The 144,179-nt window shown below is 44.1% G+C and overlaps 2 protein-coding genes, 1 long non-coding RNA gene and 1 pseudogene across 3 annotated transcripts; 1 reads left to right on the top strand and 3 right to left on the bottom strand.

Annotated features, from left to right (window-relative positions):
• Positions 1-8,662: 8,662 nt before the first annotated feature.
• Positions 8,663-9,529, bottom strand: LOC120990663 (annotated as a pseudogene).
• An 11,362-nt stretch (positions 9,530-20,891) lies between these two features.
• LOC120991221 (zinc finger protein 850-like) lies at positions 20,892-84,922 on the bottom strand. Its single transcript, XM_040420081.1, has 3 exons — positions 83,775-84,922; positions 68,480-69,331; positions 20,892-21,895 (listed from the first exon to the last, which is right to left on the bottom strand). Exons 1-3 carry the CDS (start codon positions 84,817-84,819, stop codon positions 21,363-21,365), a joined length of 2,430 nt encoding a protein of 809 aa, XP_040276015.1. The 5' UTR covers positions 84,820-84,922; the 3' UTR covers positions 20,892-21,362.
• On the bottom strand, positions 35,936-36,859 carry LOC120991264. The gene is made up of 3 exons (XR_005776603.1): positions 36,800-36,859; positions 36,299-36,423; positions 35,936-35,983 (listed from the first exon to the last, which is right to left on the bottom strand). It is a non-coding gene; the product is annotated as an uncharacterized LOC120991264 (long non-coding RNA).
• Positions 50,797-52,208, top strand: LOC120991896 (gastrula zinc finger protein XlCGF26.1-like). The gene is made up of 2 exons (XM_040420636.1): positions 50,797-51,367; positions 51,436-52,208. Exons 1-2 carry the CDS (start codon positions 50,797-50,799, stop codon positions 52,206-52,208), a joined length of 1,344 nt encoding a protein of 447 aa, XP_040276570.1.
• Positions 84,923-144,179: the final 59,257 nt, after the last annotated feature.

Raw genomic sequence — 144,179 nt, forward strand, 5'->3', positions numbered from 1 at the left:
ATGATGACTTTTTTTGTCCAGAGACAATTGACTTTTGTCCCAAGTTCTGAAAATGAAGGATTGAAGAGCTCTGACATGGGCCTGGGCCCACTTCACCGCTGGAATGGTTGCTGTAATAAGACCCAGAATTGCCGTAATTTGCCTTATTGAGATTTCCTTGCCTGTAAAAACTACTCACTTCAAGCAGTAGAGATGGTTTATTTCCCTGAGGTAGGAAGGAAGTCATTTAGATTGGAATCTAGTTGGATTCCTAAAAAGATGTTTTGCTTACTTGGATAGAGCTCGGACTGTTGCATATTTATCAACCATCCCAAAGATTCCAAGGATTCTTTTACTCTGACTATTTGTTCCTGAAGTACCAGTTTCTGATTTGGCTGCTAATAGGAAATCATCTAGGTAAGGTATAAAATAAATTTCCTGTTGATGAAGATGGCTGGCTTGAAACTTACACTATGATCGTTGAAAATATTCTTGGCGCCGAGGAAGGCCAAAGGGAGAGACCGAAATGGAAATGATAAAGGTGACCTTGTAAGGCTACTTTCACACTAGCGTTTCAACGGATCCGTTTGAAGGGCATTTCAAACGGATCCGTCAATAAACCTGACTAAACGGAGCCCAAACGGAAGCCATTCAGACGGATCCGTTTGTACGGATCCGTCTGTTTTACGGATCCGTGTGTCACGTTGGTTTCCGTTTTGTCATCCGTTTAGCGGATCCGTTTGGAAGGAAAAGCATCTCTAGGTTCCATCTTCATGTATTCAGATCTATAGGGTTGTAATGCTCCTATATTTCTCCAGGGCTATCTTGTTGAAGTTCCAAAGCTGGTCCGGCTTTGATAATGGACCACACCTTTCGGACTCTTGTACATGACTACATGCACTATAAAGATGTTATAGTGTTCGTTAGAGGGCCATATGTCCCCTGATCGTCATTGATCGTGCGTACAGGAGTACAGAGCATCATGATGCTGACCATGTTGTGCCGCAAACTGGGCTATTGTCCCGCACTCCATATGATCTATTAGTGCAAGACTATATCCACCGCGGGCAGCTCAACTTGCACAGGATGATTGTACACTATGATGCTGTGTGCTCTCGTGCGCTTCTCGATCAATGCCACTACGGGACATATGGCCCGCTCACGGACCGCATGTCTCTTGGGGCATACAGTCGTGTTGCAAGAGGCCTTAAAGGGGTTTTCTCATCTCATACAATGGGGGCATACAACTTTAAGATATACCTACATTGTCTTATAGGTGCGGGTCCCACGGCTGGTACCCTCACATATATTGAGAACAAAGCCAAGAAAGTAGATGAGGTCGCACTGTGCTGCCGCCCTCCATTCACTTCTATGTGAGAGGTGGGGATTAGCGCTTGGTGGTGGACATGCCATGGGAAATGTGTCCTACAGCAACAGTGCTCCCCGCTCTGTCCTACCAATGTTTACCCACACCTATCAGACAATGGGGACATATTTAAGTGAAATCCCCCCATTGTCTATGTGAATACCCCTTTAAAAACTGTATGTCCCTTGTGGTAATCACACTAGTTATATTAGCGTCATCGGGAAATCATTAAACGTTAAAATCACAATTTATTAATGAATTCCTGATGATGCTGATGGACCGTGACTCCCACAAGGGCTCATATGAAAGGGCACAAGATTGAACAATGAACAAGCATTTGCTTGTTCATGTGCCAATCATAGGGTCTACAATCTGTAAAGAGCCAAAAGATTAGCTCATTATTGATGGTCAGGTTTTAATGATCTTACGACATTGGCACTAATGCTGTTTTGATATAAAAACTACCAAGGTGTTGTAATAAACGCACAGGTAGTGAGACTAGGGTAGTTTTTATTTCAACACAAGCTATAGTGCCAAGGTTCCCTGTATATGACCCGTTCTCTAGCATGATCTTAAACTCATGCAACCTGCTCGGGGCGTCATTGAGTCCATCAAACTGATCATGCTTAGCCCATATATGGTAGTTTTGGGCTGCGTTGAAACGCAGACTCCGCCCCCTCCCAGCGGCGAATCAAGGTCAGCACCAAACTCCATCTGATGTTGGGCAAAAACCTTCTAGAGCGTCAGTAACGACCTCTACAATGGTTCGCATAATCAGCTCGATTTGGCTACCCGGATCTCTGCCTGCTCACCAGGGCTCTCAAATTTTGACGAAAACCTAAGAGCCTCTGTTGAGCGGAGGGACCCAGTAGGGGACTCGGATTATCCTGAGCCGATGCATGAGGGATAGGAGGGCTGGCACTGGCGATCTGTTCTGGTTCCGCCTCAGGAGGTTGGTCAGGCTCCCGAGTGCTGCTGGCACTTCTGTAGAAAAAAAAAAAAGGAAAGTTAGGAATTGTTCTTTAAATAAAACATCCATGTTCTATGCTATGTCTACCGTAGGGGGGCAGGCCAAAACAGGGGAGCCAAACGCTCCACTGTCTCAGACAGCCCCTTACATTCAGACGAGAGAAAAGTTGTCCATCTGACTGTGGGGGGCTGGCCAAACAGGGGAGCCAACGCCTCTACTGTCTCAGACAGCCCCTTACATTCAGACCGGAGAGAAAAGTTTGTCCATCGGACAGTGGGGGTCTGGCCAAAACAGGGGAGCCAAACGCTCCACTGTCTCAGACAGCCCCTTACAGTCAGACGGAGAGAAAAGTTGTCCATCTGATCTGTGGGGGGGGCTAGCCATACAGGGGAGCCAAACGCTCCACTGTCTCAGACAAGCCCCTTAAAACTCAGACGGAGAGAAAAGTTGTCCATCTGACTGTGGGGGGCTGGCCAAAACAGGGGAGCCAAACGCTCCACTGTCTCAGACAGCCCTTACAGTCAGACGGAGAGAAAAGTTGTCCATCTGACTGTAGGGGGGGCTGGCCCAAAACAGAGAAGCCAAACGCTACCCTGTCTCAGACAGACGGAGAGAACAGTTGTCCATCTGACTGTGGGGGGCTGGCCAAAACTGGGAGCCTTACAGTCAGACGGAGAGAACAGTTGTCCATCTGACTGTGGGGGGCTGGCCAAAACAGGGGAGCTGGCCAAACAGGGGAAGCCAAACGCTACCCTGTCTCAGACAGCCCCTTTATTTTTTGAACAGTTGTTATAAATATTTACCTTTTTGGTGCCATTTGCCTTTCGTAGGAAACCCCAGGGCCACCGTATGGATGTAGGTGGCCCCTGAGGTTCCTGCGGAGCCACTCGGGGCCTGAACCTCCTTGTTGTAATCCCTCCTGAAGCGGTCCCGGATAGATCGCCAACGCGTTGTAACCAGTTTGACTATCGAAAAAAACAATAAAAACTAAAATCAGCATGATGAAAGGAAAAGAACAATATTTTAAAGTATTAAAATACATATTGTTTTACTTACCATATTTCTCCTGAGCCGCCGCATCTAGATCCCCCCAGGTCTCAAAAACTTCAGCACAGATGTCCCTCCAGAGCCGCTGGGTACGACGATGATCGGCGTGGTGGCGGTCAGAGTGGTCCCATAATGCTGGACGCGCCTCCACCAGTTGGATGAGGAGCAGGTTATCTATGCTCGGAACCCCAAACTCCTCATCTTCCCTGGTGGAGCCTACGGAACCCTGAAAAAAAGGAAATACAAAATTTAATGTAAATCCTAATACAAAATGGTAATTAAAACTACTTAATTCAATACTTACACGTCTACGACTGCCACGCTCATTCCCGCGGACTCTGGAGGCGACTGGGGGATCCTCGCTGGCGGCTCTAAGTGCAGATTGCTAAAAACAAATTTATTTTTTTTAGAAGACTGTACTTTAAAAAAAAAATTACGATATCTATATATCTATATATATATATATATATATATATATATGATATATACTTACTTCTTGACAGCCCCGGTCCAAGCTTGGTCCACCTCCCCTGGACGCTGGCGATTCGGCAGGTGAGCTGGCCATAGCTGGAGAGCCCCCGCCAGTTCCAGAAGCACCGCGCAGTTCCAGCCACAAACACCCCCGCAGTGCCAGAAGCACCGCGCAGTTCCAGCCACAAAAAAACCTGCAGTTCCAGAAGCACCGCGCAGTTCCAGCCACAAACACCCCCGCAGTGCCAGAAGCACCGCACAGTTTTAGCCACAAACACCCCCGCAGTGCCAGCAGCAACCACAGCTTCAGCCACAAACATCATACCATTGCCAGCAGACCCCCCCCCCCCCCCCCAGTTCCAGCCACACACGCCCCCCCCAGTGCCAGAAGCCCCCCATAAAGGCAGCCCACACCACCAGTGCCAGCGGCTCCCACTGTTCCAGACACACACCCCTTCCCAAGTGCCAGCAGCCCCCCCACCCTACAAATAGAGAGATAGATAGATGGATAGATAGATAGTAAAAAAAGAAAGATAGACAAACAGACAAAACTTCATACTTACCAGTCTCACCAAGTCAATAATCCAAAATGGCCGACGATGAGGAAGAGGGACAGGAAGTTACTGGGCATGCGCAGAGACGTGAACGGTTTCTAACGGATCCGTGTCAAAGCAGAGCCAGGACAGACGGATCTGTCCCCATTGACTTCCATTGTAAGTCTGAACGGATCCGCGCGCCTCCGCACGGCCAGGCGGACATCAAAACGCTGCAAGCTGCGTTCGGGTGTCCGCCTGCTGAGCGGAACGGAGGCTGAACGCTGCCAGACTGATGCATTCTGAGCGGATCCTTATCCACTCAGAATGCATTGGGGCAGTACGGATCCGTTCGGGGCCGCTTGTGAGAGCCTTTGAACGGAAGTCACAAGCAGAGCCCCGAACGCTAGTGTGAAAGTAGCCTAAGTGAACAGACATTCTTAGATATTTCTGATGATCCTCGTGAATGGGGACATGGTAATACGCATCCACCAGATCCAACGTCACCATTGGGACATCTTTCGTTAGTAGATTTATTGTTGACTTGATCGTTTCCATCTTGAATTTTTGTACCGTACAAATTAGTTCAAGTGATTTAAATTTATTATAGCCCTGTGGGCACCGCTTGGTATTATTTACCAAGAATGCTGTTTTACCAAAATTTGGACTGCATTTGTCATGAATCTTTCAGGTGGAAGAGAGTCGAATTCTATCCTGTAACCCGACACCTAGCCTAATGGATTTGGTTGTCTGGAAGATTTATCCGGCTTTAAAAGGAAGCCTTTTAGGCCCCTTTCACACGAGCGAGTATTCCGCGCGGATGCGATGCGGGAGGTGAACGCATTGCACCCGCACTGAATACTGACCCATTCATTTCTATGGGGCTGTGCATCACTTGTGCGTTGCGTGAAAATCGCAGCATGCTCCTCTTTGTGCGTTTTTCACGCAACGCAGGCCCCATAGAAGTGAATGGGGTTGCGTGAAAATCGCAAGCATCCGCAAGCAAGTGCGGATGCGGTGCGATTTTCACGCACGGTTGCTAGGAGACGATCGGGATGGAGACCCGATCATTATTATTTTCCCTTATAACATGGTTATAAGGGAAAATAATAGCATTCTGAATACAGAATGCATAGTAAAACTGCGCTAGAGGGGTTAAAAAAAAATAAAAAATTATTTAACTCAACTTAATCCACTTGATAGCGCAGCCGGCATCTGCTTCTGTATTCTTTTCTTTAGGACCTGGGTAAAGGACCTTTGATGACGTCACTCCGGTCATCACATGGTATGTCACATGATATTTTACCATGGTGATTCACCATGGTAAAAGATCATGTGACGTACCATGTGATGACCGGAGTGACGTCATCAAAGGTCCTTTACCCAGGTCCTAAAGAAAAGAATACAGAAGCAGATGCCGGCTGCGCTATCAAGTGGATTAAGGGGAGTTAAATTATTATTATTTTTTTTTTAACCCCTCCAGCGCAGTTTTACTATGCATTCTGTATTCAGAATGCTATTATTTCCCCTTATAACCATGTTATAAGGGAAAATAATACAATCTACAGAACACCGATCCCAAGCCCGAACTTCTGTGAAGAAGTTCGGGTTTGGGTACCAAACATGCACGATTTTTCTCACGCAAGTGCAAAACGCATTACAATGTTTTGCACACGCGTGGAAAAATCGCAGGTGTTCCCGCAACGCACCCGCACATTTTCCCGCAACGCCCGTGTGAAAGAGGCCTTACTCTCCCTTTTGTATGTTGCTAATGAGATGTATTTGCTTTTGGTCAGGTTTATTACGTCTCTCCTCGTGGCCCCGCCTGACGTCACCTATGTCAAGCTTACGAGATACAGTTTAGTCACTGGTTTCCAAGACGTGACGATACAAACTCCCTGGGAGCACGTAAGGTCAGCTTGATACAGTTTACACAGATGCATCATATCCAGGCATAGGGAGGCAGGGAGGTGGAGAGACGATGGTCCACTTTTAAAACAGATAGCGATACCTAATAAAATATTTATTACTTAACATTCCCCATGTGTCTACTTTATGTTGGCATCATTTTGTTCATGTCATTTTATCTTTTAGGGCGTAGAATTTTAGAAGCAATTCTTAAAATTAAGAAAATTTACAAAAAACCCACTTCTTAAGGACCACTTCAGTTATCAAGTCACTTTGTGTGGCTTATATAGTATAAATTTACTTCTTCTTTACCATATAGTGTAGAAGAGTCACAGTGTTGTGTTGACCTGCCAAAGCTTTCCTTGACAATGAAGTTATTGTGACAGGGACTGAGAACTCCTGCATCCTCATGGCTTCTTTTTCTGCGTACTGTAGCTGGACGCGGGCAGCTTCTGCCTTGGCATGAGCTCTAACTGCTGAGGAACTTGCTGAGGACATCTTGCTAGCCCATGAAGTTCTGGACACATGCGACTTTGCATCGTCTTGCTGGGCACTGGGAATGTTCTCCCTGCCTTGCTGTGTCGGCGGTAGCGTGGCATCAGCCTGGTACTTTGTTCCTGATCTTAGACTCATGCTGCAGTAATGGCGTCTCAGTTTATTCCAGACTGCCACGTGGGCTGTGTTTTTACTGTTCTGCTTCGAGTTATTGAACTGTTGTATAACACTAGTCAGACAGCTTAACAATAATTCAGAAATCAAGAAACGTGAGACATCAGATCTGTATGTATTCTCTTTTCTGAATAACTCTGTAAAACTACAATATAAACATAAACAAAACATATGTGTGAGTACATTAAACATTATACAGCAGCCTCACTCCATCAGTGAGAGTACTCACAGACAATTCCATCATAAGTCCAGGAATAGATCAAGAGATCCTCTGCATGCAGCCTGCTAGATCCAGGAGCAGTCATGAAATGGAGGAAATACAGTTCCAGGTTAAAGGTTACTGCCTTTGACTCTGAGAAAAATACACTTCCTGTAAAGTTCTGGCAAAGTAAAACTAACTTTGACCACTAGATGGCAGCAACGTCAAACATAACATTTCAGTATAATCTTTACAGCACATTACATACATTTATTATGCACAATATGGGCAGAACAGGGTGGCACAGTATTCTAGTAACGTATGTGGGTTAGGAAAAAAAATATATAAATACAAACTTTGCCATTTTTTGTCATCTTACATCACAAAAAGTGCAATACCAAGCGATCAAGAAGTTGTATGTACCCCAAAATAGTTCCAATCAATCTGTCACCTTATCCCACAAAAAATGAGCCACTATATACAGTAAGACAATCAGACAAAATTTTTAAGTGTAATATTAAATGATAAAAAAATCATATGTACCCAAAAATGGTACCAATAAAAACATAAACTCTTCTTGCAAAAAAAAATGCGCTCTGCACACGATGACCGGAAAAAACAATATGGTTTTCAAAAAATGGAGACACAAAAACATTTTTTTTCCAAAAATGCTTTATTATGTAAAACGGAGACAAACAAAAACAGTAGACATATTTGATATTTTCACATCCATACCAACTTGCTCTATAAAATAGCACATGATCTAAACTGTCAGATGAACATTGTAAAAAACAATTAAAACTGTGCCAGAACAGCCATTTTTTGGTTACCGTGCCTCACAAAAAGCGTAATATCGAGCGATCAAAAATCATATGTACCCTAAAATAGTATCAATAAAATGCTCACCTTATCCTGTAGTTTCCAAAATGGAGTCACTTTTTGGTAGTTTCTACAGTAGGGGTGCATCGGCCTAAAAACCAATCTAGCAAAATCTACCTTCCAAAAATCATACAGCGCTCCTTTCCTTCAGAGCCGTGCCGTGTGCCCATACAGCAGTTTACCACCACATGTTTCTGTAAACTGTAGAATCAGGGTAATATATATTGAGTTTTGTTTGGCTGTTAACCCTTGCTATGTGACAGGAAATAATGGATTGAAATTAAATTTTCATCTCCATTTTCCTTTAATTCTTGTGAAATACCTAAAGGGTTAACAAAATTTGTAAAATCAGTTTTGAATTACATGAAAGGTGCAGTTTCTAAAATAGGGTCATTTATGGGTGGTTTTCACTATGTAAGCCCCACAAAGTAACATTAGAACTGAACCTTAAAGTGGGTTTTGGAAATTTTCTTTAAAATGTTAAGAGTTACTTCTAAAATTCTACGCTTTCTTACATCCTAAAATATAAAATGGCATCTTCAAAATAATAGCAACATAAAAGTAGACATATGAGGAATGTTAAGCAATAAATATTTTATGAGGTATCACTATCTATTTTAAAAGCAGAGAAATAGAAAACATTACACCTCTCCTGTGTGAGTTTGCATATGTTGATCAAGAGTTGATTTATGTGTAAAACATTTACCACATTCTGAACATGAATATGGCTTCTCTCCTGTGTGAATTCTCACATGTGTAATGAGATTTGATTTAGCTGTAAAACATTTTCCACATTCTGAACATGAATATGGTTTCTCTCCTGTGTGAATTTTCTCATGTTTAACAATTCTTGATTTATTTGTAAAACATTTCCCACATTCTGAACACGAATATGGCTTCGCTCCTATGTGACTTCTCTTATGTGTATCAAGATTGGATCTTGTCTAAAACATTTCCCACATTCTGAACATGAATATGGCTTCTCTCCTGTGTGAATTCTCTCATGCATAACGAGATGTGCTTTAATTATAAAACATTTCCCACATTCTGAACATGAATATGGTTTCTCTCCTGTGTGAATTCTCTCATGTGTAGCAAGACTTGATTTCTGTGTAAAACATTTCCCACATTCTGAACATGAATATGGTTTCTCCCCTGTGTGAATTCGTACATGTGCAGCAAGACCTGATTTATTTGCAAAACATTTCCCACATTCTGAACATGAATATGGCTTCTCACCTGTGTAAATTCTTCTTTGTGTAGGAAGACATGATCTTTTTCTAAACTTTTTCCCACCATTAAAGGTTTTACCCACTTTTTGAACTGTACTTGTGGTAACAATTTGTGATTGGTCAAGAGAAGGTTCTGCGCATTTAGAGGACTTATATGAGAGATTTGTACTGTGAAGTCCTGAATGTAAGTTTTCTTCTAAACAGAGCTGCATATTTTCATCTTCTGTGTTAGAATTTTGTGATAACATGAAGTTTCCCTTAAAATGTTTATTGGGATTATCTGTAAAGAAAAAAATTGGAATTTGTGATATTTTTTTTTCAAACAGTAGAGTAACTTATAACATTCCTATAAGGCTGTAAATGGATCCAGTAGAAACTAGAAGTATACAGTAAGTCATTCACTTTAAATGCACTTTTGACTTAAAAATAAACTTCCCCAAAGACTGCATCTATAATCCTAGCCTTACAAAGCTTTTTATAACCCTGCCTGACAGGGGTCTAGATCCTAGTACACTGCTCAAAAAAAATAAAGGGAACACTTAAACAACACAATGCAACACCAAGTCAATCACACTTCTGTGAAATCAAACTGTCCACTTAGGAAGCAACACTGAGTGACAATCAATTTCACATGCTGTTGTGCAAATGGGATAGACAACAGGTGGAAATTATGGGCAATTAGCAAGACACCCCCAATAAAGGAGTGGTTCTGCAGGTGGTGACCACAGACCACTTCTCAGTTCCTATGCTTCCTGGCTGATGTTTTGGTCACTTTTGAATGCTGGCGGTGCTTTCACTCTAGTGGTAGCATGAGACGGAGTCTCCAACCCACACAAGTGGCTCAGGTAGTGCAGCTTATCCAGGATGGCACATCAATGCGAGCTGTGGCAAGAAGGTTTGCTGCGTCTGTCAGCGTAGTGTCCAGAGCATGGAGGCGTTACCAGGAGACAGGCCAGTACATCCGGAGACGTGGAGGAGGCCGTAGGAGGGCAAAAACCCAGCAGCAGGACCGCTACCTCTGCCTTTGTGCAAGGAGGGACAGGAGGAGCACTGCCAGAGTCCAGCAAAATGACCTCCAGCAGGCCACAAATGTGCATGTGTCTGCTCAAACGGTCAGAAACAGACTCCATGAGGGTGATATGAGGGCCCGACGTCCACAGGTGGGGGTTGGGCTTACAGCCCAACACCGTGCAGGACGTTTGGCATTTGCCAGAGAACACCAAGATTGGCAAATTCGCCACTGGCGCCCTGTGCTCTTCACAGATGAAAGCAGGTTCACACTGAGCACATGTGACAGACGTGACAGAGTCTGGAGATGCCGTGGAGAACGTTTTGCTGCCTGCAACATCCTCCAGCATGACCGGTTTGGCATTGGGTCAGTAATGGTGTGGGGTGGCATTTCTTTGGAGGGCCAGAGGTAGCCTGACTGCCATTAGGTACCGAGATGAGATCCTCAGACCCCTTGTGAGACCATATGCTTTCTGGTGCAGTTGGCCCTGGGTTCCTCCTAATGCAAGACAATGCTAGACCTCATGTGGCTGGAGTGTGTCAGCAGTTCCTGCAAGACGAAGGCATTGATGCTATGGATTGGCCCGCCCGTTCCCCAGACCTGAATCCAATTGAGCACATCTGGGACATCATGTCTCGCTCTATCCACCAACGTCACGTTGCACCAGACTGTCCAGGAGTTGGCAGATGCTTTAGTCCAGGTCTGGGAGGAGATCCCTCAGAAGACCGTCCGCCACCTCACCAGGAGCATGCACAGGCGTTGTAGGGAGGTCATACAGGCACGTGGAGGCCACACACACTACTGAGCCTCATTTTGACTTGTTTTAAGGACATTACATCAAAGTTGGATCAGCCTGTAGTGTGTTTTTCCACTTTAATTTTGAGTGTGACTCCAAATCCAGACCTCCATGGGTTGAAAAATTTGATTTCCATTTTTTTATTTTTGTGTGATTTTGTTGTCAGCACATTCAACTATGTAAAGAACAAAGTATTTCAGAAGAATATTTAATTAATTCAGATCTAGGATGTGTTATTTTTGTGTTCCCTTTATTTTTTTTGAGCAGTGTATATACCTGGTATCTTTTTTTCCCTCAACACAAACTGCATTCATTATTAAATAGACCACGTACAGCCTAAATGACAAGCTCTTTTTAACCCTTTCATCACTGGGTTCAAAAAAGGCTTGAATGGCCAGGCAACTTTTTGTGATTTTGTGCACGTGGCGGTTTAGGGACCCTAGCTTTTTTATTTGTTTGACTACCAAAATATCTTTTGCAATTGTTTTTACATGACACTGGATTTTTTATAATTTTTTTTTTTTAGAGATTTTGTTTTCTTTTTTTTAGGTTTAAAGGGGTTGTCCGGGTTTAGATCTGAACCCGGACATGCCCATATTTTCACCCAGGCAGCCCCTCTAATGTTAGCATCTGAGCATGTCATGCTCCAATGTGCTTCCTTGCCCTGGATCGCGCAGGGCAAGGGCTTTCTTATTTACAATAGTACACTGCTTGGCAGAAGCTTCCACCCAGCAGTGTATTCGGTGAAGTCACCGGCACTGATGGGCCAGCTTTAGCGCTTCCCTAGCCATTTTACAGGCAAGGGCAGAGCTAAAGCCCGCCCATCAGTGCCGGTGACATCACCGGGCTCACTGCTGGGCGCAAGCCTCCGCCTGGCAGCCCTAGGGAGAGCCCAGTTCATCACCATAACTCCTGAAAATGCCTTTGCCCTGCGCGATTTAGCGCAGGGCAAAGGAGAGTATTGGAACATGAACTGCTTAGATGCTCTTGTCAGGGGGGCTGCCTGGGTATGTCCGGGTTCAGTTCTGAACCCGGACAACCCCTTTAATTTGGAGGAAAACCGCTAATTATTATTAAAAGTACATATGTTTTAACTATAGCTTATTATTTCTTAAATATTAAAACTGAAACAAAAATGTATTATTGCAATGGGTTCCCTATTTTGTGACAATCGTTTTTAGATATAACATTCATAGGTTTGAGCGAAAGGGGGCGACTATGGTGACGGTTTCTGTTAGCAACTGCATTTTTATTTTTTTATTTTTACTTTACTTATATATAATTTTTTTTTGGGCACATATGTCCCCTAGTAGGTCATTAAAAGACCTCTGGAGGACACTGACTTTTTTTTTTTTCACTGTTTCCACTGTAACTAGGACATCCACAGGAGCAAGGGGCTCCTGTGGATGTCCTAGTTACAGTGGAAACAGTGAAAACAGTGGGGGCATGACACACAGGCAGAGCTGATCAGGGTCTCCTTAGACCCTCCAGCTCTGCTCCTGCCCTAGACACCACGGTGGTCACGTGACCACTGGGACTAACAGAGGAAGCGGCTCGCTTGTGCTGCGCTGTCCTACCAGCACAGGAGAAAGCAGTAATAAACCGCTCCTGTCTTCTCCTCAGAGTCCCCGCTGTGTATCACAGCCGGGACCCGAACTGCTCCTGAACATTTATATACGTGGTATGTGCAGATAGGAGGTATATATCCAGTGGGCACTAGGGAAGGGGTTAATGTACCTCCTCCACTGCTGCTGTTGAAATCTCACACTTGCTCAGTACAAGCTGCAGTCTCTGCACTGAGAGATCCCCCTCCTCCTATCAGTAGTTTAAATGTGTTTCAGCTTCTAATTTCATCTGCTGCTTTATTTTACTGCAGCCTGTAGGGAGCAAGTGTGAGACAGCAGCAGAGGAGGAGGTGCACTGGAAGGAACTTGTCACCTGAGCTATAGGTGGATGGAGACACAGTTTAGCTTGTGAACACAGGATTCTTTAACACTCTCTCTAGCTCAAGTCATAATATGCTAACTTTAATATCAGATAGTATCATGTTCAAAAAGGATTATATAGTCATTCTGATATGCAGTTCTGACTGGTTACACAGAGGGTGGGGGCTCCTGTTGTCCTCCGATCGATGGGCTCTGATCGGCTTCTACGACAGCCTGGGGCCTGCAGCATAGCTTTACAGGAAGCCTGTTACAATCCCATAGACTGCAATCGTATTCTAGCAATTAAGGAGTTCGAACATTCAAATAACCCTTAGGCCTCATGCACACGACCGTTTTTTTTTGCGGTCCGCAAAACGGATTTCCGTTGTTCCGTGACCGTTTTTTCTTCCGTGGGTCTTCCTTGATTTTTGGAGGATCCGCGGAGATGAAAAAAATGTTGTTTTGGTGTCCGCCTGGCCGTGCGGAGCCAAACGGATCCGTCCTGACTTACAATGCAAGTCAATGGGGACAGATCCGTTTGACGTTGACACAATATGGTGCAATTGCAAACGGATCCGTCCCCCATTGACTTTCAATGTAAAGTCAGGAGTCCTTATTATACCATCGGATCGGAGTTTTCTCCAATCCGATGGTATATTTTAACTTGAAGCGTCCCTATCACCATGGGAACGCCTCTATGTTAGAATATACCATCGGAGCCGGAATTGCGCTGTAACAGGTAGTGCACGGTGCATGCGCGAGACGAGCGTGGTCCCGGCATCACGGCAAGATGTCCATCACAATGTAGAGGGGAGGGGTAAGGGGCGGGCTTAACATGCCTTGAAGCAAGGAGGAGGCCACTGCCCCCTTGACTTCAAGCCTGACTTGGAGAAGGCGCCAACAGACATTTAAAACTGCGATTTTAACAAATATGAGACAGAATGAGGAAAGAAAATCATGATTAGAAATACACTGGGGGATATTTTAAGGTACTGTGGTTGGTTTAACCACCTCAGCCCCCAGTGCTTAAACACCCTTAATGACCAGGCCACTTTTTACACTTCTGACCTACACTACTTTCACCGTTTATTGCTCGGTCATGCAACTTACCACCCAAATGAATTTTACCTCCTTTTCTTCTCACTAATAGAGCTTTCATTTGGTGGTATTTCATTGCTGCTGACATTTTTACTTTTTTTGTTATTAATCGAAATTTAACGATTTTTTTTGCAAAAAAATGACATTTTTCACTTTCAGTTGTAAAATTTTGCAAAAAAAACGACATCCATATATAAATTTTGCTCTAAATTTATTGTTCTACATGTCTTTGATTAAAAAAAAATGTTTGGGTAAAAAAAAAATGGTTTGGGTAAAAGTTATAGCGTTTACAAACTATGGTACAAAAATGTGAATTTCCGCTTTTTGAAGCAGCTCTGACTTTCTGAGCACCTGTCATGTTTCCTGAGGTTCTACAATGGCCAGACAGTACAAACACCCCACAAATGACCCCATTTCGGAAAATACACACCCTAAGGTATTCGCTGATGGGCATAGTGAGTTCATAGAACTTTTTATTTTTTGTCACAAGTTAGCGGAAAATGATGATTTTTTTCTTTTTTTTTTTTTTTCTTACAAAGTCTCATATTCCACTAACTTGTGACAAAAAATAAAAACTTCCATGAACTCACTATGCCCATCACGAAATACCTTGGGGTCTCTTCTTTCCAAAATGGGGTCACTTGTGGGGTAGTTATACTGCCCTGGCATTCTAGGGGCCCAAATGTGTGGTAAGGAGTTTGAAATCAAATTCTGTAAAAAATGACGAGTGAAATCCGAAAGGTGCTCTTTGGAATGTGGGCCCCTTTGCCCACCTAGGCTGCAAAAAAGTGTCACACATCTGGTATCTCCGTATTCAGTAGAAGTTGGGGAATGTGTTTTGGGGTGTCTTTTTACATATACCCATGCTGGGTGAGATAAATATCTTGGTCAAATGCCAACTTTGTATAAAAAAATGGGAAAAGTTGTCTTTTGCCAAGATATTTCTCTCACCCAGCATGGGTATATGTAAAATGACACCCCAAAACACATTCCCCACCTTCTCCTGAGTACGGAGATACCAGATGTGTGACACTTTTTTGCAGCCTAGGGGGGCAAAGGGGCCCATATTCCAAAGAGCACCTTTCGGATTTCACTCGTCATTTTTTACAGAATTTGATTTCAAACTCCTTACCACACATTTGGGCCCCTAGAATGCCAGGGCAGTATAACTACCCCACAAGTGACCCCATTTTGGAAAGAAGAGACCCCAAGGTATTCGCTGATAGGCATAGTGAGTTCATGGAAGTTTTTATTTTTTGTCACAAGTTAGTGGAATATGAGACTTTGTATGAAAAAAAAAAAAAAAAAAAAAAAATCATCATTTTCCACTAACTTGTGACAAAAAATAAAAAATTCTAGGAACTCGCCATGCCCCTCACGGAATACCTTGGGGTGTCTTCTTTCCAAAATGGGGTCACTTGTGGGGTAGTTATACTGCCCTGGCATTTTCCAGGGGCCCTAATGTGTGGTAAGTAGGTAAATGACCAGTGAAATCCGAAAGGTGCTCTTTGGAATGTGGGCCCCTTTGCCCACCTAGGCTGCAAAAAAGTGTCACACATCTGGTATCGCCGTACTAAGGAGAAGTTGGGCAATGTGTTTTGGGGTGTCATTTTACATATACCCATGCTGGGTGAGAGAAATATCTTGGCAAAAGACAACTTTTTCCATTTTTTTTATACAAAGTTGGCATTTGACCAAGATATTTATCTCACCCAGCATGGGTATATGTAAAATGACACCCCAAAACACATTGCCCAACTTCTCCTGAGTACGGCGATACCAGATGTGTGACACTTTTTTGCAGCCTAGATGCGCAAAGGGGCCCAAATTCCTTTTAGGAGGGCATTTTTAGACATTTGGATACCAGACTTCTTCTCACGCTTTGGGGCCCCTAGAATGCCAGGGCAGTATAAATACCCCACATGTGACCCCATTTTGGAAAGAAGACACCCCAAGGTATTCAATGAGGGGCATGGCGAGTTCATAGAATTTTTTTTTTTTTGGCACAAGTTAGCGGAAATTGATATTTTTTATTTTTTTCTCACAAAGTCTCCCGTTCCGCTAACTTGGGACAAAAATTTCAATCTTTCATGGACTCAATATGCCCCTCACGGAATACCTGGGGGTGTCTTCTTTCCGAAATGGGGTCACATGTGGGGTATTTATACTGCCCTGGCATTCTATGGGCCCTAAAGCGTGAGAAGAAGTCTGGAATATAAATGTCTAAAAATTTTACGCATTTGGATTCCGTGAGGGGTATGGTGAGTTCATGTGAGATTTTATTTTTTGTCACAAGTTAGTGGAATATGAGACTTTGTAAGAAAAAAAAAAATATTCCGCTAACTTGGGCCAAAAAAATGACTGAATGGAGCCTTACAGGGGGGGGGGGGGATCAATGACAGGGGGGTGATCAATGACAGGGGGGTGATCAGGGAGTCTATATGGGGTGATCACCCAACTGTCATTGATCACCCCCCTGTAAGGCTGCATTCAGACGTCCGTATGATTTTTACGGATCCGATCAGTCTATCAGTGGATCCGTAAAAATCATGCGGACATCTGAATGGAGCTTTACAGGGGGGTGATCAATGACAGAGGGTTAATCAATGACAGGGGGGTGATCAGGGAGTCTATATGGGGTGATCACCACAGTCATTGATCACTCCCCTGTAAGGCTGCATTCAGACGTCCGTATGATTTTTACGGATCCGATCAGTCTATCAGTGGATCCGTAAAAATCATGCGGACATCTGAATGGAGCTTTACAGGGGGGTGATCAATGACAGAGGGTTAATCAATGACAGGGGGGTGATCAGGGAGTCTATATGGGGTGATCACCTCCGTCATTGATCACTCCCCTGTAAGGCTGCATTCAGACGTCCGTATGATTTTTACGGATCCGATCAGTCTATCAGTGGATCCGTAAAAATCATGCGGACATCTGAATGGAGCTTTACAGGGGGGTGATCAATGACAGAGGGTTAATCAATGACAGGGGGGTGATCAGGGAGTCTATATGGGGTGATCACCACAGTCATTGATCACTCCCCTGTAAGGCTGCATTCAGACGTCCGTATGATTTTTACGGATCCGATCAGTCTATCAGTGGATCCGTAAAAATCATGCGGACATCTGAATGGAGCTTTACAGGGGGGTGATCAATGACAGGGGGGTGATCAGGGAGTCTATATGGGGTGATCACCACAGTCATTGATCACTCCCCTGTAAGGCTGCATTCAGACGTCCGTATGATTTTTACGGATCCGATCAGTCTATCAGTGGATCCGTAAAAATCATGCGGACATCTGAATGGAGCTTTACAGGGGGGTGATCAATGACAGAGGGGTAATCAATGACAGGGGGGTGATCAGGGAGTCTATATGGGGTGATCACCACAGTCATTGATCACTCCCCTGTAAGGCTGCATTCAGACGTCCGTATGATTTTTACGGATCCACTGATAGACTGATCGGATCCGTAAAAATCATGCGGACATCTGAATGGAGCTTTACAGGGGGGTGATCAATGACAGGGGGGTGATCAGGGAGTCTATATGGGGTGATCACCACAGTCATTGATCACTCCCCTGTAAGGCTGCATTCAGACGTCCGTATGATTTTTACGGATCCACTGATAGACTGATCGGATCCGTAAAAATCATGCGGACATCTGAATGGAGCTTTACAGGGGGGTGATCAATGACAGGGGGGTAATCAATGACAGGGGGGTGATCAGGGAGTCTATATGGGGTGATCAGGGGTGATCAAGGGTGAATAAGGGGTTAATAAGTGACAGGGGGGGGGGGTGTAGTGTAGTGGAGCTTGGTGCAACATATTACTGAGCTACCTGTGTCCTCTGGTGGTCGATCCAAACAAAGGGGACCACCAGAGGACCAGGTAGCAGGTATATTAGACGCTGTTATCAAAACAGCGTCTAATATACCTGTTAGGGGTTAAAAAAATCACATCTCCAGCCTGCCAGCGAACGATCGCCGCTGGCAGGCTGGAGATCCACTCGCTTACCTTCCGATCCTGTGAACGCGCGCGCCTGTGTGCGCGCGTTCACAGGAAATCTCGCGTCTCGCGAGAGGACGCACCGGCGCGTCCACCCAGAACAACAGGACCGCCGCAAAGACGCAATCCTGCGTACGGCGGTCCTGAGGAGGTTAACTCAACTTAATCCACTTGATAGCGCAGCCGGCATCTGCTTCTGTATTCTTTTCTTTAGGACCTGGGTAAAGGACCTTTGATGACGTCACTCCGGTCATCACATGGTATGTCACATGATATTTTACCATGGTGATTCACCATGGTAAAAGATCATGTGACGTACCATGTGATGACCGGAGTGACGTCATCAAAGGTCCTTTACCCAGGTCCTAAAGAAAAGAATACAGAAGCAGATGCCGGCTGCGCTATCAAGTGGATTAAGTTGAGTTAAATTATAAAAAAAAATTTAACCCCTCCAGCGCAGTTTTACTATGCATTTTGTATTCAGAATGCTATTATTTCCCCTTATAACCATGTTATAAGGGAAAATAATACAATCTACAGAACACCGATCCCAAGCCCGAACTTCTGTGAAGAAGTTCGGGTTTGGGTACCAAACATGCACGATTTTTCTCACGCAAGTGCAAAACGCATTACAATGTTTTGCACACGCGCGGAAAAATCGCAGGTGTTCCCGCAACGCACCCGCACATTTTCCCGCAACGCCCGTGTGAAAGAGGCCTTACTCTCCCTTTTGTATGTTGCTAATGAGATGTATTTGCTTTTGGTCAGGTTTATTACGTCTCTCCTCGTTGCCCCGCCTGACGTCACCTATGTCAAGCTTACGAGATACAGTTAAGTCACTGGTTTCCAAGACATGACGATACAAACTCCCTGGGAGCACGTAAGGTCAGCTTGATACAGTTTACACAGATGCATCATATCCAGGCATAGGGAGGCAGGGAGGTGGAGAGACGGTGGTCCACTTTTAAAACAGATAGCGATACCTAATAAAATATTTATTACTTAACATTCCCCATGTGTCTACTTTATGTTGGCATCATTTTGTTCATGTCATTTTATCTTTTAGGGCGTAGAATTTTAGAAGCAATTCTTAAAATTAAGAAAATTTACAAAAAACCCACTTTTTAAGGACCACTTCAGTTATCAAGTCACTTTGTGTGGCTTATATAGTATAAATTTACTTCTTCTTTACCATATAGTGTAGAAGAGTCACAGTGTTGTGTTGACCTGCCAAAGCTTTCCTTGACAATGAAGTTATTGTGACAGGGACTGAGAACTCCTGCATCCTCATGGCTTCTTTTTCTGCGTACTGTAGCTGGACGCGGGCAGCTTCTGCCTTGGCATGAGCTCTAACTGCTGAGGAACTTGCTGAGGACATCTTGCTAGCCCATGAAGTTCTGGACACATGCGACTTTGCATCGTCTTGCTGGGCACTGGGAATGTTCTCCCTGCCTTGCTGTGTCGGCGGTAGCGTGGCATCAGCCTGGTACTTTGTTCCTGATCTTAGACTCATGCTGCAGTAATGGCATCTCAGTTTATTCCAGACTGCCACGTGGGCTGTGTTTTTACTGTTCTGCTACGAGTTATTGAACTGTTGTATAACACTAGTCAGACAGCTTAACAATAATTCAGAAATCAAGAAACGTGAGACATCAGATCTGTATGTATTCTCTTTTCTGAATAACTCTGTAAAACTACAATATAAACATAAACAAAACATATGTGTCAGTACATTAAACATTATACAGCAGCCTCACTCCATCAGTGAGAGTACTCACAGACAATTCCATCATAAGTCCAGGAATAGATCAAGAGATCCTCTGCATGCAGCCTGCTAGATCCAGGAGCAGTCATGAAATGGAGGAAATACAGTTCCAGGTTAAAGGTTACTGCCTTTGACTCTGAGAAAAATACACTTCCTGTAAAGTTCTGGCAAAGTAAAACTAACTTTGACCACTAGATGGCAGCAACGTCAAACATAACATTTCAGTATAATCTTTACAGCACATTACATACATTTATTATGCACAATATGGGCAGAACAGGGTGGCACAGTATTCTAGTAACGTATGTGGGTTAGGCAAAAAAAAATAATAAATACAAACTTTGCCATTTTTTGTCATCTTACATCACAAAAAGTGCAATACCAAGCGATCAAGAAGTTGTATGTACCCCAAAATAGTTCCAATCAATCTGTCACCTCATCCCACAAAAAATGAGCCACTATATACAGTAAGACAATCAGACAAAATTTTTAAGTGTAATATTAAATGATAAAAAAAATCATATGTACCCAAAAATGGTACCAATAAAAACAAACTCTTCTTGCAAAAAAAAAATGCGCTCTGCACACGATGACCGGAAAAAACAATATGGTTTTCAAAAAATGGAGACACAAAATATTTTTTTTCCAAAAATGCTTTATTATGTAAAACGGAGACAAACAAAAACAGTAGACATATTTGATATTTTCACATCCATACCAACTTGCTCTATAAAATAGCACATGATCTAAACTGTCAGATGAACATTGTAAAAAACAATTAAAACTGTGCCAGAACAGCCATTTTTTGGTTACCGTGCCTCACAAAAAGCGTAATATCGAGCGATCAAAAATCATATGTACCCTAAAATAGTATCAATAAAATGCTCACCTTATCCTGTAGTTTCCAAAATGGAGTCACTTTTTGGTAGTTTCTACAGTAGGGGTGCATCGGCCTAAAAACCAATCTAGCAAAATCTACCTTCCAAAAACCATACAGCGCTCCTTTCCTCCAGAGCCATGCCGTGTGCCCATACAGCAGTTTACCACCACATGTTTCTGTAAACTGTAGAATCAGGGTAATATATATTGAGTTTTGTTTGGCTGTTAACCCTTGCTATGTGACAGGAAATAATGGATTGAAATTAAATTTTCATCTCCATTTTCCTTTAATTCTTGTGGAATACCTAAAGGGTTAACAAAATTTGTAAAATCAGTTTTGAATTACATGAAAGGTGCAGTTTCTAAAATAGGGTCATTTATGGGTGGTTTTCACTATGTAAGCCCCACAAAGTAACATTAGAACTGAACCTTAAAGTGGGTTTTGGAAATTTTCTTTAAAATGTTAAGAGTTACTTCTAAAATTCTACGCTTTCTTACATCCTAAAATATAAAATGGCATCTTCAAAATAATAGCAACATAAAAGTAGACATATGAGGAATGTTAAGCAATAAATATTTTATGAGGTATCACTATCTGTTTTAAAAGCAGAGAAATAGAAAACATTACACCTCTCCTGTGTGAGTTTGCATATGTTGATCAAGACTTGATTTATGTGTAAAACATTTACCACATTCTGAACATGAATATGGCTTCTCTCCTGTGTGAATTCTCACATGTGTAATGAGATTTGATTTAGCTGTAAAACATTTTCCACATTCTGAACATGAATATGGTTTCTCTCCTGTGTGAATTTTCTCATGTTTAACAATTCTTGATTTATTTGTAAAACATTTCCCACATTCTGAACACGAATATGGCTTCGCTCCTATGTGACTTCTCTTATGTGTATCAAGATTGGATCTTTGTCTAAAACATTTCCCACATTCTGAACATGAATATGGCTTCTCTCCTGTGTGAATTCTCTCATGCATAACGAGATGTGCTTTAATTATAAAACATTTCCCACATTCTGAACATGAATATGGTTTCTCTCCTGTGTGAATTCTCTCATGTGTAGCAAGACTTGATTTCTGTGTAAAACATTTCCCACATTCTGAACATGAATATGGTTTCTCCCCTGTGTGAATTCGTACATGTGCAGCAAGACCTGATTTATTTGCAAAACATTTCCCACATTCTGAACATGAATATGGCTTCTCACCTGTGTAAATTCTTCTTTGTGTATGAAGACATGATCTTTTTCTAAACTTTTTCCCACCATTAAAGGTTTTACCCACTTTTTGAACTGTACTTGTGGTAACAATTTGTGATTGGTCAAGAGAAGGTTCTGCGCATTTAGAGGACTTATATGAGAGATTTGTACTGTGAAGTCCTGAATGTAAGTTTTCTTCTAAACAGAGCTGCATATTTTCATCTTCTGTGTTAGAATTTTGTGATAACATGAAGTTTCCCTTAAAATGTTTATTGGCATCCTCTGTAAAGAAAAAAATTGGAATTTGTGATATTTTTTTTTCAAACAGTAGAGTAACTTATAACATTCCTATAAGGCTGTAAATGGATCCAGTAGAAACTAGAAGTATACAGTAAGTCATTCACTTTAAATGCACTTTTGACTTAAAAATAAACTTCCCCAAAGACTGCATCTATAATCCTAGCCTTACAAAGCTTTTTATAACCCTGCCTGACAGGGGTCTAGATCCTAGTACACTGCTCAAAAAAAATAAAGGGAACACTTAAACAACACAATGCAACACCAAGTCAATCACACTTCTGTGAAATCAAACTGTCCACTTAGGAAGCAACACTGAGTGACAATCAATTTCACATGCTGTTGTGCAAATGGGATAGACAACAGGTGGAAATTATGGGCAATTAGCAAGACACCCCCAATAAAGGAGTGGTTCTGCAGGTGGTGATAACAGACCACTTCTCAGTTCCTATGCTTCCTGGCTGATGTTTTGGTCACTTTTGAATGCTGGCGGTGCTTTCACTCTAGTGGTAGCATGAGACGGAGTCTCCAACCCACACAAGTGGCTCAGGTAGTGCAGCTTATCCAGGATGGCACATCAATGCGAGCTGTGGCAAGAAGGTTTGCTGCGTCTGTCAGCGTAGTGTCCAGAGCATGGAGGCGTTACCAGGAGACAGGCCAGTACATCCGGAGACGTGGAGGAGGCCGTAGAAGGGCAACAACCCACCAGCAGGACCGCTACCTCTGCCTTTGTGCAAGGAGGAACAGGAGGAGCACTGCCAGAGTCCAGCAAAATGACCTCCAGCAGGCCACAAATGTGCATGTGTCTGCTCAAACGGTCAGAAACAGACTCCATGAGGGTGATATGAGGGCCCGACGTCCACAGGTGGGGGTTGTGCTTACAGCCCAACACCGTGCAGGACGTTTGGCATTTGCCAGAGAACACCAAGATTGGCAAATTCGCCACTGGCGCCCTGTGCTCTTCACAGATGAAAGCAGGTTCACACTGAGCACATGTGACAGACGTGACAGAGTCTGGAGATGCCGTGGAGAACGTTCTGCTGCCTGCAACATCCTCCAGCATGACCGGTTTGGCATTGGGTCAGTAATGGTGTGGGGTGGCATTTCTTTGGAGGGCCAGAGGTAGCCTGACTGCCATTAGGTACCGAGATGAGATCCTCAGACCCCTTGTGAGACCATATGCTTTCTGGTGCAGTTGGCCCTGGGTTCCTCCTAATGCAAGACAATGCTAGACCTCATGTGGCTGGAGTGTGTCAGCAGTTCCTGCAAGACGAAGGCATTGATGCTATGGATTGGCCCGCCATTTCCCCAGACCTGAATCCAATTGAGCACATCTGGGACATCATGTCTCGCTCTATCCACCAACGTCACGTTGCACCAGACTGTCCAGGAGTTGGCAGATGCTTTAGTCCAGGTCTGGGAGGAGATCCCTCAGGAGACCGTCCGCCACCTCACCAGGAGCATGCACAGGCGTTGTAGGGAGGTCATACAGGCACGTGGAGGCCACACACACTACTGAGCCTCATTTTGACTTGTTTTAAGGACATTACATCAAAGTTGGATCAGCCTGTAGTGTGTTTTTCCACTTTAATTTTGAGTGTGACTCCAAATCCAGACCTCCATGGGTTGAAAAATTTGATTTCCAATTTTTTATTTTTGTGTGATTTTGTTGTCAGCACATTCAACTATGTAAAGAACAAAGTATTTCAGAAGAATATTTAATTAATTCAGATCTAGGATGTGTTATTTTTGTGTTCCCTTTATTTTTTTTGAGCAGTGTATATACCTGGTATCTTTTTTTCCCTCAACACAAACTGCATTCATTATTAAATAGACCACGTACAGCCTAAATGACAAGCTCTTTTTAACCCTTTCATCACTGGGTTCAAAAAAGGCTTGAATGGCCAGGCAACTTTTTGTGATTTTGTGCACGTGGCGGTTTAGGGACCCTAGCTTTTTTATTTGTTTGACTACCAAAATATCTTTTGCAATTGTTTTTACATGACATGGATTTTTTATAATTTTTTTTTTTAGAGATTTTGTTTTCTTTTTTTAGGTTTAAAGGGGTTGTCCGGGTTTAGATCTGAACCCGGACATGCCCATATTTTCACCCAGGCAGCCCCTCTAATGTTAGCATCTGAGCATGTCATGCTCCAATGTGCTTCCTTGCCCTGGATCGCGCAGGGCAAGGGCTTTCTTATTTACAATAGTACACTGCTGGGCAGAAGCTTCCACCCAGCAGTGTATTCGGTGAAGTCACCGGCACTGATGGGCCAGCTTTAGCGCTTCCCTAGCCATTTTACAAGCAAGGGCAGAGCTAAAGCCCGCCCATCAGTGCCGGTGACATCACCGGGCTCACTGCTGGGCGCAAGCCTCCGCCTGGCAGCCCTAGGGAGAGCCCAGTTCATCACCATAACTCCTGAAAATGCCTTTGCCCTGCGCGATTTAGCACAGGGCAAAGGAGAGTATTGGAACATGAACTGCTTAGATGCTCTTGTCAGGGGGGCTGCCTGGGTATGTCCGGGTTCAGTTCTGAACCCGGACAACCCCTTTAATTTGGAGGAAAACCGCTAATTATTATTAAAAGTACATATGTTTTAACTATAGCTTATTATTTCTTAAATATTAAAACTGAAACAAAAATGTATTATTGCAATGGGTTCCCTATTTTGTGACAATCGTTTTTAGATATAACATTCATAGGTTTGAGCGAAAGGGGGCGACTATGGTGACGGTTTCTGTTAGCAACTGCATTTTTATTTTTTTATTTTTACTTTACTTATATATAATTTTTTTTGGGCACATATGTCCCCTAGTAGGTCATTAAAAGACCTCTGGAGGACACTGACTTTTTTTTTTTTCACTGTTTCCACTGTAACTAGGACATCCACAGGAGCAAGGGGCTCCTGTGGATGTCCTAGTTACAGTGGAAACAGTGAAAACAGTGGGGGCATGACACACAGGCAGAGCTGATCAGGGTCTCCTTAGACCCTCCAGCTCTGCTCCTGCCCTAGACACCACGGTGGTCACGTGACCACTGGGACTAACAGAGGAAGCGGCTCGCTTGTGCTGCGCTGTCCTACCAGCACAGGAGAAAGCAGTAATAAACCGCTCCTGTCTTCTCCTCAGAGTCCCCGCTGTGTATCACAGCCGGGACCCGACCTGCTCCTGAACATTTATATACGTGGTATGTGCAGATAGGAGGTATATATCCAGTGGGCACTAGGGAAGGGGTTAATGTACCTCCTCCACTGCTGCTGTTGAATGAAATCTCACACTTGGTCAGTACAAGCTGCAGTCTCCCTGACTCTGCACTGAGAGATCCCCCTCCTCCTATCAGTAGTTTAAATGTGTTTCAGCTTCTAATTTCATCTGCTGCTTTATTTTACTGCAGCCTGTAGGGAGCAAGTGTGAGACAGCAGCAGAGGAGGAGGTGCACTGGAAGGAACTTGTCACCCGAGCTATAGGTGGATGGAGACACAGTTTAGCTTGTGAACACAGGATTCCTGAACACTCTCTCTAGCTCAAGTCATAATATGCTAACTTTAATATCAGATAGTATCATGTTCAAAAAGGATTATATAGTCATTCTGATATGCAGTTCTGACTGGTTACACAGAGGGTGGGGGCTCCTGTTGTCCTCCGATCGATGGGCTCTGATCGGCTTCTACGACAGCCTGGGGCCTGCAGCATAGCTTTACAGGAAGCCTGTTACAATCCCATAGACTGCAATCGTATTCTAGCAATTAAGGAGTTCGAACATTCAAATAACCCTTAGGCCTCATGCACACGACCGTTTTTTTTTTGCGGTCCGCAAAACGGATTTCCGTTGTTCCGTGATCCGTGACCGTTTTTTATTCCGTGGGTCTTCCTTGATTTTTGGAGGATCCACGGACATGAAAAAAATGTTGTTTTGGTGTCCGCCTGGCCGTGCGGAGCCAAACGGATCCGTCCTGACTTACAATGCAAGTCAATGTGGACGGATCCGTTTGACGTTGACACAATATGGTGCAATTGCAAACGGATCCGTCCCCCATTGACTTTCAATGTAAAGTCAGGAGTCCTTATTATACCATCGGATCGGAGTTTTCTCCAATCCGATGGTATATTTTAACTGGAAGCGTCCCTATCACCATGAGAACGCCTCTATGTTAGAATATACCATCGGAGCCGGAATTGCGCTGTAACAGGCAGTGCACGGTGCATGCGCGAGACGAGCGTGGTCCTGGCATCACGGCAAGATGTCCATCACAATGTAGAGGGGAGGGGTAAGGGGCGGGCTTATCATGCCTTGAAGCAAGGAGGAGGCCACTGCCCCCTTGACTTCAAGCCTGACTTGGAGAAGGCGCCAACAGACATTTAAAACTGCGATTTTAACAAATATGAGACAGAATGAGGAAAGAAAATCATGATTAGAAACACACTGGGGGATATTTTAAGGTACTGTGGTTGGTTTAATATGTGTTTTCCAGGTGACAGGTTCCCTTTAATCATGGGATGACCCCTTTAACCCCTGAGTGACCACCCATATGCCCTGCTGGTGTCTGATATAGGCCACAAGCCTGCCTTGAGTTGTTTCCAGCAGTCTGTGCCTCTCTGGCGCAGCCTGCTGGTCAATGTCAGTATAGCACTAACATTAAAATGCAATGCACTATAGCAGGAATCGTTAATTTCTAACAATAATTTGTTTTCCCTTAGTCCTAACAGCAGCACAGGTGGGGGGTTAACTGCCCCTGTGGACTGGTAGGACCGGCGGAATTTTTAATGAGCCCAAGAACCAATAAACGATCTTCAGCTCCCTGAAAGGGAGGAGATCACCCCCCAGCCCACCGTGTTTTTAACAAGCATAATGTATTTAGGGTGGGATATTTGTGTGCTGCTGTTAGGACTAAGGGAAAACAAATTATCGTTAGAAATTAACAATTCCCTTACGTCCTACCAGCAGCACAGATGGGGAGATAGGAAGAAGAATCCCCTAGGGAGGGTCCTCATGCCTGGCAGAACTAAGAACTGTCTGCCCAAAAGGTTGACTCAGAGCTCCAGGAGGCTGCCTTACAGATCAACTCTAAGGGGAGAAGTCTTCTCTCCGCAACAGAGGTGGAGACAGCCCTAGTAGAATGGGCTCTCACAAACTCCGGAGGATCTAGGGATTGGGAGACGAAAGCCTCCCTAATGGCCTCCTTGATCCAGCGACTAATGGTAGCTTTAGACGCTTTACGGCCTTTAGACTTACCGGCAAACAGGATGAGGAGATTCTCATCTATCCTGAACTCTCTGGATCTATCCACATAGACCTGGAGGCACCTTGAAATATCCAGCGGGTCTCTTGCTGAAGTATCAGAGGCTGAAAACAAAACTGGTAAAGAGATTACCTGGTTGATATTTTGGAAGGTAGGCACCTTAGGCCTGAAGTAGGGTAAAAACTTCAGGAGTACTCTGTCCTGTAAGAAGATAATATAAGGGTGAATTGCAGAAAAAGCCTGCAATTCAGAGATCCTTTTGGCTGAAGCTACAGCCAGAAGAGAAACCATCTTTAAAGTCAAAAATCTGAATTCCACCTCCTCCAATGGCTCGAAGGGGGGAGATGCTAGCCCCCTGAGCACTACTGAAAGATCCCACTGGGGAATAGGTTTCAGTATAGTAGGCTTTAGTCTTTCAGCTCCCTTCAGGAAGCGTTTGATGAGTGGGTCCCGAGAATGTGGCCTGTTGAGACAGGCCGAGATGGCACAAATCTGTACCTTTAAGGTAGCTGGAGAAAGACCTCTGTCTAATCCATCTTGAAGCAATTGTAGTATCGCAGGAAGGGGCGGATCTGCAGACGCCACCTGTTTGGAATCACACCATGACACGAAGATTCTCATGATCCTGGAGTAGGCCTTCTTCGTAGACTCTGCTCTGGAATGCGACAAAGTTCTCAGGACCGACTCGGAAAGCGCTTCTATGTTAGGAAGGGACTGATCAACCTCCAGGCTGTCAGGTTGAACCTGTGCAGATCTGGGCAGAGGTGAGTGTCCCACGACACCAGGGTGTGCTCCGGGGGGAGTCTCCAGTATTGTCCCCGACTCATCTGAATGAGCTGGGTAAACCAGGATCTCCTGGGCCAGAACGGTATGATGGTTATTAAGGAGGCCTGATCCTGACGGATTTTCATCAATACCCTCGGTATCATGGAAAACGGAGGGAAGATGTAAGCCAGCCTGAACCTCCACGGTATCGACAGAGCATCTATCGCCAGGGGGTTGTCTTCCCTGTACAGGGAACAGAACCTCAGCACCTTGGCATTGAACCTGGTAGCCATGAGATCCACCTCTGGCATACCCCATCTGTGAACTAACTGCCTGAAGATCTCTCGATGCAGAGACCACTCCATGGTCGGTAATCCTCGACTTAAGCGGTCCGCTATCATATTGAGGGAGCCTCGAATATGAGTGGCAGATAGATGGGAAAGGTTCGTCTCTGCCCACCGAAGAATTACCCCGATCTCTGACAGAAGGGGCAATGATCTTGTGCCTCCCTGCTTGTTTATATAGAGAACCGCAGTCATATTGTCTGACTGGACTTTCACTGCTTTGCCCCGGATCTGAAGGGAGAAGTGAAGGAGGGCTAGCCGGATAGCTCACATCTCGCGAAGATTGGAAGAGAGACGCCGCTCCAGAGGAGACCAAGATCCCTGTACTGGGGATCCGTCCAGGTGAGCGCCCCAGCCTATAAGGGACGCGTCTGTAGTCAATATGACCCAAGCTGGTTGGGTCATAGACTTCCCTGCTGGTAGCTGAAACCACCATCTGAGGGAATTCCGGGTTTGACCGGACAGGGAATCTAGCCCCGCAGGGCTGCCGTTCCATAAGTGTAAGACCTCCGACTGAAGAGGACGGAGGTGCCATAACGCCCAAGGGACTGCGTCCGCAGCCGCTGACATGAGCCCCAGCATCTTCATGAGAGTCCGGATAGAGACTCGACGAGGGACAAAAAGGACTCTTGCTAGGTCCTGAATCCGCGCTCTCCTTTCTAGAGTCAACCGGAGGGACATCTCCACAGAGTCGACCACGAATCCTAAATAATGGATTGAAGTCGATGGGCTCACATTCGACTTCTGCCAGTTGATAATCCAGCCCAGGCGGTGGAGAAAGGAGATTGCGATCTGAAGATGGTGGGTAAGGACCGGAACTGAAGAGGCTATGAAGAGCCAATCGTCCAGATAAGGAATAATAGTCAGTCCTTGAAGTCTCAAAGCTGCCACCCCCGACACCACCACCTTGGTGAAGATAAGGGGGGCGGAAGAGATTCCGAAGGGAAGCGCGGTGAACTGAAAGTGCCTGCGAACCCCTAAAATCTGGACTGCGATCATGAGGAATTTCCGGGAAGCGGAATGGATCGGGATGTGAAGATACGCATCCTTGAGGTCCAGAGTAGCCATGACGTCCCCAGGGTTGAGGATATGGCTGACTGACCTTATAGTTTCCATCCGAAACCTGGTTTTCCTTATAAATCGATTGAGGAATCTCAAGTCGATGATCATCCGGAGATCTCCCGTTTTCTTGGGAACCAGGAACACTGGAGAATAAATCCCTAGGCCTCTCTCCCCTGCCGGCACCTCCTCCAGGGCTCCCTTGGAGATATAGTCCTGAATATAAGACTCTAGGATCTTTTGTTTGGCAGACCCGAAGTTTCGCGTGGCGATGAATCTCTCTGGGGGGAGGGAGATAAGATCTACCCGGTACCCGGCAGAAATTATATCCTGAACCCAGGGGTCTGCGATCAACTGGGCCCAAAAGTTTTTGAAGTGGGAGAGACGGCCCCCCACGGGAATCTGGGGGAGGGGTACGGGAAAGTCTAGAGGAGATACTGCAGGGGCAGCAGGGCTTATCCAAGAGCCTCGAGGAGGCCCATAGTCAGGAGGGTTTTGCCTCCCTGGTGGGTTTGCGGGAGCATCTCGAGAATCTACGAGACGGCCCCCCTCAATCTCTGCGCCTAGCCTGCTGCCATGAACGGCCTCCGCCCTTCTTATCCTGTCTAGGGCGTCCCCAAAAGGGCTGCTGGGGGAGACTCTTCCCTTTCTTGTCGGAGAGTCCCTCCATGATCTTGTCCAATTCGGACCCGAACAGCCTATCCGGTTCAAAAGGGGAGCCCACATAAATTAAACTTGGACGCGTTGTCCGCGATCCATGGTTTCAGCCATAGTGGTCTGCGGGCAGCTGAAACTAGAACCATAGTTTTGGCGGCCAGTTTCAGCTGCATCTGGGTGGAATCACACAGGAAATCTATAGCCAGATTGACTGACTTAAAAGCTGTCAAGATGTCGTCTCTAGAAACGCTCTGATCCACGTCTGTCTGGATCTGATTAAGTTTAGAGCGTAAGAAGGAGGCTACTTCCGTGCCCGCAATGGATGTCGATGCGGAGGCAGCAGCCGCCACGTAACCCCTTCTAAGGGTGCACTCTGCCCTCCGGTCTAGAGGGTCCTGCAGACTAGACCCATCATCTGCAGGGACCAGAGTGCGCCTGGACAACTTGGCTATAGCCATGTCCACCTTGGGAACGGAACCCCACGATTCCACCAAGGGTTTAGCCATCGGGTACATGAGCTTAAACTTCCTGGTAAGGACTGGGCCTTTTTCAGGCTTTCTCCACTCTGTACGCATCACAGAGAGAAGGGTCTCATCCGCTCTAAAGACACGCTGTGTCCGTCCGGCGGGATCGGAGGACTCCCCCATGTCAACATCCTGGTCCCCCGACCTGATGGACTTCAGCAACTTCTGCGTTTTCTCTGGAGGAAAAAAGCAAGAAGTTAATTCTTCTTCCTCAGAAGAAGACCCCACCGAACAGGGAGTAGGTCTCTCGACCGGTGCAGCCACTTCCATGGGAGTCTGAGAGGATCCTGGTAGCCTCTCATTAAGCAGGCGCACCACTCCCTTAATGAAATCATCCACGTAGGTCTTTGTCCACTGGAACATCTCTTGCATCGTGGGTTCCGTAGATGCCTGTGTGCGACAACTCTCACACCTTGAGTAAGGGCAGTTGTCGTCCAAAGGTGTGTTACAATCGTAACAGGCCAAATGCTTCCTTTTGGCCCCGGACTTCCGCTGATCAGAATCCTTAGGGGAAGCCATAACTGTAAAGAAAAGAACAAACAGGTCATAACACCTACAAACACCAGGTGGAGGTGAAAACGAGACCATATAGGCGCCCACCAGCACTGAAGAAATAGAGCTGTTGAAGAAAAAAAAACAAGCCAAGCAATATATTACTAGAATATATCAAAGCACAGGGAACTCTGGAGCTAGCTTGTGAAAGCGGTGCAACCAGAGCACTGAATGACAGGCTCTGGGCGCTTAAAAAGAGGAAGCCTCGATCGGAACCAGCCCAGAGAAGTAATAGAGCCTATACCAGGCTCAGCTTGACCCTATATGTCTCCCCAGGCTATCCTGAACGTTCAGGATGTTTATAACGAGAAGAAGAATCGAGCGGTGAGATTTAGAAACCCCACCGCATCGGATACGAAAAACCGGAAGTGACGTAGCGCACCTGGTGCGCGTCACTTCCGGAAGATGGCGGCGCCCACGGCGCCGCACACATGCGGCAAGGAGAGAACGGGACACCGCAGAGACGCCGAAATCTAGGCGGAAGAAGAGGAGAGGGGAGGAGAGGGGAGAAGAGGGGAGGGGAGCCCCCCCCCCCCCCCCGACGGTACCCTGTACAAAAAAAAGCCGCGATAACGCCTAAGATAAAGGCAACAAAGGGGCGATTTCCTAGATTTAAGGAAAAAAAGAGCCCCTCAGCACTCTTCAGCTCCCTGAGGGGGAGCGACACGCCAGTCCATCTGTCCAAAGGACAGAAAAAAACACGGTGGGCTGGGGGGTGATCTCCTCCCTTTCAGGGAGCTGAAGATCGTTTATTGGTTCTTGGGCTCATTAAAAATTCCGCCGGTCCTACCAGTCCACAGGGGGCAGTTAACCCCCCATCTGTGCTGCTGGTAGGACGTAAGGGAATGGCCAACCTGCGGCTCTCCAGCTGTTGTAAAACTACAATTCCCACCATGCCCTGCTGTAGACTGATAGCTGTAGGCAGTCTTTGCATGCTGGGAGTTGTAGTTTTGCAACAGCTGGAGAGCCGCAGGTTGGCCATCCCTGCACTATAGGGATAATGTATTGTATTTTAAAATCAACCAAAATGTTGTCTGGTATAGTCCCCTTGTTGGACTATTAAGTGGTTAAAAAAAACACATTTATTAATTAAAAAGTTCCAGTAAAAAACAAATGCTTGTAAATGAAAAAATTGCAAACCACCTCCCCCCCCCATATGTATGGTATTGCCGCCTCTGTAACGACCCGCACTACATAAATATTATGTAAATTATACCCTACGGTGAACACCAGGAAAAAAAAATAATAAAAAAAATAAAAGACACTTGCTAATTTATTCTTAGTTGCCAGCAAAAAAATAACTTAATAGCAAGCGATCAAAAAGCGTAATTTACTCCAAAATGACACCAATGAAAACTACAAGTTGTCCCTCAAAAATCAAGCCCTCACACAACTCCATAGAAAGAAAAGTAATAACGTTATGGGTTACGGGGTTTTATTGCACAAAAGTAGTAAGACTTAAAAAAACGATGTATTTGGTATCGCTGTAATCGTACTGACCCAGAGAATAAAGATATTATGTTATTTATAACGAAAAATGAACGCCGTAAAATGTATAATGTAAAAACTGAATGGCAGTATTGCTGTTTTTTCCATCTCCCTCACAGAAAAAGTTCATAAAAGTTAAATCAGAAAGTTATGTGCACCCCAAAACGGTGCCATTAAAACTACAACTTGTCCCGCAAAAAACAAGCCCTCATACAGCTACATAGACGGAAACATAAAAAAAAGTTATAGCTCTTGGAAGAGGACGATGAAACAGGCTGGTCACTAAGGGGTTAAGGTGCTAATGACCTTTTTTTTTTTTGTATTTTCATTGTCGCATTCCGAGACCCAAGTACAAGGGATTGGTTTTCAGTGGCAGAATTGGAGGAATACATGTCTGACACTGAACAGCGTTCAGTAATGATGTCCAGCACCAGGAGAAAATCCAAGGTTCTCTTTACTGAAGACACAGAGGATCACAGCGGTACATAATGGGGAGACAGCACCCCAACAAGTCTCGTTAACCAGTGCGGCCCCCCCACACGTACCGCTGTGATCCTATGTGTCTTCAGTAAAGAGACCTTGGATTATATTCTGGTGCTGGACATCATCATTGAACGCTGTTACCTGCCTGAACCTAGCAAGGTCCGTGCATGGAGATCGGTGGATGTGCTGGGAGAAGAGGTGAGCTGGAATCTCCTGGATACATTATGACACTGAATAGTCACAGATGTACACATCGCTCATAAACTTCCATTTAAAAAACAATGAATGCGTCATAATACTTTTATTTTGCTTAGAATATACCGGCCCGACAGATACCAATAGGAGAGACCACTTACCATCCATCAGCAGCGCGGAGCCTTATCCATATGTCTGACTTATAAGGAAAATACAAGGCCCTAATATGATGTTAATAGAGCCTAACATGTGCACCTCCTCCATTACATGTCACTGCACACACGTGTATACACTGCACATGACGGCTCTTACCCTGTGATATAAGAGGCTGGTGATCCTCCATTACATGTCACTGCACACACGTGTATACACTGCACATGACGGCTCTTACCCTGTGATATAAGAGGCTGGTGCTCCTCCATTACATGTCACTGCACATACGTGTATACACTGCACATGACGACTCTTACCCTGTGATATGAGAGGCTGGTGCTCCTCCATTACATGTCACTGCACACACGTGTATACACTGCACATGACGGCTCTTACCTTGTGATATAAGAGGCTGGTGCTCCTCCATTACATGTCACTGCACACACGTGTATACACTGCACATGACGGGTCTTACCTTGTGATATAAGAGGCTGGTGCTCCTCCATTACATGTCACTGCACACACGTGTATACACTGCACATGACGGCTCTTACCCTGTGATATAAGAGGCTGGTGTTCCTCTATTACATATCACTGCACACACGTGTATACACTGCACATGACGGCTCTTACCTTGTGATATAAGAGGCTGGTGCTCCTCCATTACATGTCACTGCACACACGTGTATACACTGCACATGACGGCTCTTACCTTGTGATATAAGAGGCTGGTGCTCCTCCATTACATGTCACTGCACACACGTGTACACACTGCACATGACGGCTTTTACCTTGTGATATAAGAGGCTGGTGCTCCTCCATTACATGTCACTGCACACACGTGTATACACTGCACATGATGGGTCTTACCTTGTGATATAAGAGGCTGGTGCTCCTCCATTACATGTCACTGCACACACGTGTATACACTGCACATGACGGCTCTTACCTTGTGATATAAGAGGCTGGTGCTCCTCCATTACATGTCACTGCACACACGTGTACACACTGCACATGACGGCTCTTACCTTGTGATATAAGAGGCTGGTGCTCCTCCATTACATGTCACTGCACACACGTGTACACACTGCACATGACGGCTCTTACCTTGTGATATAAGAGGCTGGTGCTCCTCCATTACATGTCACTGCACACACTGCACATGACGGCTCTTACCTTGTGATATAAGAGGCTGGTGCTCCTCCATTACATGTCACTGCACACACGTGTATACACTGCACATGACGGCTCTTACCTTGTGATATAAGAGGCTGGTGCTCCTCCATTACATATCACTGCACACACGTGTATACACTGCACATGACGGCTCTTACCTTGTGATATAAGAGGCTGGTGCTCCTCCATTACATGTCACTGCACACACGTGTATACACTGCACATGACGGCTCTTACCCTGTGATATAAGAGGCTGGTGTTCCTCTATTACATATCACTGCACACACGTGTATACACTGCACATGACGGCTCTTACCTTGTGATATAAGAGGCTGGTGCTCCTCCATTACATGTCACTGCACACACGTGTATACACTGCACATGACGGCTCTTACCTTGTGATATAAGAGGCTGGTGCTCCTCCATTACATGTCACTGCACACACGTGTATACACTGCACATGACGGGTCTTACCTTGTGATATAAGAGGCTGGTGCTCCTCCATTACATGTCACTGCACACACGTGTATACACTGCACATGACGGCTCTTACCTTGTGATATAAGAGGCTGGTGCTCCTCCATTACATGTCACTGCACACACGTGTATACACTGCACATGACGGCTCTTACCTTGTGATATAAGAGGCTGGTGCTCCTCCATTACATGTCACTGCACACACGTGTACACACTGCACATGACGGCTCTTACCTTGTGATATAAGAGGCTGGTGCTCCTCCATCATGGCCTCCTTGTACAGATCCTTGTGTCCTTCTATATACTCCCACTCCTCCATGGAGAAATAGACAGTGACATCCTGACACCTTATAGGAACCTGACAACACAATGACACCGTCATCACCCAGACCCCTCCAGTGCTGTTACTGGAGAATTTCCCAGCATTCCCAGCAGTGTCACCTCTCCAGTCAGCAGCTCCATCATCTTGTGGGTGAGCTCTAGGATCTTCTGCTCATGTATCAGGGGGTGAGGGGGAGGCTCTGTGATGGGGGGAGGGGTCCTGCTCCGCCCTCCTGACTCCTGGAGATGGATGATGGGAGTCACACAGTCCCCCGATGTCTTCTTCACTATTGTGTACTCCTGTGGATGGAGAGAGACACTTAGGGAATAAACCCTTCAGGGGCCATGTGCTCTCCTCCGGCCCTTTCCTCCTGGGTACAACGTGCCTACTTACCTTCTCATGGCTCCTACAACATGACTATTGGTCACTGGTCACATGATACATCACTCACCATACTGGGGGCTGATCTTCAGGTTCTCCGTCACTTGGAAGGTCTGGAGGCCGTTCTCCAGGACCCTGGACTCTTCCTATCACTTCCTATGATGGATTCTCCTTCCCGATGTCTGACTCTTTACAGAATACAATAAAGAGGAGAGAAATCTAGAAAAGTTTACCTCTCCGCTCAGCAGGGAGATGATCTCCAAGGTGAGGTCTAATATTCTTCTGCTGATCTCCTTCCTGTCCATCCTTGGTGGCTCATTCAGGAGAAAGGTCGTATTGCTGGTTTTCTTCATGACGTCTCTAAAAACAGGAATAAAGGTTAATCAGTGAGTCCCATGTCCCCGATAATGAGGCAGAGAAAAAGTACAACTCATCCCGCAAAACTCAGACCCTCATAAAGCTGCACTGGCGGGAAAACCCGGAGCTCCGGGTGTATCTAAGCTCCTGGCAGTGCAGGGTGTATCTAAGCTCCTGGCAGTGAAAACCTCAGTCACATGGAGCAGATTCTCTCATCCAGCACCGAATGATGACAACCCCCACTCTCCCCACTATTCCTCCCCCCATCATACTAAGCTGAGGAGCGGAGAAGGATTCCTTGTGTGTAATGGAGGAGAATCTCCAGAGGTGACATGTCTGAGCTCTCCACCACACTGTCTCCTCACAGCTCATCTTACCTGCAGGCTGGAGGAATGGCTGATACCAGAGAGAACAAGAGCCCTGACTACCGACCAGGACCTGCCCAGTATCTGCTGCACTGCCAGAGCTGAAGGACCTGCGGTGACGTCACCGTCATGTGATCAGTGACTCTCCTTGCTAGCTCCGCCCCTGCACTGATCACATGACAGTGACATCATCACAGGTCCTTTAGCTCTCACAGTACATTCTAAACTGAAGGGGCTCCTGACAGAATCTAGCCCCGCCCCCAATTCCTTCTGAGAACTAATGTTTAATCTGATCCCTCACAGAACTTGTAGGAAAAGTCCTTCAGCCTCCAAATCAGAACATCACCCCATAAAGTGTCCTAGACCTCTCCAGAGCCCATACATTGTAGGCATTACCCAGCAGCAGATACTGGGCAGGTCCTGGTCGGTAGTCAGGGCTCTTGTTCTCTCTGGTATCAGCCATTCCTCCAGCCTGCAGGTAAGATGAGCTGTGAGGAGACAGTGTGGTGGAGAGCTCAGACATGTCACCTCTGGAGATTCTCCTCCATTACACACAAGGAATTCTTCTCCGCTCCTCAGCTTAGTATGATGGGGGAGGAGTAGTAGTGGGGATAGTGGGGGTTGTCATCATTCTGTGCTGGATGAGAGAATCTGCTCCGTGTGAATGAGGTTTCACTGCCAGGAGCTTAGATACATACGGAGCTCAGAGTCTCCTGCCTCCACACACTGCACTGCCAGGAGCTTAGATACACACTGCACTGCCAGGAGCTTAGATACACCCGGAGCTCAGGCTTTTCCCGTCAGTGCAGCTTTATGAGGGTCTGAGTTTTGTGGGATGAGTTGTACTTTTTCTCGGCCTCATTATCGGGGACATGGGACTCACTGATTAACCTTTATTCCTTTTTTTGGAGGAGGATGAAGAAAACCAGCAATACGACCCTTCTCCTGAATGACCACCAAGGATGGACAGGAAGGAGATCAGCAGAAGAATATTAGACCTCACCTTGGAGATCATCTCCCTGCTGAGCGGAGAGGTAAACTTTTCTAGATTTCTCTCCTCTTTATTGTATTCTGTAACAAGTCAGACATCGGGAAGGAGAATCCATCATAGGAAGTGATGGGAAGAGTCCAGGGTCCTGGAGAACGGCCTCCAGACCTTCCAAGTGATGGAGAACCTGAAGATCAGCCCCCAGTATGGTGAGTGATGTGTCATGTGACCAGTGACCAATAGTCATGTTGTAGGAGCCATGAGAAGGTAAGTAGGCACGTTGTACCAGGAGGAAAGGGCCGGAGGAGAGCACATGGCCCCTGAAGGGTTTATTCCCTAAGTGTCTCTCTCCATCCACAGGAGTATACAATAGTGAAGAAGACATCGGGGGACTGTGTGACTCCCATCATCCATCTCCAGGAGTCAGGAGGGCGGAGCAGGACCCCTCACCCCATCACAGAGCCTCCCCCTCACCCCCTGATACATGAGCAGAAGATCCTAGAGCTCACCCACAAGATGATGGAGCTGCTGACTGGAGAGGTGACACTGCTGGGAATGCTGGGAAATTCTCCAGTAACAGCACTGGAGGGGTCTGGGTGATGACGGTGTCATTGTGTTGTCAGGTTCCTCTAAGGTGTCAGGACGTCACTGTCTATTTCTCCATGGAAGAGTGGGAGTATCTAGAAGGACACAAGGATCTGTACAAGGAGGCCATGATGGAGGACCACCAGCCTCTTATATCACAAGGTAAGAGCCGTCATGTGCAGTGTATACACGTGTGTGCAGTGACATGTAATGGAGGAGCACCAGCCTCTTATATCACAGGGTAAGACCTGTCATGTGCAGTGTATACACGTGTGTGCAGTGACATGTAATGGAGGAGCACCAGCCTCTTATATCACAAGGTAAGAGCCGTCATGTGCAGTGTATACACGTGTGTGCAGTGACATGTAATGGAGGAGCACCAGCCTCTTATATCACATGGTAAGAGCCGTCATGTGCAGTGTATACACGTGTGTGTAGTGACATGTAATGGAGGAGCACCAGCCTCTTATATCACAAGGTAAGAGCCGTCATGTGCAGTGTATACACGTGTGTGCAGTGACATGTAATGGAGGAGCACCAGCCTCTTATATCACAAGGTAAGAGCCGTCATGTGCAGTGTATACACGTGTGTGCAGTGACATGTAATGGAGGAGCACTAGCCTCTTATATCACAAGGTAAGACGCGTCATGTGCAGTGTATACACGTGTGTGCAGTGACATGTAATGGAGGAGCACCAGCCTCTTATATCACAAGGTAAGACCCGTCATGTGCAGTGTATACACGTGTGTGCAGTGACATGTAATGGAGGAGCACCAGCCTCTTATATCACAAGGTAAGACCCGTCATGTGCAGTGTGTACACGTGTGTGCAGTGACATGTAATGGAGGAGCACCAGCCTCTAATATCACAAGGTAAGACCCGTCATGTGCAGTGTATACATGTGTGTGCAGTGACATGTAATGGAGGAGCACCAGCCTCTAATATCACAAGGTAAGAGCCGTCATGTGCAGTGTATACACGTGTGTGCAGTGACATGTAATGGAGGAGCACCAGCCTCTTATATCACAAGGTAAGAGCCGTCATGTGCAGTGTATACACGTGTGTGCAGTGACATGTAATGGAGGAGCACCAGCCTTTTATATCACAAGGTAAGACCCGTCATGTGCAGTGTATACACGTGTGTGCAGTGACATGTAATGGAGGAGCACCAGCCTCTTATATCACAAGGTAAAAGCCGTCATGTGCAGTGTATACACGTGTGTGCAGTGACATGTAATGGAGGAGCACCAGCCTCTTATATCACAAGGTAAGAGCCGTCATGTGCAGTGTGTACACGTGTGTGCAGTGACATGTAATGGAGGAGCATCAGCCTCTAATATCACAAGGTAAGACCCGTCATGTGCAGTGTATACATGTGTGTGCAGTGACATGTAATGGAGGATCACCAGCCTCTAATATCACAAGGTAAGACCCGTCATGTGCAGTGTATACATGTGTGTGCAGTGACATGTAATGGAGGAGCACCAGCCTCTAATATCACAAGGTAAGAGCCGTCATGTGCAGTGTGTACACGTGTGTGCAGTGACATGTAATGGAGGAGCACCAGCCTCTTATATCACAAGGTAAGACCCGTCATGTGTAGTGTATACACGTGTGTGCAGTGACATGTAATGGAGGAGCACCAGCCTCTTATATCACAAGGTAAGACCCGTCATGTGCAGTGTATACACGTGTGTGCAGTGACATGTAATGGAGGAGCACCAGCCTCTTATATTACAGGGTAAGACCCGTCATGTGCAGTGTATACACGTGTGTGCAGTGTATACACGTGTGTGCAGTGACATGTAATGGAGGAGCACCAGCCTCTTATATCACAAGGTAAGAGCCGTCATGTGCAGTGTATACACGTGTGTGCAGTGAAATGTAATGGAGGAGCATCAGCCTCTTATATCACAAGGTAAGACTCGTCATGTGCAGTGTATACACGTGTGTGCAGTGACATGTAATGGAGGAGCACCAGCCTCTTATATCACAAGGTAAGAGCCGTCATGTGCAGTGTGTACACGTGTGTGCAGTGACATGTAATGGAGGAGCACCAGCCTCTTATATCACAAGGTAAGAGCCGTCATGTGCAGTGTATACACGTGTGTGCAGTGAAATGTAATGGAGGAGCATCAGCCTCTTATATCACAAGGTAAGACTCGTCATGTGCAGTGTATACACGTGTGTGCAGTGACATGTAATGGAGGAGCACCAGCCTCTTATATCACACGGTAAGACTCGTCATGTGCAGTGTATACACGTGTGTGCAGTGACATGTAATGGAGGTTTATTTTTGTCCCTGGGACGGAGGGTGTAGAATACATGGGGTGGACAGTGTATCTGACTATCATGGATCTGTATGTAGTATAAGGAATTATGGTCACGGAAAGCTTCGCTATGACGGAGGGTTATATATACACTGTTACCTGAGAATCTCATATAGGAATTGAAGACCTGGATTTGGGGGGTTACATTGTTTGGCTCGTAGAGGGTGGGATTACTTCTCTCTTGGTAACCTTGTTTGGTAAGTTGCAGTAGTTTTTGCACATCAGTCAATGTGAGCTCCTGAAGTTGAATAAGTGGAGAGATGTTGCTGTAGAGGTTTCCTGTGATTGGTTTAATCATCGCTCATTCATCCTCCAGGGACATATCCGAGGGGTAAAACTGATAGAGCTCCCTGGAGGATTAGATCTGCCCCCCGGTCCTCGGCTACACCTGTTACTTGTAAGGGACGGGAATCCGGTAGCAGAACTGCACCACCAGCCCTTTTTCTGTCATGGAAGACGCCGTAGGAGCGGACATACCGCTGTTTAAGAAAATTAACATTGCCATTGAAGTCAAAATGTGTCTCCTGTGCACATGTTAGGCTCTATAAACATTATATTAGGGCCTTGTATTTTCCTTATAAGTCAGACATATGGATAAGGCTCCGCGCTGCTGACGGATGGTAAGTGGTCTCTCCTATTGGTATCTGTCGGGCCGGTATATTCTAAGCAAAATAAAAGTATTATGACGCATTCATTGTTTTTTAAATGGAAGTTTATGAGCGATGTGTACATCTGTGACTATTCAGTGTCATAATGTATCCAGGAGATTCCAGCTCACCTCTGCTCCCAGCACTTCCACCGATCTCCATGCACGGACCTTGCTAGGTTCAGGCAGGTAACAGCGTTCAATGATGATGTCCAGCACCAGAATATAATCCAAGGTCTCTTTACTGAAGACACGTAGGATCACAGCGGTACGTGTGGGGGGGGGGCCGCACTGGTTAACGAGACTTGTTAGGGTGCTGTCTCCCCATTAGGTACCGCTGTGATCCTCTGTATCTTCAGTAAAGAGAACCTTAGATTTTCTCCTGGTGCTGGACATCATTACTGAACGCTGTTCAGTCTCAGAGATGTATTCCTCCAATAGATGGTTAAGGAAAAATAAACAATAAATTATATCTAATTTCCCGCTCTCTAGAAGAAAAGGAGGACCAGAGGTCCCTGTAAAAACCTTTGTCTCCCGCCAGCAAGTGCATCAGCAGGGCCGCCCCAGCGAAAGTCCCCTCTGTTTCCAGTGTAGCGTCCCTCACAAAGGGGCAGCACACCGAAGGTGGTGACCCGGCTGGAGTTAGGGGGGCAGAAGACGTCGGACAGGTAAGTAGGAGCAGTGTCCCCCCTCCACCCTCCCTCCAGTAACCTTCTCAGTACCACCTCTAGTGCCCCCCTCCAGGACCCCCTCCTCACCACATGTGGACTTGGGCAGCAATCTCTTTTAAAGGATTAATTTACCTTGGATGCTGCTGCAGCAAGGGGGTGGCTGCCTTCTTTATACACGCCGCGTATCTGCTGCGACTTCCCGGGCTGACGGCATCCTCTGGAGAGCACCGGGACAGGAGGGGGCGGAGTTTACTCCTCTAAGCGCCGCTTCCGGGTCGGTAAATCAGCTCTGGGGCAGCTGGGGCCGTTGTTAATGGAGGCCCCGTCTTCTGTGCGGCCTACTCCTGCAGGGTTCCCCCTATGGTTTATTGTCCCTGGCCAGTATCTCAGACGGCCGGGGATGCTGGCGTGGCTCCGGCTAGTGTGGGGGAAAGGGGGCGTGCGCCAGCGCTGAGAGCCAACGTCATTTTTTGGGGGCGTGGCTTGTGTTAGTCCCACCACCACATCAGCGGCAGAGCGGGCTCAGACCACTTTCGGATTTTTAAAGCTCCTGTGGGTAAATGAGGGTCTGACTGGCGTTTGGAGGGACACAGGCTGGGTGAGTGTTGTTTGTCCCTTCCCATTTGCCTCAGTGGGGTGACAGGGGTGTTATTATGTCTGAACCCAGGTCCCGAAGCCGGCGGTCCCTTTGGTGCGTCATTTTGCCTGCGCATCATGTCGCGCAAAATTTCCATCCCCTCAGTCAGACTCCCTCTGCTTTGCGTGTGCTACGCCGCCATCTAGTGGCTCGACCCCGGACTCATTGCTTCCCATTGCCCAACCTACGGAAGAACCAGAATGGGCGCGTTACTTGTCTAGGGTGGTACAGGACGTCTTCAATACCAACAAATCTATTGTGGATATATTGGGGCGTTTGTCGGCAAGGCAGTCCTCTGACTGGTCCGACTCTGGGTATCATGGGGCTCGTGCCCGTCACGGCCGCCCCCAAAAAACGGGCCAGAACTTCCTCCACCAAAAGGGGTTCTTTATCTCCTGTGTCCTCGGCTTCTCCTCCTCCTGCTAGAGAGTCTCACTCCGACATGTCCTCAGTTGAAGAGGCATGTTCTGAGGAGAGAGGGTTCAGATGATGATTTTGTCTCACTGGAGGGTCATTCGCCCAAACTGTCCTCCATGGTGGACAGTTAAATTAGGCCTCTTTCACACTTGCGTTGTTGGGATCCGGCATGCACTTCCGTTGCCGGAGGTGCCTGCCGGATCCGGAAAAACGCAAGTGTACTGAAAGCATTTGAAGACGGAACCGTCTTCCAAATGCTTTCAGTGTTACTATGGCACCCAGGACGCTATTAAAGTCCTGGTTGCCATAGTAGGAGCGGGGAGCGGGGGAGCGGTATACTTACCGTCCGTGCGGCTCCCGGGGCGCTCCAGAATGACGTCAGAGCGCCCCATGCGCATGGATGACGTGATCCATGCGATCACGTGATCCATGCGCTTGGGGCGCCCTGACGTCACTCTGGAGCGCCCCGGGAGCCGCACGGACGGTAAGTACACTGCTCCCCCGCTCCCCGCTACACTTACCATGGCTGTCAGGACTTTAGCGTCCCGGCAGCCATGGTAACCACTCTGAAAAAGCTAAATGTCGGCTCCGGCAATGCGCCGAAACGACGTTTAGCTTAAGGCCGGATCCGGATCAATGCCTTTCAATGGGCATTAATTCCGGATCCGGCCTTGCGGCAAGTGTTCCGGATTTTTGGCCGGAGCAAAAAGCGCAGCATGCTGCGGTATTTTCTCCGGCCAACAAACGTTCCGTACCGGAACTGAAGACATCCTGATGCATCCTGAACGGATTACTCTCCATTCAGAATGCATTAGGATAATCCTGATCAGGATTCTTCCGGCATAGAGCCCCGACGACGGAACTCTATGCCGGAAGACAATAACGCAGGTGTGAAAGAGCCCTTACGGCGGTTATTGAGACGTTACAGGTTGAAGATCCCACTCCGTCATCTGCCAGCTCGGGTTTTTCCTTTAGAAGGTTCCGTCGCTTGCACAAGTGTTTCCCCAACCACCAGGAGTTTGATTCCTCTCTCTCCAAGTAGTGGAATTTCCCTGATAATCATTTCATGTTGCTAAAACGCTTGAACGTCCTTTATCCTTTTCCTGAGGATTGGACTAAGAAATGGTCAGCTCCACCTGTAGTGGATCCGCCAGTTTCCCGCTTGGCTAAACATACTACCTTGCCAATGGCGGATGGGACTTCTTTTTCTGATATCAAAGATACGAAGCTGGAAGCGTTTGCAAAATCTGCCTTTGAAGCAGTGGGCGCAGCACTGTAGCCAGTATTTTCCTCTACATGGGTGAGCAAGGCTATGGGAGAGTGGGCAAATAACTTACGTCAGGGTCTTGAATCGGGGGTCCTTGCAGGAACTTGCAGATGTTGCTCTGCAGCTTTCCCATGCCAGTGCATATGTTTGTGAAGCATCTTTGGACTCGGCCAGGTTTATGGCTCAATCGTCAGCCCTGTTGGTGGCTATTCGCCGTACCCTATGGCTCTCCTGCTGGGCGGCAGATAATGCCTCAAAGCGGACCCTGATGGCCCTCCCCTTTACCGGAAGCAGACTTTGTGGTAAGCGCCTGGATGAGATCATTTTGAACGCTACAGGTGTTAAGAGCACACATTTACCACAGAACAGGGGGCGGTCTAATAAGTCAAAAAGCAGAAGCCTTTTATTCATCCCTTTTGGAGTTTTTCCAGCACCGATAAGTCGGCCACAGGCCAGAAGCACAGCCCTTCCTTTAAGCCGCGGCCTTCCTGGCATTCCCATCAACAGAGCTCCAAGTCCTTTAACCCTAAGAGCTCCGCTGCACCCGTTCTGGTGGGCGGCCGGCTTCATGTGTTTCGGCATGTTTGGCTGGCTCACGTCTCAGATGCGTGGGTGAGGAAGGTCATTGCAGGGGGATACAAGCTGGACTTCAAGTCCTCCCCTCCGTCAGGTTTTTTTCGGTCATCTCCTCCGGCCTCTCCCGCAGTCGCAGATACTATTTTTCCCTGGCAATTTGCATGCTGCTGCAGCAAGGCGTGATTGTTCCAGTTCCTGCACAAGAACGTTTTCAGGGGTTTTACTCCAATCTCTTTGTGGTTCCCAAAAAAGAGGGGACGGTCCATCCCGTTCTAGACCTCAAGGCGCTCAACCGTTTCTTTCGCGTCTGCAGATTCCGGATAGAGTCACTGAGGTCGGTTATTGAGTCCATGGAAACTGGGGAGTACCTGTCCTTGATAGACACCAAGGACGCTTATCTTCACGTGCCCACATGCGTCAGTCATCAGAGGTTTCTCCGGTTCGCAGTGGGTCCATTTTACTACCAGTTTGTAGCCCCGTTCGGTCTGGCCATGGCTCCCAGGGTCTTTACGAAGGTTCTGGCGGCAGTCATGGCCCTGCTCCATGCCAGGGGGATCGTGGCGATCCTTTACTTAGACCATATCCTGGTGAAGGGTCTGTCGTTCCAGGGGACGGCGGACAGCTTGAACATTGTTCTAGACACCCTGGAGCGCTTCAGATGGATCCTGAACAGGCACAAGTGTCCAGTACCATGCCCAGATAAGTCAACTGCTGCAAAGGATAAAGACAAGACGTCTTTATCCATTGCAGTTGTTGACTTATCTGGGCATGGTACTGGACAATTGTCAGGCCAAGGTGTTCTTGCCTCCAGAAAAACTATCCGCTCTTCGTCTGCAGATTCTCCCATTCGTCGCTGCATGCGGGCTCTGAGGCACATGGTCTCTACCTTCGAAGCAGTTCCCTATGTTCAGTTTCATACCATAACATGTCAGCGAGCCATTCTGTGCAGCTGGCATCACTCCCCAGACTCCTTGGATCGGCTGATACGTCTCTTTGCCCCAGTGCGCCGGGCCCTCAGATAGTGGATGGCCTCTCCGAGGTTGACATAGGGGCGTTCGTTTCTCCCTCTCCGTTGGAGGCTGTTAACAATGGACGCAAGCCTCAGGGGTTGTGAGGGAGTGTTGAAAAATCTCTCTGTTCAAGGGGTATGGTCACACAAGGAGCACTCCCTTCCAATCAGTGTTCTGGAGTTAAGGGCGATTCGGCTCTCTGTGCGACATTGGGCTGACCATCTCAGGGGTTGTCCGATGCGGGTGCAGTCCGACAACTCCACGGCGGTAGCATACATCAATCGCCAGGGCGGCACCCGGAGCACGGCAGTCATGGCGAGACGGCGTTGATTCTCAGCTGGGCAGAGAAACATATTCCGGCACTGTCGGCAGTTCACATACCCGGCGTCAACAACTGGATCACAAACTTTCTCAGACGGGAGCGTCTCGATCCCAGCGAGTGGGCTCTTCACCCGCAGGTCTTTCGGGCCATCATCGAGAGGTGGGGTCAGCCGGATGTGGATCTCATGGACTCACGCTTCAACAACAAGGTTGAGAACTTCATCGCACAGTCCAGGGACCCCAGGGCCCTGGCATGCCATGCCCTGGTGATGCCATGGAGTTGGTTCACGTTTCCTTACATGTTCCCGCCTGTTCCGCTCATTTCGCGGTTTCTCAGGAAGATTAGGTCCAAGGGACTGTCCGTATTCTCGTGGCCCCAGATTGGTCGCGCAGGGTGTAGCACGTATTCCTAGTCGCACTTCTCGCCAATGAAACTTGGCATCTTCCTCTTCAGGAGGACTTGTTGTTGCAAGGGCTGATCTTCTACCCGAATTTAGGGTTGCTACTTTCAACGGCATGGCTGTTGATGCTGCTGTACTGAAGGCTCTGGGTTTTTCGGATGCAGTGGTCCAGAATATGATTCGTGCCAGATAGCCGTTGTCTTCCAGAATCTACCACCGGACTTGGAAGTCCTATACAAATGTTAAGATTATTACTTTAGTTGGTGCGAGCGGAGACAGCTGTCTCCTGTTCGTTTTTCTTTGCTGCGACTTTTGGCTTTCCTGCAGTCGGGCATGAACTTGGGGCTGGCTCTCAGCTCTCTCAAAGGACAAGTGTCAACTCTGTCCATTCTTTTTCAGTGAAATTTAGCTTCGCTTTAAGAGGTTTGGACTTTTCTGCAGGGGGTGGAGGATGCTGCTCCCCCTTTAAGTCCTCCGTCAGATCCTTGGGATCTTAATCTAGTGCTCAACGCTCTCCAATCTTCTCCATTTGAGCCTTTGCAGCAGGTGTCGCTGCGCTTCCTGTCTTATAAGGTGGCTTTTTTGGTTGCAATTGCTTCTATCCGTAGAGTGTCGGAACTCGCAGTTTTGTCATGTCAGTCGCCTTTCCGGATCCTCCATCAGGATAAGGTGCAGTCCTTCTTGCCGAAGGTGGTGTTGACATTCCATCTAAATGAGGAGATTATTCTTCCTTCATTTTGTCCGGACCCATCTCCTCCTCGAGAACAGTCACTCCATACTCTGGACCTGGTCGTCTTTGCATACTTTTTCTAAGTTTTACAGAGTGCACACCTTTGCATCTTCTGATGCTTCTTTGGGGCGTAGAGTTTTGAAAACAGCGGTTCTCTGATTGGCAGGGGGGAAGGGGTGAAGTTAAGCCCACCCTCAGGGACTGCTCTGAAACGTCCCATGGTCCAGTGTCCCCAATGACGGATGAGAAAACTAGATTTTTGTACTCACTGTAAAATCAGTTTCTCTTCCATTCATTGGAGGACATTGGCCTTTTCAGTCCTGTGTGGTTCTGGGTTTGCACATAATGTGATTTTCTTATGTCTGGCTTCTCCTACTGCTTTTGCACTAAACGGATTAGCTTGGTCCCTGCAGGAAGGGATATAGCTGAAGAGGGAGGAGCTTATACTTTGTGTGCTTAGTGTCCGCCTCCTAGCGGCAACAGCTATACCTATGGTCAATGCCTGTGTCCCCCAATGAACGGAAGAGAAACAGATTTTTCGACTATGTAGCTGTATGAGGGCTTGTTTTTTGCGGGACAAGTTGCAGTTTTAATGGTGCCATTTTGGGGTGCACATAACTTTCTGATTTAAAGGGATTCTGTCACCTCGTTTTAGCCTATAGAGATGTGGACATGTTCAGCTAGATCGCCGCTAGCATGTCTGCAATATACCTGTCCCATAGCGCTGTGTCCTTTTATTGTGTTAAATATTTTTTTTTATAGATATGTAAATGACCCTGGTAAGGAGCCCAAGGGGCTGTACTAACCTTCTTGGAGCCCAGCCACGTCCCCCTGTGAAGGAGCCCAGCACCGCCTGCGTCCTCCGAATCTCCTCCTTGCTCACAGTTAGATCGTCGTAATCTCGCGATGCGCGAGCTCCCGCATGCACAGTGCCGGCATCAGCCTCAGGGAAGGAACTCCGCATGCAGACAGAATGAGGAAAGAAAATCATGATTAGCAACACACTGGGGGATACTTTCAGGTACTGTGGTTGGTTTAATATGTGTTTTCCAGGCGACAGGTTCCCTTTAATGTAGAAAATGAAAATCAGCCATGATATAGGACATGGCAACCTCTTTCTAACAAAGCTAGAACCAGCCCTGTACCTCACAAGGACCCAGAGATCTCCATATTGATTGCTCTGCTAGATTTATATCAATCTGACAAGGGGAGTGGCCATTCTGCTGCAGCTCAGGGGGCGTGTCTCAGCTCTCCCTATCACAGCTCAGGGGGCATGTCTCAGCTCTCTCTATCACAGCTCAGGGGGCGTGTCTCAGCTCTCCCTATCACAGCTCAGGGGGCGTGTCTCAGCTCTCCCTATCACAGCTCAGGCGGCAGTTGAAGAATTAAACTGAGCATGTGCGGCCATCTCAGTGAGCAGAACAACGAATTAGGAAAAAAAACTAACAGCAGATGGCGCTCTACAGATACATTTTATGGAATAACTCAGAGGCTATGCTAAAAATTTTATTACATTCAATACAAAAGTATTCAGATCCAGGTGCTGGTTTGAAAACTGTAGAATATTTTTTTTGGGACAATGCCTTTTACCACCTCAGCCCCCCTAGCTTAAACACCCTTAATGACCAGGCCACTTTTTACACTTCTGCACTTCACTACTTTCACCGTTTATTGCTCGGTCATGCAACTTACCACCCAAATGAATTTTACCTCCTTTTCTTCTCACTAATAGAGCTTTCATTTGGTGGTATTTCATTGCTGCTGACATTTTTACTTTTTTTGTTATTAATCGAAATTTAACAAAATTTTTGCAAAGAAATGTCATTTTTCACTTTCAGTTGTAAAATTTTTTTAAAAAAACGACATCTATATATAAATTTTTCTCTAAATTTATTGTTCTACATGTCTTTGATAAAAAAAAAATGTTTGGGTAAAAAAAAAAAATGGTTTGGGTAAAAGTTAAAGCGTTTACAAACTATGGTACAAAAATGTGAATTTCCGCTTTTTGAAGCAGCTCTGCCTTTCTGAGCACCTGTCATGTTTCCTGAGGTTCTACAATTCCCAGACAGTAGAAAAACCCCACAAGTGACCCCATTTTGGAAAGTAGACACCCTAAGGTATTCGCTGATGGGCATAGTGAGTTCATGGAAGTTTTTATTTTTTGTCACAAGTTAGTGGAATATGAGACTTTGTAAGAAAAATAAATAAAAAATCATCATTTTACGCTAACTTGTGACAAAAAATAAAAAATTCTAGGAACTTACCATGCCCCTCACGGAATACTTTGGGGTGTCTTCTTTCCAAAATGGGGTCACTTGTGGGGTAGTTATACTGCCCTGGCATTTTAGGGGCCCTAATGCGTGAGAAGTAGTTTGAAATCAAAATGTGTAAAAAAAGGCCTGTGAAATCCTAAAGGTGCTCTTTGGAATGTGGGCCCCTTTGCCCACCTAGGCTGCAAAAAAGTGTCACACATCTGGTATCGCCGTACTCAGGAGAAGTTGGGCAATGTGTTTTGGGGTGTATTTTTACATATACCCATGCTGGGTGAGAGAAATATCTCGGCCAAAGACAACTTTTCCCAACATCGCAATGTTACAGCAGGAGGAGGGGGGAGGGAGGGAGAGCAGGAGACGTCACAGCAGGAGGAGGGGGGAGGGAGGGAGAGCAGGAGACGTCACAGCAGGAGGAGGGGGAGGGAGGGAGAGCAGGAGGCGTCACAGAAGATTATGAGGCGGCACTGGGCACGAACGGCAGCAGGTGCGGGCGGCAGCTTGGAGCCATTTACATCCCCTTGGGCACCTTATTTTTATGAATGACAGGTTAGTAATAGCGTATTTTTAGCAAAATTAGCCTACAGATTACATTTATAAGACCACATTAAGAATGGTTAAAGCTCCCTGTACATAACCATATTTTTATCTGGAGGGGGTGAAACCTGGTGACAGAATCCCTTTAAGCTGTACGTGGTCTATTTAATAATGAATGCAGTTTGTGTTGAGGGATGTGGTAATAAATCCTAAGTAAATTTGTTGCATCAATACAATGTCCTCTTGGCATTTAAGGTGGAATGTGTAGAAAGCAGGCTTTATTGTTAGGTACAGTTGGCTTTTTTAAATGTTAAGCTATAGTACATTTGTGGGGGGGGGGGGAAGATACCAGGTATATACAGTACTAGGATCTAGACCCTTGTCAGGCAGGGTTATAAAAAGCTTTGTAAGGCTAGGATTATAGATGCAGTGGGGCAGTTTATTTTTAAGTCAAAAGTGCATTTAAAGTGAATGACTTACTGTATACTTCTAGTTTCTACTGGATCCATTTACAGCCTAATAGGAATGTTGTTTGTTTACTCTACTGTTTGAAAAAAAAAAATCACAAATTCCAATTTTTATCTTTACAGATAATCCCAATTAACATTTTAAGGGAAACTTCATGTTATCACAAAATTCTAACACAGAAGATGAAAATGTGCAGCTCTGTTTAGAAGAAAACGTACATTCAGGACTTCACAGTACAAATCTCTCATATAAGTCTTCTAACTGCGCAGAACCTTCTCTTGACCAATCACAAATTGTTACCACAAGTGCAGTTCAGAAAGTGGGTAAAACGTTTAATGGTGGGAAAAAGTTTAGAAAAAGATCATGTCTTCCTACACAAAGAAGAATTTACACAGGTGAGAAGCCATATTCATGTTCAGAATGTGGGAAATGTTTTGCAAATAAATCAGGTCTTGCTGCACATGTACGAATTCACACAGGAGAGAAACCATATTCATGCTCAGAATGTGGGAAAAGTTTTACACAGAAACCATATCTTGTTGCACATGAGATAACTCACACAGGAGAGAAAAGATATTCATGTTCAGAATGTGGGAAATATTTTACCAGAAAATCAAGCCTTGTTAGACATGAGAGAATTCACACAGGAGAGAAGCCGTATTTATGTTCAGAATATGAAGAAAGCTTTACAAGAACATCAAGCCTTGTTAGACATGAGAAAATTCACACAAAGGAGAAGTTGTATACATGTTTAGAATGTGGGAAATGTTTTACACAGAAATCAAGTCTTGCTACACAGGAGAGAAACCATATTCATGTTCAGAATGTGGGAAATGTTTTATAAATAAATCACATCTCGTTATGCATGAGAGAATTCACACAGGAGAGAAGCCATATTCATGTTCAGAATGTGGGAAATGTTTTAGACAAAGATCCAATCTTGATACACATGAGAGAAGTCACACAGGAGCAAAGCCATATTCGTGTTCAGAATGTGGGAAATGTTTTACAAATAAATCAAGAATTGTTAAACATGAGAAAATTCACACAGGAGAGAAACCATATTCATGTTCAGAATGTGGAAAATGTTTTACAGCTAAATCAAATCTCATTACACATGTGAGAATTCACACAGGAGAGAAGCCATATTCCTGTTCAGAATGTGGGAAATGTTTTACACAAAAATCAGATCTTGGTAAACACAAGAGAAGTCACACAGGAGAGAAGCCATATTCATGTTCAGAATGTGGGAAATGTTTTACAAATAAATCAAGGCTTGTTAAACATGAGAAAATTCACACAGAAGAGAAACCATATTCATGTTCAGAATGTGGGAAATGTTTTACAGATAAATCATATCTCATTGCACATGTGAAAATTCACACAGGAGAAAAACCATATTCATGTTCAGAATGTGGGAAGTCTTTTGCACAGAAATCAATACTTGTTGCACATGAGAGAAATCACACAGGAGAGAAGCCATATTCATGTTCAGAATATGGTAAATGTTTTACACGTAAATCAAGTTTTGATCAACATATGCAAATTCACACAGGAGATGTGTAATGTTTTCTATTTCTCTGCTTTTAAAACAGATAGTGATACCTCATAAAATATTTATTGCTTAACATTCCTCATATGTCTACTTTTATGTTGCTATTATTTTGAAGATGCTATTTTATATTTTAGGATGTAAGAAAGCGTAGAGTTTTAGAAGTAACTCTTAACATTTTAAAGAAAATTTCCAAAACCCACTTTAAGGTTCAGTTCTAATGTTATTTTGTGGGGCTTACATAGTGAAAACCACCCATAAATGACCCTATTTTAGAAACTTTCATGTAATTCAAAACTGATTTTACAAATTTTGTTAACCCTTTAGGTATTCCACAAGAATAAAAGGAAAATGGAGATGAAAATGTAATTTCAATCCATTATTTCCTGTCACATAGCAAGGGTTAACAGCCAAACAAAACTCAATATATATTACCCTGATTCTACAGTTTACAGAAACATGTGGTGGTAAACTGCTGTATGGGCACACGGCACGGCTCTGAAGGAAAGGAGCGCTGTATGGTTTTTGGAAGGTAGATTTTGCCAGATTGGTTTTTAGGCCGATGCACTCCTACTGTAGAAACTACCAAAAAGTGGCTCCATTTTGGAAACTACAGGATAAGGTGAGCATTTTATTGATACTATTTTAGGGTACATATGATTTTTGATCGCTCGATATTACGCTTTTTGTGAGGCACGGTAACCAAAAAATGGCTGTTCTGGCACAGTTTTATTTGTTTTTTACAATGTTCTTCTGACAGTTTAGATCAGGGGTGCACAACGTTTTCTGGTTGGGGGCCACATTGTCAGACTGAAGGAATAACAAGGGCCGAAAATAAAAGTTAAAGGGGTATTAACAAGTGAAATACTGTATTTATTGCGTATTGTACACACAGTTATATATCGTAAATGTCTAGTTATACCTCCAGGACTCCCATCTAATGGGAGAATACATGAAAAATGCATGTGAGAAGCCACAAGACATAGGCATACATGTCTGTTACCAGATGGTTGGGGGCCGCACAGAATGGTATCAAGGGCCGCATGTGGCACCCGGGCCGCAGGTTGTGCACTCCTGGTTTAGATCATGTGCTTTTTTATAGAGCAAGTTGTTATGGATGTGAAAATATCAAATATGTCTACTGTTTTTGTTTGTCTCCGTTTTACATAATAAAGCATTTTTGGAAAAAAATTGTTTTTGTGTCTCCATTTTTTGAAAACCATATTGTTTTTTCCGGTCATCTTGTGCAGAGTGCATTTTTTTTGCAAGAAGAGTTTGTTTTTATTGGTACCATTTTTGGGTACATATGATTTTTTTATCATTTAATATTACAATTTTGGCTGATTGTCTTACTGTATATAGTGGCTCATTTTTTGTGGGATGAGGTGACAGATTGGAACTATTTTGGGGTACATACAACTTTTTGAACGCTTGGTATTGCACTTGTGATGTAAGATGACAAAAAATGGCACAGTTTTTATTTATTTATTTTTTTACAGTATTTGTCTGACAGGGTAGATTATGTGATATCATTATAGAGCAGGTCTTTACGGATGCAGCGATACCTAATATCTCTGTTTTCTTCTTTCTTTTTCAAACTTTAGGGGAAATGGGCGTTTTTTTTATTTTTTACTTGATTTTTTTTTTTGTATTAAAAACACTTTTTTCACAATGCATTACAATACATACCCAAACACCATCTATGCCGTGGTCAGTGCTGACCGCAACATAAAAAGGGTTAATCCGCCAGCATCAGCTTTTACAGTGATGCCGGCGGATACAGTGACTGTCAGGCCCCTGCACTGATCGGGTGTGTACCGCTCCTGTGCCTGTCTGATCAGCATGACGTACTAGTACATTAAATTGCAGGAAGTCACTTCCCGCTATGACGTACTATTACGTCATATGCCGGGAAGGGATTAAAGACAAAAAAAAAATGTATGTTCCAACCACAACAGCGTCACCATTGTTACTAACACATTTTCTTTTCCAGTTCCTCCCATATGACCGCACCACTGGAGATTTGACCCCTTGACCTTCTTGGGACAGGAAACAGGTTGAAAGGCCTTTTCCACCTCTACCCTCCAGTGTTCCTTCTGTCCTTACTGAGGACGGATGCAGAGAGGTTACCTGTTCTAGGTATGAAGATTTTCTACAAGAGAACCTATGAGCCTATAGATGGGTTCTCTGTTGGCCTGGGTTTGATCAGGGGGTTCATCCTCTTTCTTCCTACCCTGTGTATCTATGCCAGCACCTCCTATGGTGGAGGTCCTCTGCTTACCCCTGACCCCTATAACATAACTAATGCAGCTTGCAGTTACTTCACTATTGAATGCTGTGGATTCATGGAGCACAGATCCGCTGTTCCTTAGCGAGGTTCACAATAAGATTGCGTGTGAGGGATACTGGATTTGAAATAAGCTAAACACTGCCATCTAGTGGCCTTATATGTATTGTACTCAGGTAACTTGATATACCCAATGTTCTTATGTCACATGACTGGTGTAGCTACAGTATAAGGGGGGGGGGGGCTTTGGGTGAAAATCTGGCTAGCTGGGGGAAGTTATGGTTTAAAGGAGCCAGTTAACTCAGGGACCAACAAATAGTGAACACTCCCATCTTATTAGAAAACCAATTATTACAATATAACCAACTTCTGTAAACTCCTGTATGTCATTTCTGTTATATAAGGACGTGTACTGTGAATAAAGGAAGGGAACTTTTTATATAATACCAATGCTCAGGTGTTTATGTGAAGCTGTATGAGCGCTCATACTCCCAAGTGATTCAGACCCGCACAAAGAGGAAGGAGACCGCGTATATGTAACAATGTAAGTGAGGCTGCCTGGTCTTTTAAATCGAAATAACCTGAAGTTTCCCTCTTTGTGATGGTTTTTATGTTGTTTTGTGATACTGTGTAGGAGAGATATCTGGTAGTATCTGGAAGGCCTAGATGCTGCATATCGAAACTGCATAAGAAGGAAAGCAAATTTGGAAACCAGGCTCTGCCGAGAGTCTGAGGGGTGATTTCTCATGAGCGTGTTAGATACGAGTTCCCGCTGAGAAATTCACGTATTTCAAACAGAGTGTGGATACGAGTTCCCTCTTAGATTTTGGGCAGAATCTTATTGTGTGTGTGGCACAAATCCCTGCTAAGATTTGGAGGAAATTGGTAATTCTAACATCACAGAGTGTAATGTTCAGTCTTTAACTGCTGCTCAGAGAGTTTTTAGAGCGAGAGGCAAGAAGTGCAGTTAGAAAGTTAAATCGTTTATGCAGTCTGTAGGAATGCCAGTAGGAGGTAGACTGAATGAGGAATTGTGGAATGAAATACTGGAGGAAAAGCGAGGTTGGTTGAAGGACAACGACAGGTTAGAGCAGGCTGAATTATGGTGGAAAGCGTCTGCAGAAGTAACTGATGGAAAGTTGAAAAGAATGGGCAGTATTGTTATGAAAAGAAGGTGCCATGCACTCCCTCATTAGCCCCCACCACCGTGTGTAGTACCACTCCTAAAACTACCTCCACTGATGTGAGGAGTACTTTGGCCCCCTCCCTGGAATGTGCTCCAACAGGAACACTTCCCATTGTGTGTGGTGTTTCTTCTTCTCCTCCCTCAGGTACTCCTGAAGTAATAGCCCCCTCCAACATGCAGAATGCTCCACCCCCTATATGGAGGAGGCTAAGCGTAGACAAAAGAACCCGGAATGGGGGCAATCTGCTCCTAGACATCATTCAACTCCAGTTATTGCCCCTAGCACAGGGCTATATCCAGTAGTATCAGCCAACAATCCTTCTATGTTGTATGTTCCACCAAATACAAATGTGCCTGCAGTTGTCGCTCCTATGCTGCCAACCGGAGGTGTTCCGGACCAATCTTATCAATCTAGGGCTGCACCAATTCTTAGTCCTTATTCAGACTTAAGTGGGATACAGTCACAGGAGAATGTAGAAATACCATCATCTTACACCAGCAAAGATTGGTAGATTTGGTCTTTGAGAATAACTCAGATATGCATAGGAGAATTATAAGTGCTGCATTTGAAGATGGTCTTAAAGAGAACGTCCGGAAAGGTCTGGTACAGGCCAGACCTGAATGAAGATCATTACAATCTTCCATTCTGTTGCAAGTTGCTAAAGGAGTGGAAGCAGAACTTACGCGTGGCTGCCATTATGAAAGAAGGAAGTTCCATCAGAAGTTTAGGCGTTACAACTGTGGTCAGCTTGGGCATTTTCAATGGGACTGCCAGGCTCCTCTATGCTCAAGGGAGGCTGTGCCCCTATTATCATTGCAATCCTTAGGGTCCGCCCCAGTTGTCTCCTTGGCAATTAATGGGGGGAAGCCCATCCCCTTTTTAATTGACACTGGAGCAGCCAAAACCGTTGCACTGAGCAAGTATGTCCCACATTCCCGCTTGTCTAAGGATAGCATCCCATGTAAAGTAGTAGATGACAATGCACTTCCTACCTCCCTGACAAAGCCTATACCAATTGAATTTGCCCCGAGCCAACAAATACTGTGATACCGCTCCTGTTAATCAGTGATACCGCTCCTGTTAATCAGTGATACCGCTCCTGTTAATCAGTGATACCTCGTCTGTTAATCAGTGATACCTCGCCTGTTAATCAGTGATACCGCTCCTGTTAATCTGTTGGGAGCAGATTTGCTGCAAAGAATACAGGCTCAAAAAACTTATCTCCCCAATAATACTGTTAAACTGCAATGAACCCTAGGCTAAGAGGATATATGCCTCTTAGCTGCCAGTGATTTCAACCCCTTTTCAATGTATGTGTTGACACTTTCAAAAGAAGATTTGTCCCTTCTGCTGCAGGAAGTACCCCCACAGGTGTGAGCCTCCGGACCCACAGATGTAGGCCTTCTACCTGTCCCTCCTGTGTTGGTAGAACGTAAGCCTGGTGCCCCTCTACCTTACAAGGCACAGTATCCCCTCAGTATACAGCAGACAGATGCCATCACCAAGATTTGTTAAGAGTGGAGTACTGGTTGAGACTTCTTCCCCGTGAAACACTCCCTTATATCCCATCAAGAAAAGATGGGAAAAAGGCCAGTGCATTATAGGATGGTGCATGATCTCAGAGCAGTTAATGAGGCCACAGTCTTTAATACACCTATTTTGCCTAACCCACATACATTACTAGAACAGATACCCCACTGTGCCACCCATTTCACAGTGTGTATCACTACAGCCAGATTGTAGGAATGTATTTGCTTTCCCCCATGATAGGAAGCAATATACCTGGACTGTCCTACCCCAAGGGGCTCACAACTCCCCTAGTATGTATAGTACAGCCCTGGCTCAGGTATTAGCAGATTGGCCCCTCCCCTCAGAAGAAGTTGTTCTACTACAATATGTAGATAACCTGCTTCTCTGCTGTCCTACAGAGAAGATGTGTAAACATGCTTCTGTGTCCCTCCTCATTTTTCTTGCTAGTAAAAAGGGTGCAAAGTTTCCCGTAATAAACTTCAGTTTTGCTGTCCCACTGTCACCCTTTTAGGGCATTGAATATCAGCTGGAGTTAGACTCCTTTCACCTGACTGTAAATTCTATTACCCAATACTGTGGAAGCCATGAGAATCTTCTTAGGCCTAGTGCTGTATTGTAGACCTTCGGTACGAAATGCCTCTGCCCTCATGCAGCCCTTGTATGATTGTCTTTCATCTCTACCTTTTACACTAACTGATGAGGCAGTGGAGTGCTTTCATACATTGAAGCTCACCATTAGCTCCTCCCTTGATCTTAGCCTACCTGACTATAACAAACTTTTCCAGCTCTATTGCATGGTCTCTTGGCCATGCATCAGCTGTCCTTACCTAAAGTAGGGCAGGACGACAATGTCCTGTGGCCTATTACTCTGCCAGACTTGACCCAGTGGCCAGATAAGCGCTTTCCTGTGTCCGTGCAGTGGCTGCAGTACAACACGTGCTTGAAAAAAGTTCAGAGATTGTACTAAATTACCCTGTCATAGTGCTTGCCCCTCACGACATCTCTGCTATTCTGTCACAGATGCAACCCAAACACCTGTGTACTGCTAGACATCTCAGACTCAGTGTGCACTACTCATGCCACTAAATATCACCATACAACGGTGCACTTAAATGGTGCTCTTAAACCGCGCTACTCTGCTGCCTCTGGAGGGGGGGAGGGAATAGTAGTATGGGCCACTTGGCTCAGTACCTTTCTGCTCAGTGGAGTCACATGACTGTCTTCATTTAATGTCCCAAGAGACAGCAGGGTTTGATCATGTGGTAGACACCCTCCCTAGAAAACCCAGAAATAGAGCTCTTTGTGGATGGATCACAATATGGTGTCCAATAAAAATCCAACACAATGTGCAGCACATTGAACACATTTTATAAGTGGTCAGAAACCTGTAAATAACTCATGAAAGAATAAAGTTACGTTAAAACCAAGCACACCATTGTTTTTCTTGTGAAATTCCCAATAAGTTTGATGTGTCACATGACCCTCTTCCTATTGAAAAAACAAAAGTTGGATTCAAAATGGCCGACTTCAAAATGGCCGCCATGGTCACCACCCATCTTGAAAAGTTTCCCCCCTCACATATACTAATGTGCCACAAACAGGAAGTTAATATCACCAACCATTCCCATTTTATTAAGGTGTATCCATATAAATAGCCCACCCTGTATATATACACTGCTCAAAATAATAAAGGGAACACTAAAATAACACATCCTAGATCTGAGTTAATTAAATATTCTTCTGAAATACTTTGTTCTTTACATAGTTGAATGTGCTGACCACAAAATCACACAAAAAAAAAAAATGGAAATCTAATTTTTCAACCCATGGAGGTCTGGATTTGGAGTCACACTCAAAATTAAAGTGGAAAAACACACCACAGGCTGATCTAACTTTGATGTAATGTCCTTAAAACAAGTCAAAATGAGGCTCAGTAGTGTGTGTGGCCTCCCTGTGCCTGTATGACCTCCCTACAACGCCTGTGCATGCTCCTGATGAGGTGGCGGACGGTCTCCTGAGGGATCTCCTCCCAGACCTGGACTAAAGCATCTGCCAACTCCTGGACAGTCTGTGGTGCAACGTGACGTTGGTGGATAGAGTGAGACATGATGTCCCAGATGTGCTCAATTGGATTCAGGTCTGGGGAACGGGCGGGCCAGTCCATAGCATCAATGCCTTCGTCTTGCAGGAACTGCTGACACACTCCAGCCACATGAGGTCTAGCATTGTCTTGCTTTAGGAGGAACCCAGGGCCAACCGCATCAGAAAGCATATGGTCTCACAAGGGGTCTGAGGATCTCATCTCGGTATCTAATGGCAGTCAGGCTACCTCTGGCGAGCAAATGGAGGGCTGTGCGGCCCTCCAAAGAAATGCCACCCTACACCATTACTGACCCAATGCCAAACCGGTCATGCTGGAGGATGTTGCCGGCAGCAGAACGTTCTCCACGGCGTCTCCAGACTCTGTCACGTTTGTCACATGTGCTCAGTGTGAACCTGCTTTCATCTGTGAAGAGCACAGGGCGCCAGTGGCGAATTTGCCAATCTTGGTGTTCTCTGGCAAATGCCAAACCTCCTGCACGGTGTTGGGCTGTAAGCACAACCCCCACCTGTGGACGTCGGGCCCTCATATCACCCTCATGGAGTCTGTTTCTGACCGTTTGAGCAGACACATGCACATTTGTGGCCTGCTGGAGGTCATTTTGCAGGGCTCTGGCAGTGCTCCTCCTGTTCCTCCTTGCACAAAGGCGGAGGTAGCGGTCCTGCTGCTGGGTTGTTGCCCTCCTACGGCCTCCTCCATGTCTCCTGATGTAGTGGCCTGTCTCCTGGTAGCGCCTCCATGCTCTGGACACTACGCTGACAGACACAGCAAACCTTCTTGCCACAGCTCGCATTGATGTGCCATCCTGGATAAGCTGCACTACCTGAGCCACTTGTGTGGGTTGTAGACTCCGTCTCATACTACCACTAGTGTGAAAGCACCACCAGCATTCAAAAGTGACCAAAACATCAGCCAGGAAGCATAGGAACTGAGAAGTGGTCTGTGTTCACCACCTGCAGAACCACTCCTTTATTGGGGGTGTCTTGCTAATTGCCTATAATTTCCACATGTTGTCTATCCATTTGCACAACAGCATGTGAAATTGATTGTCACTCAGTGTTGCTTCCTAAGTGGACAATTTGATTTCACAGAAGTGTGATTGACTTGGAGTTACATTGTGTTGTTTAAGTGTTCCCTTTATTTTTTTGAGCAGTGTATATATATAGAAAAATGGACAGCACTCCAAGGCTATAAAATATAGAAAAATGTATTCACCCATGTGGAACAAAATAGCGGCAGCGACGTTTCGGCTCATCCATAGAGCCTTTCTCAAGCCTATACAGGGAGTGCAGAATTATTAGGCAAGTTGTATTTTTGAGGATTAATTTTATTATTGAACAACAACCATGTTCTCAATGAACCCAAAAAACTCATTAATATCAAAGCTGAATATTTTTTTAGTTTGTTTTTAGTTTTAGCTATTTTAGGGGGATATCTGTGTGTGCAGGTGACTATTACTGTGCATAATTATTAGGCAACTTAACAAAAAACAAATATATACCCATTTCAATTATTTATTTTTACCAGTGAAACCAATATAACATCTCAACATTCACAAATATACATTTCTGACATTCAAAAACAAAACAAAAACAAATCAGTGACCAATATAGCCACCTTTCTTTGCAAGGACACTCAAAAGCCTGCCATCCATGGATTCTGTCAGTGTTTTGATCTGTTCACCATCAACATTGCGTGCAGCAGCAACCACAGCCTCCCAGACACTGTTCAGAGAGGTGTACTGTTTTCCCTCCTTGTAAATCTCACATTTGATGACGGACCACAGGTTCTCAATGGGGTTCAGATCAGGTGAACAAGGAGGCCATGTCATTAGATTTTCTTCTTTTATACCCTTTCTTGCCAGCCACGCTGTGGAGTACTTGGACGCGTGTGATGGAGCATTGTCCTGCATGAAAATCATGTTTTTCTTGAAGGATGCAGACTTCTTCCTGTACCACTGCTTGAAGAAGGTGTCTTCCGGAAACTGGCAGTAGGACTGGGAGTTGAGCTTGACTCCATCCTCAACCCGAAAAGGCCCCACAAGCTCATCTTTGATGATACCAGCCCAAACCAGTACTCCACCTCCACCTTGCTGGCGTCTGAGTCGGACTGGAGCTCTCTGCCCTTTACCAATCCAGCCACGGGCCCATCAAGACTCACTCTCATTTCATCAGTCCATAAAACCTTAGAAAAATCAGTCTTGAGATATTTCTTGGCCCAGTCTTGACGTTTCAGCTTGTGTGTCTTGTTCAGTGGTGGTCGTCTTTCAGCCTTTCTTACCTTGGCCATGTCTCTGAGTATTGCACACATTGTGCTTTTGGGCACTCCAGTGATGTTGCAGCTCTGAAATATGGCCAAACTGGTGGCAAGTGGCATCTTGGCAGCTGCACGCTTGACTTTTCTCAGTTCATGGGCAGTTATTTTGCGCCTTGGTTTTTCCACACGCTTCTTGCGACCCTGTTGACTATTTTGAATGAAACGCTTGATTGTTCGATGATCATGCTTCAGAAGCTTTGCAATTTTAAGAGTGCTGCATCCCTCTGCAAGATATCTCACTATTTTTGACTTTTCTGAGCCTGTCAAGTCCTTCTTTTGACCCATTTTGCCAAAGGAAAGGAAGTTGCCTAATAATTATGCACACCTGATATAGGGTGTTGATGTCATTAGACCACACCCCTTCCCATTACAGAGATGCACATCACCTAATATGCTTAATTGGTAGTAGGCTTTCGAGCCTATACAGCTTGGAGTAAGACAACATGCATAAAGAGGATGATGTGGTCAAAATACTCATTTGCCTAATAATTCTGCACTCCCTGTATATATAAGATGAAAGGAAGAAAGACGAAGCCTGAGTCATTTTGTTAAATTTTATTTTATTTTCGTTGTACAAGTATTTTCATTTCCATTTTCTTTTACAAAAATATAAAAACAGAGACAGACATGTGCGAAAATGATAAGATATTATGACTTTTGTATGATTGCTCATGCTACTAACATGTATAAGTGTTGACTCAATAAAAATAAAGCTAAAAAAAAGGGATCAAAAAGACATATGTACCCCAAAATGATACCAACAAAAACTACAGCCCGTCATGCAAAAAACAAGCCCCCAGACAGCTACATTGGTGAAAAAATATAAATGTTATGGACTTTAGTATATGGCGATGCGAAATGTCATTTATTTTTAACCACTTGCCATCTGGGCCATTTGCCCCCTTCCTGACCAGGCCTAATTTTGGAAAACTGACATATCTCACTTTATGTGGTAATAACTTTGGAACGCCTTTATTTATCCAAGTCATTCAGAGATTGTTTTCTCGTGACACATTGTACTTCATGACAGTCATAAATTTGAGTCAAAATATTTCACCTTTATTTATGAAAAAATCCCAAATTTAACAAAAAATTAGAAAAATTTGCAATTTTCTAAATTTCAATTTCTCTGCTTTTAAAACAGAAAGTGATACCTCATAAAATATTTATTACTTAACATTCCCCATATGTCTACTTTATGTTGGCATCATTTTGGAAATGTCATTTTATTTTTTTAGGACGTTAGAAGGCTTAGAAGTTTAGAAGCAATTCTTCAAATTTTTAAGAAAATTGCCAAAACCCACTTTTTAAGGACCAGTTCAGGTCTGAAGTCACTTTGTGGGGCCTACATAGTGGATACCCCCATAAATGACCCCATTGTAGAAACTACACCCCTCAAGGTATTCAGCACCGATTTTACAAACTTTGTTTAACCCTTTTTAATTTCACTTTTTTGGCAGATTTTCCATTTTAATCAAATTTTTTCTTTAACACATCGATGGTTAACAGCCAAACAAAACTCAATATTTATTACCCAGATTCTTCGGTTTACAGAAACACCCCACATGTGGTCATAAACTGCTGTATGGGCACACGGCAGGGCGCAGAAGAAAAAGAACTCCACATGGTTTTTAGATGCCATGTCCCATTTGAAGCCCCCTGATGCACCCTTACAGTAGAAACTCCCAAGAAGTGACCCCATTTTGGAAACTAGGGGATAAGGTGCCAGTTTTATTAGTACTATTTTTGGGTACATATGATTGTTTGATCATTCATTATAACACTTTATGGGGCAAGGTGACCAAAAAATTGGTTGTTTTAGCACAGTTTCTATTTATTTATTTTTACAGCGTTCACCTGAGGGGTTCAGTCAAGTGAGATTTTTATAGAGCAGATTGTTACGGGCGTGGCGATATCTAATATGTATACTTTTTTTGATTTATTAAAGTTTTACACAATAATAGCATTTTTGAAACAAAAAAATTATGTTTTAATGTGTCCATGTTCTGAGAGCTATAGTTTTTTTTATTTTTTGAGAGATTTTCTTATGTAGGGGCTCATTTTTTGCGTGATGAGGTGACGGTTTTATTGGTACCATTTTGTGGGACATACGCGTTTTTGATCACTTGGTGTTGCACCTTTTGTGATGTAAGGTGACAAAAATTGCTTGTTTTGAAACAGTTTTTTTTTTTTTTTTTTTACGGTGTTCACCCGAGGGGTTAGGTCATGTGATATTTTTATAGAGCTGTTTTTTACGGATGCGGCAATACCAAATATGTCTATTTTATTATATTTTTTCAATTTTTAACATTTTTTTTTTTATTCCTTATTTGGGGACTTTTTTTTTTTACATGTGAAACTTTTTTTATTTTATTTTTTCAACCCTTTATTTTTTTTTTTACACTTTTCATCCCCCATAAGGTCATACAAGACCTCTGGGGGACATTTACTTCACTTTTTCTTTTTTTTTTTTCACTGTTGATTTCTCCTGTAACTGGGGCTGACATAGTAGCCCCAGTTACAGTGGAAATACACCCCCCAGAGAGGCTGTACAGCATAATACTGCGCTGTACAGCCTCAGAGCAGGGCTGATCGAGGTCTCTGAAAGACCTCACACAGCTCCTGCACTCTCCAGTCCCGGCGGTCACATGACCGCCGGGCCGGAACAGGAAGCGCACAGCGCTTTCTGCTCTGCATACACAGCGCTCGGTGAGCGCTGTGTATGCAGCGATTCAAAAGGCAGGGACACCTGGGAACTGTCCCTGCCTTCTCTCTGGGTTGCCCTGCTGTCACTGACAGCGGGCAACCCGATCAGCAGCTGCACGATTAGCGTGCAGCTGCGATCTCTGTAAGGACGTTTTAAAACGTCCATTAGGAGATAGAGATCCACCTCCTGGATGTTTATAGTCAATGGGCGGACGGGAGGTGGTTAACACAAAAGTGATTTTATGCTAAAAAAGTAGAAAACATAAAAAACTGCATCAATTTGGTATCGCTATAACTGTATCAACCCACAGAATAAAACTATCATTTAATATTTACCACAAAGAGGAACCCCATAAAAAATAAAAAATAACAGCGGTTTATGACCATGTATGAGGTGTTGCCATATTCAGGAAAAAATACATAACAAATTTTGGTGTGCATTTTCTCCTGTTACCCCTTGTGAGAATAAAAAATGTAGGGCTAAAGCAAATTTATATTAGAAATAAAAAGTTAATTTTTCATTTTCACAGCCATGTTTTTCTAAATTCTATGAAACGCTTGTTGGGTCAAAGCATTCACTTCACTAAGTTTATTCCTTGACGGGGCTAGTTTCCAAAATGAGGTCACTTTTTGGGGTTTTCTTTCTAGGGGTACCTCAGGGTCTCTTCAAATGTGACATGGCACCTGAAAACCATTCCAGTATTTTGCCCTCCGTTACCAATATGGCGCTCCTTTCCCTCCGCACCCCGCCGTGTGCCCATAAAGCAGTTTACAACCACATATGGGGTGTTTCTGTAAACTGCAGAATCAGGGTAATAAATATTGAGGTTTTGTTGGCTGTTAACCCTTGCTGTGTTACAGGAAAATTGGATTTAAATGGATAACCTGCCCAAAAAAATGAAATTTACCCTCCATTTTGCTTTAACCCCTTAAGGACACGGCCATATTTCACCTTAAGGACCAGGCAATTTTTTTGCAAATCTGACATGTGTCACTTTATGTGGTGATAACTGTAAAACGCTTTTAATTATCCAGACCATTCTGAGATTGTTTTCGCATTACGTATTGTACTTCATGACAGTGACAAAATTGAGTCAAAAAAATAAATTGTTATTTAAAAAAAAAAAAAAAAATTTACCCAATTTATTTTTTAAATTAGCTATTTTCCAAATTTCTATTTTTTTTACTTTTAAAATAGATAGTAATACCTCCAAAAATAGTTATTACTTTACATTCCCCATATGTCTACTTCATGTTTGGATCATTTTGTGAATGCCATTTTATTTTTTGGGGACGTTAGAAGGCTTAGAAGTTTAGAAGCAAATCTTTAAATTTTTCTGAAAATTTCTAAAACCCACTTTTTCAGGACCAGTTCAGGTCTGAGGTCACTTTGTGAGGCTTACATAATAGAAACCACCCAAAAATGATCCCATTTTACAAGCTACACCCCTCAAGGTATTCAAAACTGATTTTACAAACTTTGTTAACCCTTTAGGTGTTCCACAAGAATTAATGGAAAATAGAAGATAACATTTAAAAATTTCACTTTTTTGGCATATTTTCCATTAAAAAATTTTTTTCCAGTTATAAAGCAAGGGTTAACAGCCAAACGAAACTCAATATTTATGGCCCTGATTCTGTAGTTTACAGAAACACCCCATATGTGGTCGTAAACTGCTGTATGGGCACACGGCAGGGCGCAGAAGGAAAGGAATGCCATACGGTTTTTGGAAAGCAGATTTTGCTGGACTGGTTTTTTGACACCATGTCCCATTTGAAGCCCCCCCTGATGAACCACTAGAGTAGAAACTCCAAAAAAAGTGACCCCATTTTAGAAACTACGAGATAGGGTGGCAGTTTTGTTGGTACTATTTTAGGGTACATATGATTTTTGGTTGCTCTATATTACACTTTTTGTGAGGCAAGGTAACAAGAAATAGATGTTTTGGCACCGTTTTTATTTTTTGTTGTTCAATTTCTTTTATTGAAAAGAGCATAAAAGGGCAATACCTCAAAAGACAAAATCAGCTCGATGACAAGTCGTAGCTGCGTACAAATAAGAGTATACACTCAAATGTTCAACGGTACAGAGAGCAATAATATGCATAGAAGGGTACAACCAGAGGTCAGTCATTACAATTAAGTGTCGCAACGTAGTCTGTTAGCAGATGCATAAGAATAAGCACTCAGAGGTATAAATACACAGATAAACAGATGACAAAGACGAGGACATACACAGAAAAACAGAGGAGGGGGAAGGGGGAGAAAAGTCCTGACCATAGATATAGAAAGACAAAAGTCGGAATAATAGATTCCAATTTGAGTGAGCCAGTCTAAAAAGAGAAAAATATACCCATTTCAGGTGGGGTTAACATCCTGATAAAGGGAATAGGGTAGTGAAGATCTAGGGAGGGAGCCAAAATCTCCTCAGGGACTGGCATCATCCCTGTTCAGCCAGTTTATAAATTCGCTAGAACCCTTAAACAAAATCCAGGGAGTCCAGATTTTTAAGAATTTGGTGGAATTGCCCAAGTCCTCCGCCCAAAGTTCCTCCATTCTATAGATTTTCTCAAAGGTGATTAGCCAGTCCCTAAGGAGAGGGGCAGATGTGGATTTCCAGAACCTAGGTCGTTTTTATTTTTTGTTATTTACAACATTCATTTGACAGGTTAGATCATGTGGTATTTTTATAGAGCAGGTTGTCACGGACATGACAATACCAAATATGACTACTTTTTTTGGTTGTTTGTTTCAGTTTTACATAACAAAGCATTTTTTTTTTAATGATTCTTTAGTGTCTCCACATTCTGAAAGCCATAGTTTTATTGTGTAGGGGCTCATTTTTTTCGGGATGAGATGACTGTTTGATTGGCACTATTTTGGGGTACGTATGACTTTTTAATCGCTTGCTATTACACTTTTTGTGATGTAAGGTGCCAAAAAATGGCTTTTTTTACACAGTTTTTATTTTTTTACAGTATTCACCTAAGGGGTTAGGTCATGTGATATTTTTTATAGAGCAGGTTATTATGGATGCGGCGATACCTAATATGTATACATTTTTTTATTTATGTAAGTTTTACACAATAATATCATTTTTGAAACAAAAAAAAATCATGTTTTAGGGTCTCCATATTTTGAGAGCCATAGTTTTGGCTTTTTTTACACCGTTTTATATATATATGTATTTTTTTATAGTGTTCACCTGAGGAAAACAAGATCTTGCTGTGATTTATTACAAAGTATTATTGGGGTGGGAACCCTATCCGCAGCATAACCAAGCAGTGTGGAAAAAATGATGCCAACATAGAGTAGACATATGGGGAATGTAAAGTGATAACTATTTTATGAAGTATCACCATCTGTCTTAAAAGCAAAGAAATTCTAATTTTTAAAATAGTGACATTTTCCAAAATGTTTGCAAATTTTGGATTTTTTTATGCATAAAGGTAAAGCATATCAACCTAAATTCACCACTAAGATGACGTATGATATGTCACGAGAAAACAATCTCAGAATGGCTTAGATAAGTAGCTACATAGTTATTACTACATAAAGTGACACGTCAGATTTGAAGGGGCTAATGATTGTCAAAAGGATCACACTGTGAGTTGCCGCGATGGTCACAAAACACTTGGATTTTTGGTCATACCTTATCATGATCGCCAGTAATGCAAGTCACACACAACTGCATCTTGATTGCAAGTTTTCTGCAATTTGGCTGTTTTTTTATGGCCAAACAGCAGATATAAAATACAGCAAGTTGTGGGACTATTCTGAGACTTGTTGTGCGACATGTTGCCATGTAGCCCCAATTTTACTATATGTGAATATAATAGGATTAAAATTCTATCTTACTTTTATAGCATTTTAGCATTACAGATTCTCAGTTGTGTTAATTCTCCTATGTTTATCAAGATATGATATTTGTGTAAAACAATTCCAATTGACCATGCAACAAGTCAGTTTCATAGTTACTAATCTGCTGACAGATACCCTTTAATATCTGTGAATAACATGGGATTATAATTATTTTTTCCTCTTATAGCATCTCTTCTGTGTGAATTTGCTTATGTTTACTAAGATTTGATTCAACTGCAAAACATTTACCACATTCTAAACATGAATATGGCTTTTCTCTTGTGTGAATTCTCTCATGTTTAACAAGAGTTGATTTATTTATAAAACATTTTCCACATTCTGAGCATGAATACGGCCTCTCTCCTGTGTGACTTCTCTTATGTCTAACAAGATATGATTTATGTGCAAAACATTTCCCACATTCTGAACATGAATACGGCTTCTCTCCTGTGTGACTTCTCTCATGTGTAACAAGATTTGATTTATGTGCAAAACATTTCCCACATTCTGAACATGAATATGGCTTCTCTCCTGTGTGATTTCTCTTATGTAAAATAAGATATGATTTATTTGAAAAGAAATTGCCACATTCTGAACATGAATATGGCTTCTCTCCTGTGTGAATTCTCCTATGTCTGACAAGATTGCATCTTTGTGCAAAACAATTTTCACATTCTGAGCATGAATACGGTCTCTCTCCTGTGTGACTTCTCTCATGATTAACAAGATGTGATTTACCTACAAAACATTTCCCACATTCTGAACATGAATATGGTTTCTCTCCAGTGTGACTTCTCTCATGTGTGACAAGATATGATTTTTGTGTAAAACATTTCCCACATTCTGAACATGAATATGGTTTCTCTCCTGTGTGAATTCTCTCATGATTAACAAGACGTGATTTAACTGCAAAACATTTCCCACATTCTGAACATGAATATGGCTTTTCTCCTGTGTGGAATCTTTTGTGCCTAACCAGTTCAGATTTACCTGCATAACATTTCCCACATTCTGAACATGCATATGGCTTCTCTCCTGTGTGAATTCTCACATGAGTAACAAGATATGATTTACTTGTAAAACATTTCCCACATTCTGAACAAGGATATGGCTTTTCTCCTGTGTGGGATCTTTTGTGGTTAACAAGATCTGATTTATCTGCAAAACATTTATCACATTCCGAACATGAATATGGTTTATCTCCTGTGTGAATTCTCTCATGTCTAAAAAGATTTGATTTCTGTGTAAAACATTTATCACATTCTGAACATGAATATGGCTTCTCTCCTGTGTGACTACTTTCATGTTTAACAAGAGTTGATTTCTGTGTAAAGCACTTCCCACATTCTGAGCATGAATATGGCTTCTCTCCTGTGTGAATTCTCTCATGTGTAAAAAGATCAACTTTCTGTATAAAACATTTCCCACATTCTGAACAAAAATACGGTTTCTCTCCTATGTGAATTCTCTCATGTGTAACAGGACAGGAGTATGACTTCTCTCCTGTTTGAATTGTTCTGTGTGTAGAAAGTTTTGTTCTTTTTGGGAACTCTTTACCACCATGAAGCCTTTTACCCCCTTTCTGACCTGTACTTGTGGTAACAATCTGTGATTGGTGAGGAAAAGTTTCCTCATAATTAGGAGCATTATATGACAGATCTGTACTGTGAAGTCCCGAATGTACATTAAGGCTTTCCCTTGAAGAGCGTTGCATGATATCTTCTTTTACTTTATGATTTGGTGATAACATCAAGGTTTCCTCAGAACTCTTATTGTGATTCTCTGTGAAGAGAAAAATGAAAATTTGTTATTTTCACACCAAATTATAACATTTATAATAGGCTTTGGCTGAGCTCACCTATTCTGTGTTTTTGACCCGCACCTGGATTTGGCTCACAATAACTGATTGAAAAGGCTGACTAAATAACTGAAGTGTGAATCCAGCCTTACATGGATCCAGCAGGATTTTAATATATAGAGTAAGTCATTGATTTTAAATGCACTTCTGCATGAAGGCTACATGTGTAATAGCATAATTATTACATTTTCTATAGAGTGCACCCTGACAAGATCCAGGGTTCTGGTCTGCACCCAGTCACTACTTTTAGTACACAAACATACTGCACATTAAAACATTTGAAAAACCCAACTACTACTGGAAATCAAGCCTGCCTTCTACCAACACATTTTGTCCTTCAATGCCAAGTAGACATCATATTTATACAACAAATTTACTTAGGATATGCATCCGCATTCTTCAAAACAAACTGCATTCATTATTAAATACATCTTTTGGACCTGATGATACTGGTGGATTCATTAGAAAGATCCATGCCATAATACCCACTGTGAGGCAATGATAGGCCTCATAGCTGCTAGGGGAGATTCATGGCAGGAGTTTCTGTGTCTTCCCTGTCAGTCATCAGGTCTGAGGCAGCACCAGGTGACACAATCAGTCTGGGTTAAGAGCCCAGACGAGACTGTCAGTCAGGGAGAGGGAGTCTTTGTGAAACAGAGTCCTGCTGGAGGCTCTGTATTAGTGGTCTCAGCCGGGCTTGCTGAGGGGCCATGGGGCTAGGTGCTAGCCGGAACATTGGGGGACGCCGTGGGCACAAGGGTCACGAGGCTGGAGTCGGGAGGACTATTGGGCCACACTCCCCCATAAAGGTACTGGACTTGAGACCGTGTGTGAACAGAACTCTGTACAGCCAAGAGGCTGATGGACATTGGGCTGGAAAAGCTGTGTGTTATGACAGTGTGTACAGTGCTTTAGGCGAGTCAGGGAGATTATGTTTAGTTAGAGCCCAGCCGTGCGAGTGTTTATTATTTTGTATAATTGTTTACGTTTACGTGGATGTGCCACAATAAAGCACAGTGTTGGACCATAAACTTGGTGTCTGGCGAAGATATCTGTGAGAATGACCCCCGAAAGAGAGCCAATCCCCCACACCACATCTAGCTTACTTGGCAAGCTCATTTTAGTCTACCTCCTCCCCTGCTGCTGAAATCTCAGACATGTTCAGTACAAGATGCTGTTTGCTTGGCTCTGTAGTGAGAGTTCCTCCATCTTTCAGCAGCAGTTTCAGTGTGTAATTACAACTACTAATTCCATATGCTGCTTTGTTTTACTGCAGCCTGTACTGAGCATGTGCGAGACAGCAGCAGAGGAGGAGGTGCACTGAAAGGAGCTTGTCAACTGAGCTATAGGTGGATGGAGACTGAGTTTAGCTAGTGAATACAGGATTCCTGAACACTCCCTCTGACATGGAATTTTAAAATAAGTACACTGGCCTCATCAAGTCTAAAATATCTATTTCATACTACATGCAGTTCGTATTGTGAAATCTAATAAGCGATACTCTTTAATATTTTTTTGGACAATCTGATCATGGCCAGCATCTATATTTAACGAGGGAAAGCACACGTTTCACGCTGAATTTACGGACATGACAGTGCGATCTATATAGCCTAGTGGCCGCACAGTCACCAGATCCCAGGTTTATAGACATCTTTAGGATCTAGTAGAATAGACATAGTGAGGCCATCAATCAGAATCTGTAATAAAGGTTTCCAGCACCTTGTTGGGTCCATTACACTAAGAATTCTGAATGTTCTAAGGGGAACGAGGGTCCTATCAAAAATTAAGAAGGTGGAGCTAATGAAGTGTCCTGTGAGTGCAGGTAATTATCACTGAGACGTCTGTGTCTGTACAATAATCACAGCTTCCTGATAATCATGAGGCTGAAGACTGGAGTTCTCCGAAAGTAAGGAAAAAAACACAACAACCAAACATCTTTTGGGGGGTACTATCTCTCCTTAGGGAGAGCGCCTCAGACAGCGTGAGGAGACTTACAGGCCATACATGATCCTCTAGAATTCTGGGAAGAAAGAGATGCAAATGAGCTCTTACCAAGCTTCTGCCTCTGATGCCATCTGATGTAAGGCAGCCAAACATCTTTAATGATGGGGCTCTTCAGGTCTGGTTGTCATTTAATCACCAAGAACTTATTTTGGTATTTTCACTGTCACATTACATGACCCACAACTTTTATATTTTCCTGCCAATGTTGAGGGCTTGTGTGTCAAGCTCTGACAGGCAAGCCTAAGGAAAACAGAGAGGAGGAAACCCATTGGCAGGTAGCAGCCAAGAACGAGGTACCCAAGCAGAATCCCAGAGTAGTCAGGCAAAATCCAAGGTTAAGGTGGAATGCACAGGGTCAGAAGCGGAGGTTGGTATATGGAAAGTCAGCAGTGAACAGCAAATGCCTGGTAAGCTTCGTATGTCTCCACCATAAGGTGAAATAAATCAGCACTGAGCCAGGATCTAATCAGGTCTTTATAGCCAGGGGGGTGTGGGTGTGGACCAGGAACCTCGCCAGCAAGGCCACAGTTATATCTAAATATGTGCAGTAGCTGCTGGGGCGCCCATGCTTCTGCCAGGCTGAAGGGAGGCCTGTATCCCACGCCGCATCCTCCGACCCCAGGGGGAGATGACGTCCCTGGTTTTCTGACAGAGCCCCCCACCAAGAAGCGGCCTCGGGAAGGCCTCTCGGGATGGGCCCGATGTAATGCCCGTACCTTGGTATCCACATGGACCCCCTACGAGGGCTCCCAGGAATGCTCCTCAGGATTGTACCTCTTCCAGTGGACGATATACTCAAGGACCCCATGCCGGCGGCGGGAGTTCATGATCTTTTGGACTTCGTATTCATCATCGTTATCCACCTGAATGGGAGGAGGAGGAGCGGGTGCACGGTCGGAGAACGGATTGGCACGGTGTGGCTTCAGTAAGGACACATGAAACACGGGGTGGATGCCTCATTGATCATGTCCATGATTGGAAAATGGCCAAGGTAGCGGGGACCCAGTTTCTTGGAGGGGCAGGAGAGCCGAAGGTGCTGTGTGGATAACCACACTTTGTCCCCTTTCTTATACTGTGGGAACACCACCCTCCGGCAGTTGGCTTGTATCTTCTGGCGCTGCTGGGCAACTTGGAGCGTCCGCCGTAGTTCTCGGAGGTGTCAGACCCGCTGAGTCACCTCTGGTACTGGGGTGTCAATAGGTAGGTCCGGAAGGGTTAAGGGGCGATAGCCGTAGTTGGCAAAGAATGGAGAGAGACCGGTGGATGAATGCTGGTGGTTGTTATACGTGAATTCAGCCAGGGGGAGATGGCTCACCCAATCATCCTGCAGATATGAGGAGTAACACCTGAGATATTGCTCCAGTGTTTGATTGGTCCTCTCGGTTTGCTCGTTGGTTTGTGGATTATATGCGGAAGATAGGCTACGAGTGATGTGGGATTACGGCAGAAGTGGGTCCAGAATTGGGACGTGAATTGTGAGCTCCTGTCAGAGACAATGTTATCCGGGAGGCAATGTAGCCGGAACACATGTTGTAGGAAGAGGTCTCCTGGGCAGTAGAGGTTAGACGTTGGGATGAAGTGGGCCATCTTGGTACACCGTTCCACCGCCACCATGATGGTGGTACATGATTGTGAAGAAGGTAACTCCACGACAAAGTCCATTGTAATATCTCTCCAAGGTGCCGAGGCTCCTCTGTATTGGCAGAGGTTGTAGTAGGCCGACAGATCGGGTAGTGGGACGCTTGTGGATTGCACAAATAGAACAGGTCTCTACGAAGGAGCGTACATCCACCGCCAGGGAAGGCCACCAGAAGTGGCGTAGGACATACTTCTGAGTGTTATGCCAGACCCTGTGGCCTGCTGTATGGTGGTCGTGGCAGTGTTGCAGTACAGGTACCCGTTGGGAGGCAGGAATGTAGATCCATTGGAGGTGGCAACGCAGTCCCCTGCTTGAGCGGTAGGTGGCAGCCTGCTCTGGAACCGGTGAACTGGCCTTTTTTATTCCTTTGATTAGGAAGCGACAGGTAGCTAGGAAGAAAGCTGCTGGAAGGATAGGTTCTGGAGGCGCAGGCACGGTCTTGGAACAATGCATTCGGGATAAGGGGTCAGCCTTGGCGTTCTTGGACCTGACCCTGTAGGTGATCTGTAGAAGGAAGCAAGAGAAAAAGAGGGCCCACCGGGTCCGTCGACGTCTCAATCACTTAGCATTACAGAGATATTCGAGATTCCGGTGGTCTGTATAGACCACCACCGGGATTTCTGCTCCGTCGAGTAAGTGGCGCCACTCTTCCAGGGCATTTTTGATGGTAAGTAATTCCCGCTTGCCGACATCATAATTGCGTTCAGCCCCAGTAAGTTTGCGAGAGTAGAAGGCCCCTGGGTGTAACAATTGCTTCTCCCGTTGGCACTGGGAGAGCACTGCTCCGACCGCCCCCTCGAAGGCGTCCATCTCCAAATAGAATGGGTGAACGGCATCTGGCTGTGCCAAGACAGGAACTCGTGTAAACATGCACTTAAGGCGCTGGAACGCCTGGTGGGCCTCTAGGGTCCATGTAAATGTGGTGCCGCTCTTTGTTAGTGCGGTGATTGGGGCACAGATGGCTGAAAATCCCTGAATGAACCGCCTGTAGAAATTGCCAAAGCCAATTAATTGTTGGACCATCCGGCGGTTGCGGGGTACGGGCCACTCCAGGACGGCCTGGATCTTCCTGGGGTCCATCTCCACCCTTCCTGGGGATAAAATGTAGCCAAGGAACTCAATGGACGTTGCCTCAAAGGTGCTTTTTTTCCAGTTTTCCATAAAGCTGGTGTGTCCGGAGGCGGTGGAGGACCGTCTTGACGTGTCTTTCGTTTTGCAGCAATGTCTGGTAGAAAACAAGTATGTTGTATTGATATACCACCACATATGAATCGAGAAGGTCACGGAACACGTCATTAATGAAGTGCTGAAATGTGGCTGGGGCATTACAGAGCCCAAAGGGCATTATGAGATACTCATAGTGCCAAAATCGTGAGCGAAAGGCTGTCTTCCATTCGTCACCTTGCCAAAAGCGGTTGAGATTGTGGGCCCGCCCGGAGGTCGATTTTGGTGAAGAACCTAGCATCCTTCACCCTATCCATTAAATCCAGAATGAGGGGAAGCCGGTACCGGTTCTTTTTAGTGATATCGTTGAGAGCCCTGTAAACCACACAGGGACGGAGGCTGCCATCCTTTTTTCCCACGAAAAATATGCCGGCTCCGACGGGAGATGTAGAAGGGCGGATAAACCCCTTTGCCAGATTCTCCTCTATATATTCCTTTAGGGTCTTGGATTCTGATTCCGAGAGATTATACAGGTGCCCGTATAGCAACGGGGCCCCAGGGAGTAGGTCTATGGGGCAATCATACGGCCTGTGGGGCGGAAAGGTATCGGCACCCTTCTTCTCAAACACATCCGCGAACTCCTGGTATTTGTCTGGTAGGGTGTGCTCGAGGGGTACCAAGGGCTGTAGGAGGTTTGTTGATGAAAAGAACACTCGCCACGGAGCTGGGAGGGAAACAAAAGGTGATTGATCCAGTTGGCCCAGTCAATCAGAGGATTGTGTTCCCGAGCCAGGGGATACCCAGGATGACAGGGAACAATGGAGAAGGCACAATGTCCCACATGACTAGTGCAGAGTGATGGTTGCCGATGCGGAGGAGCACGGGATGGGGATTCCATGGCGATGGGACCGATCTGGAGGGTGCTGCCGTCCACCATGTGCAGCTGGGTGGATTACTCTTCAGACACAATGGAATCCCCAACTCAAAAGCCAGTTCCTTGTCCATGGAACAGCTGCTGGCACCCGAGTCGATAATGGCTGAGAGATGAATGCCATTCTGTCCAACTGTCTGAATACAGGAATGGTAAGTTGAGATGACTGGTTGTACCTTGGAGGGGTAACACAAGGTGAAGATACGTCCAGCCTACCTGCCGAATGGTTTAATGGGGCAGTCCTTCAAGAAGTGGCCTGGTTTGGTGCAGTATAGGCACAGCCGCAGTGCCCGCCATCTGGTCCTTTCGACCGCAGAAAGGGGGCCATGAACAACCCCAATCTGCATGGGTTCTTCCAGGATGACATCTCCGAGCGTAGGAGTGGGAACTGGCCCAGGAGAGGCAGGGGGTCCGGTCGTAGTGTCGGTGGTTGTTGTGCCAGCTGCCTCTCCTGACGCTCTCGCGGAAGCGTCGGTCCAGGTGAGTGACCTGGCGCATCAGGTACTCCGACGTGGCGAGCTCGTCCTTCAAGGGCTCAGACCGTTCAATCCGGAACTGGTCTATGAAAGCGTTTAGTCCGGTTTTCCGGGGCGACCTCACGGTACTCAGTGATATAGTCTTCCACCGAACATCTGCCTTGGCGGAGGTTACGCAGAGTACTCCTGACAGTGAATCCCGTAGCGGATCATCATACATCCCTGCATAGCAGTGACAAAGGACTCCACAAGTAGAGAGCACTGATCATCGGCCTGAAGTCACTGTGTGCCCAGGTCTGGGAGGCCCCGAGAGGAGAGAGATAGCCGTACGTACTTTGATATAATCAGTGGGATACGGTGCGTGGCTTCAGGGCGAAGAGGAGCTCACAGGAGACAAATGAATGAGCGGTACTTCTTCCAATCACCTGCAAAGCGCTCAGAGAGGCCGATCGATGGTTCACTGACGATCATTTCGACGCATGAGCCGGATGTGAGGGTGGCAGCACAGTAGCTTCTGCGCTACATCGCCTGCATCTCCTGAAAATTCTTGTGTCATCAGTCTCATTTGTTGCGAGAGAGCCGCAATAGCGTCTGCTGGCTCCTGCGGGTTCCATGGAGGGCTGAGTTAATCACCAAGAACTTATTTCGGTATTTTCACTGTCACATTACATGACCACACTTTTATATTTTTCTGCCAATGTTGAGGGCTTGTGTGTCAAGCTCTGACAGCGAGCTTAAGGAAAACAGCGAGGGAGGAAACCCACTGGCAGGTAGCAGCCAGGAACGAGGTAACCAAGCACCATCCAGAGTAGTCAGGAAAAATCCAAGGTTGAGGCGGAATGCACAGGGGTCAGAAGCGAAGGTTGGTACACGGAAAGTCAGCAGGGAACAGCAAACAAATGCCTGGGAAGCTTCGTATGTCTCACAATAAGGTGGAATAACTCAGCACTGAGCCAGGATCTAATCAGGTCTTTATAGCCAGGGGTTTGGGTGTGGACCAGGAACCTCCCCACCAAGGCAACAGCTATAAGGCTAGGTCTACACGACGACATTTGTCGCGCGACAATAAGTCGCACGACAGATAGGGCGCAACATTTGTCGCGCGACATTTTGTTGCACTAATGTCGCGCGACAATTTTTATAAATTACTGTTTAATATCTCTTTACTATCCAACATGATGGTTAACCCTTGTAAGTCACTGTGGCATGTATTATCTGCACAGTGGCGTACATGTTTCCATCGTGATAGCGCAGACATAAAAGCTGTGCCTGCATAATCTCCAGTGGGTATGTGGATGTGAACTGACCGTCATGTCCTGCAGGAACAGCCGGGATCAGAGAAGAATCTGATCAGAGATCACTGTCAGCTGGATAAGGGGAACACTATTCATGATGTGATGGGGACCATCTCCAATCTAGAGAGCAGCGCAGCAGCCGGTGATCAGATTCTCTCCCTGCCCCTGAAGGCACCAAGGACAGAACCTGGGGTCACATACTCAATTCATAGATTCCATACCTGTGGTGACATCTCCTGGAATGTCCTCTCCTCACTCACTCCGACAATGGGAGATCGCCCATATCCTCTCTTCTTCATCATCCACTCATTTATCATTAGGATCTTCCCCCTGATTTTTCATCTGTAACAATCAGTACAACTCAGTAGACAGGTGGGAAATATAACAGGTCCACATAAAAGATCCCCACAATCTATGACCCCTCTAAGGACTGCAGGGGTCCCTATATAGAGGTGTATAGGGCTCAGCTCCATCTACCTGAGGATTCTCTGGGACCTTCTGCTCTGGACAGTCCTGGGAATGCAGGGGACATGGACATCTCTCTGGCGGATTTCTCCTGCATTCTTCTGTAGAGACACAAGCACACAGTGACTGAATACATGGCCTCCTGTAGATCTGTCTATAGATCAGATAAAACAACTACTCCCAGTCTCCTCTCCATTAAGGCTCATTCAGATGGCCGTATATTGCTTTCAACCTCCACCTCTATTACATGTCACTGCACACACGTGTATACACTGCACATGACGGGTCTTACCTTGTGATATAAGAGGCTGGTGCTCCTCCATTACATGTCACTGCACACACGTGTATACACTGCACATGACGGGTCTTACCTTGTGATATAAGAGGCTGGTGCTCCTCTATTACATGTCACTGCACACATGTGTATACACTGCACATGACGGGTCTTACCTTGTGATATAAGAGGCTGGTGCTCCTCTATTACATGTCACTGCACACACGTGTATACACTGCAAATTAGTTTACCCATAGCTGTGCATGTCAGTGTCACTCAGACATGATTTACTATTGCTGTCACTGCATTCAATTGATTAGAGGAAGGGTGGTCAGCAAATGTTAATAAAAATGAACAAAAAGAAAGAACATGTTTTTCTACATATTCTGAGTCCTAGGAGTCTAGAGGGGGTTATTTAATAGTTTCCAGAGAAATTGGAGCCAATTTGGTTCGAATTATCTTAGTTCACCCACCAAAGAAAGATCAAACGGTCATAGAAATCAGTAATACAGTCATCATGCTACTTAAGAAACTATTTTATCTAAATATAATATATATAATCCACTCTTTTATTGGGTCTGATTAGAAGGTTAGGCAAAAAAAAGTGTACGTAATATATAAATATGAAATATGGAACCAGAAAGAAATACATTTACTTACAGAGAGACAATTTTGATAAATTAACTCACACAATTCATTAAACAATTCATTAAACATTACAGTAAGGCCTCATGCACACGACTGTATGTATTTTGAGGTCCGTAAAAACGGATCCGCAAAAAATAATGATGACGTCTGTGTGCATTCTGTATTTTGCGGAACGGATCAGCTCGCCCCAAATAGAACAGTACTATCCTTGTCCGTAATGCGGCCAATAATAGGACATGTTCTATTTTTTTACGGAACGGAAATACGGACATACGGAAACGGAATGCACACAGAGTAACTTACGTTTTTTTTGCACACACATTAAAATGAATGGTTCCGCATATTGTCAGCAAAAAAAATGGAACGGACACAGAAAGAAAATACGTTTGTGTGCATGACTCCTAAGAATGATACATAGTTACCTAACATGTACACAGTGTACACACTTACGTCTATCTATCAATCCTTTCCTCTGGTCCCTTATGATCGATCGAGAACCCTCCTTCCCATTATCCTCCTCGGTCTCTCCAGGTTCCAACCCTATTGCCAAGTCCTTGGGTCATTTATCCCTAGAACTCTTACACACCCCTCTTTGCATGGAGACACCCCCATCTCTGTTATGTAAGCACACACCCCCTTTCATACAGTAAGTAAAAACAGATTTTTAGGCAGTTTTATGGAAGTTTGCCCTAAAGCCTGTATTACACTGGCCGATTTTTCGGCAGATGATCGCTAACCAGCGTTTGTATGAACTCTTATTATCAATCATCTTGCAGTGTAATAATACCTTTGATTGCCTGTTGAACAAGCAAATGCTTGTTCATCGGGCAGTCCAAGTCTTTTGCAGGCAGCAGACACAATGATCTGCTGCCGGGACCATACAACATGGGGACCGAGCGATGGCACAGCTTCGCTCCTCCCTATACTGCGGAGGAAATCACTGCATGGAATGGCAATGGTCTCCTCTGCTAGCGAGTAAATTATTGCCTTAGGATCAATGACTGTCACAACGCTAGTAGAAAGTATAATAAGAGCCAAAGGACAATGTTTGTCAGTGACAATGGTGACGATGTTGTGGAGCAAATAGAGAGTTTTATTTTATCTGTAAATACTGTTTGACATGAAGATGAAATATTAATATGTCCACCTACGTTATAAAACTATTACATGGAGCGTCATTATTTTCCCCAATAGTGAAGAAGCACCGGCACTCACTTTCTTGACGATATGAAGAGACGTTTATTCAAGGCATAATAGCATCATCAGTGACAAGTTTCAGCTCAAGCCTGAGCCTTTTTCAAACTGCAGTTTGAAAAAGGCTCAGGCTTGATCCGAAACTAGTCCACTGATGATGCTTTTTTGCCTTAAATAAACGTCTCTTCATATCGTTAAGGGTCCAATCACACGTCCCGCACTTTGTGGTCCGCTCCCCCTTCCGCAATTCGGCTCTGCAAAAAAGATAGAAACATGTCCTATCTTTGTCCGCAATTGTGGACAAGAATAGGCATTTCTATTGGAGTACCGGCACAGTGTTTTGCGGCTCCGGACGTGTGAATGACCTTAAAAACGTGAGTGCGGTCCTTCACTATACACTAGTGGGACGTGTGCACCACGTGCAAACCGCAGTGCTGACCCATCTTCTGCAATAATTATTTTTACCATGTCACTCTAAACTGTCCCGCAGTGTGGTAGAGGTGTGAATACAGTGATAAGAAGCAAGGTTCATGGGGACAGTTCATCTTCACTGCTCTGGAAGTAAACAAGGCTCTTCTTCTCTTCCTCATATCCACAATACTTTTTTTTACATGATCACAACTTGACTGTGACTTTTCTGCAGCTATAGTTCATCTATAAAATAGCTGCACAACAGCAAGTTGTAGAGAAGATGCACGCCAATCCTGAGATTTGCTGCTACACAACAAGTTACCATTTAGCCCTGTAACGGAACGCCTAGCACCCCGACTGGGTACCTCCGTTGATAGGTGCTCCTAGTGCTTCAGAGGACTCCAAGCCTCCACTTGACACCGTCAGCACTGCAGACCCCACGAACCGCCGAAGCTTGGTGGAGGTCTCGCCGTCTCCTACCCACCCTGGACCTACGACAAGGCTCCAGGCTCCAGTGGGTGAACCTCTCCTAAATGCAGAGAGCAGGAACCATGAACAAGCTCTTACAAGAGCTTATACTCAGGGGAGTATTGTGATATAGCAATCCCCAAGAGTGTAGTTATCCCATTCCCCAAACATGAGCCAAAACTTCATGAAGGTATAAAAACAGGAACTCTCTAATGGGTTATTTTTCAGCCTTTTATGCAGGTCTCCTAGCAAGGGACACTCCCCCTGGGGCCCTTGTAAAAGACTGTGACAGTTTAGATTTTAGCCAATATCTGTAACGCAATCAACAAAATACAATGAGCATTGTCTGAGACGCAATCCACAAAATACAATTACCAAACGTAATGGGCTAACTTAATCACTACCAGACGGGAAAAATGTGTGTTTTCTAACACACAGAAAACACCTCAAAACCCCACACATCCCCATAATGTATACATCCATGGATAGCTCTGATCTGGGTGAACAACATATCCAAAAATCACTCAGATCCGAGCAGGGGTTCCCGAATTCCATGGAAGTCACATTTGGCCGGCCGCAAGCATGGCTTTCCTGCCCAAAACAGTTCCACAGTCTGTCTCCTCCTTCAAAAATAGTATGGGCCATAATCCTGGGGCAGGAGGCTGGCAAACAGCCCCCTCCAAAACACTGTGGCGAGGTTGGTTTCGCCACACATCCCCCCCTCCCAGGGAAGACTAACCAGATACCTGACCTCACGCCGGTCAGTACCTGAGTTAGTCTGGCAGTCCACCCACAACCCAATACTGGACCTGTTGAATTTTGGGGCCTGACTCTGTTCTGTATGTCCCCAGCTGTTGAGTGGGCATCTGCTACTCCTTGCTTCCTTGTGGTTCTCTAGCTTGGAGCTGTAGGTACTTGGTGGGCAGAGGCCGACTGCGCTCTGCCCAGATGCCAGCTCTTCTGCTGGGGTGGCCAGTGGGGAGTCAGCCTCTGGACAAGAGGATAGGGGAGGGCAGAGGCCGACTGCGCTCTGCCAAGATGCCAGCTCTTCCGCTGGGGTAGCCTGTGGGAAGTTCGGCTCTGGAGAAGAGGATAGGGGAGGGAAGAAGCCGACTGCGCTCTGCCCAGATGCCAGCTCTTCCGCTGGGGTAGCCTGTGGGAAGTCCGGCTATGGAGAAGAGGATAGGGGAGGGCAGAGGCCGACTGCGCTCTGCCCAGATGCCAGCTCTTCCGCTGGGATGGGGTCAGGGAATCCTGCCCCCAGGACCTTGTTGCGGATCAGCTGTGGAGAGGAGGGATCGTTTACCTCCTCCTCCTGGCATTCCTGCAGGGTTGGTGGGGGATCCGTACCGGCCGTCCAGCATCCCAGTAGGCCTGGTGCAGAGACTGCGGTCCCATCTGCACCATCGAAGTTAGGGGTGCTGTCCCCCTGTGGTTGGGGAGAGAGACCGGTTGTCTCCTCTCCCTTCAAAGTACACTGCCGCTGGGGAGTGAGACCGACTGTCTCCACTACCAGTGATGCTGGTTGTTGCAGGGGTGAGGGACCGACCATCTCCTCCCCCTGGACTCCCAGTGGCAGTTGGGGATCTGGGCCGCCTCCCCAGCCACCCTGTTGGGCCGGTGGAGTGACTACGGTCCCATCTCCACCTGCCGACTGGGGTTCCTCCCAGTACCAGTCTATGAAGTACCCTACCTCCACAGTTGGTGAGGAAGTAGGGGATACCTCAGCTGTGACTTGCCAGGAGTAGGGCTGCAGGTCTGGGCCTGGTATCCAACTGTCTTGTATCTTGCGCTGGGCTTGAATGGAGCGAAACAACTGTTGATAATCTTGCTCCAGGTCCCACTCCCTTTGGACCAGAAAGGTCAGATCTGCCCTCACCCCACTAGTTGTAGGCCAATTGTGCAAGTCCCCCTGTAGTCAGTAATGTCCCAAAATCTAGACTTTTCTGTGCTCCCAAAGTCAATGTCTTCAAAAGACTCCCACAATAACCCAGGGCAATTATATTCTTCACCTTCGGGCTTGGCGTACTGTGTCCCACCATAGTGCTTCATGAAGGTATAAAAACAGGAACTCTTTAATGGGTTATTTTTCAGCCTTTTATGCAGGTCTCCTAGCAAGGGACACTCCCCCTGGGACCCTTGTAAAAGACTGTGTCTGAGACGCAATTAACTAACACACTGGCATTGTCTGAGACGCAATCCACAAAATACAATTACCAAACGTAATGGGCTAACTTAATCACTACCAGACAGAAAACACACATTTTTCCCAACACACAGAAAACACCTCAAAACCCCACACATCCCCATAATGTATACATCCATGGATAGCTCTGATCTGGGTGAACAACATATCCAAAAATCACCCAGATCCGAGCAGGGGTTCCCGAATTCCATGGAAGTCACATTTGGCCGGCCACAAGCATGGCTTTCCTGCCCAAAACAGTTCCACAGATTTAAGCTGTGCGGCCGGTCTGTCTTCTCCTTCAAAGTTAGTATGGGCCATAATCCTGGGACAGGAGGCTGGCAAACAGCCCCCTCCAAAACACAGTGGCGAGGTTGGTTTCGCCACAAGCCCCAACCTTAATGTCTGTGAATAACTGATTTAAAAAATTTTTTTGCATTTATAGCATTTCCAATATGCCAAAAAATTTGGTTGTTCTGATCTGTTGAGTTTTAGAATTTGGTTTTCTTACAAAAAAAATTCCACATTAAACATCAAAATGACTTCTCTCCTGTGTGACTTTTCTCATGTCTAAGAAGACGAGCTTTATCTGTAAAACATCTTCCACAATGTGAACATAAATATGGTTTCTCTCCTGTATGAATTCTCTCATGAGTAACAAGACTTGATTTCTGCGTAAAACTATTTCCACATTCTGAGCATGAATACGGCCTTTCTCCTGTGTGAGTTCTTTCATGTGTAACAAGATGTGATTTATCTGCAAAACATTTCCCACATTCTGAACATGAATATGGCTTCTCTCCAGTGTGACTTCTCTCATGTGTGACAAGATATGATTTTTCTGTAAAACATTTCCCACATTCAGAGCATGAATATGGTTTCTCTCCTGTGTGAATTCTCTCATGTTTAACAAGATTTGATTTAACTGAAAAACATTTTCCACATTCTGAACATGAATATGGCTTCTCTCCTGTGTGAGTTCTCTCATGTGTAACCAGATCAGATTTATCCGCATAACATTTGCCACATTCTGAACATGAATATGGTTTCTCTCCTGTGTGAATTCTTTCATGTTTAACAAGATTTGATTTAACTGAAAAACATTTCCCACATTCTGAACAATGATATGGCTTTTCTCCTGTGTGGGATCTTTCATGTTTAACAAGATCTGATTTATCTGCAAAACATTTCCCACATTCTGAACATGAATATGGCTTGAAACCTGTGTGAATTCTCTCATGTTTAACAAGAGTTGATTTATTTCTATAACATTTTCCACATCCTGAACATGAATATGGCTTCTCTCCTGTGTGAATTCTCTTATGTGTGACAAGATTTGATTTCTGTGTAAAGCACTTCCCACATTCTGAACATGAATATGGCTTCTCTCCTGTGTGAATTCTCTCATGTGTAAAAAGATCTACTTTCTGTGTAAAACATTTCCCACATTCTGAACATGAATATAATTTCTCTCTAATGTGAATTCTTTCATGCGTAACAAGACTTGATTTATATTTAAAGCATTGTCCACATTCTGAACAGGAGTATGACTTTTCTCCTGTTTGAATTGTTAGGTGTGTAGAAAGTTTTGTTCTTTTTGGGAACTCTTTACCACTTTGAAACATTTTACCCCCTTTCTGACCTGTACTTGTGGTAACAATCTGTGATTGGTCAGGAAAAGTTTCCACATAATTAGGAGCATTATATGACAGATTTGTACTGTGAAGTCCCGAAGAGCATTGAATATCTTCTTTTACTTTATGATTTAGTGATAACATCAAGGTTTCCTCAGAATTCTTATTGTCATTCTCTGTGAAGAGAAAAATATAAATTTGTTATTTTCACAACAAATTATAACATTCCTAATAGGCTTAGGCTGAGCTCACACTTCAGTTATTTGGTCAGTTATTTCCATCAGTTATTGTGAGCCAAAACCAGTAGTGAAGCCTACTGATAGATTACATGTAATGATTTGATTTGAACCTATTCTGTGTTTTTGACCCGCACCTGGATTTGGCTCACAATAACTGATTGCAATGACTGACCAAATAACTGAAGTGTGAATCCAGCCTTACATGGATCCAGCAGGATCTTTACGTATACAGTAAGTCATTAATTTCAAATGCACTTCTGCACCGAAGGCTACATGCATGATACCATAATTATTAAGTTTTCTATAGCGCACCCTGACAAGATCCAGGGTTCTGGTGTACACCCAGTCACTACTTTTAGTACACAAACATACTGTACTGTATTGGCAATCAAGCCTGCCTTCTACCAACACATTTTGTCCTTCAGTGCCAAGTAGACATCATATTAATACAACATTTACTTAGGATCTGCAATTTTCAACACAAACTGCATTCATTATTAAATACATCTCTTGGACCTGATGATACTGGTGGATTCATTAGAAAGATCCATGCCATAATGCCCACATCCAGCTTAATTGGCAAGCTAATTTTAGTCTACCTCCTCCCCTGCTGATGAAATCTCAGACATGTTCAGTACAAGATGCCGTTTGCTTGGCTCTGTAATGAAAGATCTCCATGTTCCATCAGCAGTTTCAGATTTGTACCATCTGCTGCTTTATTTTACTGCAGCCTGTACTGAGCATGTGCGAGACAGCAGCAACGGGGGAGGAGGTGCACTGAAAGGAGGATGTCAACTGAGCTATAGGTGGATGGAGACTGAGTTTAGCTTCCAGATTCCTGAACACTCCTTTCTTCTGACATGGATTTTTTAAAATAAATACACCGGCCTCATCAGGTCTAAAAAATCTACTTCATACTACATGTAGTTCGTATTGTGAAATCTAATGAGCAATCCTCTTTAATATTTTTTTGGACAATCTGATCAGGGACAGCATCTATATTTAACAAGATAACATGCAACGAGGTAAAGCACACGTCTCAGGCTGAATGTATGGACATGACAGTGCGATTTATATAGCCTAATGGCCGCACAGTCACCAGATCTCATGTTTATAGACATCTTTAGAATGCAGTAGAATAGACTGAGTGAGGTCATCAATCAGAATCTGTAATAAAAGGTGTCCAGCACCTTATTGGGTCCATTACACTAAGAATTCAGGATGTTCTAAGGGAAAGAGGGTCCTATCAAGAATTAAGAAGGTGGAGCTAATGAAGTGTCCTGTGAGTGCAGGTAATTATCACTGAGACGTCTGTACTGTCTTCCCTTCACTAACTATTGCATAGTTTGTTAATAGGTGTGTTCATATGTGTGCCTTCAGCACCATCTAGTGACCTTTAGCTGTAAGTGCATCTTCTGCCTTGTTAAACTATGCATATTCATTAGGTCATCTGACTTCCTGCTCACAGTGCTTTCTGGGAAAGAGACAGGCACCTTCTTCCTTTTTCCCTTCACCTCATGGAAGGAGCAGCTGCACATTGTGTGTCTCTTACTAAAGCATCGTCGGTAAGGGATTAATTAATGTTTTTGTAAAGGTTTTGTGTACGTTGTGCTGTATATTCAGTTCTTGCATGTTCATTTTCTTATAGTTTACCTTATCTACTGCAGGTTAATAAAAACCACAGACTACAGAAACAAGTCTCGTCTTATTAACTAGTAGAATAGTGATATCTGCCTGTTGAACTGCATACAGACCCAGGGGGTACATGTTGTGAGAACAGGACAACGTCTGTGTCTGTACAATAATCACATGTGAAATCAGAGCTTCCTGATAATCTCGGATTTGAAGTTTGGACTATACCGAAAAGAAGTGAACAAAAAAACAACAACCAAACGTATTTAACCCCTTAATGACCAGGCTGACATGTTTGGTTATCATTTAACCTCTTAATGCATAATGCCTTAAATGTGCAAGGGAAATGTGGAGCAGGATCATGAGCTGATCCCACTCCATATGCAGCTGATACCGACTGTGTAATACAGCTGACACTCAGCCACAAGCACCAGGTTTGGAAATAACTCTGATCCCTGTCATTTAACCCCTGAGATGCCACATTCTATAGTGACCACTGCATCTGAATGGTTAGATAGAGGGAGGGGTCAGATCGGTTGCTACAACAGCCTGGGGAGACTCTCAGGCCTGTCATGTCATGCATGCCACAAAGCTTAACAGAAAGCCTGTCAGAATCCTATACACTGCAATAGTATTCTAATGAAGTCTATGGTACAAGCGATGAGAAGATTGCAAATTCTAGTAACCCTAAGGGGACTAAAAATTGCAGTGAAGGAAGTAAAAAAAAGTTTCAAAAATACACAAAAATTAAAATCACCCTTTCTGAATTTTAGATATAAAAATAAATTACAAAAAATTTTAAGATATTTTCCAATGTAGAGGGAAATATAAAAAAATGATGGGTGTCAGAATTCGATGGGAAGCAATTTTAATTTTGTCAAAGGTTTTATTTTTTTAAAGTAGTAAAACAAAATATAAAAAATACCTAATTTGGAGTTATCATACTCAGCGACAGAATAAGATCGTCATGCTACCCACAAAGAATTCTTTTTCCCCATTTGTCAATTCAAGATACGGTACACAATAAATAAGCCCTCACATGGTAATATGAATGGAAAAGTAAAAAGAGTTATGGGTTTTGGAAGATGGGGAGGGAAAAAAAAACACAAAAATAAAAATTGACCTGATCCAGCCACTTGGGTCTGATAGGCAGGCAATACACTGGTAAAACAGTGACAGTCAATGCATTACAATACACATGCCTCAGCATCCATTTACAGTATGAAGCTGAACAGAGTGACTCAGGAACACATCCGGTCAGAACCCCTGAGGAGGAGCCCGAAACCAGTCCTGGTGGTCATGTGAGCGCAGTGGAGATGGAGAATTTGTGGTGCGTCATAGGGGTACTAAGGAACCCATCTTGTCTCCACAGGTCAAAAGACTGCCAGAAATTTGGAATACCCATAGTATACTTAATGTTATAGAAGACATTTTGCCCATAATTTACATCCCGAAAGTTCTGGTTTCCTGGCCAGGATGGAGACAGTCCATGGTGTGGTCATGGACATACAGATAAAACATCAGTAAACAGATTTAACCCAAACCTGTATACACTGCACATCACGGCTCTTACCTTGTGCTATAAGAGGTTGGTGCTCCTCCATCATGGCCTCCTTGTACAGATCCTTGTGTCCTTCTATATACTCCCACTCCTCCATGGAGAAATAGACAGTGACATCCTGACACCTTATAGGAACCTGACAACACAATGACACCGTCATCACCCAGACCCCTCCAGTGCTGTTACTGGAGAATTTCCCAGCATTCCCAGCAGTGTCACCTCTCCAGTCAGCAGCTCCATCATCTTGTGGGTGAGCTCTAGGATCTTCTGCTCATGTATCAGGGGGTGAGGGGGAGGCTCTGTGATGGGGGGAGGGGTCCTGCTTTGCCCTCCTGACTCCTGTAGATGGATGATGGGAGTCACACATGTCTTCTTCACTATTGTGTACTCCTGTGGATGGAGAGAGACACTTAGGGAATAAACCCTTCAGGGGCCATGTGCTCTCCTCCGGCCCTTTCCTCCTGGGTACAACATGCCTACTTACCTTCTCATGGCTCCTACAACATGACTATTGGTCACCGGTCACATGATACATCACTCACCATACTGGGGGCTGATCTTCAGGTTCTCCGTCACTTGGAAGGTCTGGAGGCCGTTCTCCAGGACCCTGGACTCTTCCTATCACTTCCTATGATGGATTCTCCTTCCCGATGTCTGACTTGTTACAGAATACAATAAAGAGGAGAGAAATCTAGAGAAGTTTACCTCTCCGCTCAGCAGGGAGATGATCTCCAAGGTGAGGTCTAATATTCTTCTGCTGATCTCCTTCCTGTCCATCCTTGGTGGCTCATTCAGGAGAAGGCTCGTATTGCTGGTTTTCTTCATCATGCCTCCAAAAAAAAGGGAATAAAGGTTAATCAGTGAGTCCCATGTCCCCGATAATGAGGCCGAGAAAAAGTACAACTCATCCCGCAAAACTCAGACCCTCATAAAGCTGCACTAACGGGAAAAACCTGAGCTCCGGGTGTATCTAAGCTCCTGGCAGTGCAGGGTGTATCTAAGCTCCTGGCAGTACAAACCTCATTCACACTGAGCAGATTCTCACATCCAGCACCGAATGATAACAACCCCCACTATCCCCACTACTACTCCCCCCATCATACTAAGCTGAGGAGCGGAGAAGGATTCCTTGTGTGTAATGGAGGAGAATCTCCAGAGGTGACATGTCTGAGCTCTCCACCACACTGTCTCCTCACAGCTCATCTTACCTGCAGGCTGGAGGAATGGCTGATACCAGAGAGAACAAGAACCCTGACTACCGACCAGGACCTGCCCAGTATCTGCTGCACTGCCAGAGCTGAAGGACCTGCGGTGACGTCACTGTCATGTGATCAGTGCAGGGGGCGTGGCTCAGCAGTGGAGAGGAGAAGAGGTGGTGACAGGACAGTGATGACGGTCATGTGACATGAGGGGCGGAGCTCCTGTACTTGTGCTGAGAAGGAAGTAGAGAAGTGGAGTTGGGATCCCTAATATGATGTCTCGGGAGACTATGGGGGTCATTTATGAAACTGGTGCAAAGTGGAAATGGCTTAGTTGCCCATAGCAACCAATCAGATTCCACCTTTCATTTTTTTACTGCTCCTTTGGAAAATAAAAGGTGGAATCTGATTGGTTGCTATGGGCAACTAAGCCAGTTCTACTTTACATCAGTTTGATAAATATCCCTCTATATGAACCCTGTACATGGGGAGTCTACAGCTCTCTAGCGCATAGTCATAGAGGACTCCTGGGGTCTACAGCTGTCTAGCACATAGCCATAGAGGACTCCTGCAGTCTATAGCTGTCTACCACATAGACATAGAGGTTTCTTGGAGTGTAAAGCTGTGTAGCATTCAGCCATAGAGGACTCTTGGGGTCTACAGCTCTCTAGCACATAGCCATAGAGGACTCCTGCAGTCTATAGCTGTCTAGCACATAGTTATAGAGGACTCTTTAGGTCTATAGCTGTCTACCACATAGACATAGAGGTTTCTTGGAGTGTAAAGCTGTGTAGCATTCAGCCATAGAGGACTCTTGGGGTCTACAGCTGTCTAGCACACAGCCATAGAGGCCTCTTGGAGTCTCCAGGTGTCTAGCACATAGCCATAGAGTACTTCTGTAACCCTAAGGGGACTTAAAATTGCAGTGAAGAAAGTAAAAAATGAAAAGATATTTCCCAATGTATTATATTACATTGCATTAAAATATTGTTTCTGTGTGGTGAATGCCATAAGGGGAAAAAAATAGTGATTTGAAAATTTTTGGTCAACTTGCCCCCCAAACACTGAATCAAAAGTGATCAAAAAGTCCTATGTACCTCTAAATTTTCCCAATAAAAAGTACAGCTTGTCCCGGAAAAAGCAAGTCCTCACACAGCTGTGTAGAGGGAAAAAAAACACAAAAATAAAAATTGACCTGATCCAGCCACTTGGGTCTCACAGGCAGGCAGTCAGAGTATTACAATACAATACAGTATGCAGCTGAACAGAGTGACTCAGGAACACATCCGGTCAGAACCTCTGAGGAGGAGCCCGAAACCAGTCCTGGTGGTCATGTGAGCGCAGTGGAGATGGAGAATTTGATGGTGCGTCATAGGGGTACTGAGGAACCCATCTTGTCTCCACAGGTCAAAAGACTGCCAGACTTTTGGAATACCCGTAGTATACTTTATGTTACAGAAGACCTTTTGCCTATAATTTAGATCCCGGAAGTTCTGGTTTCCTGGCCAGGATGGAGACAGTTCATGGTGTGGTCATGGATAGAGATGAGCGAATCGAAGTTGACGAAGTGGAGTGGTGCATGATGGGCTCCGATATTTTCCTGACAGGAATATATTGGCAAAAGTCTCAGCTTTTAATATCTGCATTTATGACTAGCCAGTATAGTCAGTGGCATATCCGTTTGGTGCATTTTTTCTGTGATTTATATTTATATATTTTCATCTGCACAATGCTCCGTTTTGTGTAGGATGCCTTTGTGGTGCATGTGGACCACACCGACATCCTCCATTGTATGCATTTTTTGCTGGGGATAGTCGTTTGCTGCGGTCCACATGCGGTGGGGCTGCTCCCCCAATGAAAAACACGCTACAGTGTTAGGGGTTGAGCAGCTCCTCCAGAATTGCTACTATATTTCTGTGTTTTTGAAGTGGAGTTCGATCCAAATGTCAGGAAAAATTTAATTCGCACTGAAGCCGAATTTCCTTGTGCTTCGTGGTAACAAATCGCATGTTTTTACTAAAATGGCTGCTGCACGTGTTAGGACATGAGCAAAGAACTCTGGGAACGAGGGATAACCCACAATGCCATGCATGCAGTCAATCAGCAGCCAGCCAGCCCTGTGATGTCACTATAAATAGCCATCTTAGAATCTGCCATTTTCCAGTGTACTTAGTGCAGGGAGAGACGTCAGCAGGCGCTAGGGACAGTGCTAGGAAAGACTTTATTGTGCTGACAAAACGATTTAGTTCAGGGAAAGATTAGTCAAGGTGTAGGGTGGGGAGGCATCATCTACACTATAAAAGGATAACAGGGTTCAATAGGGGAGGTTACAACCTGGGTAATAGGAGCGATTCTATTACACCTTGCTGCACTGACTGTTGATCCAAATTGCAGTTATACTGCTGCTCTTAGGTTGTTTGCACTATATGATACATCACTAATTCCAGCAAACCTTGCTTGTGATTGGGGTGCAAGTTCTGTGTGATACAGCCATTTACAGGGTATATTAATAGGAAATATTTGTACGTCCTATTAGCCACTCTGCGTTGATTTTATATTGTTTTACATTTTTTGGGGGGTGTGTAATAATAGGAAAAAAAAAAAGGAAAAAATATGTCATAATTGCTGTTCAGTGGTGAAGTTACATTGTACTACAGCCATTTACGGGGTGTATTAAAAAGAAAAATACGTACATTCCATTAGCCGTTCTGCGGTGAATTGTGATTGTTGTATTTCTTTTTTGGGGGGTGAATTAATAGGTAAAAGAATACGTCTTAATTGCCATTCTGCAGTGAAGTTACATTGTACTACAGTCATTTACAGGGTGCATTGAAGGATAATAAACCTACTTCCTATTATCCGTTCTGCAGTGAATTGTGATTGTTATTTTTTTTTGGGTGGGAGTGTAATAATCAGGAAAAAAATTAAATATATGTCTTAATTGCCACTCAGCGGTGAGGTTACATTGTACTACTGCCATTTATGTGGTGTATTAAAAGGAAATATACGTATGTCCCATTAGCCGTTCAGCGGTGAATTGTGATTGCTATATTTCTTTTTTTGGGGTGTAGTAATAGGAAAAAGAATATGTTTTAATTGCCGTTCTGCGGTGAAATGTGATGGGGTTTTTTTTTGGGGGGGGGGGGGATGTATTAATCAGAAAAAAAAAATATATGTCTTAATTGCCGTTCAGAGGTGAAGTTACATTGCACTACAGCCTTTTTTGGGGGGTATCATTTTAAACCAACAGTAAGGAGAAAAATATGGCGGCACAGCTGACAAGCTTCTTTGATTGACACAGCACACCACCAGATATGCACTGTACTGAAGGGTTAAAAAATAATTAGCTGTATAATCTGTATGAAGGACAGGAGGTTGGGTGACATCCATATTCGAAGGGTCGACTATATACAGTTGCAAGAAAAAGTATGTGAACCCTTTGGAATGATATGGATTTGTGCACAAATTGGTCATAAAATGTGATCTGATCTTCATCTAAGCAACAACAATAGACAACCACAGTCTGCTTAAACTAATAACACAAAAAGAAATTAAATGTTACCATGTTTTTTATTGAGCACACCCTGTAAACATTCACCAGTGAAGGTGGAAAAAAGTATCGTGAACCCTTGGATTTAATAACTGGTCGAACCTCCTTTGGCAGCAATAACTTCAACCAAAGTTTCCTGTGAGTTGCAGATCAGACATGCACAACGGTCAGGAGTAATTCTTGACCATTCCTCTTTACAGAACTGTTTCAGTTCAGCAATATTCTTGGGATGTCTGCGTGTGAATCGCTTTCTTAAGGTCATGCCACAGCATCTCAATCGGTTGAGCGTCAGGACTCTGACTGGGCCACTCCAGAAGGCGTATTTTTCTTCTGTTTAAGCCATTCTGTTGTTGATTTACTTCTATGCTTTGGGTCATTGTCCTGTTGCAACACCCATCTTCTGTTAAGCCTTCAGCCTGGTGGACAGATGGCCTTAAAGTTCTCTGCAAAATCTCCTTGATAAACTTGGAAATACATTCTTTTCCTTTGACGATAGCAATCTGTCCAGGCCCTGACGCCAGCAAAGCAGCCCCAAACCATGATGCCCCCCACCACCATACTTCACAGTTGAGATGAGGGTTTCTTGATGTTGGTGTGCTGTGCCTCTTTTTCTCCACACATAGTGTTGTGTTTCTTCCAAACAACTCAATTTTGATTTCATCTGTTTCATCTGTCTTTCATAGTTTGCCAGTACTTCTGTGGAACATCCAGGTGCTTCTTGTGCAAACTGTAAACATGCACGCAATTTTTTTTGGGACAGCCAATGGCTTCCTCTGTGGTATCCTCCCATGAAATCCATTCTTCTTTGGTGTTTTACGTATCGTAGATTTGCTAACAGGGATGTTAGCATATGCCAGAGACTTTTGTAAGTCTTTAGCTGACACTCTAGGATTCTTCTTCACCTCATTGAGAAGTCTGCGCTGTGCTCTTGCAGTCATCTTTACAGGACGGCCACTACTAGGGAGAGTAGCAGCAGCTGCTGAACTTTCTCCATTTATAGACAATTTGTCTTACCGTGGACTGACAAACAGCAAGGATTCTTGGAGATACTTTTATAACCCTTTCAGCTTTATGCAAATCAACAATTCTTAATCGTAGGTCTTCTGAGAGCTCTTTTGTGCGAGGCATCATTCACATCAGGCAATGCTTCTTGTGAAAAGCAAACCCAGAACTGGTACGTTGTTTTTTTATAGCGGCAGGGCAGCTGTAACCAACTGTTAATGACCGACGACACGCACCAGGGAGGAAAACAGGGAAAGCCCTGCCCAAGGGAGAGGGAAAGGTGGTGACCCCCTAACTCACCTTGCGGCTGGCACCTGACTGCCCTGACGTCCCTAGACGGGTTCCTCACCCCGTGCGGCGATCACGTGCCTAAACCCTGGCTTTTCACTAATATGAGCCCTGGATAGTGAACAGGCCGGTGAACCCACTATCACTAAGAGGGAAAACACCAGGCGGAGACGGACAGACAAAACATACAAACACATACACCCAGGTGGGCGACCACATAAACCAAAAAGGTCCAACAGGGATCCCAGGAGCGGTAGCGTACAGGACCAACTACCAGCGAACGCAGCAACACAGCTGCAGAAGGTCAGAATAGATGTCCAGGCAGGAAGCTCTATCTCTGGCAATCAGAGAAGTGTGAGAGAGAAATATAAGGAGGTCTGGGAGGCTGGACAAGGAACCGCTGAGGAGAAGGAGCTACGGATCCCTGAGTGAGCCAAAAGGGTTTGCTAAGCAAACCAGAAAGCTTACCATAAGGAAAACAGCCCTATCTTAAATAGAGCGTGGCAGCCAACCGCTGCGACTTCCTGACCCCTGGTATAACGGAGTCAGGCGTGCGTCCTCGACACCCCTCGTGACAGTACCCCCTCTCTACGAGGGGCCTCCGGACACCTCAGGACCAGGTCTCTCAGGATGTGAGGCATGAAAAACCCGAACTAACTGTCGGCGTTTACCTCAGACGCAGGACCCACATTCTTTCCTCGGGACCGTAACCTCTCCAATGCACCAGATATTGAAGAGAGCGGCGGACCCGACGAGAATTAACAATTTTGGATATCTGAAATTCTAGGTTACCATCCACGACAACAGGAGGGGGTGGCAGCGGTGATGGTTCTAGAGGTGGAACATATTTTTTGAGTAACGACTTATGAAAAACATTATGAATTTTAAAAGTCTGAGGTAACTCCAGGCGAAAAGCCACGGGGTTGATGATGGCTACAATTTTGTAAGGGCCAATAAACCTAGGACCCAGTTTCCAAGAGGGAACCTTCAATTTAATATTCCTAGTAGACAACCACACATAGTCATTCACTCCTAGGTCCGGACCTGGCGACCGTCTCTTATCAGCCATGCATTTGTATTTACCTCCCATATTTTTCAAGTTAGCTTGCACCTTCTGCCATACCGATGAAAGAGATGACGAAAACCGTTCCTCTTCGGGAACCCCAGAAGACCCCCCCTCTTTGAAAGTACAGAATTGGGGACGAAAACCATATGCACCAAGAAATGGTGACTTGCCAGTGGATTCCTGACGACGATTATTTATGGCAAACTCAGCTAACGGTAAATATGATGACCACAACTCTTGGTTTTCAGACACAAAACATCTTAGATATGTCTCAAGGTTTTGGTTGGTACGCTCAGTCTGTCCATTCGACTGAGGATGGAAAGCAGAGGAAAAGGACAAGTGTATCCCCAAACGAGAACAAAAAGCTTTCCAAAATTTAGAAATAAACTGGGTACCCCGATCCGAAACAACATCGGAGGGGACCCCGTGAAGCTTCACGATTTCACTGACGAATACCTGAGCAAGAGTCTTAGCATTAGGTAGTGCGGGTAACGCAATGAAGTGTACCATTTTGCTAAACCTGTCCACTACTACCAAAATAACTGTTTTACCCGCAGACAAAGGTAAGTCAGTGATAAAATCCATTGACAGATGTGTCCACGGTCTATTGGGAATGACGAGTGGTAATAGAGACCCTGCAGGACGTGTATGTGAAACTTTTGCGCGCGCACAGGTAGAACAAGAAGACACAAAATCCAATACATCCTGACGCAACCTTGGCCACAAACCAACGACGAGACAATAGTTCCAAGGTTGCTTTACTACCCGGGTGCCCAGCAAGTGCCGAATTATGATGTTCCTTTAATAATTCGAAACGCAAGTTCAACGGTACAAACAATTTCTCTGAGGGGCAAGAGACCGGGGCGTCCCCCTGGGCCTCTAACACCTTCCCCTCCAAAACAGAGTGTACCGCAGAAAACAACCACTCCTCTTTGAAGAATCGGGTACCGGATCACTCACATTACCCCCTCCAGGGAAACAACGAGATAGTGCATCAGCCTTGGTGTTCTTTGCCCAGGACGATAGGTAATCACAAAGTTAAACCTGGTAAAAAATAGCGACCACCTAGCCTGTCTAGGGGTGAGACGCTTAGCTGATTCGAGGTTACAGAAGATTTTTTGTGGTCCGTAATCACAGTGACGGGGTGGACTGCCCCCTCTAAGAAATGACGCCACTCCTCAACGCAAGTTTAATAGCTAATAGTTCCCTATTGCCAATATCGTAGTTCTTTTCTGCTGCAGATAGTTTTTAGAAAAGAAAAGCACAAGGACCGCCATTTGCCAGGAGACGGACCCTGAGACAGCTCCGCCCCCACTCCCACCTCTGACGCATCGACTTCAACAATAAAAGGCTGAGAGACATCAGGTTGGACCAGTACAGGTGCTGAGGTAAACCTCTCTTTTAGAGAGGAAAAAGCAACTTTAGCGGCGTCAGACCATTTAGAAAAATCAGTCCCCTTCCTAGTCATGTCAGTAAGCGGTTTTACATAAGTGAATAATTTTAATGAATTTCTATAGAAATTTGCGAAGCCCAAGAACCGATTTGTAGTTGCTTTGAGGTTCTCAGGAAGATCCCAATCTAAAATTGCCTGGACCTTCTAGGATCCATACGGAAACCATGACGCAGATAAAAAATAACCAGGAATTGTATCTCCTGAACGGCGAAGACACATTTTTCAATTTTAGCATATAATTTATTCGTCCGTAGGACCTGCAGTACATTGTCTGACATGTGCACCTCATGTGTTTTTCAGATCAGACGAATAAAATTAAAATATCATCTAGGTATATTACCACAAACCTGCCGATTAGATGACTAAAAATGTCATTAACGAAATGTTGAAAGACGGCAGGAGCATTGGTCAGACCGAAAGGCTTAACTAGATTTTCATAATGCCCCTCAGGGGTGTTAAACGCTGTCTTCCACTCATCCCCCTCCTTAATACGAATCAGATTCTAGGCACCCCTAAGATCAAGTTTGGAGAACCACCTAGCACCCGCAATCTGATTAAACAGGTCAGGAATGAGAGGAAGAGGGTATGGGTCTCGGATGGTTATCTGATTTAATTCGCGAAAATCTAAGCAAGGACGCAGGCCCCCCATCTTTCTTTGTAACGAAGAAAAACCCTGCAGCCACGGGTGAAGAAGAGGGTCTGATGTGTCCCTTAGCCAAGCTCTCGGAGATATAATCTTTCATGGCTTGTCCTTCTCTGGACCCGAAAGATTATATAACTTGGTCTTGGGTTAATTTTGCGCCGGAAATAAGGTTAACCGGGCAATCATAAGGACGATGAGGTGGTAACTTCTGACAACCCTTTTCAGAAAAAAACATCCTCAAAGTCCGAAATAAATGTAGGTAGGGTAGATATGGAGGCGACTAAGCAATTGCTATTTAAGCAATTTTCTCTGCACTGCTCACTCCACTCCAATATCTCCCTGGCCTGCCAATCCACCACTGAATTGTGCGCTACCAACCAGGGAAGACCCAGCACTACCGGAGTGGGAAGCCCCTCCAGAACATAACCTGAAAGCATCTCGTTATGGTGGTCCCCTACCCGAAGGTGTAAATTATGAACAATGTGCGTGAGGTTTCTCTGAGACAGGGGAGCAGAATCAATAGCGAATATGGGAATGGGTCTCTGCAAAGTACAGAGAGACAAACCCAAAGTGAGGGAAAAATGGGCATCTATCAAATTTACCCCTGCTCCACTGTCTAGAAAGAAAGAAATAGTCTCCGTCTTATCACCAAAAATAATAACCGCTGGCAACACAAATTGCGATGTACGTATGGAGGAAACGTATACCCCCCGGCTGACATCCTCCACACAGCCTGGGGTTAGTAGTTTTTCCGACGGTCTTTTGTTTCTGAGGAAAGAAGGACAGACATTAATGAAATGACCCCTCTCCCCACAAAAAAAACAAACCCCACGCCTACGGCGAGCCTCAGGAGGACGGACCTGACGAGTAGTTCCTCCTAGCTGCATAGGCTCGTCTAAGTCCGTACAGACTAACTGCTGCTTGGGAGGGGTTACCAATTGCTCCGGTTTTTTCAACCTGACCCTAAGGCGTCTATCTATTCGGATAGAAAGGGACATAACCGCATCAAGGGAAAAGGGGGTCTCATATAATGCAAGCGCATCCTTAACCCTTTCGGATAACCCAGAGCAGAACTGAATCCTGAGAGCCGGGTCGTTCCATTGGGTATCCGTAGCCCACCTACGGAATTCAGAGCAATACTCTCTACCGGCCGCTCTCCTTGTAAGAGTCTCCGTAATCTTGATTCAGCCAGGGCGGACTCGGTCAGGGTCATATATATGAGACCCAAGGCCCCGAAAAACTCATCCACTCCGACGAAAGAGCCTGGGAATCAGTAGGTAAAGAGAACGCCCAGGGACTGCGGATCCCCCTGCAGCAGGAGAATAACAACCCCCCACCCGCTGATCTTCATTACCAGAGGAGTAAGGGCGCAGTTTAAAATATAACTTACAGGCCTCACGGAATGTCAAAAACTTGTCCCTTCCCCCAGAAAATCTGTCAGGGAGAGGGACCTTGGGTTCCGCAACAACTGGTTACCCAGTAGCAACCGCTGGGCTTGCAGTCAGTTGTAATTGCTGCTGCTGTGCTGGAGGACCGACGCCTTCAATCCTACCACCTCAAAGACAGGCCATGAAATTGTTGGACAGAGCTAGCAATTTGATCCATACTGGCTTCTACGTAGGTAAAAAAAAATTATTTTTTTTTTACCTACACAAAATACGGGCCAGAGATAATGTAATGACCGACGACACGCACAGGGAGGAAAACAGGGAAAGCCCCTGCCCAAGGGAGAGGGAAAGGTGGTGACCCCTAACTCACCTTGCGGCTGGCACCTGACTGCCCCTGACGTCCCTAGACGGGTTCCTCACCCGTGCGGCGATCACGTGCCTAAACCCTGGCTTTCCCTAATATGAGCCTGGATAGTGAACAGGCCGGTGGGATCGCTAGTCCACACCACTATCACTAAGAGGGAAACACCAGGAGAGGACAGACAAAACATACAAACACATACACCCAGGTGGGCGACCACATAAACCAAAAAGGTCAACAGGTCTCCGGAGGGTAGCGTACTGGACAAACTACCAGCGAACGCAGCAACACAGCTGCAGAAGGTCAGAATAGATGTTCAGGCAGGAAGCTCTATCTCTGGCAATCAGAGAAGTGTGAGAGAGAAATATAAGGAGGTCTGGAGTGCTGGACAAGGAACAGCTGAGGAGAAGGAGCTACGGATCCCTGAGTGAGCCAAAAGGGTTTGCTAAGCAAACCCAGAAAGCTACCATAAGGGAAAACAGCCCTATCTAAATAGAGCGTGCAGCCAACGCTGCGACTTCCTGACCCCGGGTATAACGGAGTCAGGCGTGGTCCTCGACACCCTCGTGACACCAACACCTCCAATCTCATTCTCATTGATTGGACTCCAGTTGGCTGACACCTCACTCCAATTAGCTCTTGGAGATGTCATTAGTCTAGGGGTTCACATACTTTTTCCATCTGCACTGTGAATGTTTACTGGTGTGTTTAATAAAACATGGCAACATTTACTTATTTGTGTGTTATTAGTTTAATCAGACTGTGATTGTCTATTGTTGTGACTTAGATGAAGATCAGATCACTTTTTATGACCAATTTGTGCAGATATCCATATCATTCCAAAGGGTTCACATACTTTTTCTTGCAACTGTATACATTTACTCCCGTCTGAATAAGGAAAAGTTTCTAGTCAGCATTATTATAACAAGAGCTGCCTGTCTGTATAAGGAACTGCTACTATTGTATGAGAGCTGCAGCTATTCTTGTATGTATGCATGAATGTATATAAGGCTCAGTATGACAAGCAATAAAAGAACTGTTACTGACATCATACTGCTTGTGTCACTGATAAGTTCTCCAGGCCTGTCTGCGGGGGACAAAGGAAGGAATCAAGGTGCATTGAGACGGAAAATACACTTTCATGTACTTCTTTGTCCACATGCAGTGGTGCTCAAGCCCTCCACAAACATATAGTGTCCATAAAATAGAGTAATAAATAGGCAGCACTCACCACTGTAGATCCATTAAAAGTTACTCCTTTATTAGTGCAAAATAAACCTCAATACAGCAGACCGAGGTGGCACGCATTCCTTCCACACATCGTAGCAGCGTCAGCCGTTTCGCGCAAGCACGTGTTTCTTCAGGCCACTGATGTCAGAGCGTAATCTCGCGCTGCCTTTTAAACACCTAGAGGTGTGGTTGCCATGGGCACGCATGCTGCCACCGTACCATGATTTGGCTATTAAGACAACACAACATTGTGATATTAACCCCTTCCCCGACACATGACGTACTATCAAGTCATGGAAGCCACTGCGGGCACGGATACTGTAGGGGCCAGGCAGTTCCTGGTAGCCGGGCCCCTGCTGTAATCCGGCGGCATCGCTGTAAAGCCAATGCCGGCGGATTAACCACTTCTATGCAGCGGTCCGCGCTGACCGCGACATAGAAGGGGTCTGTGTCCGGTGAGGGAGCGCATCGAGTCCCCGCGCTCCTGTGGCAGGGACTTGATGTGTCAGAAGGTAGCCCGATGCCGTGCAGAGGCTGCCCAATGCCTTGCACGGCATTGGGACCTGCCTTCTACAGTCGTGGACAAAAGTTTTGAGAATTACATAAATATTGGAAATTGGAAAAGTTGCTGCTTAAGTTTTTATAATAGCAATTTGCATATACTCCAGAATGTTATGAAGAGTGATCAGATGAATTGCATAGTCCTTCTTTGCCATGAAAATTAACTTAATCCCAAAAAAAACTTTCCACTGCATTTCATTGCTGCCATTAAAGGACCTGCTGAGATCATTTCAGTAATCGTCTTGTTAACTCAGGTGAGAATGTTGACGAGCACAAGGCTGGAGATCATTATGTCAGGCTGATTGGGTTAAAATGGCAGACTTGACATGTTAAAAGGAGGGTGATGCTTGAATCATTGTTCTTCCATTGTTAACCAAGGTGACCTGCAAAGAAAACGCGTGCAGCCATCATTGCGTTGCATACAAATGGCTTCACAGGCAAGGATATTGTGGCTACTAAGATTGCACCTCAATCAACAATTATAGGATCCATCAAGAACTTCAGGAAAGAGGTTCAATTCTTGTTAAGAAGGCTTCAGGGCGTCCAAGAAAGTCCAGCAAGCGCCAGGATCGTCTCCTAAAGAGGATTCAGCTGCGGGATCGGAGTGCTACCAGTGCAGAGCTTGCTCAGGAATGGAAGCAGGCAGGTGTGAGCGCATCTGCACGCACAGTGAGGTGAAGACTTTTGAAGATGGCCTGGTGTCAAGAAGGCCAGCAAAGAAGCCACTTCTCTCCAAAAAAAACATCAGGGACAGATTGATCTTCTGCAGAAAGTATGGTGAATGGACTGCTGAGGACTGGGGCAAAGTCATATTCTCCGATGAAGCCTCTTTCCGATTGTTTGGGGCATCTGGAAAAAGGCTTGTCCGGAGAAGAAAAGGTGAGCGCTACCATCAGTCCTGTGTCATCCAACAGTAAAAGCATCCTGAGACCATTCATGTGTGGGGTTTGCTTCTCATCCAAGGGAGTGGGCTCACTCACAATTTTGCCCAAAAAACACAGCCATGAATAAAAAATGGTACCAAAACACCCTCCAACAGCAACTTCTTCCAACAATCCAACAACAGTTTGGTGAAGAACAATGCATTTTCCAGCACGATGGAGCACCGTGCCATAAGGCAAAAGTGATAACTAAGTGGCTCGGGGACCAAATGTTGACATTTTGGGTCCATGGCCTGGAAACTCCCAGATCTTAATCCCCATTGAGAACTTGTGGTCACTCCTCAAGAGGCGGGGTGGACAAACAAAAACCCACTAATTCTGACAAACTCCAAGAAGTGATTATGAAAGAATGGGTTGCTATCAGTCAGGAATTGGCCCAGAAGTTAATTGAGAGCATGCCCAGTCGAATTGCAGAGGTCCTGAAAAAGAAGGGCCAACACTGCAAATACTGACTCTTTGCATAAATGTCATGTATTGTCGATAAAAGCCTTTGAAACGTATGAAGTGCGTGTAATTATATTTCACTACATCACAGAAACAACTAAAACAAAGATCTAAAAGCAGTTTTAGCAGCAAACTTTGTGAAAACTAATATTTTTGTCATTCTCAAAACTTTTGGCCACGACTGTATGGGTGCAGAGGAGATCCAGCCTCAAACTGGATCTCCTAGGCAACCTGTTAATGTATTACTCACTGTAGTACACGAACAGGCCAATGTATTACAATACAGATGTGTTTTTAAAAAATTTATAAAGTTTTTTAGTAAAAAAGAAAAAAAAAAAGCCCCTTTACCCTTATTTTATAATAAAAAACTGAAAAAAACCCACACATATTAGGTATCACCGCGTCCATAATGACCAGCTCTATAAAAATATCACATGATCAACCCTGTCCAATAAACACCATAAAAAGAAGAAAAAAAGGTGTATAAACATAGCCATTTTTTGGCACCTTAAATCACAAAAAGTGCAACACCAAGCAATCAAAAAGGCGTATATCCACAAAATGGTATCAATAAAACCGTCACCTCATCCTGCAAAAAATTAGCCCCTACCTAAGACAATCACCCAAAAAATAAAAAAAAACTATAGCTCTCAGAACATGGAGACACTAAAACATCATTTTTTTGTATCAAAGCTGCTATTATTGTGCTTAAGTGAAATACATAAAAAAAATATACATACAGTATTAGGTTCGTCACATCTGTAACAACCAGCTCTATAAAAATCTCACATGACCTAACCCTTCAGGTGAACACCGTAAAAAATAAAATAAATAAACACTGTGTATGCCCCCAAAATAGTACCAATCAAACAGTATAAAATTATACTCTACCTAAGTCAATCAGTCAAAAAATAAAAAAAGCTATCACTCTCAGGACAATGGAGACACAAAAAAATGATATTTGTTTACTTCAAAACTGCTATTATTGTGTTTAAGTGAAATAAATAAAAAAAGTAGACATATTAGAAATCGCCCGCATCTGTAACAACCTGCTCTATAAAAATTCATATGAACTAACCCCTCAGATGAACACTGTAAAAAAAAAAATCTAAACTGTGTAAAAAAAGCCATTTTTGTCACCTTACATCACAAAAATTGCAACAGAAAGCAATAAAAAAAGGCGTATGCCCCCAAAATAGTACCAATCAAACCGTCACCTCATCCCGCAAAAAATGAGATCTTACCTAAAACAATTGGTCAAAAAATAAAAAAAGCTACGGCTCTCAGACTATGGACTACACTAAAACATCATTATTTCGGTTTCAAAATTGACTATTATTGTGTAAAACTTAAAACAATAAGAAAAAAGAGACATATTAGGTATTGCCACGTCCCTAATAATCTGCTCTATAAAAAAGTCACATGACCTAATCCCTCAGGTAAACGCTTGTAAAAATAAAATAAATCAAAACCTGCACCAAAAACAACCAATTTTTTGGTCACCTTGCCCCATAAAGTGTAATAATGAATGATCAAAAACTCATATGTATGCAAAAAAAAACGAGCCCCCTGCACAAGACTGTCGGCATAAAAAAAATAAAAAAAAATAGGGCATTCCAGAAAATAGAGATACAAAAAACATAATTTTGTTTTCAAAAATGCTTGATATGTAAAACTGAAACAAACAAACATAGAAGTAGACATATTTGATATAATTGCATCCGTATACAACCTGCTCTATAAAAATAGCGGATGATCTAACCTGTTCTAATGTTTTTTAAAAATAAAAACGGTGCCAAAATATAATTTTTTTTGGTTACCCTTGCCTCACAAAAGACATAATATAGAGCAATTAAAAATCTTATGTACCCCAAAAAGTACCAATAAAACTGGCACTTCTCCCGTAATTTCCAAAATGTGGTAACTTTTTTGAGTTTCTACTGTAGGGTGTGCATCAGGGGGGCTTCAAATGGGACATGGCATCTAAAAAACCAGTTCAGCTAAATCTGCCTTCCAAAAACCATATGGCGTTCCTTTACTTCTGCGCCCTGCCGTCGTTGTGGGCTATACAGCAGTTTACAACCACATATGGGGTGTTTCCGTAAACCGCAGAATCAGGGTAATAAAATATTGAGTTGTGTTTTGGCTGTAACCCTTGCTTTGTACTGTAAAAAATAGATTAAAATGTAAAATCTGCCAAAAAAGTGAAATTCTGAAATCTCATTTCCATTTTCTATTAATTCTTGTGGAACACCTAAAGGTTAACAAAGTTTGTAAAATCAGTTTTGAGTACCTTCAGGAATGTAGTTTTCTAATTGGGGTCATTTTTCGGTGGTTTCTATTATATAAGCCCCCACAAAGTGACTTCAGACCTGAACTGGGTCCTTAAAAAGTTTCTGAAAAATTTCAAGATTTTGCTTCCTAAACTTCTAAGCCTTCTAACGTCCCCAAAAAATTAAATGTAAATTTTCAAAATGATCTAAACATGAAGTAGACATATGGGAAATGTAAAGTAATAACTATTATATGAGGTATCAGTATCTATTATAAAAGTAGAGAAATAGAAATTTGTAAATTGGGATTTTTTCAAATAAAGGTTGAAATATATTGACTATCATGAAGTACAATGTGTCACAAGAAAACAATTTTAGAATGGCTTGGACAAGTAAAAGTGTTCCAAAGCTATTACCACATAAAGTGACACATGTCAGATTTGCAAAAAATGGCCTGGGCAGAAGAGCGAAAACTGGCCCGGGGTAGAAGGGGTTAAAAATATGTAAAAACAGTAGTTTCCTATAGAAAAACACAGGTTATTTCTGTCATCCAATCCTAGTTGACCTAACGCTCCTGTCAGGGGCGTAGCTAACGGCTCATGGGCCCTGGGGCAAGAGTTCAGCTTGGGACCCCCTTGTGTGTCTTCTTATGTGGCACAAGGGTCTTTGGGCCCCCTCAGGCTCCTGGGCCCGGTAGCGATGGCTACCTCTGCACCCCCTATAGCTACACCCATGGCTCCTGTGCGGAGGATCCACCTGGCTTCCTGGCTTCCTTTTGTAATAACAAGCAGTGTCTATCCCCACAAAGTGGTGGGTTGGGAACCATCTCAATACCAGCAAACCTCAGAGTTAGACAACTCCCTCCATGTACCTCTCTCATGTGTTTATTAAACCTGGGACAGCCTTTTCCTGATTGCACAGAGTTAATATGTTCCCTAATTCTTTCAAACACACACCTGATGGTCTTCCCTATATAAAAATGGCCACATTGGCATGTGAGTAAGTAAACTACAAATGTACTTTTACAGGTTATAAAGCTATTAACCCTATGGTGGACACCTCCAAAATCTAACACTTTCCTTTGTGAGTTAAACTTGCAAAAGGAACAGTTCCCGCACTTAAAGTTCCCCTTGGGCCTGCTATCTCGTAGCCAATTAATCCTTGTTTCATCTACAAAGCGACTCCTTACTTTTTTATCCTTAATGGCGTGGCTCCTCCTGAATGTTATTAGTGGTTTCTCCTCCACATACTCAGCAAAAAGTGTCCCTTCTCAAAGCGTTCCAATTATTATATATGGCCCTACGCATACAATCTGCCATAGGGCTAAATGTAAAGGAAAACACAAATCTCTTCTGATGGTTCTCACTAATATTTCTGGTGTGTCCCTTTTTATTTTGCTGTTTTTTAACCTTCTTGAGTTCTCTTATTGCGTTTAAGTCTGATAAATTGTCCGTAAGGGACCGATCCCTTAACGCTATCAGGATGAAAGCTGTTGTGGTATAGCAAGGAGTTGGTCGCCGTGGGTTTACGATACCCCCTAGTGACTAACTTGTCCCCACAACCCAAAATTCCAGGCTAAGGCCCCCAAAAATGAGGGTAAAATACATGCCCATGTCATTACTCTCATTCAAAAACGTCACAAATTCCACGCACTGGGCCTCAGTGCCTGACCACACCATGAAGATGTCATCAACATAACGCAAAAAAAAGCTTTATATGACACAAGTTCGGATTGCTAGTAGTCAACACACACCTATCCTCAAGTCCAGCCAGATAGATATTGGCAAACATACAAGATACGGGAGTCCCCATGGCGCTACCATGTTTTTGTTTCTACCACTGATTCCCGAATCTAAACACATTATTGGTTAAAATAAAAAGAAGGGCCTCCCTAACAAAATCACAAAACAATCCACTTTTGCCAACATTCTGCAGAACATCGAGAACAGCTGTGACACCCGCACCATGTGGAATGCGGGTGTACAGGCTCTTGACGTCCAGGGAAACCAAAATATTACCCTATGACATGGGAAGAATCTTTGATTGGAATAGGAGGAAGCAATATAAAAAGAGACAACAAGGTTGTACCAGGAGTGAATACTGGACAACGGACTCAGACTCGAGTCTGTCTGATGATTTGAATAACCCTACCGATCCAGTCAGTACAACACAGGATCCAGTCCCTTTAGACGGAGTGTCAGAAGGGGCCGGAGAAAGGCAAAGGACGGTCAGAAAGTCAGCCCGCAGGAAAAAAACAAGTCTCATGGAGACAGTGAGGTCACCTACGGAGTCCGACCTGATTAAGGGAGAAGGAAATGTTGTGGTTAACCTCACAGGATACGAGTTGCCTCCGGGCTGTATCTCAGTCCTCAATCTAGGGCTTGGATACAGCCTCATTGAGCAATTCGATCCTGTGGGTTTTGAAATCGATTTGTTCAAATCAGTGCGTAAAATGTACCGATACAAAATGTTTAAAGATGTACCCTAAAAGATAGAACAACACAGACAGGGGGAGACCCCGGTACTCCCTGATCACCCGGGTTTTATTATCTCTACTAAGCTAGATGAAGAGGAGGTGTCATGCTTGGAGTTCATAGCTGGTAGAAATTTGAGAGTTGAGTCCCAGGATGAAGGGGGTTCTACCAACCCCCCGTATGGTAGATTTGACGGGGGAATTATGTCCACATTTTGACCCCCTATGTCCGCCGGTAGTAGTATTGACATCTTTCCCCACCAGGTCCTAAAGGACATAAAAGCATTACTATACCCTATTGCTTGTGACAATATCAACAAGGAGGAAAAACTTGCGTTGGAATGGATTAGGGCCCGTGAGGACATAGTGGTAAAACCGGCGGACAAGGGGAACAATGTGGTGTTGATGACCAAGGAGTACTACGTAATGGAGACAATTGAAAGATGGTCAGATGTATGAGATGATACGGGAGGACCCCGTGGCAGGTATACAACAAAAACTTAGGGGTTTACTCCAGAAATATGTTATGAAAAATTTTATCTGGAGCCAAATGGCCGAGAAGTTGGTATCACTGTTTCCCACTAAACCATGTTGGTATTTGAGCCAACCCCCAGGCCGCCGTATTGTGGCGGGGATTGGCTCGGTGACCGAGCCTATATCTAAGTATGTTGATTAGTTGCTGAGGCCCTACTCACTAGTGCCCCTGCGTATTTACGTGATACCAATGACTTCCACCTGGCATTAAAAGAATTTCACTTGTAGGAGGGTTATAGTTTGGTTTACCTGGATGTCGAGAGCCTGTACACCCGCATTCCACATAGTGCGGGTGTCACAGCTGTTCTCGACGTTCTGGAGAATGTTGGCAAAAGTGGATTGTTTTGTGATTTTGTTAGGGAGGCCCTTCTTTTTATTTTAACCAATAATGTGTTTAGATTCATGAATCAGTGGTACAAACAAAAACATGGTAGTGCCATAGGGACTCCCGTATCTTGTACGTTTGCCAATATCTATCTGGCTAGACTTGAGGATAGGTATGTGTTGACTACTAGCAATCCATACTTGTGTCATATAAAGCTTTTTTTGCGTTATGTGGATGACATCTTCATGGTATAGTCAAGGACTGAGGCCCAGTGCGTGGAATTTGTGATGTTTTTGAATGAGAGCAAGTACATGGGCATGTATTTTACCCTCATTTTTGGGGACCTTAGCCTAGAATTTTTGGAAGTGGCTGTTGTGGTTGTGAGCGACAAGTTGGTCACTAGGGGGTATTGTAAACCCATGGCGACCAACTCCTTGCTACACCACAACAGCTTTCATCCTGATAGCGTTAAGAGATCGGTCCCTTATGGACAATTTATCAGACTTAAATGCATTTTTATATAGTGAAGACGATCGGGTGTCTGTTTGAAAGGGTTAGGGAACATATTAACTCTGTACAATCAGGAAAAGGCTGCCCCAGGTTCATTAAACACATGAGAGAGGTACATGGAGGGAGTTGTCTAACTCTGAGGTTTGCTGGTATCGAGATGGTGGATAGACACCGCTTGTTATTACAAAAGGAAGCCAGGTGGATCCTCCGCACAGGAGCGTTAGGTCAACTAGGATTGGATGACAAAAACGACCTAAGTGTTTTTCTATAGGAAACTACTGTTTACATGATTTTAATATCACGATGTTGTGTTGTCTTAACCTTTTAAAGACTTTGCCATTTTTCACCTTAAGGACCAGGCCATGTTTTGCAAATCTGACATGTGTCACTTTACATGGAAATAACTTTAAAACGCTTTTACTTATCCAGGCCATTCTGAGAATGTTTTCTCGACACATATTGTACTTCACGAGTAAAATTGAGTAACAAAAATATTACTTTAAATTCCCCATATGTCTACTTCATGTTTGGATCATTTTGCGAATGCCATTTAATTTTTTGTGGACATTAGAAGGCTTAGAAGTTTAGAAGCAAATCTTGAAATTTTTCAGAAAATATCCAAAACCCAATTTTTAAGGACCAGTTCAGATCTGAAGTCACTTTGTAAAGCTTACATAATAGAAACCACCCATATAAGAAACTACACCCCTCAAGGTATTCAAAACTTATTTTACAAACTTTGTTAACCCTTTAGGTGTTCCACAAGAATTAATCGAAAATTGAGATGAAATTTCTGAATTTCACTTTTTGGGCAGATTTTCCATTTTAATCAATTTTTTTTTCACTAACAAAGCAAGGGTTAACATCCAAACAAAACTCAATATTTATTGCCCCGATTCTTTAGTTTACATAAACACCCAATATGTGGTTGTCAACAGGCACACGGCAGGGCACAGAAGGAAAGGAAAGAAACGCCATTTGGATTTTGGAAGGCTGATTTCACTGGGATAATTTTAAGCTGCTATGTCACATTTGAAGAGCCACTGATGCACCCCTAGAGTAGAAACTCCAAAAAAGTGACCCCATTTTTGTAAAGTACACATCTCAAGGTATTCAAAACTGATTTTACAAACTTTGTTAACCCTTTAGGTGATCCACAAGAATTAATGGAAAATGGAAATTAATTTTCCGAATTTCACTTTTTTGGAAGATTTTTCATTTTAATCAATTTTTTTCCAGTAATACAGCAAGGGTTAACAGCCAAACAAAACTCAATATTAATTGCCCTGATTCTGTAGTTTATAGAAACACCCCATATGTGGTCGTAAACTGCTGTACGGGCACACGGCAGGGTGCAGAAGGAAAGCAATGCCATATGGTTTTTGCAGGGCCATGTCACATTTGAAGACCCCCTGATGCACCCCTAGAGTAGAAACTCCAAAAAAAAGACCCCATTTTGGAAACTACGGGATAAGTTGGCAGTTTTTTTGGTACTATTTTAGGGTGCATATGATTTTTAGTTGCTCTATATTACAGTTTTTGTGAGGCAAGGTAACAAAAAATAGCCTTTTTGGCACAGTTTTTTTTTTGTTATTTACAGTGTTCATCTGACAGGTTAGATCATGTGGTATTTTTATAGAGCAGGTTGTTACAGACGCGACAATACCAAATTTTATTGGTTGTCTGTTTCAGTTTTATATAATAAAGCATTTAAAAAACAGATTTTTTAGTGTCTCCATATTCTGAAAGCCATAGTTTTATTTTTATTTTGGGTGACTGTCTTATGTAGGGGCTAATTTTTTTAGGTATGAGATGACGGTTGGATTTGTACTATTTTAGGGTGCATATGACTTTTTGATCGCTTGGTATCTCCTGTAATATTCCTCTCTAGTATCTTCTGACAGGAGGAAATTGTTTATTTACAAAATTAATTATTTTTATCTAAGCTTTTCTCTACCTTCGGCACCTTATTACCATCTGGCCTAGGCTGACTTTATTTGGATGGGGAGGCCTGGAGCTTTTTACGACCTCAGCATAACTTCTCCTAGGGGCCTCCAACTGTCCCTGATACCTTTTTATGTGGGTCTCAGCTATTTCCTCATTCGGTTTTTCGAATATGAAGAAGAACAAATCTTTATAAAGAAGGACGGCCATACTAGACTTAGTATTAACCAATAGACCTGACAGAACAACAGATGTGCAGGTTGGAGGACACCTGGGAAATAGTGACCAGAAAGTAATAACCTTCCAATTATCATTCAAAAGAGTGTTTATTCAGGTAGGAACAAAAATACCAAACTTCAAAAAAGCTAAATGTAGCCAACTAAGAGAGGCCATAGGCCTAACTGGGACAAATTCCTCAATAATAAAAATACAGCCACAAAATAGGATATTTTTAAAAGCATCCTAAAATCTAATCATACCTTAAGGTAACAGGAACAAGGTTAAGGAACAAGAAGAAACCAATGTGGATAAATAGAACTGTAAAGAAAAACCAATAAATGACAAAAAGAAAGCATTTAAATCACTAAAACAGGAGGGTAGTGAGGAAGCACTGAAAAACTATAAGGAAAAAAATGTAATATGTAAAAAAACTACATAAAGCAGCCAAACTAGAGACTGAGAGATAATTGCAGGAGAGCAAAAACTAACCCCTAAAATGTTCTTCAATTATATAAATGGCAAAAAGTATAAATCTGAAGGTGTCGGCCCTCTACAGAGCAATGAGAGCGACGAGGAGAATCAAAGCTATTAAATATTTTTTTCTCCACTGTATTCACTGAGGAAAATAAACTGTCAGATGAAATGCGGAATGTAAAGTTAATTCCCCATTAAAAGTACCCTGCCTGACACAGAAAGAAGTACAGCAGCGTCTTAAAAAGATTAATAGACAAATCGCCAGGACCAGATGGCATACACCCTGTATCCTAAGAGAATTAAGTAATGTCATAGCCAAACCCTTATTTCTGATATTTAAGGACTCTATACTGACAGGGAGTGTTCCACAGGATTGGCGCATAGCAAATGTGGTGCCATATTCAAAAAGGGTCCAAAAACAGAGTCCGGAAACTATAGGCCGGTAAGTTTAACATCCATCGTGGGTAAACTGTTTGAAGGTTTTCTAAGAGCTGCTATCTTGGAGCACCTCAATGAAAATAAGCAAATAACGCCACATTAGCATGGCTTCATCAGGGATCGATCATGTCAAACTAATTTAATCAGTTTCTATGAGGAGGTAAGTTCTAGACTTGACAGCGGCGAATCAATGGATGTCGTATATCTGGACTTCTCCAAAGCATTTGACACTGTACCGCATAAAAGGTTAGTGTATAAAATGAGAATGTTCTGACTGGGAGAAAATGTCTGTATGTGGGTAAGTAACTGGCTGAGGGATAGAAAACAGAGGGTGGTTATTAATGGTACACACTCAGATTGGGTCACTGTCACTAGTGGGGTACCTCAGGAGTCAGTTCGGGGCCCTATCCTCTTAAATATATTTATTAATGATCTCGTAGAAGGCTTGCACAGTAAAATATCAATTTTTGCAGATGACACTAAACTGTGTAAAGTAATTGACACGGAAGAGGACAGTATACTGTATATATACTACAGAGGACAGTATACTGCTACAGAGGTAATGTAAGGTAATGCACATGGGAGGGAATAATGCAAATCATCCGTACATACTAAATGGTAATACACTGGGTAACACTGACATGGAAAAAGATCTAGGAATTTTAGTGAACAGCAAAATAAGCTGTAAAAAACAGTGTCAGGCAGCTGCTGTCAAGGCTAATAAGATAATGGGTTGCATCAAAAGATGTCCGTGATGAGAACATAGTCCTGCCACTTTACAAATCACTAGTCAGACCACACATGGAGTACTGTGTACAGTTCTGGTCTCCTGTGAACAAGGCAGACATAGCAGAGCTGGAGAGGGTTCAGAGGAGGGCAACTAAAATAATAACTGGAATGAGGGAACTACAGTACCCTGAAAGATTATCAAAATTAGGGTTATTCACTTTAGAAAAAAAGACGACTGAGGGGAGATCTAATTACTATGTATAAATATATCAGGGGTCAGTACAGAGATCTCTCCCATCATCTATTTATCCCCAGGACTGTGACTGTGAAGAGGGGACATCCTCTGCGTCTGGAGGAAAGAAGGTTTGTGCACAAACATAGAAGAGGATTCTTTACGGTAAGAGCAGTGAGACTATGGAACTCTCTGCCTGAGGAGGTGGTGATGGTGAGTACAATAAAGGAATTCAAGAGGGGCCTGGATGTATTTCTGGAGTGTAATAATATTACAGGCCATAGCTACTAGAGAGGGGTCGTTGATCCAGGGAGTTATACTGATTGCCTAAATGGAGTCGGGAAGGAATTTTTTTCCCCTTAAGTCGGGAAAATTGGCTTCTACTTCACAGTTTTTTTTTTTTGCCTTCCTCTGGATCAACTTGCAGGATGACAGGCCGAACTGGATGGACAAATGTCTTTTTACGGCCTTATATACTATGTTACTATGAATGTTCTCTTCCTAATTTGAAACCCATTTCTCCTCCCAAGTTTTCCAAAAGGTTGTCCCATGAAAGTGATAGGAAAATCTATCAACCTATGGCTGTTACGACCAAAGTGATACATTTTTTAAAAGAGACTGTGTGTTTGTTTACTAAGAAGGGATCGCTTTCTATAATTAATCATATAGAAACCTATGAAGAGGCGATGAAAACCCTACATTTAGAACGCGATAAAAAGAAAATAGAATTTATTTCCTGTGTGTTTGAGCCAAAGCAGCGGTACTTCTTAAATTCCTCCAGAGATATGGGCAAAAATACCTGGTCAGAGGTAGTGTCTGAAATAAAGACAGAATTTGGTCCCTATAGGTCAGCCACTGCTGCACGGAGGGCCATGTTTACCCTGAAATGTCGGTCTAATCAAAGTCCTGGGGAATTTTTGTCAGTTCTCAAAATGGCTGAGAAAGATCCTAATTTTTAAAGCCATGATTTCATTCAGCTATTTTATGATGCTTTGTCCTATAAAATAAAATTTATATTGGCCAGGGATTACCATCCCAGATAAACTCAGGATTGGCTGCTGACAGAGAGTACAACTCTGTACGTCGCTTTACAAAATAGCGAGGAATCTCATGAAAGGAGAGTTAAAAAAATGAATGAGGAAATAGCTGAGACCCACATAAAAAGGGATCAGGGACAGTTTGAGGCCCCGAGGAAGAGTTATGCTGAGGTCATAAAAAGCTCCAGGCCTCCCCATCCAAATAAAGTTCAGCCCAGGCCAGATGGTAATAGGGTGCCGAAGGTAGAGGAAAGCTTAGATAAAAAGAACCATTTTATATAAACAATTCCCTCCTGTCAGAAGATACCAGAGAGGATATTACAGGAGATTCCAACGTGAACCGGAAAGAGTTCAAAATGGTTCTGAATCAGAAGATTCTGGCAAATCTCCATCATCTAAATTCCAAAATCAACCTCCAAAAGGTTATGGGAAAAATAGAGGTAATTTATATGATCGAATGAATGAAATCCAGAGCCAGTTTGGAGTAATGATGCGACGGATGGAAGAGTTATCCAAAGCTCTTACTGCTAACCTCAAAAATCCTTTTTTAGGAGCAGCTAGTCCTGTAGAAAGTCCTCCCCAATCATAAATAGGGAGAAACAGGTAAGCTTGTCAAATCTTGCAGAGGCTGATGGTTTAAATGTATGCAAAAGTGAGCAAAATAACACAAGTGTTAGTATCCCTGAAAATAATTTAACCCTTCCAAGGCCAAATGGCAAGGGGGAGGGGCGACATGTTTGTGATTTTATTTTTCAGCCCACAGAATCTTCAGCTACGCAAATGATGACATGCAATCTTGTTGGTAAAGATAAGGAAGGGGGGTCAAGGGTTAGAATGCCTGCAGAGCAGGAAAACAATTTTACGTGTCACTCAAAATACTTGTGTTCATTACAGGAAATAGAACAATGATATTTTATTAAGGTGGAATAGTTTGAAAATTTCCCCAAATACTGGCTTTAATGGACACAGGTAGACAAGCAACCTTATTATCTCAAAAGTATTTTCAATAATTACAGGATGTATCTTCTGAAAGGTATAAGTTAAAAAGTTTTGATGCTAATCTTGTAAGTGTTTCAGGTACCGCCCTCAAGGTTTTAGGTAAGGTGCGGCTGAATTTTAAAGTGGGAAATAAAGTAATCAGCCATCCCACATTGATAATGGATATGCCCTCTGATCGCTTAATTATTGCCATCAATTTCCTCAAAAGATTAGATCCCATTGTTTATTTTGTCAATAAGGTTATCTGGTCCCAGGTGAGAAAACCCATTAATTATGAGCAGTCCCAATCCTATCACAGTCGGCATAACTGCCATGTGATAGAGGAAAGGCCGGATTCTACTGAGATCCATTTTAGGAATAGCCAGTGTCCCGATGTATCTTTCTTACAAGCAACCTTAACCTCCACTGTAGGTGGACAGGAGGATAACACCATATGTGTATCTCCTGAAAGAGTTAGAGACGTTTGCTTGGAAGGTGATGTTCTCACAATTCATCTACATCCAGAATCTACTGACCCTACTGGGTTCAGTGATCATGAACAGTTCCTAGTGGGGATTGAAAAGGTAGATGATGTATTCGTCCCCATACGGGTTAATGACCTGGGGAGAGCTAAAAGGGCTAAACTGAATTTATGCCAAGAGAACAGTTATATTAGTAGGAACCTACTAAAACAATTGACCAATCCTAAGATAATCAGGTACCCATATCCTCAGGATCAATGGGTCCATGAATTGGATGATGATTCTGATAGTCATAACGTGATTATGCTTACTGGCCTCATATGTTAAAAGATGTCCAAATTTACTGTCAAGGTTGTTTGGTGTTTGCTCAATTCCAACCTCAAGGTCCCACACATCGTGCCCCACTTCAGAAAAACGGTTTTTCATTACCATGGTCTGATATACAAATTGACTTTATAGAAGATATACAAATTGACTTTATCTCGAGGAAACAAATACATGTTAACAGTTACTTGTGTGTTTACCAAGTGGGTAGAGTGTTTACCAACTCGTAATAACACAGCCGAGACATGTGCCGTTTTACTTATTAACCATGTATTTTCCAGATTTGGGTTACCATTGAGGATCAATTCAGACTGCGGATCACACTTTGTGAGTGAGGTAATGTCTGAAATGTGGAAGATTTTGGGTGTAAAACAGAGACTGCATATTGCTTATCGTCCAGCCTCTAGTGGATCTGTTGAGCACTATAACCAGTCAATTGTCAATATCCTGAAGAAGTATGTTAAAGAATCAGGTAAAGACTGGGACATGAAGTTACCTTTAGTGCTCATGGCTATTAGAGCCACTCCAAGTACTACCAAGATGTCACCCTTTGAGTTGATGAAGGGTAGGAAAATGGTACGTATTTCCACAACATCTGTTAAACCGCACCTCAGATCATAACCTGACACGACACATCAGTATGTGGAAAATCTCCGTCAACATCTTCAACAAGCATTTGCTTTCGAGCAAAAGAACCTTGAAAAAGCAGCAGTAAGTAACAAAACTTATTATGATCTTAAGACCACTAAGAAGGAGTATGAGGTAGGTGATAAAGTGTATCTCTACAATTTTGCTTAGGATCAAGTAAAAGAAATGAAATTTCTCCCATTGTGGAAAGGATCCTTTTGATGTCATCGACAAAATATTACCTGTGGTCTATAAGTAGTGATGAGCGGCAGGGGCAATATTCGAATTCGTGATATTTCGCGAATATTTGGGCGAATATTCGCCATAAAAATTCGCAAATCGAATATTCGTGATCAACACTATCTATAAGGTGAAAATTTATAAAACTGATGGTTTTGTAGAGAAGTGGGTTCATGTCAATCAATTGCAAGTTTGTCATCCTAGGTCTCAATTGAGAATAATGGAAGGTGAGGCCGAAGAAGAGAATTAATTTATGTCTTAAAAGGATGTAGTAAATTATTGACATTATTATTTTCTCTCAGCTTACGGATGGGCAGATTTGTGTTGAGTTATGAAGCATTCGTATATAACCCAATTAGGAAAATTGTAAATGTTAGCTATGTATTCATATTCTCATTTTCTTTTATAGAAAAGTGACAGTCTGAACCCAAACGGTAGTTCGTAAGGATGATGAATACCAAAGATACCGCTATCATATGGATGGTGTTGATCCTTGGAGCCCAGGTTAGGATGGAACCCATCATCGAACTGGGTCCTTCGTCGGGAGGCATGTTACAAGATGCTCTGAGGTTCCTTTTGGTAGAAAAGAAGATTCTATCTCAGAAGATCTTTATGAAGTTTAGATTCAAGGATATCCATTAAATGGAACTACAATAGATCCCAATTCCAGTTGGAGAGGTGCAATAATGGTATATTGCGCATGTGAACAGAGATCATGACAATAATGGCATGATCCATGCTGAGTTCTGCTCTAACCTGCATTCCATTGGACACAGAATCTGTGTGATGATGTACCTTTCCAGGATCTAACAATTTCTGATACAAAAAGAAAAGACTAATATGGAAAAATTGATGGACGGAGTTACAGGAAAGACAATACTGTTCTTTTATTAGTATGGAAAAAAGGGGGCAATCTCTTTCAAAGTAAAAATATATACAGTGAATATAAAAAGTCTATACACCCCTGTTAAAATGTCAGGTTTCTGTGATGTAAAAAAAATGAGACAAAGATAAATCATTTCAGAACTTTTTCCACCTTTAATGTGACCTATAAACTGTACAACTCAATTGAAAAACAAAATGAAATCTTTTAGGTGGAGGGAAGAAAAAATATAATATGGTTGCATAAATGTGCACACCCTTAAACTAATACTTTGTTGAAGCACCTTTTGATTTTATTACAGCACTCAGTCTTTTTGGGTATGATTCTATCAGCATGGCATATTTTGACTTGGCAAGATTTGCCCACTCTTCTTTGCAAAAACACTCCAAATCTGTCAGATTGCGAGGGCATCTCCTGTGCACAGCCCTCTTCAGATCACTCCACAGATTTTCAATCGGATTCAGGTCTGGGCTCTGGCTGGGCCATTCCAAAACTTTAATCTTCTTCTGGTGAAGCCATTCCTCTTCATGTTCAGCTTTCTAGCAGAAGCCTGAAGGGTTTGTGCCAATATTGACTGTTATTTGGAACTGTTCATAATTCCCTCTAGCTTAACTAAGGCCCCAGTTACAGCTGAAGAAAAACAGCCCCAAAAGCATAAAACAGCCCCAAAAGCACGATGCTGCCACCACCATGCTTCACTGTGGGGATGGTGTTCTTTTGGTGATGTGCAGTGTTGTTTTTAAGCCAAACATATCTTTTGGAATTATGGCCAAAAAGTACAACCTTGGTTTCATCAGACCATAACACCTTTTCCCACATGCTTTTGGGAGGCTTCAGATGTGTTTTTGAAAAATGTAGTCTGGCTTGGATGTTTTTCTTTGTAAGAAAAGGCTTTCGTTTTGCCACTCTACCCCATATTCCAGACAAACTGTATGAAGAATACGGGAGATTGTTGTCACATGTACCACACAGCCAGCACTTGCCAGATATTTCTGCAGCTCCTTTAATGTTGCTGTAGGCCTCTTGATCGCCTCCCAGACCAGTTTTCTTCTTGTCTTTTCATCAATTTTGGAGGAACGTCCAGTTCTTGGTAATGTCACTGTTGTCTCATATTTTCTCCATTTGATGATGACTGTCTTCACTGTGTTCCATGGTATATCTAATGCCTTGGAAATTCTTTTGTCCCCTTCTCCTGACTGATACCTTTTAACAATGAGATCCCTCTGATGCTTTGGAAGCTCTCTGTAGACCATGGCTTTTGCTGTGGGATGCGACTAAGAAAATTTCAGGAAAGACCAACTAGAGCAGCTGAACTTTATTTGGGGTTAATCAGAGGGAATTTAAATGATGGCCGGTGTATGCTGACTTCTATTTAACAGGATTTTGAATGTGATTGCTTAATTCTGAACACAGCTACATCCCCAGTTATAAGAGGGTGTGCACACCTATGCAACCACATTATTTAATTTTTTTTTTGTTTTCTTCCCTCCACCTAAAAGATTTCAGTTTGTTTTTCAATTGAGTGGTACAGTTTATACGTAGGTCACATTAAAGGCGAAAAAAGTTCTGAAATATTTTATCTTTGTCTCATTTTTTTACAGCACAGAAACCTGACATTTTAACAGGGGTGTGTAGACTTTTTATATCCACTGTATTTTGTGGACACGATAATTCTTCTAACCTTCTTTCCAGTCAGGTCTAAAGGGGATTCTTGACTAACGTGGGAAGAAGAGGGGGGGGGGGGATTTGTCAGAATTATTGAATATAAAAATATATTAATTACAATATAGACAGATATATGTGCTGTTTGGGAGCCATCTTGTCAGATTGTAAAAAGGCAAGGGGAGTTCAATATCATTTGGATTGAAACTCACTAAGAGATTAAGGATCTAAGGAGAGACCCTGTTTGCAAACTTACGAGTGTTTGTACAGTCTGCTCTTGTGAGAAGAATTTTTCGACAGACACAATAAAAGGTATATGCTTAGATAAAAAAAGTAGAACAAATCTAATGTTACTATGTATTGTAAGAGTTATATTAGTGAGGTTTTAAATACGTGAATTTCAAATGAATAGAAGTGTGGTGAAGATATATTCATTTAGTGTTAAAATAGAAGTGAAAATTCCAATATAGTTTCAGAGTGTTATGTCAGAGACTAGAGTAGTTAATTAGTTAGTTTTTAGAAAATCTTGAAGGGGAATTGTAAACACAAGTGTTCAGAAGCAAACAATGGATTTTCACAGAGACAATGAGGATAAGTGTTTTACAAAACAGTTTTTCTCTCAATGAATAGGAAAAGGCATTTGTAATGTGTGTTTTTACTAGAAAAGGTCTTAGTCCTGTCTGGGAGTGTATACTTAGGATGTCTGTGGGAATAGAGGTCTAATCTCTAATACACATTCATGTTTGCGTTCTATTGTTAGGAAGTGTTGGCCAGAAATTTAGGTTAAAAGTTAAACTTTTCCGATTAAGAAAAACATAAGAACTAGCTATAATTGCAACATTTTGCTACATAGACCTCCAGTGCCGTCTATTGGTGGGGTTGAAGTAAGACATGGGTTGTGAAATAGATGGGGTAGTAACATAAATGATGTCATTAGTTATTGATAAACCTGACCAAGCCCCATTTCAGAGAAGGATAAAAGGTGGCATGAGTAGACAGGGGGGGGGGGGATCCATCCATCTATCCAATAGTCCTCCATCTATCCAATAATCCAGGTTCACTCAAATTCATCCATTGAGTTCTATCCAGGCAGATCAATCGATTTAGATTGAACCATACATTCCGACGATCCACCTATTGATCCCTTAGTCAACCCATCCAAGGAGGCCACAACAATAAGGAGACTAATAGGACCAGACCAGACTACACTCCTGAACCTTAACGCTGATCTCTTCCAGTCAGATTCTGTGGTATAGTATATATATATATATTGTATCAACCATATTTTGTGGGTAGGATCTAGACTGAAAGGGGGGATTGTTACTGCAGTATCAATTGCATCCTCTTCAGTCTAGGGAGATAAATATATATAGTTGATATACATTTTCATATCACTGTATCATCTCCAAAGAACTGTTTTTAGTTCAAGTCACATATGGTTGAATCTCTCTCTCTCTCTATATATATATATATATATATAAATATATATATTTTTTATACCTTTTTCTTTTCTTTTTTCTTCTTCAATTCAACGAGGATAAAAGAGCTCTAATTAGCTCTTGTTTTGTTTATGGAAATAAGTTAGAATATCCTTTATTATAGATCCTGACTTGTTTACATAAAAAAAAAGACTGTTTTTCATAGCAGTATAAATATTCTGACAGGCAGCAGCTGAGCCAGCAGGGTGGCAGCAGTGGGAGGTCGGGAGCCAAACGTGCCCGGGGTAGACCACCCGCTTTGCAGGAGCCTACCGGCCTGGAAAGTAGAGGTGCAGGGGTTCACAAAGGTAGCGGTAGCAGGCAGTCAGCGCGGAGTGTTGGGGGTAAAATGCCATACTCGGTGGTGTGCCAATTTTTTGTTAGGCCGCTGGAGGAGGTGAACATGGCAATTTGCCGGATTTGTGGTCAGAAGGTAAAGCTTGGCCAGGATGCCAATGTTGGCACCACAGCACAGCGTCAACACATACAGCGTCACCATAAAGTGGCCTGGGAGAACCGTGGCTCCGATGTGGTGGTCCAGCCTTCCCCAGCAACTGCTGCATCACCCAGTGGCACGCATTCAGTGAAGGCTCCACCACCTCAGCCGAAGGAAGCTGTCTCTCTTTCCCATCATCTGCTGGTCCTGAGGCTCCTGCTCCTCGCCCTCCTACTCCTCGTCAGTCATTCCGTCATCAATCGATCACCTAAGCCATTGCCAAGAGACAACAGTATGCTTGCACTCATCCAACAGCGCAGAAGCTGAACAAGCTCCTGGCCAAGTTGCTGGTGCTGCAGTCCCTCCCTTTCCAAGTGGTGGACTCTGCACCTTTCAGAGAACTGATGACTTGTGCTGAGCCGAGGTGGAGAGTCCCAAGTCATAATTTCTTTGCCAAAAAGGCAGTACCAGCCCTGCACACATATGTAGTACAGAAGGTGGGCCAGTCCTTGAGCCCTTCGGTGTATGCCGAAGTGCACAGCAGCGCCGACGTGTAGAGCTGTAGCTACGGGCAAGGACAATATATGTCCTTTACGGCCCACTGGGTAAATTTGGTTCCTGCCCAGCCATACCAGCAACTTGGCCAGGTGACACCGCTTCCGCCTCCACGTTCTCACGCCGTTGGTCCTGCAACAATGTCCGCCTCTGCCTCCTCATCCTCCACCGTGTCCTCAGCCTCCACTGCAAAGACAATTCACAGTGCTCCTCCAGCATACCACATGTGCAAGGCACAGCAGTGTCACGCTGTTCTGCACCTAGTTTGCCTGGGCGAACAGAGTCACACAGGGGAGGAACTGCTCCGCGTCCTTCATCAAGAAATCGAATCCTGGCTTTCTCCTCGACAACTCAAAATCGGAACCATGGTGACCGACAACGGGAAGAACATGGTGTCAATGCTGCGTCAACTGGGGAACTGAGCAATGCGCCCTGCATGGTACACGTGTTCAATCTGGCTGTAAAGCAGTTCCTGAAGTCTTCACCCCATCTGCAAGACATCCTGAAAATGGCCAGGAAACTTTGCATGCACTTCAGCCACTCATACACCACAAAGCGCACCCTCCTTGAGCTGCAGCGGCAGAAAGGCGTCCCCCAACATAGGCTGATATGCGATGTTTCCACCTGTTGGAATTCCACCCTCCATATGTTGGACCGATTATGGCATTCCTCTGTTCATATAAACGATTTCTTGATGATTCAGGTGGACTGAGGTACTCCCCTGTGTAACTTCGATGTTAGCCAGTGGCAGCTCATGCCGCTTGCTCGGGCCCTTTGAGGATGCCACTTAATTTGTTAGTCGCCAGGACTACGGGATAAACAACGTCATTATACCGATTCATGTCCTGGAACAGATGCTGCTAAATCTGGCTGCCCAGGAACAGGAGACGTGGCGACTACATCTCACGGCCCACATGAGCCGTCTAGGGGCTGAACTAGAGAAGGAGGAGGACATTCGAGCACGAGCAATGCTTAGAGAAATGGCTGTTGGAGGAGCAGGAGCAGCCGGAGGAGATACAGGGCAATGAGGAAGAAGAGGCAGATGACGTAGACACACCGTGGCAGTATGCAGTGGAGATGGAGGCAGGGAGTCCATCTGAGTCACTTGCACAAATGGCACAATGCATGCTCAGTTGCTTGCTTAGTGACAGCCGAATTGTCACCATTCGGCAGAGGGATGACTACTGGCTCTCTACAATGTTAGACCCTCACTATTGGTCCAAAATGGGGGCCTTTTTCACACCCGCTGAGAGGGAGGACAAACTGAACTACTATCGAGACATCCTATGTAGTCAGTTGCCCGCTGCCTTTGTGCGCCATCGCCCATCCTCACACAGGTCTGACCGGGGTGGCCTTCTGCGCTCACGTTCCACTGCCATGGCTGCTGGGGGGGCGGCAGGAGCAGTACTAGCTCCACCAGCAGCAACTTAAGTCTAGAGTCGCTGATGAGCAGTTTTCTTCACCCGCCTACTGAAGGAACTACTCACCAGCAGCAGCAGCTAGACCTGAAGAGCAAAACCTAAACCAGCAGGTTGTGGCATACTTGGAGTGCACCCTGCCACCCCACATCGAAGATCCCCTAGACTACTGGGCATCCAAACTCGATTTGTGGCTTCAACTGGCCGAGTTTGCACTGGAAAAGCTTTCCTGCCTGGCCAGCAGTGTGGCATCAGAGCAGGTGTTTAGTGCAGCGGGGGCCATAGTTACACCAAGGAGAACTTGACTGTCCACCGAAAATGTGGAGAAACTGACCTTTGTGAAGATGAATCAGGCGTGGATCAGCCAGGATTTTCAAACAGCAGTGCCTAATGCATCAGACTAGATCATCCATGCTGCTGCCACCTCATGCTGCTGCCACCTCACCACTATATCACTGGGCCACTCTGTCGTCTCCTCATGCTGCTGCCACATTACCACTCTGTGGTCTCTTCATGCTGCCGCCACATCACCACTCTGTGGTCTCCTCATGCTGCTGCCACCTCCCCACTCTGTCACTGGGCCACACTGTGGACTTCTCATGCTTTTCCAACCCTCCCCCTCCATGACTAGGCCACTATTTAGCCTTTTTGGCCTGGTTGACATCATCATTTATTTGACCCTTCTTCTGATCTGTCAGAAGGAAGGAAAAATGAGACACACAACGGATCCGGTCTATGTAGCAGCTGTAAGGCCTGTATGACATGGTCCCTATTTAGCATCAGACTTGGCTTATGATTTGGTATCAAAAATCAGGAGTGGGTACAAAACACAGAAGACATGCAAATATTCCATTCACGTGTCATCTCTGTTTTGGATCCACTTCTGTTTTTTTTTGGGCTTTAGCAATACTGATGGATCACTGACCAAATGCTGACCGAGTGAAGGCGGATGCTCCACAGACAGGATCCGTTTTTTGGGGGTTATTGTTCGGTCGGATCAGAGGAAGGGCAAAATAATCAGTGACATCAACACAAACTTACTGCTGACACCCTCTCCACTCTGTCGGGGATCTCTACTTGTACAAGCATTTCATAGAACAGGTTCTGTAGACATCTACCGGTATGTGGAATCAGGTGACGACGTTGTAAAAGGAGTGCGCTCTTTCACGCTATAGTAGGATCTTGGGCCTCTGCACGATTTTTTATACCTGGTTCTAACATCTACCTGTAAGGCTGAGTTCACACTTGAGTTATTTGGTCAGTTTTGCCCCCGTGACTGCCCAAATAAGTGAAGTGTGCACAGTATTGTTTCACTACCACAGCAGACTCCCTATGCATGTTACTGCAAGGCACGGTGTTCTACACCCCTATAAAGGCTCTACAGACAGGAAATAGCTGTTTTTTTATGTGATTCAACACAAATAAATTCGGATCCAATCAAAAGTTTTCAGAAAATTTGGTGAACCGACCAAATTGAATTTTTGAGAAATTCGTTCATCTTTAGTCATGGACATACAGATAAAACATGGTCACTCATCAGTAATCAGATTTGAACCTATGAGTTTAAAGATAAAATCATATAAAATGACACCAATACTTGGTCTCCTCAGATGTTCTGCGAGCTGTTGTGTTGTGGTCACTATAGGAAACATAAACCGTCCTCTCAGCTAATGTGCTCCATAGTATGGAGACGATGAATCCTTATGACCCAACAATGGATGCCAATAGGACACCAATTTACCATCTGTCAGGTAAGTGGAGCCTCATCCATATGTCTAACTGTAAGGACAAATGCAGGGTCCTGAGGTGATGTTGAAAGACTAACTTGTGTAATGACTCCATGATGGCTCTTACCTTGTGATATACAGGTTCTTTTCAAAAAATTAGCATATTGTGATAAAGTTCATTATTTTCTGTAATGTACTGATAAACATTAGACTTTCATCTATTTTAGATACATTACACACAACTGAAGTAGTTCAAGCCTTTTCTTGTTTTAATATTGATGATTTTGGCATACAGCTCATGAAAACCTCAAATTCCTATCTCAAAAAATTAGCATATCATGAAAAGGTTCTCTAAACGAGCTATTAACCTAATCATCTGAATCAACTAATTAACTCTAAACACCTGCAAAAGATTCCTGAGGCTTTTAAAAACTCCCAGCCTGGTTCATTACTCAAAAACGCAATCATGGGTAAGACTGCCGACCTGACTGCTGTCCAGAAGGCCATCATTGACACCCTCAAGCAAGAGGGTAAGACACAGAAAGAAATTTCTGAACAAATAGGCTGTTCCCAGAGTGCTGTATCAAGGCACCTCAGTGGCAAGTCTGTGGGAAGGAAAAAGTGTGGCAGAAAACGCTGCACAACGAGAAGAGGAGACCGGACCCTGAGGAAGATTGTGGAGAAGGACCGATTCCAGACCTTGGGGGACCTGCGGAAGCAGTGGACTGAGTCTGGAGTAGAAACATCCAGAGCCACCGTGTACAGGCGTGTGCAGGAAATGGGCTACAGGTGCCGCATTCCCCAGGTCAAGCCACTTTTGAACCAGAAACAGCGGCAGAAGCGCCTGACCCGGGCTACAGAGAAGCAGCACTGGACTGTTGCTCAGTGGTCCAAAGTACTTTTTTTCGGATGAAAGCAAATTTTGCATGTCATTCGGAAATCAAGGTGCCAGAGTCTGGAGGAAGACTGGGGAGAGGGAAATGCCAAAATGCCTGAAGTCCAGTGTCAAGTACCCACAGTCAGTGATGGTCTGGGGTGCCATGTCAGCTGCTGGTGTTGGTCCACTGTGTTTTATCAAGGGCAGGGTCAATGCAGCTAGCTATCAGGAGATTTTGGAGCACTTCATGCTTCCATCTGCTGAAAAGCTTTATGGAGATGAAGATTTCATTTTTCAGCACGACCTGGCACCTGCTCACAGTGCCAAAACCACTGGTAAATGGTTTACTGACCATGGTATTACTGTGCTCAATTGGCCTGCCAACTCTCCTGACCTGAACCCCATAGAGAATCTGTGGGATATTGGGAAGAGAAAGTTGAGAGACGCAAGACCCAACACTCTGGATGAGCTTAAGGCCGCTATCGAAGCATCCTGGGCCTCCATAACACCTCAGCAGTACCACAGGCTGATTGCCTCGATGCCACGCCGCATTGAAGCAGTCATTTCTGCAAAAGGATTCCTGACCAAGTATTGAGTGCATAACTGAACTTAATTATTTGAAGGTTGACTTTTTTTAGTATTAAAAACACTTTTCTTTTATTGGTCGGATGAAATATGCTAATTTTTTGAGATAGGAATTTTGGGTTTTCATGAGCTGTATGCCAAAATCATCAATATTAAAACAAGAAAAGGCTTGAACTACTTCAGTTGTGTGTAATGAATCTAAAATATATGAAAGTCTAATGTTTATCAGTACATTACAGAAAATAATGAACTTTATCACAATATGCTAATTTTTTTAAAAGAACCTGTAAGAGGCTGGTGCTCCTCCATTACATGTCACTGCACACACGTGTATACACTGCACATGACGGGTCTTACCTTGTGATATAAGAGGCTGGTGCTCCTCCATTACATGTCACTGCACACACGTGTATACACTGCACATGACGGCTCTTACCTTGTGATATAAGAGGCTGGTGCTCCTCCATTACATGTCACTGCACACACGTGTATACACTGCACATGACGGCTCTTACCTTGTGATATTAGAGGCTGGTGGTCCTCCATTACATGTCACTGCACACACGTGTATACACTGCACATGACGGCTCTCACCTTGTGATATAAGAGGCTGGTGCTCCTCCATTACATGTCACTGCACACACGTGTATACACTGCACATGACGGCTCTTACCTTGTGATATAAGAGGCTGGTGCTCCTCCATTACATGTCACTGCACACACGTGTATACACTGCACATGACGGCTCTTACCTTGTGATATAAGAGGCTGGTGCTCCTCCATTACATGTCACTGCACACACGTGTATACACTGCACATGACGGGTCTTACCTTGTGATATAAGAGGCTGGTGCTCCTCCATTACATGTCACTGCACACACGTGTATACACTGCACATGACGGCTCTTACCTTGTGATATTAGAGGCTGGTGCTCCTCCATTACATGTCACTGCACACACGTGTATACACTGCACATGACGGCTCTTACCTTGTGATATAAGAGGCTGGTGCTCCTCCATCATGGCCTCCTTGTACAGATCCTTGTGTCCTTCTATATACTCCCACTCCTCCATGGAGAAATAGACAGTGACGTCCTGACACCTTATAGGAACCTGACAACACAATGACATCGTCATCACCCAGACCCCTCCAGTGCTGTTACTGGAGAATTTCCCAGCATTCCCAGCAGTGTCACCTCTCCAGTCAGCAGCTCCATCATCTTGTGGGTGAGTTCTAGGATCTTCTGCTCATGTATCAGGGGGGGAGGGGGAGGCTCTGTGATGGGGGGAGGGGTCCTGCTCCGCCCTCCTGACTCCTGGAGATGGATGATGGGAGTCACACAGTCCCCCGATGTCTTCTTCACTATTGTGTACTCCTGTGGATGGAGAGAGACACTTAGGGAATAAACCCTTCAGGGGCCATGTGCTCTCCTCCGGCCCTTTCATCATGAGTCTAATATGCCTACCTACCATTCTCACGGCTCCTACAACATGACTATGCATTAGTGGATGAAGTAAAGGCTCTGTGATGGGGTGAGGGGTCCTGTTCCAAACGCCTGACTCCTGGAGATGGATGATGGGAGTCACACAGTCCTCCGATGTTTTCTTCACTATCGTGTACTCCTGTGGATTGAGAGAGACACTTGAGGAAAAAAAATCCTTAAAGAGTAATCTGTCAGCAGGATCAACTCTTTCGATCCACATACACTGCCAGGTAGGGTTGATTTTGCTGAATAAAATTAAAATGTCTGTCTGTCTATATGTGGGGATGGCCAGCACTAGAAATAGGAGGTCCACAGGAAGGCTAGGCCCGAACCACTGTGCACTGAAGTCCTCATTTATAGCAAATTAACATATTTTTTCCTCAGGAATGTTGCAACCGATTTTCAGAAGAAGGCATAGTTTTACCCAGCAGGATTAACCTTACCGGCCAGTTTGTCTGGTTTAATAAGGTTGATCCTGCTGACAGATGCTTTTTCAATGGACCATGGTTTCTCCTCCTACTATGATTATATAGATCTCAGATCAGTGGTAGAAATCCTCCCTCCAGGCCGCACTCCGCCTTCTGATCATCTTGTTCCCGGCCCTTTCCTCCTGGGTACAACTGCAGCGTCCCAGTACGTGTGTGTGGGCACTGCTTAAAAGCACTTTTTACTCTATTATAAGCACTAGGTTGTCATGTATAACTTTGCATTTATGTATCTGCAAAATCCTTGTTAACAGGCCTATTAGGTGTAATTTATACATCCCGCCACTAGATGGGGATAAAGTTCAGGTCCTATATATACCTAGGGCAGGCCTAGTTAGTTCTGTTGAGACCAGGATGTAGTCAGAAGAGAGCAGATCTGAGGTAGTCAGATCAGGTTAGTGGGAGAAAAGATTAATGAGTGGAGCCAACTTCGCTAGGAGGTGTTTACTCAGATGTTAGGCGCAGAAGAGCGTTTTCCTTCTGTAGCTAGACTGTAGACTTGCATCCCTGACCAGTAGGAGAAGAGTTTGCCTCCCTAGAAAAGAAACAAGCATTCCTAGGAATTCATCGGTGGTAAGAGCCATTATTGAGGGCCACAGACACCTTTGCACGGTGGAGGTTTATAGCTTCAGGCAACCACACCAAACTTCTAAGAGACAGTTGAGTTTTCCTGTCTAAAAATATTCAGCTTGTAGGGAAAGTCAAGGAATAGGATCCAACGCATCTAAAGGAACCAGGTACACCTAACCCACTGCTCCAAAAACCAAGAAACCTGACAAGCCTAAAACAGTGGATTTGCAGAATTAACTCTGTACCATCATGTACAGATAATAACAGCATAATTGTACTGCTGCAACCAAAAGACATCCAAAGTAAAAGTTGTGAGTTGCATCTTACCACTGTCTACCTCATTATTACTATCTATGGTTGTACCACCATTAACGGTACTGGCGTCACGACAAAAACCATCAAGGGACTCAGCCGCAACAAGCACCCTAAGCACCCCTAACATCAAGGCACCTCAACCACCATCTTGGCTGATGCTTCCTACCACAGAGCATGCCCCGGAGGATTTCGTGCTGTCCACCTCAACACTGTGCTGCCAGCCCAGGGAGGCTATCTACTAACCGTGAGTAAACTGATGAACTGTGTGTTATACTATTTGGCCCCTCATCGGTCCACCGTGCACCTCACGTGTTGCCCCTGCGACTGGCTGGCTGCACAACGTGCCTACTTACCTTCTCATGGCTCCTACAACATGACTATTGGTCACCGGTCACATGATACATCACTCACCATACTGGGGGCTGATCTTCAGGTTCTCCATCACTTGGTAAGCCTGGAGGCCGTTCTACAGGACCCTGGACCAGGGGCGTTGCTAGGGTCTCAAAATATCCAGGGCTCCAGCCCCAATGCATATGTGCCATATTCTTGAAATATCCGCCCTGTCCCCTCCCCCCCACATACTCACGCCTTAGCACTAGAAACAGATTATACTTTTTAGCTATTTCCGTCTGAGATCCGTTTTTTAGACAGAAAAAAAGCAGGACTTTTTTTCCACCTTAAAACAAAACAAAAAACAATCTCTGATGGAAATGGCTAAAACTGATGCACAATGTTTATAGAGGATGCACAGGATCCGTTTTTTTTACAGGATCCGTTTTTTTCTCTGTTCTTCAGAATGGATCAGAAGAACGGAAAATGAAAGGCGATACAGATGAATGGTGCGGAGGAGCAGGGGAGAGGCATCTCCCTTGCCCGTTCCTCTGACAGGCTACAGGCACTAGGCCTGCAGCCTATCAGAGGCCGGTGCAGGCGGCGCGATGACGTCATTGCGCTGCCTGAGACTTACAGAGTGGGACACAGGACGGAAGAGGCCTGCATCGCATCACAGTGTCATGGAGGTAAGTATAAGTGTTTATTGTTTTAATTATTTTGAGTACAGTATGGCAAGAACGGGGGTGGGGCCCTATATATTGGCACATTATGGTGGGGATCACTATGGAGAGGGAGGGGGAGAAGCACTATGGGGGCATCTAATGGGGGCCCTATATACTGGCACATTATGGGGGGATCACTATGGAGAGGGAGGGGGAGAAGCACTATGGGGGCATCTAATGGGGGCCCTATATACTGGCACATTATGGGGGCGCACTATGGGGGCCCTATATACTGGCACATTATAGGGGGGGCACTATGGAGAAGGGGGGGAAAGAGTACTATAGGGGTATTATATAGGGGCGTTTAATACTGGCACCCATTTTGGTGGCACTATGGGGAAGGGGGGAGAGAAGCATTACGGGGGCATCTATGTGGGGCAGTCTATAGGGGCATTTTATACTGCCACATTATGAAGGACACTATGGGGACAGGGAGGAGCACTATGGGGGCATCTTCTGGGGGCACTATATAGGAGTATTTTATACCGGCACAAATTATAGGGGCACTATGGGCACCTTAGCTCAACTGGGGGCACTAAGTGCTTTTTGTAGTGGCCCACAGTAGTCATTGGAACACATGAGGGCATTCTGGGGACAATGACTTGGGGCACTAAGAGGAGTTTTTTTTTTACTGCCACACAACTGAGCATTTTTTTGTACTGGCGCACATTATAAGGCGGCTTTATTACAACTGAGAGACTATGGGAGCATTATTACTTCTGGGACACAATTACTGTTGGGGGCACTGTAGGAGCACTATTACTACTAAGTGGCACAGAATTATTACTATTGCTGGGATTTTGGGGAGCACTATTACTGTGGGGGTATCAGCTTAGCAGTTATTTCTGGGGGACATTATGGTTACACTATTAGTGTCAGGGGCACTATTTGCTGGGTGCAGTTATTTTTTAGGGCATTGTGTTCCAATAATTATTGAAGGGAGCGCTGTCTGTGTGTAACTAGTATTTTCAGGGGGTTTATCTGTTTCTACAGTATAGTTTTGGGGGGCACAGCGTCTCAGTATTGGGGGTGCATAATGGGATGTTGAGAAGGTGGGAGGAAAAGTAGGAAACTAAGATGTCTGTTAAACTCTGCAGAGATGAGAGATGGCTGAAAGAAAGCATCATGGCGGTCTGGTCTGAATAGAGAAGATGAAGAAAGAGAACATCTACATCAGAGGAGACGTCACTGGATGTAAGAGGTATGGGCGCGATATATGGGTGGGGGTGTGTGTGGGTGTGTCTTGAGGGTGGGCGGGGACACAGGGGCCCCATAATCTCCTATTTCCCGGGGAAGTGCCTCTCCCGAGACCAGGCTCTGGATCCGCCACTGCGAGAGTGCATGAGTTTTTGGTGGATAACCATTAAATAAATCCAGTGACTGATCCATGACAACACCGCACTTCCAACCTTTCTACATGCTTATTCTTTTTTTTTTTTATCTGTTTTTGTGTTATTATACTCTGAGATTCAAAATGTTTTTATTTTTTCTGTAGACAGAGCTGTACGAGGCTTATTTTTTGTATTATGAACTGCTGTTTTCATTCTGGGGTACCTGCAACTTTTTGATCACTTTTTCTCTGTTTTTGGTGGGGACAGATGGGATATGACCCTTTCTGGCATTCACCATGCATTATAAATAAGACATTTATTTTATAAAATGGCTAATTAAGGCTTGAGTGATATGTGCCCACAGTCCCATCACAGGGCACTGACGGGGTGACAGAAGGGTGACAGACGGGGCCCCCTCCCTCTGTTTAACCGGACAAATGTGTTCACATACAACCCCTTGACGCTTATGATGTACGGTTCCGTCATATAGTTTTTAAGGGGTTAATGGCTAGGATCTGTTGGCTGTCATTTGGGGTCTTAGGTGGGGTGTTATATCTAGAGGCTTTCTGGGGTATCGTTATTTGGGGGTATGCTTGTAGATAAAGGGTGCCGCGGGCAGAGTCATTTACTCCAGACCCCTTCTATAACTTATCGGAGTGATCTTGGAATTATCGGGGACCATAAATCAGCTTTACATTACTGTATATATTTATTAGACTTAGTAGAAATATAATGTAAGTCTGCTTTTTGGTCCCACATACGGTCATTCCAAGATCATTTCAATCTAGTATGGGGGGAAAGTGGAGTGAATGACATTTGCCTGTAGGAATCACTCTCCCCAACTTTCCAAAATAAAGTGAGTATAGCCTGCATTGTGTCCACAACCTTCCCCCGAAACGTGCAGTAGCCAGTGGTGTAGCTAGAAATGACTGGGCCCCACAGCAAATGACTGGGCCCCCCAGTAATTTTTTTCGCAACCCCTTCCTTTCATGCCGCCCCCATTCCTGTGGCTAGTAAAGATCGCTCTTTCAGACCAGGGCCGGCAGCTGTTCTATCAGTTTCCTACACTGTCTATACTGTATGTCATTTCATTGTGTAATACTGTTGAGGGGGCCCTGACCAAATATTTTAGTCCTTCTCCTCCTGGATGGGCCCCTTTTAGGTCTGGGCCTCAGAACAGCCACTTCCCCTGCTTCCCCTATAGCTACGCCCCTGGCAGAAGCCGTCCTGCTGCCGGTGCCCTCATTCACCCCCTCCCCACACATCCCAAATCCCAAGAACACATCTGTAGAACTTACACTGTGGCGGGCTGTGTCTGGCTTTTCTCATGGTGTGACAGAGCCGGCCAGCGCTTCCCGCGCGCTCTCTGTCAGCGTGCAGGAGGAGGCTCTGATTAGTGGAGCAGCAGCAATGAGAGAAGCCTGCGGACTGCTCCTCCACCAATCAGCGTAGGTATTGCAGAAGAGAGAGAGGAGCACTGCTTGTCTCCCTCTCTCTGCGAAGTATTAATGTATCACATTGTGCCCTGCGACTGCCATAACATTCGGGGCCCTGGACAAAACATCCGGGGCTCAAGCCCCGAATGTTTTGACCTGGCAACGCCCCTGCCCTGGACTCTTCCTATCACTTCCTGTGATGGATTCTCCTTCCCGATGTCTGACTTGTTACAGAATACAATAAAGAGGAGAGAAATCTAGAAAAGTTTACCTCTCCGCTCAGCAGGGAGATGATCTCCAAGGTGAGGTCTAATATTCTTCTGCTGATCTCCTTCCTGTCCATCCTTGGTGGTCGTTCAGGAGAAGGCTCGTATTGCTGGTTTTCTTCATCCTCCTCTAAAAACAGGAATAAAGGTTAATCAGTGAGTCCCATGTCCCCTATAAGGAGGGAGATAAAAAGTACAACTCATCCCGCAAAACTCAGACCCTCATAAAGCTGCACTGACGGGAAAAACCCTGAGCTCCGGGTGTATCTAAGCTCCTGGCAGTGCAGTGTGTGGACACAGGAGACTCTGAGCAGAGTCTCTCATCCAGCACCCAATGATGACAACCCCCACTATCCCCACTACTCCTCCCCCCATCATACTAAGCTGAGGAGCGGAGAAGGATTCGTGTGTGTAAAGCCTCATGCACACGGCCGTTGTTTTGGTCCGCATGCGAGCAGTTTTGGCGGCTCGGATGCGAACTCATTCACTTCAATGGGGCCGCAAAAGATGCGGACAGCACTCCGTGTGCTATCTGCATCCGTTGATCCGTTCCATGTCCCCGAATTTAGCACATGTCCTATTCTTGTCCGCAAAGCAGTTATATTACACCAGTTTTGATAAATCTCCCCTTTGCGTGTCTAACCTCTTAAAGGGGTTGTCCACTTTCCACTTACTGTTGACCAGTGTGTTTGCGGGCTGATTATATGGCACTTAGTAATATAGTCTCTGTTGAAATTCTGCACCATTTCCATATTTTATCAGGTATGTCCCTTGTTTACAAAGTCTTTTGTGCTGTCCACACAGAGGTCCTGTCCATAAGATGGCGGCTGATGGAGGGTCATGTGACCAGGCAAATCACCTCCATGTGATGCCTCCTCCACACACTGCACCTGCACTAAACTCCCAACAGAACAAGTGAATGGCAAGTGTATTTGAATGGAGGAGACGTCACATGGGGGTGATCTGCCTGGTCACATGACCCTCCATCAGCCGCCATCTTATGGACAGGACAGCACAAAAGACTCGGGGAACGGAATCGGGGAAATGAACGGAGAGTGCACTGAGCATGCACAGCCATCCTTCATTCATTTCTATGGGCCGCCGAAAATAGCCGAGCACTGACTAGTTTTTTTCCGTCTGCCCCATAGAAATGAATGGCAGCAGGGGCCGCGCCTGCGCGGTGCGCTCCAATTCACTTCTATGGGAGCAGCGCTTGGTGGTGGATGGACCCTGGGAAATCCGGGGTCCTTCTGCCACAGCTCTCCCCGCTCTGTTCTCTGTTCAATCGCTGATTGCTGCATCTGACATTAATAACACAGTGTAAAATAAAAAACAAAATAAAATTGTACTTCCCTCTTCCATTTGATTGCGAAGAGCCGGCCGCCGCTATCTTGAGTGTAGATCCAGTTTGAAATCTCACGTGGCCTGTGGTGACGTATGACGGCTCTTCTCACTCAAATGGATGAGGGAAGTATGATTTTTTTTATGTTTTACCGCCAGTCAGGGAAAATTGATTCGTTATCACTAAGCAGGAGGAAATTCGGCTTCGCAACGAATCAAATTTTCCCACTTCGTGGCATTCGAATCGCTCAACACCAGTAATAAACATAAATAAATATATTATAACTATCTCAAACTGCCGCCATATATTGTGATACAATTCTTGTTTTGGTTTTCTTGTCTCCCTTTTGTTCTGTAGTTGGCTCTTCCATTCTCTATGACAATTGTTTTTTATTTTTAATTAAATTAATAAAATCATGTTTTTAATGGGAAATATAAAAAGCTCATGGTATTTGGGTATTTTTTTCTGGCTATTTTATGTTTATTGTACTATGTCCTATCATTCGCACTGTACTGTGGAAAGGGTTAATGCGCAGCCAGCTAATCGTAGGAGACTTTGGGACTTTCTGGCAGGGAAAAAACAGACACACTGACCTTCTGACTGTCTGGTTTAGGTCTGAAGACTTGTTTGTGTCTGGAAAAACTACTTAATCATTCCGATAGACTTGCATTGACACTCTGTTTATGACAGACAGAAATTGTAACATTGTATCTGTTTGTGCTGTGTTTCTCCACTCCACCCTTTCCACTAGAAGGTTCTAGTTCACCTAGAAACTGTATAAAAGGAGAGCAGTCAGAGCCCCTATTTGTCTGCAGATAGGGACCAGTGCCTAGTAGAAGACTCTGTGAGACTGCACGAGTGACCAGAAGAAGACACAGAGATGTGGATGTAGAGCCACAGACCATGGGTCACCAGATTTTAAGATGAGTTGCTGTAAACCTCTTTGATGTTGACCTGTTTAACCCACAGCTGAAGCAGCTTTTATTCCTGATCACCATCATTTCATGTGTGGCTTGAGGAGTAACACAGCAGAGAGGTAAGCTGGAATGGTTTTTGCTTATTTGTACACACCTGTAATATATACCTAAACACAACAGGTACACACACACACACACTACAGTACATGCATACATACAACAGACAGCTACATATGCATGCCCTACATACATACATACAGGTATACACACTATACTACATAAGTACACATGCCCTACATACATACACACAGGTATACACACTATTCTACATAAGTACACATGCCCTACATACATACACACAGGTATACACACTATTCTACATAAGTACACATGCCCTACATACATACACACAGGTATACACACTATACTACATAAGTACACATGCCCTACATACATACACACAGGTATACACACTATACTACATAAGTACACATGCCCTACATACATACATACAGGTATACACACTATACTACATAAGTACACATGCCCTACATACATACATACAGGTATACACACTATACTACATAAGTACACATGCCCTACATACATACACACAGGTATACACACTATACTACATAAGTACACATGCCCTACATACATACACACAGGTATACACACTATTCTACATAAGTACACATGCCCTACATACATACATACACGCAGGTATACACACTATACTACATAAGTACACATGCCCTACATACATACACACAGGTATACACACTATTCTACATAAGTACACATGCCCTACATACATACACACAGGTATACACACTATACTACATAAGTACACATGCCCTACATACATGCACACAGGTATACACACTTTACTACATAAGTACACATGCCCTACATACATACATACAGGTATACACACTATACTACATAAGTACACATGCCCTACATACATACATACAGGTATACACACTATACTACATAAGTACACATGCCCTACATACATACACACAGGTATACACACTATTCTACATAAGTACACATGCCCTACATACATACATACACGCAGGTATACACACTATACTACGTAAATACCCATGCCCTACATACATACACACAGGTATACACACTATACTACGTAAATACCCATGCCCTACATACATACACACAGGTATACACACACTATATTACATACGTACACATGCCCTACACATACCAACCAACTTTCCAAAAAGGGAAAGAGGGAGAAAAGTAGCAGTGCGCAAAGCGCGCCACAAATATTTTTTTCTATTAGGCCTCCACACCGTATCTTCCAGACTGCGGACCCATTCAAGTGAATGGGTCCGTATCCGTGATATGGTGCACACACGGCAGGTGCCTGTATATTGTGGAACTGCAATTTGTGGTTCGCAATACGGGCATGGATGACTTACGATCATGTGAATGGGGCTTCAATGACAGGGTTTGGTGTCATCACCGTTCCCCGTCATTGCAGTCGGGTGTCTGCTGTTTGATGCAGCCAGCACCTGCTGTGTATGGGGCAGGCTCACCACCACAGTCCGCTCCATCCATTGTCTCAGCACTAGTGATGAGCGAGCACCACAGTATTCGGGTGTTTGGGTGTTAGGCCCGAACACATTGCTATATTTGTGTGCTCGGCCGAACACCCGAGTATTATGGAAGTCAATGGGAGACAACCAGGCACCCCCTGCTCGGAAGAGAAGAGGGTGTCTGGTTCATAAAAAAAGGTTAGAAATTGAAACCCCATCAAAATGGTTTGGAAATAGCATTAGGAGGATAGCTGGATGCGTCTTAGACTCCTATTATGTACGACATACAATAGACAACCACACAAAGGCTGTATGCCAAACGCCTGGTATGTGCAAGCCATCCATCTATCTATCTATGAGACAGATGGCAGCCTTGTGCACTATGAGATATTCCAAACCAGCTCTCATCTGACTGAGAACCAGTAAACCTCAAAGTTACTTCAGATCTCTTGGATGGCTTGGGTGGACCTGCACACCTAGATCAATATCATTAAGGCGACAAAAAGTTTTCTGATTATCCAAACATAATATTCAATAACCTTTCTATACAGTTTTGTCATGTAAAAACTTATTTGCATGCTGCACCTGCTCAGCATACATGCTGGTACTTGTAGCCCCTGGATTCAATGAAGGCCATTTTGGCTCCACATAGACGTAAATCAAGGGGGCCCAGCATGCATGTGGGACCTGCACTCTCTGGATCCATGGTCGCTGTTATGGCACCCAACAGGTGAGTTTTAGTGTTAGGACCTGTCTTATAGAGGTCGCCTTGGCGTTCGGCAGACGGGCTCAAATGATTTTGTACAAAATGTATTTGCTAAGCATCTCTAAGTTATTAGCATAGTATTTGCAATGTAATATACTTTTGTACTCTACTTTTGGTTTGTAGTGTGCTGTTGCACCTTGTGTTTGTCAGATGTATATTTGCAGCCACAAGCAACGTGCACCTGCGTATTGGGATGAGCTGACCCCCCCCTTTTGTGTTTCTAGTGTCACCCAACATCATGTCATTCATACAGATCATATAGCTTATTCTATTTACCCCTTCAGACAGGTACACATACACTACATATATACCATAGACAGGTACACATACACTACATATATACACTGTTAGAGAAGTAGGTGTGATACCACTTTATCAACCAACAGATTTGGCTTAGGGTTATTCCCCTGGTATTTGGGGGCCACCCAGCCACTACCGCCTGGAGATAAGCCATGTGGGTGAGAGACACAATGCAGGCCATCGAGGGCTCCGACACATTACACCACGCAACAACAAAAAAACTTTTCCTCTGCTACTGGGCAAAAACCATTTGTCTTATACTAAATCGAGTGTGCGGATTACAAATCCGAAGTCAGAATTATTGTAACACGTCACGATATTTTGCTATGCATAAGTATGATTAAATGAATTAAGCACTTGGGAAGCATTGAATAATTTTACTCCAACAATTACCTGATCTACATCAAAGTTTGCGTAGTAAACAGTGTATGAAAATGTAATGGAATAACAAAATTTCAAAAAGTCTAGTTTTTCAGTTTAAAACTCTTACTTGAGCCCAGTACTGTTAAAAGTGCTTCAGGCATCTGCTTTTATTAACGGTCATATTTTCCCGTTGCAAAAACCAGCAGTAGTCCCCCATCATGTTGGGATTCCAGCGGCCTTGATACCTGTTCTCCATTGTAGAAATATCTTTATGGAACCGCTCTCCATGTTTGTCACTTACGTGTCCCAAATTGGGTGGGAAAAAGTCAAGATGGGAATGTAAGAAATGCACTTTCAATGACATTCGGCAGCCAAGTTGTTCATATGCTGTAAGCATGTTGTCTACTAATTCAGCATAGTTTGCAGCTCGTCTGTTCCCAAGGAAGTTCTGCACTACGAGCACAAATGCATCCCAAGCTGCAAGACGCACTCGCTTTGTCAGATTCTTGCGCTTATCATAAGTAGTGTATTTGCCACATATGTAGCAGAAATTGTCTGAATCGTTAACACATTTGTGTTTATCCATCTTCAGTTTCAAAACTGATAGCACTATAACAGATCACTTTTTCAAAATCTGCGTCCGAACAGGTCTGGACATGTCCATTGGAATATCTCCAATATAATGCATTAATATTATAACTCAATAGGCTTTGCATGTATAACTTAACCCTTTAAAGGACCTCCACCGTACATGTACGGTGGAAGTCCCCCAGCATTTTAAATAGCCATAAGGCTGATCTTATCACATTTTCCCTTTCAGATGCCGTGGTCAAATGTCGCACACTTCAGCTACAGTAACAGCGTTCCCCGGCTGAGATCGGGGAACCTGTTACATTGATCTAATAGGCTGAAGCCTCAAGCGGGTTTTGGTGCCTATTAGATGCCTATACCAATACAGGCCACGAGATGGCAGCATTGTATTGGTATAGTGCAAATGAAGTGTTCAATATTGTCTATATAGACATCAATGAACACAATAGGTAATCTAATGATTGACAGTTATTCTCACCCAAGGTGACTTAAAAAGAGTAAAAAAAAATTGTGCAAATACACAGCCCCATACACATAACTACAAAAAAGTTATAGGGCTCAGAATAAGGTTATAATATGTTTCTTTCCTCAAAGGTTTTAATATTTTTTGCTGTATTAAAACACAGTAAAAATTATACAAGTGTGGTATCGTTGTAGCCGTACTGACCTGGAGAATAAAGATAACTGGTCAATTTTACCTCACAGTGTACAGTGTAAAAAATCAAATAAAATAAAAATCTTTATCAGAAATGTGTTTTTTCCCAATTCTACCCCATTTGGAATTTTTTTACCGCTTCCTACTACATGGTATGCCAACGTAAATGGTGCCATTAGAAAGAACAACTTGTCCCGCAACAAATAAGCCCTAATAAGGCTATGTGAATGGAAAAATAAAAAAGTTAGGACTATGGGAAGGCGGGGGGTGAAAAACGAAAACGCAAAAATTGAAAATCCCATGGTCCTTAAGGGGTTAAAATCTAGACGTGTCAGGCAAATTCCGAGTTCATAATTGGAATCAGCGCGCTCATTTTAGTATAAATCACGTTTTTCTCTCAGCAAAATCATTGTTGCACAGCGTAGTCAGGGACGGGCCGAGATATTGTGACCGACATAAGGGACGAATCTATATCTCTGGGACTGATATTTTTTATTCATGGACTGGGAATAACGGAGCAGGACTAACCATGGAGGAGACTAAGAAGTGTTCTGATTGCAATACACACTTTTTTTAAAAACAATTCTCAATGTTTTTGGTCTACTATATTTTCTCATTTGTGTAATTTCTAACTGATTACTGTTAGTGATATTTATTATGATGTTATTTTAACGATGAAATCAACTTTTCTGTAGGTGTTTTCATAGCATATGTATTTACACACTGTGTGCCCGGCACTGGGTTCACTATTATTGCACTTTGTTGTTTGCCACTATTGCCTGCTTTTTTTGTTCACTTTTTGGTTTTATACTGTATATGTTCCACATACCACTACTATTATACAGTTGCAAGAAAAAGTATGTGAACCCTTTGGAATTATATGGATTTCTGCACAAATTGGTCATAAACTGTGATCTGATCTTCATCTAAGTCCCAACAATAGACAATCACAGTCTGCTTAAACTAATAACACACAAAGAATTAAATGTTACCATGTTTTTATTGAACACACCCTGTAAACATTCACAGTGCAGGTGGAAAAAGTATGTGAACCCTTGGATTTAATAACTAGTTGAACCTCCTTTGGCAGCAATAACTTCTACCAAACGTTTCCTGTAGTTGCAGATCAGACGTGCACAACGGTCAGGAGTAATTCTTGACCATTCCTCTTTACAGAACTGTTTCAGTTCAGCAATATTCTTGGGATGTCTGGTGTGAATAACTTTCTTGAGGTCATGCCACAGCATCTCAATCGGGTTGAGGTCAGGACTCTGACTGGGCCACTCCAGAAGGCGTATTTTCTTCTGTTTAAGCCATTCTGTTGTTGATTTACTTCTATGCTTTGGGTCATTGTCCTGTTGCAACACCCATCTTCTGTTGAGCTTCAGCTGGTGGACAGATGGCCTTAAGTTCTCCTGCAAAATGTCTTGATAAACTAAATTTTTCCTTCGATGATAGCAATCCGTCCAGGCCCTGACGCAGCAAAGCAGCCCCAAACCACGATGCCCCCACCACCATACTTCACAGTTGGGATGAGGTTTTGATGTTGGTGTGCTGTGCCTCTTTTTCTCCACACATAGTGTTGTGTGTTTCTTCCAAACAACTCAACTTTGGTTTCATCTGTCCACAGAATATTTTGCCAGTACTGCTGTGGAACATCCAGGTGCTCTTGTGCAAACTGTAAACGTGCAGCAATGTTTTTTTTGGACAGCAGTGGCTTCCTCTGTGGTATCCTCCCATGAAATCCATTCTTGTTTAGTGTTTTACGTATCATAGATTCGCTAACAGGGATGTTAGCATATGCCAGAGACTTTTGTAAGTCTTTAGCTGACACTCTAGGATTATTCTCCACCTCATTGAGCAGTCTACGCTGTGCTCTTGCAGTCATCTTTACAGGATGGCCACTCCTAGGGAGAGTAGCAGCAGTGCTGAACTTTCTCCATTTATAGACAATTTTTCTTACCATAGACTGATGAACAGCAAGGCTTTTGGAGATACTTTTATAACCCTTTCCAGCTTTATGCAAGTCAACAATTCTTAATCGTAGGTCTTCTGAGAGCTCTTTTGTGCGAGGCATCATTCACATCAGGCAATGCTTCTTGTGAAAAGCAAACCCAGAACTGGTGTGTGTTTTTTATAGGGCAGGGCAGCTGTAACCAACACCTCCAATCTCATCTCATTGATTGGACTCCAGTTGGCTGACACCTCACTCCAATTAGCTCTTGGAGATGTCATTAGTCTAGGGGTTCACATACTTTTTCCACCTGCACTGTGAATGTTTACATGGTGTGTTCAATAAAAACATGGTAACATTTAATTCTGTGTGTTATTAGTTTAAGCAGACTGTGATTGTCTATTGTTGTTACTTAGATGAAGATCAGATCACATTTTATGACCAATTTGTGCAGAAATCCATATCGTTCCCAAGGGTTCACATACTTTTTCTTGCAACTGTATATTAGTCTCAGGAGCGACCGTATTCTTTTTCCTGTCTGCAAATCCCAAATCCCTGTGATAGAGGTGATGGGGTAGGTGTCCCCTCCCTCTCCATAACCACTTAGATGCTATGTTTAGCATCATTAAAGCATATAAGTAGGAGGGGGGGGGGGTTCAGGTTATTAGGATACGACCATATCGTTTTTCGGGGAGGTTTTTTGAGACAGATCTGCCTGCAGGATCTTCTGCCAAAGCCACAAGTGGATTCGAGAAGAATCAGAAGTATAAAAGAAGACAATGGTGGCCCCTAGCAGGGGTGGAGTGGCCATAGACCCTAGAGGGAAATTTCCAGGTGGGCCGATGCCTAGGAGGGCCACTCAAGCCCACCTTACAGCCACAAGCTGGATACATAATGATCTGATTCTCTCCTACTCATCTGGCCAGCAGCCCTCCTGAATTCAACTGTATTGAGGTCTTTAGGACAGCTATACAGTTGAATCCTGTGGCATACGTGGCAGTATTTTGTGCTGCACTGTGGTATTTGGTTCAGCCGGGGAGGTATATTGCTCTGCCCTATGGTATTGCTGTCCCTCCTACTTCTGTTGTCTCTGCCTAATTATGTTGCCTTCTTTCAGTTTGGGCTATGCCTGCATCATAGGGCCACTGTTAAGTTTTTTTCCAGGGCCACTTTTAGTTCTTAGTCCGCCCCTGGCCCCTAGTGATGTGAAAGCCGCCCAGACGACAACCGTTTGGCTAGCAGTCAAGGGCTTGTTTTCACGCGGTGTTCGTCCCTGCAAAACGTGCACATATATTCAATACAATAAACAATTCACAAACTCTGATCAATCATTCCTCATAAAGGATTATATTAATAGCAATTCGGAGGGGGTAATATACATGATTATGAGCACAGTATGTCAGTTACAGTACATTGGTAGCACTAAAAGAAAACTTCAAGGGTTTATCCCACGAAGAATATTCTACAGTTTTCAAACCAGCACCTGGATCTGAATACTTTTATAATTGTATGTAATTAAAAAAATTAGCATAGCCGCTGAGTTATTCAATAAAATGTATCTGTATAGCGCCACCTGCTGTTTGTTTTTCTTATTTCTTTGTTCTGCTCACTGAGAAGGCCGCACATGCTCAGTTTCATCCTTCAGCTGCCTCCTGAGCTGTGATAGGGAGAGCTGAGACACGCCCCCTGAGCTGTGGTAGAGAGAGCTGAGACACGCCCCCTGAGCTGTGATAGGGAGAGCTGAGACACGCCACCTGAGCTGTGGTAGAGAGAGCTGAGACACGCCCCCTGAGCTGTGGTAGAGAGCGCTGAGACACGCCCCCTGAGCTGTGATAGGGAGAGCTGAGACATGCCCCCTGAGCTGTGATAGGGTGAGCTGAGACACGCCCCCTGAGCGGTGATAGGGTGCACTGAGACACGCCCCCTGAGCTGTGATAGGGTGAGCTGAGACACGCCCCTGAGCTACAGTAGAAAGGACACTCCCCTTGATATAAATCTAGCAGAGCAATGAATGAGGAGATCTCTGGATCCATGTGAGATACAAAGTTGGTTCTAGCTTTGTTAGAAAGAGGTTGTCATGTCCTATATGATGTCTGATTTTCTTTTTTTAATTAGTCATTGGAGAACCCCTTGAAAAATCGTTTCCTAGAACATGTGAATGGCATCACGAATAAAAACAGAAATCGCAATGGTCTCTGGTGCCTCCAAACATATATTTGGGGAACCATAATGGTTGGCTGGACCATATGAAGGCTATAGGAATAGAAAGTGTTAAAGGGGTTCTCCTATGACTAATGTAAAAAAAAAAGCCATCATATAGCACATGAGAACCTCTTTCTAACAAAGCTAGAACCAGCCCTGGACCTCACATGGATCTAGAGATCTCCCGATACATTGCTCTGCTAGATTTATATCAAGCTGACAGCTCAAGGATAGGGATGAGCGAACCCGTTGAAGTTGGGGTTCAGTGGGTTCGGCCGAACATCAGGTCAAACTTCGGGACCCAAACTTGACCCCGAACCCGGTCCCCATTGAAGTCAATGTGGTCCTGAACTTCACTTTATTATTTTCCGTTATAACATGGTTATAGCAGAAAATAATAGCATTCTTAAGACAGGATGAAAAAGAATATGCCAATTTAGGGGTTAAAAAAACTAAGAAAACCCACCTCATCCAAAAGCCGGTGTCTTTTATCTTCATTCAGTAGGACCTGCGATGACGTCACCGCACTCACTACGTGGGCATGGTGATGTTATCGCAGGTCTTGCTGAAAGAAGACACTTCGGCAGCGCGAGCAAGTGGATGAGGTGATTTGTTTTTTTACCCCTAAATTGCCATATTCTCTGTCTTAAGAATGCTTAGGGTCCATTCATATGTCCGCAAGTGTTTTGCGGTCCACAAATTGCGGATTAGCAAAACACGAACACCGGCCATGTGC

This window comes from Bufo bufo, chromosome 2, assembly GCF_905171765.1.
Source record: "Bufo bufo chromosome 2, aBufBuf1.1, whole genome shotgun sequence".
Lineage (NCBI taxonomy): Eukaryota > Metazoa > Chordata > Amphibia > Anura > Bufonidae > Bufo > Bufo bufo.

Coding starts and splice junctions, on each gene's coding strand:
- LOC120991896 (XM_040420636.1), top strand. CDS start 50,797: ATGTTATCACAAAATTCTAACACAGAAGATGAAAATGTGCAGCTCTGT. Junction 51,368..51,435: donor TGTTAGACATGAGAAAATTC/ACACAAAGGAGA, acceptor TCAAGTCTTGCT/ACACAGGAGAGAAACCATAT.
- LOC120991221 (XM_040420081.1), bottom strand. CDS start 84,819: ATGTTTCAAAGTGGTAAAGAGTTCCCAAAAAGAACAAAACTTTCTACA. Junction 69,332..83,774: donor ATGTTTTACAGATAAAGCTC/GTCTTCTTAGAC, acceptor CAGATAAATCAG/ATCTTGTTAACCACAAAAGA. Junction 21,896..68,479: donor TAAATCAACTCTTGTTAAAC/ATGAGAGAATTC, acceptor GTCTTGCTGCAC/ATGTACGAATTCACACAGGG.